This window comes from Mytilus californianus, unplaced genomic scaffold, assembly GCF_021869535.1.
Source record: "Mytilus californianus isolate M0D057914Y unplaced genomic scaffold, xbMytCali1.0.p SCAF_1, whole genome shotgun sequence".
In the NCBI taxonomy this organism is placed as follows: Eukaryota; Metazoa; Mollusca; class Bivalvia; order Mytilida; family Mytilidae; genus Mytilus; species Mytilus californianus.
In genome coordinates, this window is record NW_026262581.1 from 54,068,653 (window position 1) to 54,212,831 (window position 144,179).

A 144,179-nucleotide genomic window follows, 5' to 3' on the forward strand; every position below is an offset into this window, starting at 1 on the left:
CAAAGACTTGTTGCAATGGCTATCAAACGTGAAGAGAGCGTGGCAATCGTCCTACATGTATGCATTGTGTCGAAATTGAAAGTCGGCGTTCTGACGTGTCGTGACTGCGTGTTAAAACATCCTTCAATGGCAACACACGTCCTGTTTAGTAAAGGTTTTATAAATTAACTGTTGTTTTGGAAAATATTTTGTGATCTTTATATTGCCTCGTCCACCCTAAGGAGTGTGAATGAAATGGTGAAACGAAAAGGTATGATAAAGTCATATCCGATGTTTGAATTATTCAAATATAAAATCAAAAGTATAAAGTGATATAGATATATGGAAAATGTCTGTCAGAAGTCGACCGAAAGGTATCTACAGCGTAGTAAAAAATCTATCCTCGAAAACTTTGGATTTTGTAATGAATAAATGCACTTGAACCCTAGTTTCGATATAGTTTTCAAATACTAAAGTATTTCGTGCTACATGTATACACCAGTTCCAATCGTCTAAACCACAATCTCGTCCTCCTTTTTCCCAATGAATTAGACTTATCACAGGGTTTGTACTTACATGAGCATCGTGCTTGGTTTCACATATAGATCACCTGAGTTTTGCTAGGGTACGTGTTGCTCAGTCATTAGTTTTCTATGTTGTGATTTCTATACTGTTGTTTGTATTTTGATCTTTTTCTTTTTTTGCCATGGCGTGGTCAGTTTATTTTTGACTTATGAGTTTGAATGTCCCTTTGGTATCGTTCGCCTCGTTTGTACAAAAAAAACAAAAAAACAAAACAAAACAAACTTAGTTAAATATGATCTCCACAGTAAAGTTTACCGCATGGTGAGCATTTATTGTAACTATTTTGATCATATTCGCGGAAAGTTAAGATTTAAAAAAAAACTTGCATCTATCAGCAATGATTACTTGAGTCAAGGAGACATATATATTATCAAAATTATATAATTTAAGACATATCGGAATAGATGTAAGAGTAGATTGTTGCCACCAGGAAGCATTGTCAATCGAGGCAAAGACAATTAAACTCTCCAATACTTAAAAAGATTTCTTGCATAAAAATTAAAAAAAAAAAATACGTCAATGAAAAAGCAAAAAATATCACAAAAGATCCCTAGAGGTCAACACAGTCTTCAATAATAGAAAGGTGCCAATACCATATATCAAGACGAATATAGAAAAAGCTCTGTACACATGTATCTAAGAATTAAAATCTTCTTTTGTACTTTCATAAGGGTGAAATTAGTTGACGAAGCACATTTTGTGCATACTAAAATTTGCGCACGTTCAACGCTTTTTAATAAACAGTAGAATTGCAAAAAGAAGCATTCAATTCGTATAATTACATTATTGTGCTACTTGTACAACCATGACATTACGATTAAAATCAATCCTTTTTAAAAACCGTTTTAACGCTTTCATAGAGAGCATATGCTCTTATAGATGTTGCACTTTATACGGAAATAAAATGTATCGTTTGGAATGCTTCCGTTAATCAGAACTACAGAATCCTACGAAACTACCATGTATATTTGTAATAATATCCCCGAGGAACCAGTAATGATGCACCTAAGGTTGTTTTGTCTCTGCATTTAATCTACCATTTAAAAGAATTAGAAAAACGGAATGGAATAAAAGATTGGTAACTTGTTATTATATTTCAATCATTAAACAGTTGATATTTGAAACAGTAATAGCAATAAAATTCATGTTTGCTAACATTACAAACGGACTGCCAACTAATGATGGGTACCAGTAATGACGCACTGTAAACAAACCAGTAAAAACCACTTGCACGTAACTGATAATCGAAAAATTGCTTCAATCCGGATTCTTTAAAATTAAAACTGTTCAACAGATTCAATTTTATTAACAACTTTTGATATTTTTATTCAATTTAATGATCATGATGATTGTAACACCAAATTTTTAATCAATTTAAATGTAACCTATATTTTGGTATATAATTGTTCAAAATTTATGAAAGTGATATACATATTCCATATATTTGAAAATAAAAAGTAATTGCATTCATAAAACAACATTGACAATAATACATTTATCAATGTATACTTCATACATTGAATGAAAAATAATCGATAAACCATAGAAAATTATATAAACGACGATCATTTGTTCTACAGTGATTCCCGCTTAAATGTAAAACCATATTCTAGTAATATAAATATCCTCATACTGATCCTTGCCAAATCATTTAATATGAAAAAAAAAAAAAAAAAAATAAAAAATAAAATGTTCAACTTTTAAATGAAAAACAGATAATTAGCTAAATTCCAAAATTCTTTAATTCAAAACAAGTCGAAACTTATTTGGCCTAACTGTGAAATATAAATATTCTCGTACATAACCACTTGATGTCTTTGCCGAAAACAAAAATTGAAATGTCCCTATGATTAAAAAAATAATATAATAGGTTTATAGTGGAAAAGGTCAAAATAAAATGACTGTGTAAAAATGCAAAATTTTATGAATTTATTCCACTGTTGGTTTATTGAATTTTTACGCCTTTAATTACATCAAATACAAATATAGCCCAAATGATTAGTGAAACGAATTAATTGTCAACTCAAACCAATATATCAATGTATCATCACCCCTTCGCCTTCAAATGCTGACTGGGATTAAAAAAAATGTGATCACCACGACTTTGCTTGGTAGTAAAGCGAATCGTCTCCGTGGTTGATGTATAAATACGCAGCCACGTCCAGTCAGAAAACAATGCCTGGTTTAAAAATGTTACGTTCCTTAAACATGAAGTAAAACTTGCGACAACTTTGAGGAGTCCGTATTTGGCCTTATGCATGGAAATTGTATACCCCCATCTAACATACCCTCATTTAGTCAGTAGCAGTTAAAATTCCCGCCCGTCGACTTTTGTAGAATTAATTGATAATCTATTCTCGTCCTGAATTTTCATAAACTATTTGCCACTGGACATTGAGCTAACAACAATTAAGCAAACTAATTTTCATAAAGTAACGTCTCTTCAATCTTTACGTTGTTAAAGAGAGAGGTGATAGATACTAAAGGGACATTCAAACTCATAAACTGACAAAGCCATGGCAAATCAAGAAAAAGACAAACAACAGTACACAAAAAAACACAACACAGAAAACTAAAGATTGAGCAATACGAACCCACCATAAAACCTGGGATGATCACAGGTGCTCCAGAAGGGTAAGCAAATCCTGCTGCCAATGTGGCACCAGTCATGTTACTCGTGCAAGTACAAACCCAGTGATAAGTCTAATTCGGTAGGCCACATTCGATGATAAAGGACGGGATTCTGGTTAAGACAATTAGAACATATCCGTCGTCATCTGTGAAACAGATATTCCATAACGGTCAACCAACTCGTGATGGCGTCCGTAAAGTTTCGAAAGGATGAATTAATAGCTTAATTGTGAGCTGCAACCCTCTATCAAGGAAATCATGAAAGGAAATGCAAGCTCTGGAAAATCGTATCAACCGGAAAATATACATAGTATACTCTATATGCAGGCGCTGTAGGTTGATGTATAAATACGCAGCCACGTGCACGTCCAGTCAGAATACAATGCCTGCATGGTTTAGATACAAATGTCATGATGCTCTTTAAATGTGAAATACAACTTGCAATAACTTTTAGGAGGCCATTTATTGTGAACGTTAATTCATAAAGTTTGGATATACTCCTTTACAACTTACTGAAATTTGTTCAGGAATCAGTGTAAAACCTTTTTTTATATACTTGTGCAATTTTGCACACCGTCACTGCGAATCGTTCCTCCTCCTTGAACTCTGCTATGTGTGACTGATATCGAGCACATCGAATACACCCAACAGGTCCTGTCGACTCATGTTTGGTTACTCATGTTTGGTTATTCAAGAAGGCACGTATGTGATTAATCGCAATCCTTATATTTCTAATTAATTTAAATTCCGGTATTAAAAAAAACAAAAAAAAACATCATTTATCAACACTTTTTAATTGAGGGAAAGAATATGTCAAACGTACCATAGCTTCAGGTAGTAAATACTAACCTTAATATATTCTCCCCTTTAATCTGGATTAAACATTTGTGCAGGGAAGAGGTTATATTATCACATACTCGAACTGTAACTCAAGCTCTGTTCGGAAAAGGTATGTATATATCTTAAAATATTAGTTGCGGGTGAAACTTATATTTATATCCATACGACGAAGATTTGAACATAAGCATGGTGGCCAAAATGTTTTTCGCCATGCACTGAAGTTTAGTGCCAGGATAATGATGGACTTAAGCGCCAAAACAATAATAGACACTTTATATTTTATGTAACAGCAGTTTCGTAATAACTAATGGGATATGTATCATGCAAGTCCAAAATTTTTTTAGAACAACCTAGTAAACAGACGTCAGCAATTATATTCATGGATTGTAAATTTTTATAAATTTTGATTGATTGATTGGTGTTTAATGCCACTTTTAGGACTTGCATGTGTCGCTGTATGACTTCATTGGATGATAAATTAATACAGGTATTGTTAAACATTACTTACTTGTAGTAATTTTTACTAAATTTTTAAAAATGGAGTTATTATTTTTTTTATTTAATAAAATTGTGTTTTTGTTACGATTACAGCTGGTGTAGTTACAGTACCTTTTCCAAGAATTTGATAGCCGATTGTGAATAACCCTAATGATTATATCAATGGAATTAATATCGATGAAAGATATTTGAAATCTAAATGATTGAATCCACAAAAAAATAGTACCGGTCTTCTTTTATAAAACACTCTGAAATTATACTAACAGACAGTGGTGTATACAATAGACTATTAGAAACCCCAGTTAGTTGGAACACACTTTAGTCTGTTTTGTCAACCCTATGTACCTTTAGTGCATAATACCAATGAAACCAAATTATTGTTTAAACATGAAAAAAAGTTTCGATAAGAAAATTGTAGTGTTATAAATGAACTTAAAGTAAAATTTATGTTGCAACCAACGTTTTAGGTCATTCTATTTTCAATAAGAAATATTTATCTAAAACCGTTAAGACCTCTATGTGTTCAAAAGGATTATGTTTACTTTTGTTCAAAAGTTAATGTTAACTTTAAGTGCCACTTTTATCCGCAGCATTTCAATCTCATTAAAACTTGGGTTTTCAAAAAAGCTGAATGAAAAATTTGATATGTTAAAAAAGAGGGACGAAAGATAAAGTTAAAGTAACTAATAACTGTCTCCAATTTGCTCTCTCTAACATATACTGTATAAAATAAGGAGATGTGGTATGATTGCCAATGAGACAATTATCCACCAAAATTCAAATGAAGTGGAGCTAAGCAATTATAGGCAACCGTACGACCTTCGCCAATATGAAAACCCATACCGTACTGTCGGATATAAAAGGGCCGACATGATAAAAGTGAACCAATTCAATTGAGAAAACTAACGGCCAAATTTATACCAAAACAATTTACGAAAAACAAATATGACAAACATCAACCAACAACAACCACTGAGCTACAGACTGTTGACTTTGTTTCTAGATTTGCCACTGTGCATCCATCTGTCTATCCTTCTGGTTTTGTAAGCACTCTCTCTGGAAATTTATACAAATGGTTTATATCAGCAATTGATTGTTTTTACAGGAATTATGTTCATTTGAAATGTATTATTTGTATGAAAAAAGTTTCAATAAGAAAAATGTAGTGTTATACATGAACTCAAACTAAAACTGATGTTGCAACCAAAGTTTTAGGTTTAAGGGTTTAAATCACCAAGGTCTGGAATGAGTTTGATAATCATGGCTGAGTTGGGCACTTTGGAAATGAAGATTATATGGAAAATTGAATAGTTAGTTTATCTCACGCCTAAATTCTTAAGGAAATATATTGGAGTTATTGCTGTTGCACATATGAATATCCGCAGGGACATTAGAACATTGTTTTATAAATAAAGTTTTCTCTCTTCATCCCAAATTCCTAACATATCAAAATCTTTTTGTCAGTGTGACAACAAAAGTCGACTTTATGTACCTTTGGTAGCCGACTTTGTATTATACATCTGACATATGTAAGACATATCTATATGGCTTTAAATCATTTAGCCGGACTGGTACAGAATCTAGAATTCCAGACAGTTGGTAGCAGTATTCAGAATGTTTAAATGACGAATTAAAATATCTGAATATGAAACACTTGAAGGAAGCAGCTTGACACTTGGGAACATTATTGCCTGTGTTTGCGTTTGTATTTCGTTTTACTAGTTATAGTGTAAAAAATGAATTAAAACAAGTGTTGAATTTTAAAAGTACTACAACCCAGTAGTTTCTCTCAGTCTAGGACCTGATCTATGAATGAGTAGCAGTATTCCTATTGAATTGACATAAGTTCCAAATTCTGTTTTAATCTTCAAAATCTATTTAACGAGTTCCTGATCTACAGACTGACATCTGTATATCATTTTATGTATATTTTCACGTTAAAAAGTAGCATACAAAAAAATAAAAACAAATTTAAGAGAAGAATAAAACAACGAAACACCATTATATACACAGTCTGACCACGACTAAAGCAATGTGAAAGGTTGGCTGCGTATATTACTAGAAAATAATAATTCAAAATAATATTACAGTAATATTTAAAGAAAAGTAAGGTATATAATATGAAAAGCATGCTCCTAAAATTATTTACTATTTTATCTGCTCATGAGACAAGTCATTTTTTCCAATCATTCTTATTTTCTTAACATTCAAGTCATTACGCCTCATCTTAAATGATGCAATGATTTTCTCTTGATAATCATGAGTCTGAAAGATGACTCAAAACTTAAATTTAATATTCCAAGGTGATGGTATTTCGAGATTTTGATAAGTAATTTTCAAAACTATGACTCTAACTGATTACCTTTGAAAAAAAAAAAATTTCTTCATTGGTGTAAAATTTCACATTATTAAAATTGCAGGGGAGAAGATTTAAGCATATTGGAGAATTAACAGTCCTTTCTCCAAATGCTGCACACATAGCTGTTCCAGCAACTGCTACACCGACTTCTATTCAATTTGAAATTCTCTCTAAAACGCTTCTATATATAAACCAAACTGTCATTCAGGTAAACCCAGACAGACCAAACTAGTTCCCAGAAATAAAGACAGATTTCTAAACCGAGAGAAGTTAGACAAGTATGATGACATTGTAGTTCTTCTTGCACAAGAACTTAAAACTAAACGAGATAAGTTCCCCGGCATTAACAAGTGTATTGTTGAAAGTTCGGAAGCATTGGGGTATTTTTATTAATTTATTAATTATGAGTTGAAAGAGGATCCGTACTTATGTGAGGCAGTTCCTGAAAAAAGAATTGTTGGCCAATGCCATAAGGATTACACCAATCCAATGAAACAACATATACTTTTTGAACTTAGAAAGAGGAACCAAAACTCAGGTTAGTTTTGGCAACAGTGGCATTACGGATGGGTCTAGAAGCACCTGGAATGACTCGAATTATTCATTATTCATGGTTGGCCCACAACTACATTGGAGAATTATTTTCAGGAGATTGGAAGAGCTGAAAGAAAGGGTCAGAAAGCTGTAATGTACTTCAATAACAACGATCTCGCTAAAAATCACAAAGATTTATCGGAAGCAATGGTGCAGTACTGCAGGGCAAAGGTTAAATGTTTACGGCTTCAGCTCCTGCAATACTTTGGGATCAATGAAACAAAAATAATGGACCAGTCTATGAGTGCTGTAGTTACTGTAGATAGTCACACAGTAAACAAAGTGTATCACAAAACAACATTGAAATACAGAAAAAAAATTCCCTTTATCAGTTACAATATATAATTCCTTGATAATAATTTCACTAGAAATGAAGAATGTTCTTTTTCGAATTATACTGCAGAAGTTTACAGCAGTCGCCTGTATAATTTATGCGTCAGTTTAAACGTGATCAAAACATTTTCACCCTACCGGATGTGGATATACTTTTATCAGGTGCACATTTCAACCCTTTAAAGAAATCAACACTTATGGCTATACCAACTTCACCACTACAAATTAATGTTCATGACCAAAAGAAAAAAAAGTACCAACCAAAAAGCAAAAACTTGAAAAGAAAGTGTACCACAAAAAAATCAGCTACAAAACCAAAAAGCAAGACATTACATAAAACTGACTCTGAATTAGTATGAAATTGATGCAGAAACAGAAAACAGAAGATGATCATGAATACATTTATACTGCTGAGCAGTGTTCTCCCCACAAATTTCAAATATCATCCCAGAAAATACATATTCCATCTGAACTTGCCGATTTAACTGTTGTTGAACAACAACTTATATGTAGAATCTCACCTTGTATAAATGTTCACGTTAGGTCATGGGGGTATTGCTTCTGGTGGGCACTGTGTTACTTTTCCACAAGAAGTAAATGAACCAACCAAAATATTTCCTAGACTTCCTGAAGAAATTAATTTTATTAATGTACGGAAGCAAGACAAAAATGGAACATCTAAAGATCTTGTAGTAAGAAGGTTAAAATGACAAACTGCCCTTTTTTAAAAACAGTACAATCCAGCTTATTTTAACTTTATAATTAAGTAAAGAAAGGTTAGCTGCATTGCCTATTGATGGTGAATTGTCAGATATACAAACATTTGAATACTAAGTCAATACTGTTCATATTTCTGACAATGGCCCTGCCCCTGATCAAACAGACCCTGGTGAAATAGAAGGTAATACACATTCAAGTGTAATTTTGCCTGACACACATATTTATATCAGGAAGAAAGTAGAAGATATTGTGAGTGATGTTGTTGGACAAGCTCATGGTGATGTTACAATTAATAAAAAAAGGTACAATTACTTTACCTTGGCCAACTAGGGAAAACACACCAGTATCTGAATTTACAACACACCTTTTTTTACACTTGCCTTTCCTTGTTCGTTTCCTTATGGTACAGGTGATTTTTACATGAATAGACCTAGAACTGTTTCCTCCATGTGTGATTGGGCAGAACATCTGCTCTGGAATGATGATGGAAGGTTTGCCCATCATCCTTATTTTAAATTTGTTGTTCATAACATAATTATGAGAAAGAGAGCTATTGAAAATAGCAATTTTGTTGTACACCAAAAGCTAGGAGAACAACATTTATCTACTTCTGAACTTCGAGAAAAAATTCAAAATGGTGACAATTCACTAGCTACAAAAATTTTATACTTGGGACATCATTACGTGGCACTTCACAATACTGGGCGCAGAGGTCTTAAGAACTTCGGGCACTAATACAATTTCATATTAATGACAAAAAAGTCCTACCTGCTTTTTTTACCACAAGTAGTTGTGCCGAATACCATTTCAAACCACTCAGAAGATTACTTTCTATTTATTTTAAAGAAACAAGTGGGACAGATGTAGATTTGACTGACCGCTCAAAACTATTTGAAGCCCTTCAAAAAAAAACATATTGTTACAAAATATTTTGACTTGAAGACATGATTATTTTCATGATGTTATGTCTCCAGCTTTTGGTGTTACAACATACTGGTATAGGCAGGAATTTGCTACGTCTAGGGGAATGGTGCACTGGCATGGTCTCTCCCCTGGAGATCTGACAGGGAACCACATAATCTAATAAATGAATGTATCGAGAAAGGTTTATCAGATGCAGAATGTGCTGCAACATTGTTTGATTGGGCTTCAATACATTTTGGTTTAACAGGTTCCCATCCAGCAGGGCAGGATGAAAATGGCCTTTCTATAAATTATGGTCCCCTCCTGAAGGTACTGCTCCTTTACCACCAGATTACAAAAATCTCCTAATTAAGTTATTAATGGATGTCAGTTTATCACAAGAATCATTGTTAGAAAACCACTCATTTTTAACAAACCGGTTTAACATACATAAGTGTTCAGATTATTGCTTAACATCAAAAAAGGGTAAAGAAAGACAATGTAGAATGGAATTTGGTACAGAATCAACCCCTGGTAAACAGTTAAGAGAGACTCCTGCCCTAGTAAAAGACAAAAAAAAAAGATATTTCTTTAATTGTTTCGAAAAGTGATGCAGACAATCCATCTGTTGGTGATATTCTTACCATTGAAAAATATGTGTGTGGTTATGCATGCAAGAGTAATCAGCCTACAGGTGCAGTGGTTGATCTCTTTAATGGTTTAGTTAATTGTGCAGACTAATCTACTGGTGCAAAAGCTAAGTCTCTCTGTACGAAGCTTCTGATTGGTACAGTCAAAAGAGATATTTATGCTGTAGAAGCTTCTTATGAACTTTCAAGTCTACCTTCATATATATATATATAGTCAATTCTCTTCAAAATATAAGTTTGTCAGGTTCAAGGTGGTGATGGAATTTGTGTTACAAAAAATACTCCCCTAGATAGATATCTTCAGAGAAATGAAGAAGATTCTTCATCTTTTTATGATTTCATTTGTAAAAGTGGTAAAGTTCCTGTTTTAACTGGATGTAGTATTCAAGCATCTTGGCCACTTGATGAAAATTACTGTCGTATAATGTTTCTTCTTCACACACCAAACTGGTGACAACTTTTGGATGTTAAAAATGACAACCTTTCTTGGGTACACTAAATGGAATCTTTTTTACAAACTGATGTTTGTCCAAACTTTGTAAAAGCTGATATTGAAAAAGCTAGAAAACACATCAGAGATGATAATTAGGAAGATGATATTCCTATCAGTTCTGAACAATGTGAGCAGCCAGAATGGATGGAATTAGTACAGCCTAATTCACTATATGAAGATACTTATACTGATTTTAAATATGACAATGGGGGCCTGAATATAATTGGTGTCAACCAACATACAATTATCCGCCTGATTTGGGTGTTTCTTGGCTTCAAAACCTACAGTCCTACATTGACACAGATGGCAAAAAATTAGATATCCCACATGGTGATGTATTGAAAATGAATAATGATCAAAAATTTACTTTTAACATTGTTATGAAAACAATACAGAGTTACACTAACAAATCTAATCAGTTTAAACCTTTAAGGATGATTGTTTCTGGTACAGCTGGTTCTGGCAAGTCTTTCCTTATTAATTGTTTGGTTAAAGCAATAAGAAATATTTTTTCATCTAATAAATCTGTTCAAGTTTTATGCCCCACAGGAAATAGTGCAAACATAATATCAGGTGTCACCTTGCATAGTTTTTTGAAAATTCCTACACATAAGAAAGAACAAGAAATGAAACCTCCTGAGGGCATTTTAGGTGAAAATTTGCAAAGTCACTGTGATGGAGTTAAAGTTCTCTTGGTAGATGAAAGGTCGTTCATTGGTGCAACTACACTTGGTTGGATGGAATTTATGTGTCGATATGGCATGCAGAATGGCGAAAATTTTGAAAAGTCATTGGGGGACTTACGGTAGTTGTTTTTTTGTGTGGATGATATTCAGTTACCACCTGTATTAGATTCTCCTGTGTTTAATTCAACAAGTAAAATACCAGCATCACTTCATGGGGTTCTTGTCTGGAATGAAATTAATTGTGCAGTTAATTTGCAAAATATTGTCCGCCAAGGAAATAATGAACAACAGTTAAAAATTGTGCTGCTTGCCTTGAGGGAATACAAAACTACATCTGAACATGCTCATTGGTTGCAAAAGTTTTAGTGGCACACTTTAAAACACTCCCATGGTGAATGTTTACTAAAACGAATGTCTGCTAATGGGCTTTTTGTGTTTCCTACCCACCAGGAGGTGTGGACACACAATAAATTAAAATTAATTGAAGTGAATGCACAATTTCCTATTGCTCGGGTTAATGCTTTTAGTAGTTGGTTTCATTCTAAATCTTCAGAAAGCGATAGGGCTGGTGGACTACAACAAACCCTTTACCTCTGTAAATCAGCAAAAGTAATGCTTTCTGTCAATATATGTGTACCATTTCGTCTGTTCAATGGTGCTATTGGTAATATTGTAGATATTATTTACTTAAATGGGAAAAGACCAGATGATTCCTTGCCTGATGCTGTAATGGTTGAATTTCACAGTTACACAGGTTCAGCTTTTATAGAACATAATCCTAAATTAGTTCCTATTGTCCCAGTTGAAAGAAAGTTAGACTGCAGCTGCAATAGTTGTAGAAGAAAACAAATCCCTCTAAGACTTGGTAGGGCTTCAACTATTCACAGATGCCAAGGAATGACAATTGGGAAAGGAGAACCAAATTCATATATATAATTATTAACCCTGGAACAAGAGCTTTTGAGTCAAAAACCCCGGGTGCACTTTTTGTTGCTTTGTCCAGTGCAAAATCTGCTGGGAATGATAAACTAGACCCTGATTTTGCATGGCATCCATCTGTCTTGGTTAATGAAGACCGTCTATGTCATGTTGTGACTACACCTACAGTTAAGGCTAGAAATAATGAAATAGAAAGAATTACAAGACAATGTATTCAAACAAATAACAAATATGCTATCTTAGAAAAAGATCAAGGTCTGTTATATTTTATTGAACAATCTCTTAATTTGGCATCAGAAGAGAGAAGTGAAATTAAGATTTAACAAGGGGGGATGGGGGTCGATATGATAGTCGCTAACCTTTTTTATTCTTTCAATTTTCATTATTTTTCCTTTTCTGTGACCAAAAAGTCCAAAATGATCAGCTATACACATCGAAAAGTAAAATTTCACCTTTTTAATGAAACTTGACCAATACAGCTTGATATTTAACAAGGAATCATCTACCTCACTACTAACAGTTCTAATTTCAAATGTTGGGTGACGTGAAAGTCGCTAACCTTTCATGTTGAACACAGGAGAATCAGTCTTCAAATCTTTGGAATTGTTTTCTTGTTAATCCTCTTTTTAAAATGTTTGAAATGATTGCAGCCAGTCACAAGTAAATAATCTCCCTTTTCTTATGAATTTTTATTATTTTGTTGGTCTCAAATAGCTTGTCATTAGATATGGTATTTCTTCATTGTTGAAGTCCCTAGAGTGACTGGGGTTGTGTATATATATATAAATATATCTAGTTTTTTGGTTTATATTTGTCTCTTTGGCGACCACGCCTAATCTCCTTATTATAAAATTCAATATTTTTTTGTGAAGTTATTCTGTATGTCTTTTTTCCATGTGTGATTACAATGTACATATACTAGAAAACTCTGTTTTCTTGGACTTTCATCAGTGAAATGAATGGTTGAGATTTATGATAAACTTCTGATTTTCATTTAATCTTCATTGTAGTGAACTCTTTTTTTTGTAACATCCACACCAGTCAACAAAGGTGGTTGATATTAGAAAACTTGTTGCTTCTTTTGAAAATGATTATAATGATTGCTGCCATACATGTAAATGATCTCCTTTTTCTAATAATAGCTTCTATTTTGATGGTCTAAAGCAGTTTGTCATAGGGTATTGTACTTCTTCATTGTTGAAGGCCCTACAGTGAATGGGGTTGTGTATATCTTTGTTTCTTGTTTGATACATGTAGTTGTCGTTTTGGCATATCATATCTACTTATTATAAAACTCAAAACATTTCTAGTGAAGTAATCTTTTTTATATGGTATTTCTTCATTATTGAAGTCCCTACAGTGACTGGGGTTGTATATATATATATCTCTATTTCTTGGTTTATATTTGCCTTTTGGCGACCATGTCTAATCTTCTTATTATAAAATTCAACGATTTTTTTTTTGTTATTCTGTATGTCTTTTTTCCGTGTGTGATTACAATGTACATAATAAAAAAATTATACTAGAAAACTCGGTTTTTCTTGGACTTTCATCAGTGAAATAAATGGTTGAGATTTAAGATATACTCCTGTTTTTCATTTAATCTTCATTGTAGTGAACTCTTTTTTTTTTTGTAAGATCCACACCAGTCAACAAAGGTGGGTGATGTGAAAATCGCTAACTTTTTACTAAAGTGCAATGATTGAGCCATACAAATTTTTTTTTAAACAAATGCAACTTTCGTATTTAATGATTGCTGCCAGACATGTTAATGATCTCCTTTTTTTAATAATAGCTTCTTATTTTTATGGTCTTAAGCAGTTTGCCATAGGGTATTGTATTTCGTCATTGTTGAAGGCCCTACAGTGTAACAGGGTTGTGTATATCTTAGTTTCTTGATTGATACATGTAGTCTTTTTGGAATGCCATATCTACTTATTATAATCTCAAACATTTCTAGTGGAGTAATCTTTTTTCTATGTGACTTGATTACCTAGAAAACCTTTTTTAGGGAAATGAATTGGGAATATTTATGATGTACTAATGTTTACCAATTGCAGTGATTTCTTTTTTTTCTGTAACATTAACAGTTAACAAAGGTGGGTGATATAAAAATCGTTAACCCTTTATTTTGTTTCTCAAACAATTGCTTTTTACATTCTGATTCTCATGGATGTAGCAAGATATATCATGTAAATCTTTTTAATCTGATCACTTATGTCATCTTGATCATACACTATGATTCATTTTTCTAAGAGTCAATATCTTTTCAATTTCTTTCAGTCCGTTCATGTTAATTGCAATTAGAAGCAAAGTGGAAAATCTAGAAGTAGTAACTTTGTGTAACCTTGTTTAGCCTTTAGATAGTATCTCGCTGTATCCCTTTATAATTTAAAATATAAAAGTTTTCTTCAATGATCGAGACTATTTTATACTTGCAGCTTGACAGTGCTACATGTATTTAGGTTAATTTTGTCAATTTATATAATTTACAACTAAATCAGTTCAATATTATGTCGAGACTTTTTTATACGATGTATTCAATTCCATACTAACATTTTAGGTAATTTTGGTACTTTATAATTCATTATATGAAAAAATCCTTACTTGAACTTGATCCTTTATTGACATGTTTGAGATGTTATTTTAAAAAGGCTAATCTCCAAGTCAATTGCGATACAGATATGTGTTATAGTTAACATGCAATTTCTAATTTCACGCTATTTGATTTCTAGAATACCACTAATCTGCAATGGTGATACAATATGTGCATTTGTACAAGCTCAACTGGACTGACAAATGAATGGTGAGTATTTTTTGTTAAATGTTTATTTCTGCATGTTAAAAGTACCGAAAATTCCTCAGAGGAAAATTCATTTGTTGACAGTTCTCTTTTGGAAAGTGTAAGATATAATAGTGATAGTCCAAACTTGAAAATATCACTCAACAAGCCTTTTTTCAATTTTAGACAAAAACTATATGTAGGGACATAGTGAATTATTGGCTTGGTTAGCTGGCATTTAAGGTAGCGCCTTCCTTATATTACCTGACTAAGCAGTGTGGGTTTTGCTCAATATTGAAGGCCGTACGGTGACCTATAGTTGTGAACTTCTATGTTATTTGGTTTCTGGTGGAGAGTTGTCTATTTGGCAACCATACCACATCTTCTTATTTTTGTATCAACACATTCAGTGAAATACTTTGAAAGGATAGAAGGTTAATACGAGGGAGACAATTTACTCTATCCTATGGTAAATACTCTATTGAATAACACATATCTGAGAGGGTAATAGAGCAGATTGTTACCCCTCGAAAAGACATTGTCAACCTTGGCTTCGCCTCAGTTGACAATGTTTCCTCGGGGTAACAATCTGCTCTATCACCCTCTCAGCTATGTGTTATTTATATAATGTAAAATGTGGCATTTACCTCAAAGTTAAAATAAACTGTTCTTTAAGAAAACGTTCGAAGCGCCAATCGATACTAATTATTGGCAGATATGCAAATATCTATTCTAAAAAACACAGTATTTAACTTTTTTGAAAGTCCAAACCTAGAGATAAATAAAAACAGCTTTATTAAAAGCTAATATTATTTATTGCAGTTATTAACTACTATAAATAAGTTGTAATGTGTGTTGAATAACTTGCAGTCAAAATCAGCCGTTCACTCAAGGCTCTAATTTGAAACTCTCTCTCTTTTCTGAAAACGTTTGCGAGACCAAGTCGATCAATACACTCTATATATAGTACGCGTGTACTCAAATGTGAAGGTAAACCAAAATGGCATTCTAGTTGACAAGAAGGATTTCAAATAATTTTAACATTATAAAAGGATAAATATGGATAAAATAGGATACAGTAATAACATCTGAATAAGGTAATTACGTTGTAACTATAAAAGATTATTCCGCATAAAAAACAACAGTGTAAAAGTGGAAGTAAATATGACGTAGTTTCGCAGAGAAATAAACGCTGGGCTACATAAAATGTCTGAATAACCAAAATTATCTTTTAATAGCACAACAGTATCTTCTTTAACAGCTTCTAGTTATTCTGTTGTCTATCAAGATCTATACCACAAGGGTACCCCGCGTATCAATATATAAATCTTCGATATTGATGTACCATACGAACATAAGTATATGGAGAGTATAAAATACCAATCTCCATAAAATTTGAAGGACCCGAATAACCGGAACGTTCGATTTATATTATCTGGAAATTCAGGTCTGCCAAATGTTTGATATTTTATACTCTCCGTAAGTGAAGGATCTTGGGAAATCAGGGGATCCATTTTAACCGCGAAGTAGAAAATTACACACCTCGAATGGAATCGTAACTTATTTTACAATTACTTTTTTGTATTTCTGTCAATAATTTGCACCAACAAGCACTCAAAAGGTAAGACTTCGTATACATGCGAAAGAGAGGCGAAATATACTCATAAGTCAAAAATAAACTGACAACGCCATGGCTAAAAAAAGAAAAAGACCAATACAAACAATAGTTCACAAAACACAACATATTAAACTAAAAAATTAGCAATCTGAACCCCACCAAAAACTGGGGGTGGTCTCAGGTGCACCGTAAGCAGATCCTGCTCTACATTTGACACCCGTCGTGTTGCTCATGTTAGTACACACCCGGTAATAAGTATAATTCGGTAGGTCACATTCGGGAAAAGAGGACGGGATTGTAGCTACGACATTAGGAACATATCCGCTATTATCTGTGAAACGGATATTCCATAACGGGTCAACCAACTCGTGATGGCGTCCGTAAAACTTACGAAGGAATGATTTCAACTTCACCACTTTGAACTCTTGGTTTAATAGCTTCCTTGTGAGCAGCAACCCTCCATCAAGGAAATCATGGTAGGAAATACAAGGCCTGAAATATCGTATCAACTGGGAGATATATACTCCATATGCAGGCGCTGCTGGAATGTATATGTTGTGCTATGAACTTTTTTTTAAAATCACAGAATTATCTTATTTTGACGAAACCCAATATTCGCTTGTTATTCTATTGGCATGCAATCAGAAGTCTTTTGTAAGGGGAAATTTAAGAGTTTCAACGTTCAAACCAATGTGATTGTATTGTGATTGGCATGCTCATAATAATTAGGGACGTGTAATTGGTTCAACCACTTCTATTCAAGCTAAAGAGTTCTAAATGCATTGCAGCTTTTAGGAGCAAAAGGAAAGAGTAGTTTGCTCAGTCAGAATAATATATGTGAATGTGGTGACAGGAGTTTTAAGGGAATATTATAATACATTGAGATCTACATGCATAGCAATATAACTATCTAACTCGGGATGTTGTTTTAGTACAAAGCAAGAAATATTCTTCCTAACTCATTATGTTGATCCTTAATATGAATAAAACAATTCAAACGAGAAAACTTTTGGCCTGATTTATGTACAAAAATAATGAACGAAAAACAAATATGATATACAGCAACAACCAATAACCACTAAATTAGAGGCTCCTGACTTGGGGCAGGCACATACAGAATGTGGCTGGGTTAAACTAGTTTGAAGGCGCCAATCCTCCCCTAACCTGGGACAGGGGTGTAACAGTACAGCATAAGAACAAACTATAAACATCAGTTGAAAAGGGAGGGCTTAACTCATCATATCGATATAAAGCAGAAATACATCTGACAAATACCGGACGTGGCAGGGTACTTATACATCCCAACAATAAAAAGTAAAATCACAAAAATACTGAACTCCGAGGAAAATTCAATCGGAAAGTTCCTAATCACATGGAAAAATCAAATGACAAAACACATCAAACGAATGAACAACAACTGTCATATTCCTGACTTGGTACAGGCATTTTCAAATGTAGAAAATGGTGGATTGACAAAGACACTAAGTACAGATCTGAGAGTATACTCGCAGTTACTGACAGCTAGTTCAATGCCAGTAACAACTAATAAAAAATCATACTTCTAAGACTAAAATATCAATCAGTCAATCCAACTTAAACTTAATATTAAATATTTGTCACTTTTCAGCCTTTTTTGCCAATGGTAAAACTTGACACCTGGGGGTACGCCATTTTTCTTGTACAATACAAAGTAAACCTAGGTCATAGGTAAAACTCGTAAATAATTTTTCAAAATAAATCTAGGTGATGCTAGAGATAACCATTATCTCAAAACCTGGCCTTTCAACAGCCGACGCCCCATTTATCTGGCCAACACTCAAAAGAATCCTTACCAAAAAGGAAAAGGCTGTTATCTTTTTATGGATAGGTATTTGTGAACTAACAAAAAAAGCTTGAAAATATATTGAGCTAACAAACTGGAAAGCGCAAATACAAGCACGATATAAGTATACAACAGTCATTATCCTAGAGTGCCCACCTTATAACATTAGAGTATACAACAGACACAACAAACATCCTAATCCAGAAAGCTTTATAAGTCAGGCAGCAAGATTAGAAAAACAAAAATAATACTGAAATGAGCAAACGAAGAACATAAATGTAGAAAAACTCAGTCACAACCAAGGTAAAAAAAGTCAAAACAGATCCAAATAACAACCAGGAAAGTACAAAACCAAGGACAAACCAAACCTGTTAACTTCTCCAAACTTCACATCTGACGTACTGAGACAAACAAAACTTTCCCGTGATAGAACTAAATACTACGTAGACTACAAGACTCATATTGACGGTATTCATCCAGTTCCAACTTTGTCAAAACTGTGAATCCGGAGAATATGTAAACGAGAAGTTCAACTTTGCTACTAGAATCAACACCTCTGATAATAGCAAGGTTTCAGTCTGCTGTACCCTCAAGTACTGAACAATATAGCCTGATAGTTGTTTCCTATCGATATTGTTTCTACAAAGCAAGGTTTTAGCTTGCTTCTTTCTACTAAATCAAACAATAGCCAATTAAACAACTGATAAATCTTATCTAGAAACCTAGCTGAAGACAACTCTGTAACAACCTCATTTTTCAAGTAATATAAGTACAGCACATTCAATTAATAAAAAATCAAGCGAGGTTAGAGCTTGCTCCCTGAATTCACAAAGCTATCGCGATTGGTAAATATCAATCTACAAATCAGAATACACAGACAAAATAGCAAGGCTGGGACTTGATAAAACTGTCTCTAAGAAAGGGCTGTCAGTAAACACCAAGGTTTAAGCTTGCTCCTTATAACTGTGAGGTTATTCAGATTGAGTCAAGCATAACTACAAATCAGAACACAAAAGACAAAACAGCAAGGTTAGAGCTTGCTGTTAAAACTGTCATCAAAAAAGGATGTAATTAAACATCAAGCAAGGTTTGACAGAAGGCTGTTAATAGCAGACAAAGTTTGATCCTACTCCCCAGAACGAACAAGGCTGTCAGAAAGCTTTTCACGTAGTCCATCACATGATTCTTCTAGAAAAAATGGTTTACGAAGTGCCATCTGACATATGGAGATTTGTTCAAGACTTGTATAGTAAATTAAATGGAAGAATGATATAAGCAAGCAATTTTCAACGCAAGAAGGAGTAAGACAAGGGGGAGTACTGTCAACGCACCTATACAAACTATTTAACCTGCATATTTAGAAAGGAGAGGACTAGGACTAAACCAACTAAAAAACATTTACTAAATTTTATCATCGGTACAAGGACATCATTCGTAAATATAAATCAAAGTGCAGAAATCTTGTACGTTCAGGTATTTCACATTCCATCTTTATGGTAATAATCTATACAAAGTAAAACAATGTCGCCATTCACCTAAAAAGCTAACCAAACCTTTAAACAGACTTATTCAGAGGGCATAAAGTTACGATACTGTTGTCAGGTCATTAAAGATGGCATTTTTTTTTTATTCATATTGATTCACTCATAGGGTCTTTGAATCGGAAATTAACACATTTATTCTAAAATCAGTTGGCATGATACGGGTTATGTTCTTATATCGTATATTTTATGATGGTATGATACTAAACGCCTAACGGGAGCGATCGTGCTTGATTTTCATATGATGAAGACATTATCTTTCAATCAGTTTAATTGAGGTCTGGAGCTGGCATGTCAATAACTGCTTGTAGTTCTTATATATAGCTAATTTATGTTGGATTATTGTCATTTTGCTTAAGTTTCTCCAGTTACCTATTCTAACATCGGACTCTTACTTCTTTTAAACTGAATTTTACTGTGCGTATTGCTATGTGTTTGTTTAATCTACATTGGATAGAGGTGTAGGGGGAGGGTTGAGATCTTACAAAACATGTTTAACCCGCCGCATTTTTGTGTCTGTCCCAAGTCAGGAACCTGTGGCCTTTGTTAGTCTTGTGTGTTCTTAATTTTGGTTCATTTATATTTTTGGAGTTTAGTGTGACGTCCATTTTCGCTGAACTAGTATACATTTTGTTTAGGAGCCAGCTGAAACCCGCCTCCGGGTGCGGGATTTCCTCGCTGTGTTGAAGACCCATTGGTGGTCTTTGCCTTTTTTCTGCCCTTTGGTCGGGTTGTTGTCTCTTTGACGCATTCCCCGTTTCAATTCTGAATTTTATAGGACTTGAATATTTAAGAAATCAACTATGTGATGATGATATTGTGCTGATGACACAGAAATCCAACCAATGATAGATATTGCTTGCAAATACTCCTGTTAGCATTGATATAATATTATGCATTTGCAAAAGAGTACACTCATCAAAACAAAGAGAACCAAAACAAGCAACTACAATAACATCATATATCTCTAAGAGAATATCCAATACAAGAGGACCAAGAGACAACCCATTTAGGAATTATCAGAGCATGTAAAAATGAAACAAAACTGAACATACAAGAACATACAAGTGTAGCCAGGAGATCACTCTACACTCTAATACTTTTTGGGTTAAATGGGCAAGAAGGACTAAACCCTAGAACAGCATACAAGATATATCAAGCATATGTGCTACTCAGACTACGATATGGGTTAGAAGTCCTACATGTACATCTTAATTCTACCCGAATGTCAGACTTAAAACAATTCCACTTAAAAACTTTAAGATGCTTCCAATCATTACATATTAGAACGGCTACTGCAGCAGTATATATGTTACTAGGTCCCTTACCAATAGAGGCAGAACTACACAAAAGACAACTAAGCCTCTGATACTCAACACTGGCATCAGAAACTACAGCTTGAAAACAAAAACAGCCTTGTGTATAAACGTTCATGTTATCCACGTCAGAGAAGTTGCATACAAGTTTTGGAACAACTCTCTAAGTACAAAGTGAGATAACTCTAGGAAAATCGGACCAAATCATCTTACCCATGCGCACAGATAGATCTAAAGTACGTTTCACCTAGCTGAGTATCACAGTATGGCATTTCTCAAAAAGTCAGATAGAGAATATCATTTTGAAATTTTGATTGAATAAAATTGAGAATGGAAATGGGGAATATGTCAAAGAGACAACAACCCGACCAAAGAGCAGACAACAGCCGAAGGCCACCAATGAGTCTTCAATGCAGCGAAAAAATCCCGCACCCGGAGGAACATACTTACGGCAACTTAATTTTGTGATATGTTTCCAACTGCTATTGCATGTTCCGTACTCATCTGGAAAGTTTTGGTAGGTACAAAATAACTTCTTTTCCAGTGATTTCATGTTTACTATTTTCTATACTTTATCAATCAGGATTGCACTCAACAAAATCGATTCCACAATTTAAAAGTTGAAAATAATAACATATAGGACCAAAAAGATGTATTAATGGGTAGGACAGGAATACTCTGTTTTCCCACGTGAGTTGAGAAAAACTGAAAAGCAAAATATCAAAATTCCGAAAAAAAACAATGGTTGACGTATAATCATCTAAATAATATGTCTTATCAATCATATAATTTCCTTTCTGAGTATTTTGTGAAACGTACTTCAACAATTGCATGTGTATCAAACATCCCCTGTCAAAGGAGATGCTATGATTAAGTGTAGAAGAATAGGCTAGTAATAAATTATAAACTAGAATTGATTATAAACGGAGCTATATTAATATCTATATCAAAATCCATTTGACAGAACTTATTTTACAAAACTTTTTGACCATTTGTCATTTCACGGGTGCTGTTTTTGCTTTTTTTTCCGCAAGCTCCTTCCTTGGTCAGTTTTCTAACTTCGTCTGACATTTTTCTTTTCAGTTTTTGGAACGCTCTTTCTTTGTACAAGATCTTTGCAGCCTCTGCAAGCATTTCGATGCCCTTTTTAACGTCTTCAAATACCACTGCCCAGTTGCACCGGTTTTTACTATAATATTGAATCAGGATTTGTTCAGACATTGAAACTTCGACAGGTGTTTTAGTTTTTTCTCAGCCATCTTTAACACGCTACATCCATTGAATGGAAGGAAAAAGTCCGTGGTTATATTTGTATTTTGATTTTAGGGGGTGCGAGATAAATTGGATTATACTGAAATTTTATTTATATGTAATTTGTGAACATCATCAGAGGTTTTTTGAGTTTGGGGAATGCAAGTTTAACAATATTTTGATAGTTATGAACAATATTTTAATAACTATGACTGAATGCACGTTACTACGTAACGCTACAAAAGGTGCCGTTTTCTACATTATTACTGGGTCACTTGCATACTTTTGTTAGAATAGTTGAAAGTATATCAAAAATAGCCTTGGGATAAGTTTGTATAACAGTGGATTGTTTTTACACCTGTCCTAGTACAAACCTTCTACGCGTAGTCGTTGAAACGTATTGCATGATTAAAAGGTAAATTATCTCAAAGACTTTTGAATTGTATACTCTGCCAATTCTCTCAATGTTGGCGAGAAGAAAATCATTGAATAATTTTTGAAAATACTGAAACATTATTCCTGGATTTGTTTCCTTTGAAACAAATTGTAATTTTCTACAAATTTTTCCACCCTTTCCAAAAATGTTGACATATTCGTTCTGTTCCCACTTTACATTTACGGATTCTTCAGACACATCTTATTCTTCAGGAAAGTATTTAATTTTAGAAACACCGCACTTGCAACACTCTCTTTTCAAACACTGCAATTCATTAAAATAATCATTTGTAATTTTCGGACACATAGTCTGACCAACTACACCGCTGATGTGCTCAAATATAGGATAATTATTTCGGACATCATTTGATTTGATCTTTAAAGTAGATCTTCGAAATTGCATGCACTGCTTAAACAAACATTGCATTTCAACATGCTGGCGACAGCAACATGTACACCGGACTTTAGACTTCATTGGTAACATTAAGTGTCTATTTATCTACTAATATTTTTATCATATAAGACAAAATGTAAAACAAACTTGTCCGTATATATCGAAATTATGGGAAGACCTTATCTCCTGAATATTTGAAAAGATATAAATAGAACTAACTTTAAATATAGATTTGGTGTTATTTGGTATTCTAACGAAAACCAATAGAAAAGACACAAGAAATATATATTTATAGAAGCAAATTATCATTAGAACAAACTAATATGATAGCGTTTACAAATTGTTTAAAAGAAAACTTATTAATAGAAAAATATATATTTTATAAAAATAAAAGACTCAGTAGTGCAGAGAACTGCTAGAACCCCTGGACTCATTGTCATAACAACAAAGATAAACAACCGACACAATATGTTGTATAAATTAAAAAATATGTATTCTCTATCCAAACAGCCTTTGTCTTGCAATCATATTCTGCAATGTATCAAACTTTTTTTTGCTGTTTCTATTTAATATGTTGTATATCTTCTGCCTATATATTATATTATGCATAATATGTGTATACCTTTAAAAAAAATTGTGAAAATCGTCATTAAAGTGCAGTAACTCCAACAAGGAGTCATCCATATTGTACTAATTGTAGATCTTGACTTGCTGATCATTTTTGCTTATTTAAATTTCTATCTATCTATTATCGTTTTTAAGATATAAGACAAACACGCCAAAAATTGGTAAAAATCGTCATCAAAGGGCAATAACTCTAATAAGGAGTCGACTGACGATTTCGACCATGTCGACTTTTTTGTAGAACTTGTCTTGCTCTATCTATTATAGTTTTCAAAATAATAGGCGAAAATGAAAAAAAGGTAAAATTTGTCTTTAAGGACAATAACTCCTATAAAAAGTTGTCTGACAGTTTGACGTAGATGGACAATTGGTAGAGCTCAACATTCTGAACATTTCTGCTCTCGTCAGATTTTTTCTATGTCTAACGGTTTTCAAAATAATAGACAAAACTTGCAATTTACCCCTATGTTTTATTTTTATCTTGGTTGGCAGGCGGGGTCAACGGACACATGTTTTCTCAGCATGTTTTAAACAAGATACCCCAACGATATGATTGTGGCCAAGTTTGGTTAAATTTGGCCCAGTAGTTTCAGAGGAGAAGATTTATGTAAAAGTTAACAGACGACGACGGACGCCAAGTGATGAGAAAAGCTCACTTGGCCCTTTGTTGTAAAAAGAGGTTGCAGCATATGGCACATCTTCAGGGCACATCTAACTAAAAAAAATCAGACACTAACTTAATTCATCCCATTTTCTCTCTCACCATCCCTTGTACCCACCCCCGGTACTTTGAGCCTTCAACTTTTGAACATATTAATAATGAAATGCAAATTTGAAAAAGAAAATAAAGTGTAAATCCTGATGTACATGTACACAACCGGAAGTGATATCATTTAAATCGAAAGTTGAACAATCAATTCCCTTGATTATTTTGTAGAAAAGGAAATGGTTGTAAAAATTTTAAGGGATGAAATGAGAAGGTAAGACATATATCAATGACGGCTTTTTTCAAATAATTGCTCTCGTTACAACATACGAAGGTTATATGTTATATATATAGTAATTATTCGCCAATAAACAATGCTATACTCGTTCAATTGACTCAACCTATATATAGTGCATTATGGTCAAACCCACATTCAAAGTATGTCGTCACATGGGTTACATTTTTCTTTAGAAGGCTTCCAAATACTAATGTAGTAAAATGAATAACAATTTTATGCAAGATAAACAAGGATATATAAATAATAAATGTTGGACAATGCATGAATCTATTTATAAAAACAGATAAAACCCAACACATACTTAAAGAACTATAAATAGATTTGAGTCATGTATGCAAAGAAATATCCGTTTATTTTATTGTAATTTTAGGGGATGTTTGAGCTCTCATCAATAGGTGTAACCCTTCCAAATTCTTTATGTTCATATCTCAATACAGGACCCTGTAATTCAGAAGTTGTCGTTAGTTGCTGTCTCCTATATTTGTTTTTCGTTTGTTTATTTTTTAGCAAAATTCAGGCTGTTGGATATCTCTTTTGACTTATTTCACATTTTGTCATACTAGGGCCTTTTATAGCTTACTTTACGGTATGGGGTTTGCTAATTGGTGAAAGACGTGCGGGGACCCATAGTTGTTTACATCCTCGTCAATCATGTCAATTGCTCCCTGGTTGATAGTCTCATCGGATATATGTCAACTCGTACGCTATTTTTACCAACTCGTACTTTTACCAACTCGTACCCAATATTTTATTATTATTTATTTACATTATAGTTGTTATTTTCTTTCATACATCATATATAATACATGTTATATAGCAACATAAAAAAAAAAATTAGTTGGTAATATGATGCAATCATATTTTTTTCAAATCAAAGCTAAATATGGCCACATTAAATTAATTTCTAGTTAATTTTATAGCAACTGATCATATCTTTATGTATATGGGGATATTGTTCTGTGTTGAAGGCCATACATATACTGTAAATTTTACTGGTTACAAACCTCAACAAATTTGGCCATTGGTGCCAGTTATGGAAGTTTGTCTCATAGACAATCATACAAATTCTTATTTTTTAGAAGATTATGTAAATTGTTGAGTTGGATTAATGTGTTATATTCAATTACCACAAACACTTTCTTTTCACATTTCATGGTTTATAACTTTGTAATGTTACTAGAAAATATAAATATAAGTTTCAAAGGGAACTTTTATTATAAAAAAAAAAAAAAAAAAAAAAGAGAATAGAAAATATAATAGTATCATCGCGATGCCATTTTAATGCATGTACTGCCATCTTCGGAATTCTCTCTTCATGCATGTTATATTGTCACCATTCAAATCTTCCAATTCGGAGGCGTTGGTGCTTTGTGCCAAATTGTGGTCTTGCACGGGATCCCTATAAACATATATCGGTAAACGAATTAACCAAATCACATTCCACTGCTGTGTTTCGTAGTTTGGTCGTAGCCTGCGTTACCACTGTAACTACACATATTCCACTCGTGTCTTACGTTTAGAATATATATCATATTATTTTTAAACATAATTATAAAACAAAAACGTTGTGAATGTTAGATCTAGATCGTTTTGGTTGTCAATTTTCGTGTCTGTATGACATTACTAGTACTTTAAAACGCACAACTGATTAAAATTTTGGTTATATAAATTTAGAGACATACGCGCGCGGCTCCGTACTGGACGCGGGTTTTTAAAAAAGTATTTTTTTCTCGTCGACCTTTCACAACACGCGGGAAATCCGACGAACGAGGTATTAATTTGGCGTGGCCGTATGGGGATTATCTGGATTCAGAATATTTTTTTTTGTCATCTGCTTGATCACAATATTTTTTTTCATCAAATTGGGGATCAGAATATTTGTTTAGGAAAAACCATAACCCCCCACCCCCTTGAAGTTAGATGGTCGTTCTCTTAGAGAAGTGAAGGCTTGGGAGTAAATACAATGCAATTTCCAACATAATTTCCAAGGGGCATAACTCTTTTAACAATATCTGATTAGCACTGATTTTTTTAAATTGTCCAAGACATTGCTGCTATAAACCATTGATATAAATCTGGCAAAATTGAACACGTGAGAGCGCTAACAAGACCGAACAGACAGACGGATGGACATCTGGTATTTCTATGTCCTCTGCAACACATCTTGCGGGGGACAATAACACATTTTGTGACTACTTCATATCAGGGTTTAATCAAAACCAAATATTTTGTTAATTTGAAGTTTATTAGTTTGATTTTTCTTTTAAATTAACAAAATCTACTTTTATTGTTTGGTTTTACATTGCAGAATAGTTATAACCCTATATGTACTTAGTCATCATGATTTGAAAAAATGCAAAACATTTTTTGTAATACAAATGTACTTTTAAAATGTTAAATACAGATATCTGTCAAATCTTAAAAAAGAAAGCGAAAAAATTTTTACTTTCATAAATGTATATGTGTGTACATAATATGCTGAACCTCACTAAAATGTATTAGTATCTGCATTAAACTAAGATGTTTCGCATATAATGCATTGTGAAGCCAACACAAACACTAGATAGTATAAATATGCATGTTTATCATTCTGCAGCTTCTGTCTCCAATGTGACAAAACTGTTTTGTACTTACCCTGTTCTTTCTCCCATACAATACCATTTTTATACGCCCGTTTACGGGACGTATTATGGTATACCGTTGTCCGTCCGTCCGTCGTCAACATGTCGGATATTAACTCAAAAACGCTTTATTCTGTTGTGTAATGCCCATTTCCATCCTCCTCCATATGTCTCCTCTGTGGAAATATGTCTCAATACCAGCCGAAAAATGAATATCATGTACATGTATTTTATTGTTTGTTTTTGTCTTTTTCAATTTAAATAAATATCACAATATAAATAATAAAAGTATTCTGATTTAAATTTTTTTGACAAATAATTTACTGAAGAGTATCAATATAATAAGTATTTGAAAGTGGACAATCAGTATACAATATAACTTGTGCAAACAGATATTGGATTACTTCCTTTGTAGTAAATACTTAATTTGTAATTTGCACCCTTAAATAGACTCTTTCATCTGTTGATCCTCTACACTTTAGACCAAACCAATTAAACGTTTCAATTGTCATATTTGGTAAACAAAAAGTCCAAATAGCTGTTCAATATATAGATTTTCAGTCACATGTTGTTATACTCTACTTGAAATATTTCAAACATTTATGTTTTCTCAGACATTTGCACATACATACAGTGGGTATATTTATACAAACATTTAAGCAAGTATATACATGCATGTATAACACTAAAGAGACATACCTCAATGTTCTATCAATCGCATGTCTTTAAGTGTATCTCATGACTTATATCTTTTGATCAATTATCAATGCAGAATATGTATAAATTTTAAAAAATATATGAGTTAAGCCATTTCAATTGATATTTTATAGTGTGTCTTTCTATGTTGTGATGTTACACTATTGTTTCAGATAAGGGTGAAGGTTTGGTACCATTAAAACTTTTAAACCCGCTGCAATTGTTTGCACCTGTCCTAAGTCAGGAATCTGATGTTCAGTAGTTGTCGTTTGTTGATGTGGTTCATAAGTGTTTCTCGTTTCTCGTTTTTTTATATAGATTAGACCGTTGGTTTTCCCGTTTGAATGGTTTTACACTAGTAATTGTGGGGCCCTTTATAGTTTGATGTTCGGTGTGAGCCAATGCTCCGTGTTGAAGACCGTACTTTGACCTATAATGGTTTACTTTTATAAATTTTGACTTGGATGGAGAGTTGTCTCATTGGCACTCATACCACATCTTCTTATATCTATATATACTAGAACACACCCGCGACATCGCGGTTCCGTGACTGAATAAAAGTACCTTTGCCTTATGTTTAGCCTGTATTTTTAGTATTCGTATTGTCATCTGATAAAGTCATGCTGATTGTAAAATGCAGTTTTCTCTGCTTTCAACATCTTTCTGTTTAATTGAACCCGTCCTGGTTTTCTTACTACAATAAACTCTAACTATAAACTTAATTTAATATTTTAACTAATTAACCAAAGTAATAGTGGTATTGAGGTGGAAGAAAACAGACTAGTTAAATAGTGTACTATAATGTAACATAGAAATAAAACAACTACTGGAAGAATCCCAGGTTCTGCTATATCGGCATTTTAACAAATTTTAATTTTATTTGTATTAAACCTTTTGCGCAAGTTTATAAACATTTATTAACCTTTTTATGTCCAGGAACATGGATGGCTGTTTTATTCACCCTTTTCTGAGCTCCTGCTCCTGAATGCAAATCAATTCGTCGTAACAATTGTATTCATTCTTCCATCTTTTCACTTTGATTTGTCAAGGTCTTCATCAATTTTTTAGTTTAGGTATCCATCATCTTCTTCATAAGCTAAATAAAATGGAAACTTTAAAGAGATGGGAAATATACATACATGTACATATAGAATTTTTAACATTTGTAATAATATTTACTCGGGAAAAATCAGGTTTAATTTTTGTTAACAGTACTTTAATATAAAAAGTAAGAAGATGTGGTATGATTGACCAAACTTGCACAGTATTTTTATTAGGAAGCGTTGTTGTGCACCAGTTATATAGTTTTCAATACAATGGATTTTTATGATCAAATAATTGGCATTTTTAAAAAGGGTTTCATTTTCTACATATGCTATCCCCAACTCTTCTCAAAACGTCCAAAGGAATTCGACGATACTTGAAAGTTTCTTAGTTGGAAAGCATCGGATATTGCGCACCAGCTACTATAATATTTAGGTTTTCATTTTATTTGATTTTTGTAAGAAAATAATTAGCATTTAAAAAAGGGATCACATTTTCCCTATCTTCTATCCACAACTCATACTAAAACGTTAAACGGAATTCGAACTTTTGCAGTTGTTTTGTATTACGAAACATGGGTGTATTTTTCAAACATAATAATAATGCATGTAACTAGTATGTAATTCAATATTTGAACATGGTATGTATAATGTTTTATGGTTAGCTAGGCCTAGGGTTATAGTTAACAAAGACTTCTTCAAGAATATTTTTCAGGTGAACAGAAGGGTATAATTAGTGAACTTTTGTACGGAAAAGAAAATCATATATACTAAGGATTCCTTTTGCACAAAAAAAAAAAAAAAAAAAAATTCCGGCCTCCCCCTCCCAACAACGAAGCACGGGGTATAATGAATTGGTATGAACTTGACTTGTGCTCATGGCACAACACATATAGTGTCCTTCCTAATTTTTTATTAGGTATTAGTTTTTTTAATTTATTTTCATTTTGCGAGTGTTAGAAGAGTATTTAGAAATCTCATAGATTTCAAAGTAATCAACACCCATTACTTTTCCACAAAACCAACTCCACATCATTACAGCTGATCAGGTCAACTTTTACACAGAGATGACCGGATATCTTTGCCTTTACCAATTATCACGCACAATTTACATTATTTTTAAAAAACAATGTAAACTGAAGCGTTGCCATTGTGCACAATATGTGGTTTCTTTAACTCTTTGTTATAAAATTTACAGGTCACTATCAAAATCAGCATAAAAGAAATTAAACGATTAACTTTGGTAGACAAAATTCTTCACATGCTTGATTTCTCATTATATGCTAACATAAGAGTGGGTTTTAGACTTTCTAACTTGAGCAATGAGATATAAAACACACATAAGCTAAACTATCTCTCAATAAACTGCTTCGCTGAGCGCAGCTGGATACGCCCGCAGAGGTCCAACCCTGAACAGTTGGGGCAAAAATGGACACAATATTCAAGCTTGATACAGGTCTGAATTTGGATTGTATTTAAATATTTGACATATTATAGGTTTCTGAATAAATCTAGTCAAAGAACTTGAAATTGGTTATATGAATTGAATTATTTCTTGCTGTTGTGTAATACACTGTGCTGTTGCGCAATACTTAGTAAATCTGTTTTCAAACTATAAACAAATAAAGTTCAATTAATTCTCAATGTCATATTAGAAATTTATGAAAATCAAAAGGGAGCTTACATCAATAGATATAAACAATTTACCAAAGTTTCATGAGAATTGCTGACAGCATTTTTGAGTTATTGTCCGAAAACTGGAAAATCCCCCCTTTTTTAATGAATAAAACCCCATAACTCAGAAATGTAAAATGTAAAATTTATAAAATTCTAAAGGGAGCTTACATCAATAGATATAAACAATTCACCAAAGTTTCATAAGAACTGCTGAAAGCATTTTTTAGTTTTTGTCAAAAAACTGGAAAATCCCCCTTTTTTTATGAATAAAACCCTGCAACTCGGAAACGTAAAATCTTGAACTTATAAAAATCAAAAGGGAGCTCATGTCAATAGATATAAACAATTCACCACAATTTCTTGCAAGTTGGTGAAAGCATTCTTGAGTTATTGTCCGAAAACTGGAAAATCCCCCTTTTTTTAATGAATAAAACCCCATAACTCGGAAACGTAAAATCTAAAATTTATAAAAAACGAAAGGGAGCTCACGTCAATAGATATAAACAATTCACCAAAGTTTTATGCAAATTGGTTAAAGCGTTTTTGAGTTAATGTCCGACATGTTGACGACGGACGGACAGACGGACAGACGGACAACGGTATACCATAATACGTCCCGTAAACGGGCGTATAAAAATGGGATCTTTTGTGTGCATCTAAATGCGCATTCAACGGTTTTTAAACGCATTTAGTCTATGGACATTTTTTTGCATAATAATAATCGTGTACCGAGATATAGCAAAACTTGGACAGGATCTGTATTTTAATCAGATTGATTTAAGCAATATGAGTGGCTCTAATCAAAGCAAACGGTATTTAAAAATTGACAAAATATAATCGAATTTCCATGTATGTATACGGCTTTATTATCCGCCCGTCTTCCAAGGGGTATAAGATAGACAAAGATTTCTTCTGCCTTTGCGGTAAAACTATTGATTTTGGCTTTTTGAGCAGCCGATTTGCTTTTAAATAGATTTTGCCAACATAATTTGACAGCAAAAACAAATGTTCTGAATAAGTGTTGTTATGATATTGTAAGTATTATATTTATTTATCTTGTCCTAATTTGTTTTGTGCGGTCATATAACATGTATAATATGTCTACATACTATTTATAGTTGTTTACAAAATAATGTTATAACTGTGCAGTTTAGAAATCACTGTTACAATCATAGATACTGATGGAATGATTAGAACTTTCTATTTGACTTACACAATGATTCTGGAATGATCATTATCTACGATGTGTAATTTAAACTTCTACCGTATTCTAGAAGATTCCGTTCTACAGTTTTCTAGAAATTTCCGTGACACCTATATATATATAGAGAGACATCAAAGTTAGACTTTTAGATCAGACATTAATATATTTGGATTCTCAAAAGATCTCTGGAGTTGACATTTCAATTTGTATAATATTTCTTGTAAACGTGTGTATAATACATCTTCTTAAATTTTATTATTGATTTGTGTCTTTTTGTTGGCTACAATTTAAAGGTGATTTCTGGCCGTAACAGCGTGCAATCAGGTTTCATATAATTGAGGAATGCCGGGTATATCGAGTATCCTAGTATCGAGTAAATACGTCGAGTATCAAGTTAAATTTGTCAAGTATTGAGTTAAAAATATAGAATATCGAATCAGAAAAGTCAAGTATTAAGTTGAAAAATGTCGAACGTCGAATAAAACAAAATAAAATATCTAAACTAGAGCCAAGCTTATAATTTATTTCCCAGTTCTACTATAATCTAGAAGAAGGTTTCAAATTTTATAAATTTTACCTTTTCGACAAATTTCAACAAATTTCAACAAAAGGCTCAATCCACTGGAACCCATCCTCTGGATCCGTTCTTTTGAAAATCAAAATGTACTTTCATATATGACGTACGCTTATGTATTTATGTTTTACTATCGGAAAACTATAAAATAAAAATGCAAACAAATACATTAAAATAAAAGACAGATTTTTTTTTTGGAACCTCACTTTCAATGCTGATGCTTAATGTATAGTAGGTCTTTTCTTAGTCAATCAGCATATACAAATAAGAAGATGTAGTATGATTGCCAATGCGACAACTCTCCACCTAAGGCCAAAAGACGTAGAAGTTAACATCAATAAGCCACCGTACGACCTTCAACAATAAGCAAGAGCCATACCGTACAGCTATAAGCTATAAAAGGCCCCGTAATGACAAATGTAAGACAATTTTAACGAGAAACATAACGGCCTGATTTATGTACAAAACAATAAACGAAAAATAAATATGATGTACAGCAACAAACGATAACCACTGAAACGAATGAACCGAAATAATTTTATTTTGCAGTAATAGTCCGTGCATGGTACCCGGCTGCCATTCGGTATATCGAGAAAAATGATCGTGAAAGAAAAAGTAACGGTGGTGTAGTATTGAGATTGGATCGTGGAAGATTTGGTATATAGGATCGTGAAGGAAATCTTATCGAGAAGACACATGCAACGTCAGTAAATAATCTAATTTAATCAATTATAATGACAAATATTGGAAAAATAAAACTGTCTGTCAAAACGTTTCAACCTTATGAGTATACGAGAAAAACTTAGGCTTAAAAGTACACCGTTTTTACAAAACTACAAAAGGCAGATTGCTCATCAAAATTTCAGAGAAATAAAAATGTAAACAAACATGTTTTTGTTTTGATTTTTAATGCATAAACTACCAGTTTGAAAGTCGCACGTACCAATTTGAAAGCCGTGCGCACCAGTTTTTGAAAGTTAAACGATAATTAAAACTGCATTCTTTCGGGTACGGTAGTAAGCTCGCAGGTTGGAGAGTGAAACATCCCGGAACTGTTCTATTTATGTACACGAACTAGACAAAAAAAGTTACTATTAAGATATAATAACATAATTATATACAGAATATGTACAGTGGATATAATGATCTTAAAAGATTCGTTTGAATAAATGAATAGTTATACGGCCATCCTAGCTATATTGCTGCAAGTGTCATCAACTATAAGTTTGGAAAACGATCAAATGAGTATTTTTTCCTCACAGTTAGCAGCAATTGACTGAACTGATTTTTTTTATCTCTATGTCTTATTACTTGTTACAACAGTAATGTTGATCAGAAACACTTTAAGAAGTAGGATACAGCTAGGTCAATATAAGAATTTGTAGTATGATTGCCATTGAGACACATATGTCCTAGAGGTAACTTCAGCAATGAGCAAAACCCATACCATATACTAATATGTATAGTTAGCTATAAAAAGTCCCCGACATGACAAAATGTAAAACAAAGCAAGCGAGAAAAAAAACGACGTTATTTATGTAAACACAATAAGCGAAAGACAAAAATGTGTGACAGCAACCAACGACAACCACTAAATATATGATCCTGACTTAGGACAAACACATGCAAAATTAAGTCGGGTAAGGACAGTTATGTAACAGCACAATAATAACAATCTGTAAACATTAGTTGAACAACGGTTTGACTCACCAGATTGCCACGAGCACAAAAACTAACAGAAAGAAAAAAACATGGACCCTTAATATAAGTTCTGATCTTAGAGTAATCGCAGTTACTAAACGCTATTTTAAAGCCATTTGCAACTGGTAAATAAACCATGTTTCCAGGCAAAAAATATCAATCAGTTCATGGCAATTTATTTAGTGTAGAGACCTCATAAACACTCTAAGAAAGTTTGGTTGAAATTAAACCAGGAGTTTCAGAGGGAAATATGTTTGAAAAAGTTTACAAAGTACACAACAGATGACAATAGAGCGGTAAAAGGATGATTTTACGCGCAGGTTTCATATAAACTAAATTAATCTCGCCCCTTTTTTTCTGTAATAGTATTCATTTATGTACATAAAAAAGGGGGGTATATGATGTATAAAAGTTTTTACGCTACCCTAGATATTCAGAAAAATCACTCCTCTTCTCTCCTGTATATGTATACATAAAGTATGTTTTTTTTTATTCTTGAAGGCCGTACAGTGGCCTATAATTACTTACTACCACTATCTCCTCATTTTAATGTGATTATACATACGAAGCAGTATACTTATATTATAGTCTCCTGGTATCCTGTTTCTGATGCAAGCAAGCGGTTAATTTTAAATGGCTGTTTATGTCAAAATTCCATTTGGAGTCCGCGTTTAAGTCACGTCGATTTCTTTTTAACAAATATTTCAACGATTGGTAACTGCACAAAATTTAATTCAAACGTAAATGTTTAATTGCAGCATAAAACAATATTTATACATTGTAGGAAATTAAAGAATAGTACGAATATTGAATATTGTTTATAAATTTACAAGTAACCTCTGACTTTTTTAAAAGATTGCTGCAGAGGAAAAAACCGGGGGAAATGATTAAACATGTCTTAAAATAACGAACAAGACCACGCAGCGAGTAAACGGTAACACGCGTACCTTTAACAAATAAGAAACGCTATGCATGAGAATTATTTTGAAAAGTACCAGTGGTTATTTTTATGGTGATACATTTAATTCTCCCCAACGACTCAAAATGACAAACAAGAAAAGATGACGTTCATCTGCATGCTCAAAGTACGAGTTTGTCAACTGTGTGTCTCAAAATCCACAATCGGTGTAGCAATAGGGACAACCTCTCTTTGTACAAAGGATGGAAGATTGTTGCTGTGGAAATAACAAATCGATGGGATGCTCTTCGTCTAGTTATCAGTTTTTTTTTAGCTATATTAATGACGACAGAAATGATAGAATAAGGAAAAAAAAGAAACGAAAGTTTCCAAGTTTTATGTAATCCTGCATGCACTGATAATTGACTAAATGGTCAATGTATCGATCCTCGAATTTACCGCAGGGTTCATATATTATACATATATACTATGATATACATCTCAAAAATTAGTTTTGAATCAGTTCTTGTGTAAAAAATATTAATAATCTGAATTTTGATTTACCCCTTTAATTCAAATGATCATTAATATTACTACTCTGTGGGTTGACAAACTCAGACGTATCGCTTGCCCTCACACCATTTTATTATTTTGTACTACCTTCATTTTGCGTGCAACTAAATAATGTATAGACCCGATTTTATTTTGTATATATAATAAACTGTTGACATGCCTTGTTTGGCTGAAACCACACTTGCCTTTTAATGAATGGAAACATGTCTAAACAGAATACAAACCTCGGGACTATTTGATCAGTTTAAAAAATCATTATTTTCTACTAGACTAAGTACTGTCCATACTTCTTTAAAGGCCTTAAATTACAGATTTTTAAAAGATAAAATTGAATTTGAAAACTGTTTTGATAGTTTAGAGGATAGATTATTTCAGGTTTATGCAAATTAAGAACGTCAAAGCGTAAGTTATCAATTTGATTTGGAGAGAGAAATAATATTGCGGGGGAAGATAGATTATATATGTTCTCTCAGTTGAAGCGGAAGAATGGAGACGAATTTTATTATATTTTTTTCAACACTCAGAGGAAAATACTCTTGATGTCAGGTTTCATTGAACTTATCATTTTAATGTATAAAAGTAGAATGTCGCCAAGAAATAAATAAGTATTGAATAATTGCAAATTTTATCATGGTCCATATCTAATGTTAGAGTACTGCATTTTGTATGTTAAACCATATTTCTGTACAAAGAGAGATAACTAATTTTTTTAAAGACATTCTTTGGTTAATTGTTTGAAGTGTTTTATTTTTTTTGTAAAAACTAATTTTCTGAATGCTATATACATATAAAAAAATTATGAAGTGAAATCTTTTAATTAGATAATAATCTATTTTTATTAAGGTATATATTTCATTACATTACATTGTGTATTGATAAAAGTTGTTGACATTTTATAGATAAGTTACAAATCTATATTATTTTGTGACAAATAAAAGAAAAAATATTTGGAACTATTAATTATATTTGATTATAGACAAGACAAGAGACAGACAAGACAAATACTTTATTAAAGTCTCACCTTATGTACATACATATAAAACATATACATATATAAAAACAGCGTATACATAAACCTGAGTACGAGAGACTGATTAAAACACATATACATAAAAGAAATGTATAAACAATCATTAAACCTGTGTAACATCGACATATATAAAAGGTTAATTTCAGCTTATACATAAAACACTCAAAAAAGAGTAAAGAGAAACTGATTAAAACATATTGACATAAAACATATAAAAGTAATGTATATACAATCATTAAACATATAAAACACTTTTTCTTTTCAATAATATATCATGGCAGATTTTGGCAGTGTAAAATTGCATATCATCATTATTAAACATAAATATAAGTTTTTCATCATCAAGCATATTTATAAAACTATCATCAAAGTGACTAGCACGAGTAAAAAAGCTTTCACGTAAATCTGCATATATTGGACATTGCAATAAAACATGTTTTTCATTTTCAATATCATTACAATTAAAACACAACCTTTTTTCTAAACATAAATTCTCGTATCTTCCTGTTTCTATTCTAATAGGTGCAACGCCACACCGAAATTTAGACAGAGCACTCCTGTATTTACCAGGCATATTTTTAATCAAATAATTCTCAACACCATATAAACATTTGAATTCTCTGTAAGTTCGCAATTTACTTGTATCATTAGACATCAATTTTCTTAACCAATCCTGCTTAAAATTTTCAAATAATACATTTTCGATACCTTTTATATCATTCTTACTTAAAATATAATTAGTATTACATAAATTATTCATACCAAGACTAATAAATTTGGCATTTACTCTAAATTGCCAATTTTTTATTCTACCCTTTCGATAGGAATTACTCCATAAAAAAACTTTTTTATTCAACCTCTCATCACACATTTTTGTTAATCGTGACCAGTTTCTAAATACACAAGACCATTGCTTAATACTACAAGGCATCCAGCCCATATCACCATATAATGACAGATTTGGTGTGTATTTTCCGACACCCATAAAAAAGCGCATGGCTCTATTCTTCACACTGTTAATACATGATAAATCCTTTGTACCCCATATGGCAGCACCATATTCAATAACAGACCAAACTAATGAATCAAAAAGTTTTGTAAATGTGGAGTACTGAAAACCTCCATTAGCTTTACACTTGGATATTAATAACCCTAATGATCTACTAGCGGATTTTGCAACCGCTTTTGCCATATCATCATAACTCAAAAATTCAGTAAAAAGTAAACCAAGATAATTATAATGAGATACAGTATCTATTTTGTTACCATTAAATAAAAATTGAAAAGTAGTTCTAGGCACAGACTGTATTCTAAAATGTACAATGTTTGACTTATCTAAATTAACTGTCATATCATTTTTATTGCACCATGTATTGAGTGTATCTAACAGTTTTTGTAAATCTTTCTCATTTTCAGTTAAAAATACAACATCATCTGCATACAGTAATATACAAACTTTATCATTATCAATATTAATACCAATATTTAACCTTTTAATATCATCAATTAAATCATTTATAAAAATATTGAACAATAATGGCGATAATATACACCCTTGTTTTAAGCCACAATTTACGTTAAACAAATCAGTAAAATTACCGTTAATCTTAACACAAGACTGAACATTTCTATACAAAGAATGTATTACCTGCAGCATTTTCGAACTTATTCCTAATGACTGTAGTTTACAAAACAATAAATCTCTATTAATCCAATCATAGGCCTTTTTAAAGTCAATAAACGCAATATAAGTTGAAAGTTTTCGAAGTTTTCGTGTTTATAACTTGAAAATAAATATACATTGTATTACATCATATTTAATTTTAGAGAACCATTAATCACATCTAATGTTAGAGTGTTTTCCACACTTTTTTTCATCATGCTTGAAGATATTGATTGATAATTGGTATATAGTTTTATCATGACATGTTACAGATCAAGTTCAAATTTTGTTTCGGTCTGATAATTGTGTTCCTTGGACTTGAAAAATTCACTCGTACAATCAGTTTTCCACACTGTTTTTAGTCATGCTTGTAGATATTGACTTGATATTCTCTTTTTGTTTACACCATGACAAGTTATAGAATTTTGTTCCAGTATAATGAATTTTTACCCGGTAGCTAGGGGACTATGTATTGCCTTGCAATACTCTCAGAATGCTTGTTTAATATAAATTGTCATCCTGCCTTTTTTTAACTTAAAAACTACTGTCCTGCTTTTTTTCAAATCCCCCCCCCCCCCTCCCCCCAAAAAAAATCAAATGGTAGCTCCCTTAGTCAATAACAGATATATGATATTTCCAAATATTATCAAAATATATTTAGTTTTTTTATTATAAGGGAGATGATCAAAACTGAATAATTTTTTCTCCGACGAACAAATTTAGCCGTAACGGTTATAAAAATTCGGTATTTATTTAATTTCTTGTTGTTTGTTATGTTTTGTATTCTCTGTTCCAAATCGGATAGTATTGAAAACTAATAAACAAGAATGCCTGTGAATTTCCGATAACTCCTTTATAAATACGACCGTTACTTGGGTCTAAATACCCCTCCTGGATAGTCCTATAATATAAGACTTCGTAGCTTCATATCGTTTGCATTCAACGTTTTTTATCGGATTTTTTTTTACTGTCAATGCTGAACCGCGAAAAAAAAATGTCCGATTAAAACGTTGAATGCAAACGATATGAACCTACGAAGTCTTATATTATAGGACTACACTCCTGGACATTCCGAATACTTTTGGGATATTCATCATGGGAATATTATAGTAAATTGTAAATGTATTTGCAACAAAGCTTTCTTCTTTTGTCTTGTAAACGGTTAAATAGAAGATCATTGTTGTAACCACACATATATATCCTATACAAAATTTTGTCTGTGAAAGTGATCATGATAAAAAAAAAAGTAGTATTGACTTAATTACTGATACCTGTCAGCTCTAAATAGTCCAATTTATTCATAATAACTTTGATTTTTGTGTATACATTTAAAATCAAAAGATACAGAAAAATTTACGAAAACTGTCATTAAATTTCCAATTTACTGAATCAAAGTTCATTCGTTTAAACTTGTTATTTAATCTAATATAAATTTCAGTTAAATTATCTTATATTAGTAGTTTGTAATGAAAATAAACGTATATGTAAACTAAAAGTTTATTGAAGCAAAAACTAAGTTTAAACCTTTTAAATAACAAATTAAAACTTGTATTATTTTCCAGATAAACAACAAATTTAATAACCCATATATTAGAATTAAACACTAGAAAACTTGAAATTTCACAAAATCATTAAATTTTCTTAAAGTTCTAAAATAATTCTTCGTAAATCAGAGCTTAAATTTGAAAGTGGAAATTTATTATTAGAAAAAATTGGTAAACGTATCATTTCATACAGTGAAATTGCATAGAATCGAGGTTATTATTACTCGTCGAAACCAGAGTAGTAACAGACAATGGTGTACTCCTCCCCGGCTGTTCATTCATTACCCCCCGAAATATTATCAAAAGATAACTAAGCGCCCGTACAAATACAAACAAAACAAAAACTCTACACTTTAAAGGTAAAAACTTTTTCTTTTGTAGAATTATCTTAGCTACATTTTCATGCTGTTTATTTGCTGCAGTGCCAAAGTTTAGCGACTTGGATACATGGAAAGAAAATTCGTTGTTAGCTGGAACATTTGTAATTTGCAGTTGTATACTGTTATATTACATTGAAAAAAGGTATTTCTTCAGAAACTATTGTTACCCGAACTGTAGAAATATACATACAGATCTTTATAAGTGCATTTGTACTTTTATGTGTTACTTAAAATAATAATTTCCAATCAAGGGCAATTTCATAAGTATTTTATCTATGTGTTTTTCCTACATGTTAATGTATGCATGTGTTACTAATTAAACATATTCTAAACAATTAAAAGGTATAACGCATGTTTTTTCTTTAAGTAATGCAACCAAGTGTTGGAGAAATAAAAATCTTTCGCAAATGAACCTTTTTTAGTATCTTCGAAACACTAGTTCGTACCAGTGAAACCCAGTCTTATTAAAAGTTATTTCAAATCCACTGTCGTTTATTTTTAAAATTTTAGCTGTTTAACTACAAAATTAAGGTATGCTATTTGAAATATACATGTAAATGTATATTAAAATTGAGAATGGAAACGAGGAATGTGTCAAAGAGACAACAACCCGACCAAAGAGCAGAAAACAGCCCAAGGCCACCAATGGGTCATCAACACAGCGAGAAAATCCTGCAACCGGAGGCGGGCTTCAGCTGGCCCCTAAACAAAAATGTGTACTAGTTCATAGAAAATGGACGTCACACGAAAATCCGAAACATATAAATGGACCGAAATTAAAAAAACTTACAAGACTAACAATGGCCAAAGGTTCCTCACTTGGGACAGGCGCAAAAATGTGGCGGGGTTAAACATGTTTTGTGAGATCTCAACCTTACCCTATACCTCTAGCCAATATAGAATAAACAAACACACAGCAATACGTGTAGTTAAACTCAATTTAAAAGAAGTCCGAGTCCGGAAGAAAATAAGCAAAATGACAATGATAACATAAATTAATAAAGGACTACTAGCAGTTACTGACATGCCAGCTCAATTAGACTGATTGAAAGATTATGTCTTTATCATATGAAAATCAAGCACAATCCCTCCCGTTAGGGGTTTAGTATCATACCATCATAAAATATACGAGTAACATAACCCGTATCATGCCAACAACTGGTTTTAGAATAAATGTGTTTATTTCCGATGCAAAGACCCTATGAGTGAATCAATATTAATTCCAAAAATGCCATCTTTAATGACCTGACAACAGTATCGTAACTATATCTCTTCTGAATAAGTCTGTTTTAAGTTTGGTTAGCTTTTGAGGTGAATGACGACATTTTTGTGCTTTGTATAGAATATTACCATAAAAGATTGGATGTGAAATACCTGAACGTATAAGATGTCTGTACGTTCATTTCTGTTTTTATTAATTTTAATTTGATAGACGCTTGTTAAACTGATATCCAATATATATATATATTATTATATTTGTATATATACTATATTTGTATTATATTTGTCTTCGGGATTATATGATCCGTTCATCCTATTTCGACTCTTCAAAATTCAAGAGTCTATCCTAAATTGAGGTAAATTATATGGCTTTCCAAATACCGTTTCGATTCCTAACATCACTGAAGAGAATAATTGTCGAAATCCGGATATGGTGTACTAATTTTTGCACCTTTTGTTTTCGGTAAACCGTCTTTTCCGCAAGTTTATTATTTTCTGTTTGGTATTAAATTAATAGTCAAGATCCATTTTGTTACATCTGGAGATCCGTTTATTTGGCAATCGCCAATGGCAGTCAGCAGGTTTTAAGAACATCCGTTGTTCGACCTGCTAGTCAAATGCGTTTTGTTAACATGTACTATTTCACTTTTTAGGTTTTTGGAAAATGTTGTTTGTGCTGTATTTAGACCCCTCTACCAAGAAATTTGTTTTGCATGCACATGTATAAAAATTGCGGTTTTTATCAAACGCAATCATAGGTTTGAATGTTGTTTTCAATTTAGACTTATTTATATTTTTTCGTTTGGGCTTGTATCATATTTGCCTTCGGGTTTATATGATCCATTCATCCTATTTCGACTCTTCAAAATTCAAGAGTCTATCCTAAATTGAGGTAAATTATATGGCCTTCCAAATACCGTTTCGATTCCTAACATCACTGAAGAGACATTAATTGTCGAAATCCGGATATGGTGTACTAACTTTTGCACCTTTTGTTTGCGGTATACCATCTTTTCCGCAAGTTTATTGTTTTCTGTTTGGTATTAAATTAATAGTTAAGATCCATTTTGTTACATCTGGTGATCCGTTTATTTGGCAATCGCCAATGGCAGTCAGCAGGGTTTAAGAACATCCGTTGTTCGACCTGCTAGTCAAATGCGTTTTGTTAAAATATACTATTTCACTTTTTAGGTCTTTTGGAAAATGTTGTTTGTGCTGTATTTAGACCCCTCTACCAAGAAATTTGTTTTGCATGCACACGTATAAAAATTGCGGTTTTATCCAACGCAATCATAGGTTTGAACGTTGTTTTCAATTTAGACTTATATATATATAATTTAGACCCCTCTACCAAGAAATTTGTTTTACATGCACACGTATAAAAATTGCGGTTTTTATCCAACGCAATCATAGGATTGGACGTTGTTTTCAATTTAGACTTGTATATAATTATATATATATATGTCTAAATATGTTACAACTTTACGACAGACACTCTCCATCGGATAACCAGTGGTTATACAGGATTAACACCATAATTTATATAATTTTTCGTCTAATATATAGCCCAACAATTCTGCAAATTATCGTTAGCAAATTTTAGTTCTTCCCTCAGCGGGATTCGAACCCTTGCATCGGAGGCATCGTGGCAACACTGCCTGCATTGTGTCCAGCGCCCTAGACCACTCGACTAACTATGCTTTCGTTAGTCTAGTAATGCTTTTCCTCGTCGGCTTTATCTTGGGTTGTAATGATGTATAGTGGCAAGAAGATGGTATACCTTGCAGATCTGCTGTTTTTTGTATGTCATAAAGGAGGATAATTTTACTTGCCATGCCGTCACATCAAGTTTTTAAACCTTCATTTAATATCAATATCAACATTGTTGCTTTGTCTTTCGAACTCTCTTATAATTTGACGATTTTAACGATATTAAATCATAAAGAACACTGGCGATATTGAAAGTTTGTCTTTATTATGACAGAAAATTACAAAAATGGTCCCTCGTATTAAGATTTTTCTGATTATTGAACTTATCTGAAGTTTTGAGTGCGTTTTGCCAGACACTCAAGTGGATGAGGAGTAAAAATAAACAGCCAAAATGAACATCAAAATAAGATCTAGTGATAAGTCAATATGACAAAAGCCGTCAGTCGACTTGTAGGCTATTCGTTTCAATGACGATTTTTACTATTTTTATGATGCTTTTCGCAAAAACTATAGAAGATAATATTGTTATGCAGTAGTCAGACATAGACGATTATGTCTCCCGTTTATGAAGGCGTCACACTGTCCCAAAATTTATACCAGATGGACTCACGGTTAAGGAAATGTTAAAATTCGGATCTGATTTAAAACCATCGGGCTATTTGTTTGGGCATGTTAAGACCGCCGGTTGAGTTTTCATCCTCCGGCATTAACTTCGTGAGCGGTGACAAAATCTTGGTCATGCCAAAAATTTCCGAAAGACCTTGCGAAGGTTTATTTTCGTGTTGAATTCGCGATCGGAATCGAAGGAAACACGGATGCTGTCCGAATGTCTTAGAAGGCCACATGACAATGTGAAGCCCTCGCAATTCCGTCGTGTAGCCATCGTATTTTAGTACGATGACATCGAGATGGGACAATGGTGTCCACGAAGACAGCCGTATTTGAGTAGCTCAAGCTTTTCACATGCGTCATGGTAACGTGGACATATAAAAGGCCAGCCTCAGAGCATCTTGCTCAGGACTGATACAGGACTAACACCATTATCACAATTCAGTTCCTGCAGAATGGTATACTTTGATGATGAGACAGTCATGAAAAATAAGGCATCAGCATTGCTTCTTTTGATGCATCTCAGAGAAAATAATGAGCAACTCTTACCGGCCCATTAACTCCTCTAACATGTAAAAATTGTCTTATTTCACTTTTCATATCTTGCTATTTACCTTTCTTATATTGAACAATGCCATTATCTTGTTTTGCAGTTTATTTTCCAGCGCAGGGACAAACCGAGGCGAAGGAGGAATCCTATGTTTATGTGGGTCATAAAATGGCTGTTTGACAAAAGAAGAGAACACTATGGCAACCATAGCACTCTACTAAAGGAGCCGGAAGATCAAAAGGCCTTCTACAACTACACAAGACTTTCCAGAGGCCTCTGTGATGAGGTCCTGCGAAGGGTATAAGGCAAAATAGAGAAGAACACATGTTACAGAAAGGCTCTCCCTCCTCGTCTCAAGCTGTCCATCACTGTACGAAACCTGGCCTGCGGTGACAATTATCCAAGCCGGTCCTTCAACTTCAGAGTTGCTTCAATCACCATCTCCCTTATCATCAATGCCATCAAAGCCAAGTTTGCTGTAACGGTGATCCAGTGTCCAACTACAACTGAGGAGTGGACCTCCATTGCTGGTCAGTTTGAGAATAGATGGACATTTCCACACTGCTGTGGTGCTCTTGATGGCAAGCATGTGGCAGTCACTTGTCCTTGGAATACTGCCTCTGTATACAGAAACTATAAGGGTTTCTTATCCATTGTTCTCATGGCCCTGGTCGACACAGACTACAAGTTTATCTGGATTGATGTTGGCTCTAATGGTTCCAGCAACGATGCCAGCATCTACAATGGGGCAAAACTGAAGGAAGTTCAGGAAAGTCCGTACAACATATTTCGATTTCCCTGAAGAGAAGTCTCTACTTGGTGATGACGTTCCTGCCCGATACTACATAGTAGGGTACAATGCTTTTGGGATCAACAAGCGCCTGATGAATCCGTTTCCATCAGAAACGTGGAACACCATGAGGGAATATTTAACTATAGACTCTCCAAAGCCAGGCATGTAGTGGAGAATGCCTTTGGTATTCTGGCACATAAGTTCTGAGTTTTGCTGAGGACTATGAACCAGAGACATGCAGAAAAATAATCACACATTCTGGCACATAAGTTCTGAGTTTTGCTGAGGACTATGAACCAGAGACATGCAGAAAAATAATCACAACTTATGTGATCCTTCACAATCTCATCTGACTGAGATATCCACCCACCCGCAACAAACTGATGGACTTGGAGGACCAGAACCAGAATTTCATCCCAGTGGAATGGAGAAATGACAAGGTACTTCTGTATGTTTACCATGAGAGGGCAAGGAACACCGGAACCCAGGAGGGAGGTAAATTAGAAGATACCTGAGACACTACTTTACCGCAAAGGCTTGTTCGGTGCCATAGCAGAACAGGATGATCCAGTTATTATTCCCACAAAGCAGTGACAGTTAAATCAATACATAGACACTGACATTGTGATGCTGAACATCTTATTTTCACATATTGCATTGTAACTTAAAGCAAAATACGTAAATGTTAAAGGAGTAATAAATTTTGTTTCTGAAATTTTTATTGAAATTTACTTTAATATAGAAAAATAAAATAACTTGTTAAGAAAGGATAAAGGAAAAAATTAGGTAATTAAATTAAATTTCACAAGGTTGGTTGAAGGTTTTATACCATCGTTAAGTCTAGTGACGCCTTCGCGACCAAGTTCGAACGCATCCTATTCTCAATACAACATCGTATAGCCATCGTGTGGCCTTCGTGTGTCAAGCGGGTAAACATCGTAATAAAAATTCACATCTTTATGCTGCCTTCGTTTGTGGTTTGGGTGCCATCGATTGACCTTCTGTAGGCATCGAACTTGCTTTGGCTGATGATTGGTTGTTAAAATTCTGTTGACAGTAATGATTTTTCTACTCTCTACACTACACTTCCACACAATTTTATCAAGAATAAGTTTTCATAATTAATCAAATGGTCTTTTGAAAAATCTCATTGCAAATTTATTTACTGTAACTCGTTTAAAGCCTTTTCTGTAACGAAAAAGGAAAGTATGCTAGATACACTTACTGGAAATGTGAAGATATGATTGAAGCTTTAAATTTTTTCCTGGACAACATATATGTACGTTTCGGCGATAAAGTGTATCGACAGGTAGTAGGTATTCCTATGGGGACTAATTGCGCCCCTTTAATAGCAGATTTATTCTTATATTGCTATGAATCACAGTTTATGGCCAAAATCAGTAAAGACACGTCATTGTTACATTTTGTTGACACATACAACAATACCTACCGTTATCTTGATGATATTTTTTCATCAAATAATCCAGAATTCTCTAAATATACTACCGAAATTTACCCAAAGGAACTTACTTCAAATAAATCTAACATAAACAGCAGTGGTTGTCCTTTTCTAGATTAGACATTTCAATTTCTAAAAGAAAACTCAATACAAAAATTTACGACAAAAGAGACGATTTTTCATTTCCTATTGTTAATTTTCCTTTTTTAGACGGCGATGTTCCTTTGGCTCCATCATACGGTGTTTATATATCCCAACTCGTTCGTTATGCCCGTGTGTGTAGTGATGTCATAGATTTTAACGAACGTAATCAATGTATCACTAGTAAATTATTAAGTCAGGGATTTCGTTACCATAAATTACTTAAAACATTTACTAAATTCTTTAATAAATACAAAGATTTGATAGGTAAATTTGGCTGTACCTGTAGAAAAATTATTAAAAACGGTATTTAACATCCTAAATTTTACGGTAATATTGTACTAAAAGCGCGGAAATCACTATGTGGTCCGTGTAAACTTATCGAACCTTTAAACAAACTTATTAGTAAAGGTTATCTTATTAATGTTGTAATAAGATCTTTGAATATTGTTTTCATTGGCACAAACATTGATTTTGTCATCAACAAATTAAAACACAACTAAATTTGTATTCTTTTCGAATGGTTTTTTTGGGATGTATATATACACATCTACGTTTATTTTCTATTTAGAAACTGTTTTATCTATACATAACATCATACATATTTATTATAAGGTTAAATCCTATCCTAACTATCCTACATCCTACTGCCTGTCGTTACTTTTATTTTGGCATTGCACAAGTCATGTCTTATTTGACTGTCCATGGCGTTAAAACACTAAATCCCTGCCTTTAATCGATTTTAGTCTCTAAATGATTTTTTATTGTTAATTGTTTTTGGATTTTAACTAGCTTTCAGTAACTGCGAGTACTCTCAAATCGTACTTTCGTGTTAATTTGACCTGATGACACAATTTGTAATGCATTTCTGTTATTCAATGTTTACTTATTTTGTGAAATATCTCATCTTATTTTTTTAATATGTACCACCTTTGATAAGTATTTAGTGTGACGAACAAAATTTTCACTTCTGTACTCGTACTATGAACAACAAATTTATTTTGTAAAAAAATGTTTCTGTACTAACAACAAAATTATTATATTCAAATTTACCTGTGTACGTTACTTTATTTAACGCCATGTTGTCCTTGTTTGGTTAAAGTTGTCTTTTTGACATTAAAATATCTTTTTTATTTATATTGTGTCATAGATCAAACTTATTCGTTCAGTGTATATTTACTTGTTTTTGTGTATTGTCTTTTTGATCGAGTTAAGCCATTTCAATTGATATTTTATTGTGTGTCTTTTTATGTTGTAATGTTATACCACTGTTTCAGGTTAGGGTGAAGGTTGGCGCCTGTTAAAACGTTTAAACCCGCTGCATTTGTATGCACCTGTCCTAAGTCAGGAGCCTGTTGTTCAGAGGTTGTCGTTTGTTGGTGTGGTTCATAAGTGTTTCTCGTTTCTCGTTTTTTATATAGATTAGACCGTTGGTTTTCCTGTTTAAATTGTTTTACACAGTCTTTTTGGGGCCCTTTATAGCTTGTTGTTCGGTGTGAGCCAAGGCTCCGTGTTGAAGACAGTACTTTGACCCATAATTGTTTTGCTTTTTACACATTGTGACTTGGATGGATAGTTGTCTCATTGGCACTCATACCACATCTTCTTATTTATATTAATGGTTTACATCTTCGCCCCTTGATTATCTCATTTGCAGTCATACCACTTTTCATAACGTTTGAAAGAAGCTTTTTCATTATTCAAGATTAAATTTTGAAAAATTAATAATTGATGTAATTCAGTATGGTCTTTCTTTTAACTTTTCTTTTTTGTTTGTTTTTTTTTAGTTTCAACAATTGGCTTTATATTTATTCATCCCCGATTGGCCAAGTGGTTATATGGTTTAGCCCTAGTCAACCACATGCGGTTAGTTAAATGACTTGGACATTGTTTTGTTTTCTTCATTTTTTTTGCACTGAATGTTGAATTGTCTTCATATTATGTACACACTATACACTAATTTTCAATGTTTTAGGTGAATTTATCAATTTATACGGTCATGAAAATTTGAAGTAAAATATAAGGGATTGACAAATGTAAGACATGCAAAGGCAACAAAGTTCATCGACATGTTGTCATTATTCCTATGGGCACCAATAGCGCCTTTTTATAGCAGACTTGTTCATGTACTGTTTTTTTAAATTTTAGTTTCAACAATTGGCTTTATATTAATGCATCCCCGATTGGCCAAGTGGTTATATGGTTTAACTCTAGTCAACCACAGGCGGCTAGTTAAATGATTTGGACATTGTTTTGTTTTCCTTCATTTTTTGCACTGAATGTTCAATTATCTTCATATTATGCACACACTTTACACTAATTTTTAATGTTTATGTGAATTTTTCAATTTGTACGGGCATGGAAATTTGAGGTAAAATATAAGGGATTGTATGAGGGTTGACAAATGTAAGACACGAAAAGGCAACACAGTTTATCGACATGTTGTAATTATTCCTATGGGCACCAATTGAGATCCTTTGAATAGCAGACTGGTTCATGTACTGTTATGAATCGCAATTTATGGCAAAAACTCAGTAAAGACCCGTCTAAATTCTATTTAACTGATAAATTCAAACACTTACCGTTATCTTGATATTTTTTCGTTAAAAAACATGAATTCTCTAAGGAACTTACTTTAGTTAAAGCAAATATAAACAGTAATATGTCCTTTCTCAGATTTAGATATTTCAGTTTTACACGGGAAACTCTACACAAATATTTACGACAAAAGCGACGATTTTTCCTTCCCTATTATTAGTTTCCTTTTTTCTGAACGGTGATGTTACCTGGCACCATCTTACGGTGTTTATATATCGCAATTTTAATGAACATCTATGTATTGCTGATTTTATAGGCTCAAGGATTTCGTAATATTCAAATCCTGTACCTAGCGCCTGTGGAATCAACTCCTTGGGTTATATAAAAATATGCAATAACACTTCTACCTATGATAGAAAAACAAAGGATATGGGGTATCCATCCATGATACAAAATCAGTACATGCACTGCAAAAAAAAAAAACAAAAAAAAGAGTATTGAAGTTATTAATGTGAAACAAACATACTTATAACGTTTAAGTTAAAAATATATTACCCGTTCATAATTTACTGTCTTAAAAAATGGAAACGACTCTTCCTCGTTGTAGTCATTTTTTGAAACAATTTAAGTGGCTGCTCTTTTTATTTAATTTAACAAAATTTGATGACACAATTTACGCCTTACATCTTCAAAGCAAACGTTTGTTAATTTTTTGGAAGAGATTCCTGGTTATCTAGGAACAACACTTTTATTGCACTTCGGTTTTTTAATTTACTAATGAAAATTCTCAACATTAAACGATTTTTTTCCCTTCACTTTCCAGTATTTGTTTCCCCACAGTAATTTATATAATCAGAATATAAAAAGCACTTATTCATAATGACCTTATGACAAACTTTACCATGTAAACTGTGCTTAAGTTTCAAATTCAATAGACCGTAACTGGGGGGTGGGGGGATAATCTTCATGGAAATGAGATGTTTTATTGCTGATACAAATACACACCAAATATTATTGACTTACAATTAGTGCCACACCACCCCCCCCCCCCCCCCCCCCCCCCCCCCACCCCTCAAACTGACCTAATCAGAAATTTTAAGAGTTAAACTATACAGAAGTTTCAAAGTCAATAGACCATGACTGATGAGGCGGGACCAAATCTCTATGGAAAAGAATTGTGCCAATGATTCATCAACTGCATACCACATATTATTGGCAAACTATTAGTAGTTCCCCCTGAAGTAACCTGGTCAAAAACTTTTAACCTATTGTTGTCGCCGACAATGACGGAAAAAGTACACATTAGTCTCGCTTTTTGGACTTCGTCGAGGAGAGTCATAAAATGTTACATTGATATATCCGAGGCAAAGTACTAAATCAAATGTCCACCGTAACAGAAGATAAAAATATACAGTACTGAAATTATCTCATACGATGATAGTACATGTATTCAGTACATCAGGATTATTGTTCAAAACTTATCATACCATGTATTAAGTATTGTTCTTCAAAGTATATCACTTTCAAAGTGTTGTTCTGAACAATATTTCTCGATATTAGTACATTAATCATATATTCTTTCTTGCAACCAAAGTCAAAACACGAGATTGCAAATAATAAATGCATTTTATTATTGGTTGATTATGTGAATGATTTGTAGCATGAAGTTTATGTTTAATACATGATGGTTTTTACTTCAGCATTTATCTGTAATGAATATTAATTTCAGTTCTATTCGAACAGAATGGAATTCATACAAATCAAAGCGATTTCTTCAAGTAATGAAGCTTTCTATTGACACTTCGACAGAAGTTGTGCGTATTCTAGCAAACCAAAATCTGCTTCAAAATTATGGTGGCTGTTTAACGACATTTCTACAAGCGAAAACGCATTATTTCTTTCATCAATGGGAACCAGGAAAGTTTACTTGTGTATGTTCTCCTGCAGGTTGTAACATAAAAGGTTCCAAAAGTATGAGCAATTGGTTATTTAAGAAGATATATTCACAAAATTCGAATCCAGTTGGAGGCCATTTTATCGTTAGAAACAAAAAAGTAGAACAACAATGTATACATGCCTTTACTGTTAACCCTGGACTTTCAATAGATACTGTTGATATCACAGTTCTCGTCTTCATTTTACGACACTGTGGAGCATTGACTGTACAGCAATTACAATCATTGGAAGAAATTGCTTTCGTTCGAAACCAAATGTGTCATGCTTTTAGTACAAAACAGTATACAGAAATGGAACTAGATCAAATGTGGACCACATTAGAGCAGGCTATTTTATCAGTTGTCCCGCAATCTTTCAGAGGAATTATTAAAGAACAAATCAGTCTCTTAACAAGAGTAGACTTCGAATGCGAAGAGATTGAAAGAATGGGAAGGAAAATAAATGAAATAAAAACTGTAAGTAAGTTTATTACAAGTGTAAGGTATACATATTGAGTGTTTCCTGATTAAGTAATGATTACAAAGACAATTGCAACATATGTTCGGTATGAATAGATGGAATTAGAATAACAGAGAGCAATTTCATAAAAAGTCGAATAAAAATCTTATTCGAAACTTTAATTAAGTTTATGTTCAATCTGATCAAAATCCGACGTTGTGATACGCTACACTGGTGGAGAGTATCGTAGCGAAAACTAACAGCTGAGTTTAATGAGATTGGTTTATGTTAGACATTATCAAAGTACTTAACAAAATACGTATAGCAAATATTCGTAAGATTAAAAACAGTTTTTGTTTTTTATCTTTATTTTGTGTATTCAAACTCATATTTACTAAACTATGGCGAATGAAGTACCAATTGCTATTCAAACTACTGGTAACAATGACACAAAATACTTAACCGGCTATAATAATCCATGAGCATCATGCATTTTTACTGGTAAAACGCACACAAAACATTTATCATATGGTAACACTACACCAAGCACCACACAGTTCAAGCAAAATCAATATTAGCAAACAATGTTGCTAATGCGTCAAAAGAAAAAAAGGAAATCAAAACTCTGCACCGTTGATGTATTGTACTATTTCTTCCCTTTAGAGGTTTTCTCAGGATTATTATTCACTTATACTTTCTCATACATGTATGTATGCTAAATTTTACAAGAAATATTGCTATACCATTGTACTTTAGATATTACAAGCTATAGATGACGGTGTAAATAGAAATGGAATTTATTCAGAATCAATAAAAGAATTAGACACCAATATACAGAGTACCAGAGAGGATATAAGAGAACTTAGGAATACTGTTGAGAAGAATGTTTCAGATACTATGGATTTTCTTCAGTGTTTTGAGGATAGAGAAAACAGGCTTGCGATGTATTTTGGTAGTATCTTCAACGTTATTTTTCAGGGATATAAAGTAACAAAGTTGCTTTTTAATGAGACTTAACTTGTTATGTCAACGGTGTTGTCTGGTTCCTTCTTCTTTTAATGCCATTGGGTCGATTTCAGTGATGTTGACATTTTGTCTAGAGGACATAATCCGCCCAGTAGCATATGGCTAGGGTGTTATCTTTTATACTTCGTCTTTGTGTGTTTGATGACCCTCTTGGTATATTCTATTTCTTGTAGAACAAAGGACGTCATACTAAATGTAAATAAGTGATTGGCTGTCTATCCGTGATGGATTTTTAGTGTTAATTGTATAATTTATAATTCTGATTTTTAATTGCGTGTGTCTACGTAGTGTTTCTACAAATGCATTTGTAATTTTCTGTTATAATGTTTAGTTAAACCACTTGACGAATGTCTTATTTAATTTTTTCAAAGCCATATAAAACTAAGGAGATGTATCATGATTGTCAATTTTTATTATATCTATTTTAAAAAAGTCCAGACTGAGATGACAAAGACATGAACAATGACAGGTAATCCTACTGCCTTCAACAAAAGCTAAACCAAAAGGTATAGTAACCTATGAAAAAAACGGGATGACAAAATGTGTCACAATTCAAAAGAGAAAAATAAAAGATCATACTACATCAATAAGCAAAAAACGAAATAGAAGACAACAACCACTGTATTACAGGTTCCTGGTTTGGGAATATGGCGAAGTTAAACATGCTTGAAAATGCTTTACCTTTCCCTTTACCTGGAACAGTCTTGTAACAATATAACAACAAAATATGAAAACAGTTGGAAAGGCTTCCGACTAATCATATTGGTAATGACTACATGACAAATATACTAAGAAGACAAGAGACGAAAGTTATAGTCCAGATATAAAAAAAAAATCGCAATTACTTAAGCCACAATACAAGCGACACAGGTATTGTCAGCGCTTTGAAATGAAATTTTGTTATCTAGCTAGTTAAGCATGTACGAAGTATTTTCAGATACAAAATACTATTAAAATGCCTTGATAAAGAGCTACAAATAGTTCATACGTCAGGTAAATCCACATACAAGTCAATATGTTTATAAATTCTTTAAACAAGAAGAAGAAAAAAAACATCAATAAATTTCTTCCATTTCAGTCCTGTATATTGAAATCGTTCTTTTATAAATGTTTCACCCCGGAATCCTTTTTTCATTGAACATTTGTGTCTCGTATATACAAGAACACAAAATTAGGGAAACCCCAGGTACAAGAAGGACATATTTTCTTCTTTGAAATCATTACAGATGGACGATTAAAGTTTTCATTGATTTTTATAATCAACTTCCCGATCACAATTCGCGTGCTTCAGTTGATTAAATATGCCAAAGCTTGTTATCATAATGGCAATTTCACAAACATCGGCAACAAGAGCTATACTTCATATCTAGATCATGTTGGTGAAAATTACGCTGATAAACACTTCCAAAACTAAGACCAATCTGACAAATGTGTTGTTTTATTTATATTATTTTTCTACATATCAGTTTAACAATCCTTGGAATGACTTGGGTATAGGCATATGTTCATATCCAGTAATAGAAGTTTCAGAACTTGTCAGTGAAACTTTTGACATTATTGCCGGTTTTGGAATGCTTGGTACTTTTAAGAAATTCTAATGGAAATTACTTTGAAATATATACTCATAAATCATGTGACCTTCATTTGTACATATAATATTTATGATTTGACAGACACGTAGTCTCCATTTAGCTTATTTATTAATAATCAATTTCTCTGAAATTCATAATTCTATTTCAGGAAAACTTGAAAAAAAAATTGAAAATCTGGAAACAACCGTTCGAACATATGCATGTTGTAAAGCCATAGAAGATGGAACAAAAGAAATTAATGACTCAAAAGGTATAAGTGAATATTGAATGAAATATAGAAATTTTGAACATTTGTTAACATGATTTTCTTCAGTCTCACTACATTTTATTTAGAAAGCTATGACTTTCGGAATACAATATATTAAGCACGACATTTTGGTTAAATTTTAAGGTATTTTATACATACTTTGCAGGCAAAAATAATGGAAAGATTGATTTGTATATCAAGATACCAAGTGGTCAGATAGACGAGGCCACTGCAATTGAAGAGCTGAGGAAAATCGTCCAAAAGCAAAATGAAGCGTTCAAGATTACATCTGTCGAAAAGAACTGTGTACTGATCGAGTTAGAAATACCAAGAGATCGTTTTACAGATGAAGTACTACTTGAAACTTCTTTTTCGTCGATTATACAAAGCATCGTGCAGGCAGGACATGTTGATACTGGTCTATCTGCTTCCATGGAATTTCATTTCGTAATACAAACGACTATAACTTCTGGTAATTTATTTTAGTATTTAATGGACCACCACAAAGTTGCCCATGTCCATCCTTCTAAAATTATACCGTTACCCTTCCATTTGCCGTTATGGCTGTAAATTTTAGTCATTAGTATTCACTGATCTACCAAACATATGATAAAAAATTCAATTCAAGTACGTTATTAGTGATTCAAATTTAGCTTAATATTATTCATAAGCTTTTGCCATCTGTCACTGTTGCAGATAGTGAAACACGTATACTTACACATTCATGTACAGATAATTGCGGGTACGGAATTTTTCGAAAGAGTATTGGACATGCAAATTAATCCTAAGCTTAATGGCCGTGGAAGCCGATAATGCTTTAAAATATTTAATTATTCAAAGAACTACAATACAAATAAATAAATAAATATTTTCAGTCACAAACGTAAGGTTTTCCAAAACAAATTTTATTCGATAGACTAGAATACAGTAAATCTTCGAGTAGTATAAGCGAAAATGTAAAATAGTTTATATGTTTGCCATGTAACAGTAACCAAATTATTAACAAAATAGTTATATAGAATATATTTTCGAAAATTCATTGTTTAGTGTACCTATATCGTTATTGAACATATCAAATTGCATGACCGTGCCATTTCAGATGAACTTAAAGTTCTCAAGAATATGTCATCCTTTACTACATTCTCACCGATCAATGATGAGCAGTCTGCAGAGTCAGATGAATCTTCCTGTACAGATGACGAAGATGTTAGACGCGTAATTAGCGAAGAGGAAAACGTCTTCCAAAGTAATAAACTATATAGAAATATATATATGACTATTTTTATGCATTTAATTATGGATGTTCATTTCAGAATAATTTACATTAAAGGAATTTGAAACCTTGTATTTTGCAGAGAAAGTGCATTTATTTTCGAAGATGAATTTATGTACTGTTCTGTTTTGAAGTTTATGGCTTAACATCATATAGCCCATACAAAACACAACATCATATATTTTTTTTCAATACCTGAAAATATTTATAAATTATTTGCAAACCATCCATCGATTTTAATTTAATCGAAATGTGAGTTTTCAGTGATGTGTCAAGTTTAAATGAGCGTAGTTTTGATTAAAATATGATAGCACTAGAACGCGGGTCCGTGACTGAATTAAAGTACCTATGCCTTTTTTTTAGTATTCGTATTGTCAACTGATAAAGTCATGCTGATTGTAAGGTGCGCAGTTTTCTCTGCTTAAAAAATCTTTTTGTTAGATCTGTAAATTTGCGTTAGCAAATCTTTGTTCTTCCCTAAGCGGGATTCGAACCCTTGTTCTGTGACATCTACATAAAAATATAGCTTTCGGTGGTCGATGTAAAGCTTTTCCTCGTCGGCTTTATCTAGGGTTGTAACACAGTACATGATGTATAGTGGCAAGTAGATGGTGTAATTTTCAGATCAGCTATTTTGTCTGCCGTAAAGGATGATAATGTTAATTACCATGCCACAACATCAAATTTTAATTTTATTATATCCATCAGATAACACGTGGTTAAACAGAGCTTACACCATAACATATATATATATATATATATATTATATACCGTCTCAAATTTAGCCCATCAATATTAGATCTGTAAATTTGCGCTAGCAAATTTTTGTTCTTCCCTCAGCGGGAATCGAACCCTTGCTTCTGTGACATCGTGGCAACACCGTGTCCAGCGCCCTAGAACACTCTACCACCTAGGCTATACATAAAAATATAGCTTTCGGTGGTCGATGTAATGCCTTTCCTCGTCGGCTTTATCTAGGGTTGTAACACAGTACATGATGTAAAGTGGCAAGTAGATCAGATCAGCTATTTTGTCTGTCGTAAAGAATGATAATGTTAATTACCATGCCGCCTCATCAAATTTTAATTTTATTATACACGTCTAAACGTGTGACAACTTTATGACAGACATTCTCCATCGGATAACACGTGGGTATACAGGGCTAACACCATGATATATATATAATTCGTCTCAAATTTAGCCCAGCAATGTTAGATCTGCAAATTTGCGTTAGCAATTTTTTGTTTTCCCTCAGCGGAATTCGACCCTTGCATCTGTGATATCTTGTGATATATATATAATACAAACAAGTCTAAGCAAGTTGTAACCATACAATCTATATACCCACTGGATCTCAGTGTAATTGAGAAACAGGGTTAATACAAATATTTATATAAGTCTGAAAATTAAAACCTAGCAGTGTTAGAATTATATTTTTATGCTGACAAATTTTTGTCCCTCAAGGGGATTTGAACTCACACCATTGATACACTACAGCACTAATCGCTTAGCCTCATGTCCAGCGCTCTTTAAAACTCGACCACATTCGCTATATAAAAATATAACTTCAATAGTCGTATAGTGTTACCTTATCACGTACGGCTAATCTAGAGATAGACATAAGACATGTGTTTTAAGCGTGTGTAGATGTTATATTAATTATTATGATTCTGTGCATAACTTAAGAAATTGGATGTTGGATGTGTACGGATTGATAATTTAGTCTTAGATGCATGATTTTTTATTAGTTGTTATTGGCTTTGAACTAGCTGTCACTAACCACGAGTACTCTCAGATATGTACTTAGTGTCTTTTTGTTGTTGGGATGTACAAGTACCCGACCACGTCCACTCTGTGTTTTTGTTTGATGTATTTCTATTTGTATCCATCTGATGAGTTAAGTCTTTTTCAACTAATTTGTATAGTTCGTTCTTATGTTATACTGTTACACCACTGTCCCATGTTAAGGGGAGTGTTGGGATGCCGCTAACATGTTTAACCCCGCCACATTCTGTATGTATGTGCCTGTCCCAAGTCAGGAGCCTGTAATACATTGGTTGTCGTTTGTTGCTGTTTTACATAATTGTTTTTCGTTCATTTTTTTGTACATTAATTAGGCCGTTAGTTTTCCTATTTGAATTGTTTTACATTTGTCATTTCGGGGCCTTTTATAGGCGACTATGCGGTATGGGCTTTGCTCATTGTTGAAGGCCGTACGGTGACCTATAGTTGTTAATTTCTGTGTCATTTGGTCTCTTGTAAAGAGTTGTCTCATTGGCAATCATACCATCTTCTTTTTTATAATAACTGAAGAAAATTTTTTATTTATATATATGTACAATCATTTAATTACGGTAAATAGAAAAGTATAACATAAATACCGAACTCCTAGGCAAATTCAAAAAGGAGAAGTCCATTAAAACTGAAAAAATCAAATGCTATCAATCAACGGAACATGTAAAAACTGCCATATTCCCGACTTCCCACTTGTATGACAGTTGTTTATAGTTCCGTTATATTGACAAATTGAGTGAGCAACCCAAACAGACATAATAGATTAATGTGACAACAATTGGGAACTGTGTAAACATACAAATAAATCTAAAGGGTGTCGATAGTAAATTTGACAATGATCAACAAGAAAAGTTTTTGTCGATGATAGTACATACCGTATAAGTATACACTTTCTCGATAATGTAAAAATTAAGTAAATATAAATACAATGGCAGACAAAATAGAAACAACACTGTAAAAACCCTTTGTGTCCGAATTGCACATCAGGATCGACCAGCCTTAGGAATGCCGGAATGCCCAAAGTCAAAAAGTCAAAAACCCGATAGCGGGATGAAAAAATACCGAGTCACGTCAAAAGTCATACCACCAAAAGGAGCATAATAGCACGAAGACAAATAACAGGGAAACTAAAGTAAAATATTAAGATACACAACTTCAGCACTTAGAATCCATAACTCAAGACCATCTCATATTAATTGTAAGTTAGATACTAAAAATTTATCTATTAGGTCTTGGTACTTTCCGATGATTTTTTTTAGATAAAAACCATGGCTCATTGATTTTTTGCTCAGAGCATTTCCCTGTCCTCAGTTCTAATGACTTTGTAAATAAATGTAGGCACCCAATTTATTGACTTGACTGTGATGGTGTTGTTGGATTGAGTAAATCTTGAACAGAAATTTTAATTTTCCAAATTATTAAAAAAAATGCTTTTCAGTTCTTCACTATTTAATTCACAATCTAATTTAAAAAGTTTTCCATCTTCTTATATGTTACATTTAAGGCATAATCTCTGCTCTCTAGGAATATAACAAGAATGTTTTCCTTTTTCTATATTTAAATTATGGTAAATAATTCCTAGGTTTGTTATTACTTTTCTTTATATAAAGTGTGATGTTCTTAAATAGTCTTTAAAATATAAAAAAGGTTCTTATTTAAATAAAGTTTATTTTTTTCGTCAATTTTTGGCACCTTATTATGAATCTAATTTTCAAAGTAATTTTTAGTACTTGTTTTTATATCATCTTTAAATGAATTAGTTATTTTCAGGTCTGAACTAGTATCTTGTTGGATTTGTGTAATATCTAAATTAAGTTAACATTGAATATTTTTTGCATAAGTAAACAAGGAGTATACATCTTTCGTGTCTACAATTGACAATTCTTAACTTCGTCTTATATGTGCATAACTTGGAGACCTGTACACCAATACATCTACAGCATAGATTGGTCAGCACATTTATAAAATCTTAGTACAAGTATAAGAAGTTATTGTGGAAATTTTGTTTCCATATTCAGGAATTTCATAAAAAGAAGTACTTCACACCCAGCTTTCTTTTTATATAATATCTGTGTATTATGAATAAAGCAAGCAAGTTTAGGATTCGTAAATTGTCCTTCAAATCTATTTTGCTTTTACATGTAATAAGATGGAATATTGTTATGACAAGACTGTAATTTTCAGTCGTTGCTAAACAAACTCGGAAATATTTTATACCCAGCTTGTAAGGTAATATTATTTATAAGGCGAAGTTTAGAATAGCCAATTGTATTTCAAATTTATTTTATATTTAACTCTTTTTGTTTATTTGCTTTAATTACACACAAAATGGTTATATTAAGCATGCTATCATATTTCAATTTTTGCTAACTAAACTGGGTGGTATCTTGGTAGCGTGTTTGTCTCGACTACTGGAATTTGTTGGTTAGATTCAGGTCAAACAAAAGACTTTAAAATTGATGATATTTGCTACTTCTCCACCACACACCCTATTTAGGATTAATAGCAAAGACTTGTTGGATATGAGTAAAAACAAAGTATTCAGTTCTCAGAAAACAAATCTCATGCTTGTCCGACCCCTCAGATGTGTTTTTTTTATATAATGTGTTTGATAGATCATTCACAGTCTCTGTTTAATGTTTTCACAGCCTTTCATACATTACCACAGATTACTACTGAATGTTCCATATGTCGTTGCAAAATATCCGTCATCCTATTCTCGTTTATTACTTATGACATTCGATTGATGAATTTGTATGTTGTCTTAGTATCTTCCTTTTTTTTCAGACTCGGGACCAACTCAATCCTTAAATATTATAATAAAAATATTGCAAACAAATTATGCGCATGTAAGAATGGCGGCATATGATTGATTGTTGGTTGCTTAACATCCATTGGCAAATATTTCATGCATGTCCATGACGTGAACAATTTAACAATAACTACAATTACTAGGTTCTGTAATCGAGGTCGTATGGGATGAAGGTCTGGGAAATTGGACTGTCACTAGAAAATGTGGATATATTGAATAGGGACAGACATTTTGTCTTGTAACAGGCCACCTGCGGATCTCTTGAACAGTTGCTGCACGTGGCGCTCTCTTAATACGAGGCATCGGATGTAATGTCCCACCTCTGATCGGATGTGGCTGCGTACTTGTACATCCGCAAAGGTTCAATTGCCTGTTTGAAGACATAAGTGACCATATTTGGGGGATTGCGTCTGTTTTACAAAATCCTCATGTTGTACCGCTGAAAAGCAAACATGTAAGATATAACTAGCTTAATCAGTCTCAAACATGAAAACAAATAGATTTTGAACCATATTTAAATGGATCTTCGTAACTTGCATAAACCGTTAAAAGGTAAATGTATACCAAACTTACTAATATAAATTTGCAGGTTTTAGTCGTGTTTTAGTTTTAGGAAATATGGTTATAAAAGACGGAGGATGTTTTTGCGCACGAAAACTGGTTACCCAACACATGATCAGTTATGCTCGGGGATACATGTTACCTCAATCAATTGCATGTAGCGACGCAGGTCCATACCCGGTTTTGCTCTTGTTAAGTTAGATATTATTTAGAAACAAAACATGGCAGTCTAAATAAAGCTGTAACGACAAAATTTTTTCAGGAATAACTACTCAAAACTTGATTTTGCAAGATCCATTATATTTTTATACCCAAAATGAGCTGTACACGCCATGTTCATTAAATTTTGAGCATATGAACTTAACAATGGCACAAGTAAAAATCGTTCAACTTCAATTAATTACCATTTGTTATTGTAGCAATTATTATCATATATTTCTGTTTTATTAATGTGTTAAAGTAATAGAAAAGTTCACCTTTATTGTACAATATTTTTGTCTTGAAAGCAAAGAAATGGAGCAAACTGGATGATATTGGTGGCTATCGTGTTACTGTAGAGACAGCAGTACAAGTTGATCTCTTGAGTGTCCCATATGTAAACAAGATTACAAAAGGTCAGTAAAGCATTTTTGGACCGGAGACAGAATCTGTTTAGATTTGCAAAATTAAAGTGATTTTTTCCCGGTAATAGAGCACACTGCATAGATTTGAAAATGAAGCTGCAAATTCGGCTAGAGACCATCAGTCAACGTTTTTAGCATTTATGTAGTGTTAGTAAGTAATATATACTATTACTACAATGAGTAGTGCGCTACTTGCCTGAAATAAGTTCAGTTTGTTTTGGATAACGATTTTAAATCAAGCGGTTATATTGATACACAAATATAGTTCCTACAGTTAATATGGCAAAGTTATTTTCAGTAATAAAGTAATTTAAAGGAATTTCAATATTTTCATCCATCATCATTGAATGATCTTTCTTAGTTCTACATTTGTTGGCTTGGTTTGATGGACATTTCTAAATTTAAAAACCATAAGTTATACATGTACTCTGAAAATGGATTGCATCCGAATTTTTCTAGACTGGGGAGTTTCTTTTCTATTGGTGACTTAGTGTGGATTCGCATGGCGGGGAATGCATGCATATCAAGAGACTCTTAAATTACCCTGTAGACGCATCCGATCTCGCTCCTTTTGGAGTTCATGCGATTCCCTCACTTTTTGTTTGTTACCTTGATTTATCTTTTAAATCGGTTGATGAGATTTGAACAGATGTAAACTACTGTTAGGCATATTCAACTAGTTTGACTACTTCAATGGCAGTTGAAACCATCTATGACTCCTGTATACGACGTTAATGGTGTAATCACATGCTCACCTATATTTTGGGTTAAGTTGCAAATGGAAAACGAATGCCACATTCCTGATTTGTCTTACAGTAACGGAAAGGTTAATCTGACTGGTAATCACTCCAAGATGCTATCGGGGAAATCAGGAAACCAGCACAGACGTAATTGTTAGATAAACTTTAAAGTTTGTCATTGATAACAATGAGTTCATATAATTGTTTAATTGTATTTAAAAAAACAATTTTATCAAAATGTACATTGTTGATGTGAATTCTCTAAAAGGACCAATTAAGACATGGTAAATTGAACGAATCGGAAGGCCTTATACGTGTACACTACCTACAAAATTAACGACATGTATTGATTCAACTGTTTACAATTTTTCAGTGATGTTTTTTGAAAAAAATCGAAGCCTATGTACACTCAAAACGTATCAAAGTTGCTGTAAATAAAGCTTAATATGGACCCTTTACCATTAAACAAAATGAAATTTTTTTTTTTTTTAAAGTTATCAAATGAAAAAGAACATAAATATTAATTGTGACTTATCTTTAAAAAAAAACGTTACTTTTATTTATGAAGGCTAAGTAGGGTTTTGTTTTGCCCCAGTTTGAAGGCTAGGGTTAAGGATTTATGAAAGTTATTACTTGGCAGTTTAACTTGTGTGTGGGTTTGGCTATTCCTTATAGATCCCTTTTGGTCTTATAGCTCCTAAAAAATCATGTACTTGTTATACATCACTGGCTTTGAAAGTTTGGGTTTTAGCGTTTCTGAGGATGGTAAATACAGAAAGTGCTTCAAAATTATTTACATGTGATGATTGGATACTTAATTTTCCAAAATCCTGCTACAATGTAACAACCTTTTACAATCTTTGTTTTAAATATTTTAAATATTTTCAAAACATTGAAATATTCATATATGATTGGGGACAATAAGGAAAGGAATGGAGAGCATTCAGCATTATAAATCTTTATGGAAGATTTCTACAAAGAATAACTGAATAACAGTCATTTTGAATTGTTTTGTATAGTACATATAAGAAGACTTAAAAGTAAATAATATTGTAAAAAAAATATGCAATCTTCGTTACTTAGTTCGTTTGATTTATTTGTGCTAATGTGTAGTCCTCATAAATGTACATAGCTTTTTAAAATTTCTTCTTATGGTTATAATTAGAGCCGACTAATATTGTACCATCTTAACAATGATTAAAAAAAGAGTAAAACGGATACAAAAAATGAAAACAACACATTATAGTTGTATGCGTCCGAAGCGCTTTTCTGGATTTACCTTCATCAGGAACGCTCAAAGCCGAATATTTGAAAGCCAAGGATGTACAAGAACCGAAACAGTTGAAGAGCTATATTACCAAAAAGGACCTAAAAAAAATTAGCCAAATCCATCTAAGGTCATCTTTGCCTGAGGGAGTTGAAACCTTAGTTTCTAATAATTTCGAAATTTATTAACGGACAATTTTAGAAACGTTTGTTATAAATCATGTCAGTACAAAAGGTTTTATGGAGTTTTATCAAGTTGTATCGAGGTCGTGTACAATATTGTTTTGAACTGAATTTTCAAAATACATAAAGCCTTACTTTCCAAATACTATACACGTCTTTAAACTTGAAATATTGTTATCTAATTTTAACTGGATTGTTTTTTTTTTTACTTTTCAGATAATAAAAATCTTCGGGAAGGTAAGATTCTTTGAAGCAATGTATCAGTCTGATGTATTTAAAGATATTTTCATCAAGTATTCCATGTAAACTTAAGGGACGTATAAATGTTCCCATGTCTCCTACTTGAGCTTGTCTGCGTCATGTCTCCGAACCGGAAGTCAGATGCACTTAAAAGTTCTTGTGTTTGTTGGGAGTCCTTGTCTTGTAGTCCATAAACTATTTGTTGATTAGTAGTTATGACAGTTTAAGAGAATATGATGTTTATTTTAGAATCCTGTGATATTTGTTAATGCTTACCGCAATATCAATTATTGGATTACCTAAATATATGCAAGAATAAAACCTGCAATAATATTTTGAGTCCAAAATGACGCTAATGAAAACATCTATAGGTCAACGTACGGCCTTCAACAACGAGCAAAACTAGTAACTTATGGTCAGCTATAAACGCTCCCGACATAACAATGTGAAACAGTTATATTAATGAAACAAAATATGACAAAACAATAAACGAAAAACAAAAATTACAGACAACAACCAAAGACAACCTCTGATTTGCAGGCTCCTGACATAGAACAGGCACATGCAGTATGCCTATTTTGTTTTTAAATCTACAGTTCATAAACGTATGCAATTGTTTTGAAATTAGCCAAATGTATGAAAGAATAAAACATTCACAAATTGTTTAAAATTGGGTTCCAGTAGGGAAATTATTGATGCACTATAAAAATAAGGAGATGCGGTATTATTCCCAAATGTAATGGAGGAAGACCATTGCTAAGTGGGAAATGTTTGGCTTGGCAGGATGTATACATGTTCAGCAACGTCCGATCGGAAGGTGACGATAACCAGAAGTCAGTGTTAGTATAAAGCCTGTCTCTCTGACCGTAAAGGACCCCTTCTAATTTATTTTATGGGATCCACAGATGAACTTTTGCAAGGACAATTTAACCCAAAATAATAGACACCCGTTTTCAATTCAATTTTTTCAACCCTCCATCACGGATATTCCACTTTGCAAAGCATACCTAACTGTAACTTATTTATTGTTTAATTATTTCTTGTCCTGACTCACGTAAGGTATAGTGTCCGGTTGGAATTCGAGTGAATCGATCTACTTTTATCGAGGTATACCGGGTTTTTTCGTTTGAAATACATTTGATAAAATCTATTTACTCTTGAAAACATACTACATACAATTGTCTTTTCATTCATTTAAAATGAAGCTTCTAACATCGTCAGTGTTTGTTTTAGTAGTACATTATCCATGTTTTTTTCCAAACTTGTCCGTTTTTATTAAACAAAATGTTATTATTCCGCTCCGGTGATTTTTGCTGAAATAACGGGCTTTGGACTTTGAAAATTCCCACTCCTAAAAATGGCTTTAAGCTCTTTTTATGTGAGCGGGGCCATTCGTGTCGTTCCGACACATCTAGTTTTAGAGACATATATCCATTATTTTCTTTAATTTTGATTTAGAATAAGGAGTTGTGGTATGGTTGCAAAAACATAACTATCCAACAGAGTCCAAATGACGATGGTTTAAGCAATTATAGATCACCGTTAGGCTTCAACATTGAACAAAACCCATAACGTATAGTCAGCTATTTAAGGTCCCGACATGCTGAGATGTGAAACAATTCAAACGAAAAAACCAACGGGCTGATGATAGACAAAACAATTAACAAAAATCAGACATCAACAAACGACTGAATTACAGGCTTTTGACGCGGGAAAGGACATACTGAATATGGCGGAATTAAAAACTTAATCCTTACCCTTTTCAAAGTAATGCCAACTTTCTGCGAGTACATTTTATCATACCCGTGCAGTATTATGGAACCGAATGGTCAATAGAACTAACGACAGGAGACTCATCATTTCTTTTGCTTGCTTAGTTTGTTATTTATGTTTCGTATATATTGTTTGTCGTACACTTAAAGATGAATTACAAATAAACTTAAATAAAAAATTATAAAACTCAATACAACGAATAACTTATTAGTGAAAATGAAAATAACGAAAAAGCATCAAAATGGTGAGACAATAAATTTTTTGTTAATTGTAAAGAAAAGATAAATCACCACCATGTCCAAAACGACAAACGTCGAAAAAACGAACATTAACAACATACAGAATATTCAAGACTGAGGTACACAAACCAAACCAAAAAATGGGGGAGGGGAACCCATGTGCTCCAGAAAGACAGCAGTACTGCCCCATCAGAACAAAACACATCGTCAGCGATTAATTGATGAGTGTAAATGTTATCGAATATAAATGCAATTGCTAATTTCAAATATTGGATTTTTTTGTTTAATATAGTCAAATCTTTCATGAAATTTTGGACGATTTTGGGCTAAACATATTGTATAAACACTTGATATTGTTGAACACTGACTGTTGCACGCTAGATACCATTTTTTTTTACTTTTTCTATGGGTTGCTGTCTCATTGACGTTTAACCACATCTCCTTTATTCAAAACACGTTATAGGTTGCACTTCTGTAAAAGTAGACAATGCAATTTCCTATAGGAACTCCTTTTACGGCTAAAACGGTGCCACTTTTACCATGAAGTTTCGTAAAAAATTTTTATATACTAGAATGGAAAGTTCATATGTGCTACAATTTTTTTCAAACGTCAAAATATAGAGCTGTGCGGCATATTTTCAACATGTATATGCCCCAAACTTCTAAGAGTTTAAACTTATACTAAAATTCTGTACTACCCCTGCCTTCACTTTTGGTCCTCCTCAGAATTCAATTTCGCCGCTATCCATGTGTATTTATACTGGCAACATTCCCAAGTTATGTTTCTATGAGATGAAACATAGAAATCATATCTTGGAACCAGTACGTAAATAAACAAAATATCTATGAATATTATGTATCTCCCCAAAAGAGGCGTGGTTTGTGAAACAGCTATATTTACAAAGTGCAACATATATGCTCGTTTATCATTAAAATTCATCAGGGATATCCAGTTCTAGTATGTTGCCTTTATCTAGTCAGTTATCCTCAGTTGAAATTGTAATAATATGGAAATATGCAGCTTTTGTGATGTATGTTGTCATTTATGATTTTGATAAATAATTAATGATTGATTAAAGCAAGCTAGCATGGCGTGTTGTTACTGTACGACCACCAAGTATTATATATGCCAAATCGGATTCATCTTCACAATGATAACATTTGTACAGTATTGAATTTATTTTCCATTGCTGGATGGATAAAAAAAATTAACACCTTTAAAACTTGTAAATGAAAACAATTAGTTTTCGATTTCTGACAAAAAGCAAACAAATACACATGTAATACAGTCAGGATTCTACTTCGTCAAAATTATCTCCCCATTACCCCACTCTATTTTTTTTCAATCTTGAAAATGGAAGATATTGTATGGATGACGCGCTTACTAAATCCGGTAAATTAACCCATCTATCATCATTACGATCCTTACATGTCATTTGTACTTTAAAAGACAAACGCATTATAGTCATTGAGCATCATTTAATATTCTTCTAGTCCTTTTGTCAACTTAAAGCTATTATATACTTTAGTTCTTGGTACTGTGAATTTTCCTTTAAACGTTTCAAGACAAAACAGTCAACTTAAACACGCCTAAACATTAAAAGGTGTACCCAACTTTCTCTTTCCGCATAGATTATAGCCCATTTTTACGATTTTTTTCCAAAAATGCTGTTGCCGGGTGCTGAGATTCAAATTAATGCTTTACAACGATCAATCTTCACATTTATTTGCACCTACCAAAATCGACTGTTTTATGAAAATTTGTCTTTAATTTAAAAGTTTACAAATATCTCGAAGTTCCATTCTCTAATTCAAGTATAAACACGTAAATAAAATGCACATACTCCAAAATTTTGCACCTACATTTAACTTCCAAAGTCCATAGAAACAGATGTGAACAAATCAAATATACCAACTTGTCCATTATTACCTTCTCTAATAAAGAGTTCCATTTCTTTTGTTTAATTTCAATTGGATTTCAGCCTGAATATAGATGTAAAAAAAAATATACAAATGAACGAACATTTTTGGAGGAAATATGTATATATAGCATCACCAAAAGTATTTGTTGTGCATGTGCTTTTTTGTTTCTTAAAGTACCTTAATTTCACTTTTTTATTCTTTGTAACGTTAATGTATCAATAAATCCTATTTTAACCTGTAGAGATACTATTTATTCACTCGATAAAAACCTGGGCTCTACTGGGAAAACACTGGAAATATGTGAATTAATTTAATCTCAAATTGACAAGTATTTCTGTAAAAATCTGTAAATGTAAGAATATATAGATTCTGTATTATAGATACAATGAATAAGCGTTGATTCTTGAAAAAGAAACCATGAGCCCAGAGGTCGAATGGTTTGTTTTTCATGAATCAACGCTTATCCATTGTATCTTAAACTTAAACTATTGTGTTGACGTCTTTTCAAAATTAAAGCCTTTTCTTAGAAGGTATTGTAAGTGAGTTTAAATAACCATGATACCATGTTCAACGATGCATTAATAAATCTAAGTTCACAATTAATTGGTTAGAGATATACAAATATAGCATAACTTGTCTGTCTTTAAATTATCAGGCATCTGAATATCATCCGTAATTTACAAAATAAGACATATTCGAACTTATTTCTAAGTATATATGATAAGTATACTACCGAAAAATCTATCAAGAAGCCTATTCTGGGCACATTACGATTTACTCGCATAGGGATTTGCGAATAAACATTTGTAAAGATATGTAGTAAAACAGATGAAAGCATACTATATATATTTATAAAACAAAAAAAACGGACAAATTGAATGTAATCATTAACTTTTCAAATATGTGAAATAGCCAATAATAATCCAAAAATAAAGGGGAAACCCCGCCATTATTACAAAAATATCCACAATAACATACAAAATAAGAAAAACGGAAAAACTAAAAAATTGGGACAACAATGAAAATACAGGGATTCGAACCTAAACCGAAAAGTTTGTACCTTTAACTTGACTCTTTAACACATTAATCTTAACCATGTTAACCTCGCGACTACCAACTTATACTATACGATTGTCTATTATGTATACATAAAGGTACAATGTACAAGCTCTGTGTGTCCGTTGTACCGATGTGTATCATATGGTCATTTATATATATAAAATAGACATTTAAATTACAACCTATTGGTAGCCGAGAAGTTTCGTCGATGTGTTGATGCTAGTCACACATAACACATTTCAAGGAGGGGTTCGATTCCCAGTGAAGGCATATAAAAATTACAAAAATTAAAGGTAAGTTTTTAAATTAATTCCATTAGTGAACAGAAATCAGTAAATTAGCATAGTCAAACTTAATGATTTTAGGTACACAAAGGAAACAATTAAATATAATTTTTTGAGTCCATTTAAGCGACAGATTTAGGAAGCGATGATTCTAGAAAAAAAAATCCACGGTAAATGAATATGCTGACGTCACGACAATGGTTTAAATGACTTCTATCTGTTCTATGGCCGCATTTTCTCTGATTTTTCCATTTGTATGTTTCTTACAATGACTTTATTTTCCATTTTTGAATACAAGCATTTAATGATATATTATTCTTTTATTCGATTTTATCATATATACTAAAATACCTCTTTTATTTATATAAAGTTCCGGTTTCACGTCTTGCCGTCTATTTGTTAACATTTCAGAACACGATCCCAGCCAGTCACTTTCCCTACCGTGTCAAAAGGCATGAAGCACAAAACAATAACTTTATTTTAAAAGCATTTTTGTATATGCATACACCTGAAATAACGTTGTTACTCCTGTTGTTTATTGTGGTACCTGTTTAGACAAAAAATGCAAATTGCCTTGTGTAAAATATGAGTAAAAAGTGGAGAACGTTTATTATTTTTTTAATAGTACAAGATAAAATCAACATAAGTAACAACCAAAATTTGCGTAGAGGAATTGAAGTTCAATTGTATATATATTTTAGACTAATTATATATGTATGTTCAACTTTGTTCCTTGGTCCTTGGTTTTAATTGATAGTTATCTTCTTGGCAATCATACCACAACTCCCAATTTTCATGCGGAAAGAGGGGGACAACAAACGTTTGGATATATAAATGTATAGATGAAAATACATTTAAGCTTAAGATTAACGAAGGATGCTTTTGTGTTGTAAGATTTCTATGTACTTTCAAATGCATGTCATATTCACAACATTCAAGCATTACATGCATATGGATGATTTAATTGATAGAGAATAGGGTTGCTACTTACAAGAAAGCTATTGAACCAAAAGTTCTGAGTGGTAAAGTTGATTTCATCCCTTCGAAAATTTTACGGACGCCATCACGAGATGGTTGACCGTATGGGATATCTGTTTTACAGATGTCGACGGATATGTTTCAATTGTCATAACCACAATCCCTTTCTCTTTTTCTTGAATGTCAACTATTGAATTAGACATCACCGTGTTTGTATTTTACATGAGCAACACCACGGGTGCCACATGTGTAGCTAGATCTGCTTACCCTTCCGGAGCATCTGAAATCATCCCCGGTGTTTGGTGGGATTCGTGATGCTCAGTCTTTATATTTCTATGCAGTGTTTTATAGAATGTTGTTTGTCTTTTGGTGGTTTTTCGTATTTTGTCAATTCGTTGTCAGTTTATTTTCGACTCATGAGATTGAATATCCCTTTGGTATCGTCCGCATCTCTTTTATCGCATTAACTGTTCTAAAGTAATGCCTCTATCCCTAAAAATCGCTAAAATATGGGAAGTGAGTTATTTAGTTTTTAGATAACTTATGTGAGGTCTGATGCAGGATACTATATTTATTTGCGGTTTTCAAAAAACAAAATGTTCAAGAAACATACATGTGCCGCGTTGTCTATCCATCAGAACGAAAAGTTTCTTGATAACATTGAGTTGACTCTGAAGTATTATGAATTGGCTTGAATTGAAGAGAATCTGGATTTTGTAGATATCACTTTTATCCTATAAGGGTTATGCTGTCTTTTGAATTTTGACTAAAAAACTTTTCCCGGATAATACAAGTAGCGGTTTTAGAAGCCAAAATTAGTTCACTCCATACACACTGCTTAGTCAGGAATTACTTAGATGGTACATGCATCTATATATCAACTTTATGTTTTTGTCTCTACCCTTCCTTGTTGTTTTGCAAAGTACATAGTTTCTAATAATTACTTTCGCGTTTCTGTGATTGTGTTGATGGAGTACATGTAGTATCTGTTGGCATACTCACTATTTGTTTGTTTTGTTGGCTCGCTCTATAACGTTGAATACTTCCTCATTAATCTGTTGGAGAAACTTTTGTGTGAAGAGCCCATCCCTGTTAACGAAGTCAGTATAGTTTGAACATGAGCGAGTGTAACGTATCAATTGAAATATGTAAACTCTATTGGGGAGAGGATATATTAATACTGAGAAATAGGAAGTTGACAATTGAAAGTTGAAGTCATCACGTTTGTCATATATTCTAGTTTGAAGTCGTCAATCTGTGTCAATATCTAGGGAAATATCAAGATATAAAGCAGACCTTCTAATTTCGATAGAACCCCTAATCTCAAGTTCACTGGGATATATGAGATGATAGCTAGCACTCAATGAAATATGGGTTATTGAGTGACAAGAAATCATCAATACATCTGTAAGTAAAATTAATTTATAATAAAGAATTTTACAGATTTTTTTTATTTTTTGAGAATTATAATTAACAAGCCTTATAATATACGTTTGTTCATTAGGATACCCCATTTTCATTTAAATCCTAACAATCCTTGTCATGCATCAAGTTCATCATATTAAAAATTTCCGTTGCAGAATTACAGAAGAAGAAAGAAGGTATGATTTCTTTATTAGTATTTATCTTTTAAAATTTTCGTGAAGAATAAATTTTGGCAACAGTACTTGACCGATATTCAAATCTCTTAATCGATTAAGAAAATACAAACGAATATAACAAACAAAGTTGAGAGGATAAAATGATAACCGGACCGATATCAAGAAGGCCGTTGATTATTCTTTGTACATTTGCAAGTGTTCAAAAATTGTTAATTTTTAAAGAAGACTCTGGCAAACGCCAACATTCTGGTGTTTAAAATAAAAGTTACGAGCAAACCTGATGAAAATATTTCGATTCTAAAGCTTTTTATTTACGACTACAATCTTGAACAAGTCCGTAGATGTTTGTGGTCGTACATTTAACGATCGATCGTAACTTTATTCTTTTCGTTGGAAAGGAAGGGTGGGTCGTTTTTCTGTTATTTCAAAAACAAGTGCTGGCATACATTTAATTTATAAAGACAAACATTGATACTTTAGTTAAGTTGTTTACTCGTTTGGTTACTTTAAAACAATTTGTTTCCTTTTCAGCTAATAAAGACTTAAAGAAAGGTATAGTAGCTAACTTTTTGCTCTTCTTGTATTCAATTTCTTTCATCCACTTCGAAAGATTTTTTCATTTATCAGGAAGCAATTACAGCTTTTGGTGTCGTTTAGAACCAGTAAACCCTGGTGTGCACGATCTATTCGTGATTTTTCAAATACTTACCTGCTCTATTTCTATAATATTTGGAATCTTTTAATCTTATGAATAAATATATTAGATAGTTAAGGTGGAATGTTTTTTTTTTAATATGCACCCCTTCTGCGCAGGATGTTACGCAATGATATCGTTAGTCATGCTTATAGTCGTAATTGACAATTTCAATTAACTTAATTTTTGTAAATAGTCGATTATATCTGAAAATGTATTAACAGAGAGTTTTGTTATTGAAAAATATTATAACTTTTTAATGTTTATTAATTGCAATTTTCATTGTTTCAAATGCACTTTCTTTTTTGAAAAAAAGCATGTTCTTGATGTCGGAGAAGTGACAAAGACAGGAAATGCATAATAATCCTGTTTCTTTTGTCACCTTGGTTCGTTTCACCATCGGTGGTTTGCAAACTTCTCGTTTGCACTGGGTCATTTCGCTTAGTTTTAATTTATATGTTAAATTTATGTTGTTTGGTGAACTCTTTAACACATGTTATGGATTTTTTTGTGATGCTACGTTTAGTCCAGCCATTTTTTGTTGAGCACCGTAAAAATCTAAAACGTTTCTCTATATATCCTGTGCAATATTTTCTTTGAATTTAAATCATTTTACAAAATTACAAATATTGTTTTCTGCAGAGTCTTCACGAAAATATTTGTCTTGTCATATAAAATTTCTTTAATTTTATATTGTCATATAAAATTCCTTTAATTTAATATGGCTTAATTATGAGGTTTCTTTTCAAGAAAATTTTACTAGCCGATGAAACAGTTTTACTGGTTTGTATCATAGTCATGTGATTATAATCATGAAGATTAGGAAACTAGTGTATATTGTGAATTGGCGTTGTAAAACTTCGCACATATCAAGCTGTGTTGAATATTCATAAATCATAGGGTGACGTTTCATAACAATAAATTTTAAACAATTTACTATTTGATTTAAATTTTATTCACATTGCAGAAACTTCTGTCAACTGTTTTAATTCAAAAAGTTATTGTGGTACTTGTTTAACTAGCATAATGCACTTTTTATGGACAGGATTTGAAAAGTCTACAATGAAGATTATTGCAAATCAAGCTATTTTACGTAAAAAAACAGTTGACAAATATAGTTCTTTTATTCTAAATGTTATATTTTTACGCCAATGGCAAAATGTAAAGGGCTATTCGTGTTATTTGGTACTATTATTTCTTCATCACATAATGAATGCCAATTTGAACATGCAATACTAGCAGCTATTTCATTTTCATAGATTAATGTTTAAAGTATAATGAAAATAACACTACAATTCTCCAAAGTAAAGATGATGATGATGATGATGATGATGATGATGATGATGATGATGATGATGTGATTATTATTAACGTCCAGCGGCAAATTAATATGCATATTCAGGACGGGAACATGTTAATGAAGTATGAATATTAACCCTGCTTTGTACTAAACCGACACGCTGATCCGGATTTTTAACTCACAAGGTAACAGTCCGCAGGAAGTCATATCACCTTACCCGGACACATTATTCTGGCTCCGAGCCGACCAGTCTTTGCTCTTACTCCTTAACGCCGCGTGCTTAGCGGAGAAGCAGCAAATATCAATTCAAGTCTGGTTTGACCCGGACGGGGTTCGAACCTACGACCTCCCGCACTCGAGACGAACACGCCACAACGAGATCACCGAGGCGGTTCCAAATTTAAGAAATAAGAAGCTAGTGTTTTAATGTTTTATATAGCATGGTGACTGAAATATCAGACAATTCAACTGAAATATCCGTATGAGTTGACCTAAATATCTGACAACTCCACTAACATGTAAGCAGTGTTAAAAAGGGTTTTTTTCTACCAGAGACCAAAAAACAAGGGTGTTATCAATTGTAATTTTAGTTTTTTGAAATATATTAATTCACTAGCTCCTTAATGCCGCGTGCTTAGCAGAGAAGCAGCAAATACTCATTTAAAAGTCTTTGGTTTGACCCGGCCGGGGTTCGAACTCACGACCTCCCGCACTCGAGGCGAACACACTACCACGAGACCACCGAGGCGATTCCAAATTAAAGAAATAAGAAGCTAGTGTTTTAATGTTTAATATAACATGTCGACTGAAATATCTGACATTTCGACTGAAATATCCGTATGAGTTTACCTTAAAATCTGACAACTCCACTAACATGTAAGAAGTGTTAAAATGTGGTTTGTTTATTTCTTCCTTTTATTTTCCACCAGAGACCAACGAAGAAGGGTGTTATCAATTTTAAGTTTAGTTTTTGGAAATATATTAATTAACTAAATTACTCTGTTGAATTTTTGGAAAATCCAGTCATGAGTAATGCATTCTTCTTTATTATTTTTGTATAAAATATGTATTTGCTGTCATATGTCAACGTACGCTAATTTTGTTGAATACCGCGTAAAAATAAATACAGGCTCATTGTAGCAACTAATCTAGGTTTAAGGTAGCACAATACAAAGATTTTTTTACTTCCAATCTCCAACCTTTAAAATGCTGTTACTTTCTTAAGACTGCAAATAAATTAATAAGAGAGGTATATATAGATAGATAATAGATTAATCTTTTAAATGAAGGCAATATTTTTGTTATGCAATCATTATGTAATCAATTATTATGCAATTAATGGCAAAATCTTGGTCAGTTCACTTGAATGAATTTAGCTCTTTCATCTCTATAACTATACAGGAAATTTAAACGAAATCTTAATCAACACAACAGGAGCTACAAAAGGGTGTCTCAAATTATTGCTATCATATTCCATTCTCTCATAAATCTCTAATTAGTGTAAACATCCTTACCACATAAAAGTAGATAATATTTGATTACGTGTAAAATTTGATCTATACATTCTATCCAAAATCTGAGACACCCTTTTGTAGATAATGGCTCTAGGAACAACATATAATAAAATCAACCCTCTCGGGATAACCATGAAGAAGCTAATTTCAATTGAAAGTGGAAATTTCTTGTAAAATTTTGTAGACACAGTTAACATTATAATTAATTACATAATTGTTGTATAATACTAACATTGCATTGATTTGAAAGAGTAATCTGTTAGCTATCCATAAATTCCAATTTTATAAATTTTCAAGCATTATAAAGAAAGTTACAGCATTTTAAAACTGGGGAATAGGAGGTATAAAATCTTTGTATTGTGCTACCTTAAATGATAAATAATATTTTTATCTCGAGTATTACTGAAGAGATATGTCGAAAGGCACATCTAGTACAAAAAAAATGGGTATTGTTAATGTTTTTACACAAATCTTCTTGGTCTGGTTATATGTCATTCACGATTGAACTTTTTGTATTTTTATACCAAATAATGTGCTGTGTATTCATTACACACAAAATAGGAATAATGAGATGTTGGGTATACATTTAATTGACAAAAACCTAGCAAAACAAATGTATACAAATGTAGAATATATGCCAGTGCTTCGAAAATGTGATTTTTTCCCTACGTTGAATCAACATTGTTCCATTGTCTGGTTTTTGTCGTTGATCGTATTATCTGTGTGTATTGTTTTATGTTGTGTTTCACATGTGGCCAATGTCAACAACACACCTTCTGTATTGTAGTTTTCGGATTGTTAAATTAGAAATGTAATGTCTTATCTTAATACTATCAAATTTATTCTAATTTTACTTTGAGATACTTAATTCTAATACTATGTACATCTTAAACTTTAAGTATAAGGAAGTACAATACAAAATATGGTCAAAAGTTGAAATGCGTATGTTCTCGGTCGTTGCAATATACATATATCATTTTAGAACTGAAACGATTTCAAGGAAAAAGGCATACTAGAAAGCGTCGGAAATTTACACATGACTCCAGGTCAAGACGTAAGTTGATCCAGTGCATTTAACATAATACGGTTTGGTGGTTGCATATTACATCAATACACTAATTGAAATATTTTGTGTTTGTTTATATGATTGACAATCATATTCCAAATGAGATTTTAAAATTCCGACAGTATATCAATTCTCCCTTTTTAATTTTTACTGACAAATGTCTTTGATCGAAGACAAGGTATGAGTTAAGTTTTACACATCTTTTTTTATATTGTCACCTTTTTATCCCCCAGTGTTCAAAGGTAGAAATATGCAGCTAATATGAAAGAAGTGTTCAATGTTAATACAATACGTTAAATTCTCCCTCGCCCTGCTCGTCCGAATTTAAAGTATTTCTACTCTAAATTCAATAGGCTTTAAACAAAACAAACACAGAAATAGGATTAGTTGCTCGCAGTAACATATTATCTTCTCTTGCGATACATTATTTTATTAAACTTTATAATACAGGTTTCTTTTATACAACCAACATATATAAATACATGTAATAAACATAGCAGCCACTGTATATATACTAATGTGACTAACTTCGTGACGATTCGACGTAACTGCGAGCACCTTCGATACTAATACATTTAAATGCCAAACTTTATATAGTACCATAAAACCCCACCCGTAGAAACCGCCAAAACTTTTCTCGTGCCTTGTGCACGTACCATCAAACTTTATAAATAGTACATACTCTTGCAGAACTAGTTTCAGAACTAGTTACACTAGTTCCCATCTATATATAATTAATACAAATACCAAACGGGAAAACCCATTTTCAAACGAAATGAAATATATTTACATGGATATTATATAATATCAATTCTTAATAAGCAAATTCAGGTAAATTAGCCTCTGAAAATTAAAGCTAAAACAGTAAAATGATATAAATATTAATAATGTTGAAATGGGTCTGATGAGTAATTACTATTTGTTTTTTTCTCAAGAATGTAGTCGCGGGTCTAGTAGTGTACCTAGAGAACTAGAGCATGTAAAACCGGAAACAAGTTACATGCACGATGTTATGAAGCGGTGCAACTCGGAACCAGTTCATCTGCAAGGTATGGTATTCATCCTTTAAATATTTCAATATCCTGAATCTACATTATCAGATACCAAATGAATTTTTTGTAAAAGTCTGCTGATTATTATTAAACAAACTTAAGGCTTTCTGTCTACATCGTTGCTTTGTCACGGGCGCGATGACATGTTGAGTGTTTTCTAGATTTTGACAGTCTGTGGTTCCTCCACTCCCTCCGAAACAGTGGCTGTACTACTAAGTTTGTATTTTCTGTAACTCGGCCAGTTGTCCTTCAAAATATTCGGACTTTGAATAGCGATCGCAAAAAGATTGAAGGTTAACATATCCGATATGGTACAGATTTCATTTTTTTGCACAGCCTACGATAATAGAATAATGTTTTCTAGTCTACGCCCGTAAGCCAGTTTGTAAGATCTGTATCAGGTTTAGGTTTGGGTTAAGGTAGTTTACCACGCAGATGTGGTCACATCCCTTTGAAACGCACAATTATTATGATGTTAACTGTTGGTCCTATTCACCAAAAGTACAGTTTTGAACTTGATTATACGGTTCAGGTAACATAGAAACGTGATGGTTGAAGATGACATTATAACGTTAACCCTTTTAGTTTAAATGGTTTATCCTTTGCACATCAATTTGACACTAAGCACGCATGCTTATTGTTATTTGACATTTTATATATATTATATGACAAATTATGTTATTGACCAAAGTTTCACGATTCACTTTACATTGACATAGAATAGTGCAAGCGAGCTCGAGCCATGATGTCTCATGGACACACATTTTCACACAAATGATGTGAATGTAAGAAATGATAGGCAACCGTGAGTGCTTCAACAATTAGAAAACTAATACCGTACATTATGCTATAGACCACCCCAACATGAAAAATGTGAAACAATTCAAATCAGAAAACTAACGGCCTAATTTATAACAAAACAATTTACGAAAAACAAATATGACGGACATGAACCAACGACAATCTCTGAACTATGAACTACAGGCTACTGACTTGGGACAGGAACATAAAGAATGTGGCGGGGTTAAACATGTTTGTGAGCGTTCAATCCCCCTAACCTGGGACTGTGGTGCAACAGCACACCAAAAGAAAGAGCTGTAAAATCAGAAGCAATTGGCTGAACTCAAAAGATCGGTACGAGGCGCAAAAACAACTAACGTTAAAACAAAAGACACAAAGCAACGAACTTTAAGTACTCGCAACTGAGCGCTACTTTTAAAGTATAACTAAAATACCGAACTCCAAGGCAAATTCAAAAAGTAGAAGTCCATAAAAAACTGGCAAAATCAAACGCTATCAATCAGTACACATCCAACGGATTTAGTGTAAAGACGTCTTAAACAGTCTGAGAAACGCATGACCTTGTGCAATGCCAAAATATAAGTTAAGAGTATCGAAAGGATGTAGGATAATGAGTTAGCATGACTGTACATATATAGCAATATATATTTAGTTATGTTTTAATTTTTTGAAAAACAAAATCAATGTTAGTACCAGTAAAACAATATTCAAAGATTTCACAACTGTTTTGAATTGATAATCTTTGAGAATAGTTTTATTTTAAGGATCAATTACTTTACAGGGATCGTATCTAAATTAACTGGCTTTATAAATTATATAACCGTAAAAATTATGATGTGATATCCCTTTTTTTATCAGAACTCTAAAGGTACAGCAAAACTTCCCAACCAAATCTTTGTATCTTTGAAAGAATTTGGTAAAGGATTTAATTAATTTGTGGTAACGAAATCCCCAACTGAATAATTTATCATTTATACATAAATTACATTCATTGAAATCTAAAACGCGACTAGAAACACGGGCTTAACGAACAAGTTGTGAAATATACACACCGTAAATTGGGTTAAAGGAACATCCCCGTCCAAAAAGGGTAAATTAATAATGGAAAACTAAAAATCGTCTTTGTCGTAAATTTTAGTATAGAGTTACTCGTGTGAAACTAAATTATCCATGTATACTGAATAAATATTAGATTTATATAAAGTCAGTTTCTTTGGGTAAATTTCCGCAGTTTTGAAAATTCTTGATTATTTAAAGCAAAAATATCATCAAGGTAACTGCAATTGTTTTTAAATTTGTCAATTAAATGTAATTTAGACGCATATTTACTGAGTTTTGCCATAAACTGTGATTCATTACAATACAGGAACAAGTCTGTTATTAAGGGGCGGAATTGGTGCCCATTGGTGTGCTTACAACCTGTCGATAACTGTATTGCCGAAACGTAATTAAATGTTGTCAAGAAATTATTTTTAAGTGTTAATCACCTCATCACAGTTCCAATAAGTATATCTAGCATATTTCCCCTTTTCCTTGCAGAAGATTGATTCATATTAGTTGCAGCAAATATATCTGCAACCAGAATTTTCAAATGACCATTTGATTAAATAAGATAACTTTTGTTTGATAATATTGTGTGGAAGTGTAGTGTATAGAGTCGAAAAATCATAACTGTCAACTGATTTGGACCATCAAAAGCATGTAATTTATTAAAAACATCCAAAGAGTTGAATTAAGAGTGTATGACTGTTGTGTGCTCTTTGGTCGGGTTGTTGTCTCTTTGACATATTCCCCATTTCCATTCTCAATTTTATGACTACCTATGGTAGTCAGATAATATTCATTATACTCCACATGTGTATTGTGCAAACAATTAAAAAAAACGTAAGTTTAAACATCTTTAGTCAAACTTTCATTTTATTTGTTCATGACAAATGTTAATGCAAAAAAGAATCAATTAGAAATGACTGTTATTTTTATGTTTCTTTTAGAGTTGATGACAACATCGGAATCCGAAAGTTTTTTCATGCACGGTTTGTATTTAACCATAAAAACTTATTATGCATACATCGTGACAACCTTTCATGAGGCGCACAGCCCTATTATTCGTACGTCTCGGAAGGCTACTTTTATTCTTCCAGTAACACTATGTCTCGGAAGGCTACTTTAATACTTCCAGTGACGTGACACGACGTCTCGCAAGGCTTTTTTTATACTTCCAGTGATACAGTGTGTAGTGTATGTTCTCATTTATTTCTTCTGATCTCGTAACTTCGAATTCAATTCAAGAGTTGCAGTTTGGAATACCTTTTCCTCACTTCTTTAAAGTGTGATAAGCACATATCGTACCACATTTACTCGTTCATGGTTCTGTTCACATTTTTCTAAATTCAATCCGATTAAAATCAGATCTTTTTACTTTGCTTCGTTATATTTGTTTGTCGCTCGTGTGAGATTTGAAGAAATACCATAAAAGTGATGATCACTGACCTTTCAGCATCAATTCAAATCTTTTCCTATTATAGTTCAGGTATTTTTGATAATGGACTAACTAAAATATTTTCGGGAGAACTGCGAAATATTTCATAATAAGGTGGGGAAATGCGACGTGCTGACTATTATATATATCCTGACGTGTTCTCGATTTTTAGCACCGACCAGATTGTAAACATTCCACAACTTAGCGAAACAATAAAGATTCATTGTTTGATTCATGTATTATCTGAGATCACCCCCGTTTTTTTTGGTGGGGTTCGTTTTGCTCAGTCTTTAATTTTCTATGTCAATTTTTGTATGACGTTGTTTGTATACTGGTATTTTTTCTTTTTTTGCCATGGCGTTCTCAGTTTATTTTAAGCTTATGAGTGTAAATGTCCCTTGGATATTTTTCGCCTCTCTTTTATAGTATAAATCATAAGTTGGTTACACATTCAATCATTATAACGTCGAACTCTTGATCCATTTGCGTAAAACTACGTTTGCGATGAAAACTTTGTATTCAAAGTGCCAGCCTGTAACTTAAGACATTTGCATAAAAGGTTATTCAAACATGACCCTTCTGATATGTTTTCAGATCTTACACGAGCGAAAAAACAAATGAAACAGAAAAAAGTGAAAGATTCGATTTAAATCAGATCGTTTTAGATTCATATGACAAACTTAAAACCAATAAACACAAAGGCATATAAAGCAAGGCGTCCCACAAATGTGTAGAATAAGAAAAATAATTGAATTTGTCATTTACCTGCCGAAAACAACTCAAATAAATTGATCATAATCGAGGTGTTCATAACTGATTCCGAATGATAAATCCAACACTTTTGTGCAAAAAATGTTTCAAATATGCTTTGATTCAGGCAATAAAAAGAGGTAGACAGCATGCTTTACGACGAGATATATGTTTTATAAATAAAAAAGAATAATCAGCATGAAATTGATTTTGAATACACATTTTTTAAAATGAATTATGCATACTTACGCTGTTTTAACATATTTTAGAAATGCATTAAGCTAATGGGTTTATAGGTTTGACAACACATACTGCACACGTTAATACCAAAATGCAGAGAACGGTCTTTTTACTATTTCAACTCAAATGTCAACACAACTGAGTCGTTCATACCATAAAACAAATTTAAGACAACTATTGCGTCTAAATGATTGATACTTTTTGTAATGTTTCCTTAGCTGTAACATATCAATGAATTATGAAGAAAATGGAAAAAAATAGTGCGCTGATTCATTGTCCATAGACATGAACTGATTTAAAAGGGTAATTACAAAGATCAATTGATTTCAGCTATCAAAAATGGGTTATCCCTTGTCTTTTTTTTCTATTTTTCAAGTTAATTATCGAAAGCGCATCTGCTGTAGTAAAATTGATACTGTAAACGTGATAACGGTCTTGAAAAGCAACTTATCTAAGATGAAGCTCTCCATACATCTAGAGTTTGATGCTCCGGTAAACAGTAAATATGTGTAAAAATCAACCATAACTCCCCCAATCTTTTTGGATTGCATAAAGAAATATTATTGTTATACAATGTTCAAGAAAGAAACGTGTTGTTTTTAAACTTGACGATTTTTCTCCAACTATCAAAAGAACGTTGATTGATAAAAGATTAATATTTGCTTTATATATTACAGTATCGTCAGAACTTGCCACATCTGAATCAGACGTCAGTAAAGTCCTATGAAAAAACTATAAAGACAAATTGAAATAATTATGCATGTAAATATATTTCCAACTACAAAATGTAATATGTATTATTCTGTTGTATGTATATATCAATTTAAATCAAATCTGATTGAAGAAGTTGGATTCAAGTTGGGGGGGGGGGGGGGGGGGGGGGGGGGGGGAGGGGGGGGGATGTAAGGTTTTCCAATATAAATAAATACAAAAAAAAATTACTCTGTTGAAGGATCATATTTGCTGTGTATAATAATAATCAACAAATATAGAGACTGCGTACCTGATATTGGTACTTCCAGACAAAATTTATCAAAGCAATTAGACTAATCGTATCAACATCGGTCTAAACTATTCTACTGTTTGTTTTTTGTATATACATAGAATTAAAATGATTATTTCAATTGACAGACGGATTATAATATAACACGGTCAATGGTGATCTAGCGGTTGTCATCCTGTTTGTATAGAAGATATATTAGAGTGGAAACGTTCTTCCAAACGACAACTTACAATAATTTACTATAATGAATATTTTTGTGTATATAAAATTAGGAGATGTGTAATGATTGCAATGAGAAAACTCTCCACCAGAGACCAAATGACATAGATATTGGCAACTAACTACAGATCAATATACCACCTTCACCAACGAGCAAAACCCATACCGCATAGCAAGCTATAATGGGCCCCGACATGAAAAAATGTAAACAATTTAAACCAGAAAACCAACGGTGTGATATACTTACAAAAGAAAATAAATGATATACATGCAGCAACAAACGACAACAACGGAATGACAAGCTGGCATGGAACAGGCACAAATAGAAAGAGGCCGGGTTAAACTTATTTATAGGCGCCCACCAACCCTTCGTCTAATCTGAGACAGTGGTGTTACACCACAACTTATGAAGAAACTATCAAACAAATCTGTTGAAAAGGGCTTTACTCATCCGATTGGTACAAAGCACAAAACAAATAACAAAAACACAAAAGATACAAAATACCAATCTGAGAGTACTCTGAGTTACTGAAACCTAGTTCAGAGTCAATAAGTACGTATTGAAAAGTCAGGTATCCTAGACAAAATATCAATCAGTACACATCAAATGAATTTAGTGTAAAAATGTCATAAACAGTCAAGGAAAACAAGACTTTGTGCATGTCAAGATATAAGTATCGACATGATTTAAAATCGTTAATTTAAATAATAATACATAAGTTTTTTGTTTGCTTGTTGAAAACAAAATCAATGTTAGTACCGATTACAGCAATATTTAAAGATCTTACTACAGTGTTACATTGATAACCTTTTACAATAAGTTTATTCAAAGGATGAATAAGCTGATATGGATCTTATCTAAATTCTAAAATCAACATCATCTTAAATTAGAATGTGATTGCACGGTATTAATAAGTTCTCTACAGTTACACATTTTGTTTTTGTAGATCAACAGATAGATCTCTGAGCAGGACAATCATGAAATATCGGAAACTTTAGGCACTTTTAAGATAATGATTTACCATATGTCTATAAATGCACATAAGTATTCTTTACTTATTTGTAACTTTACTACTTATATTTAAACTGTTATCCTATGGTCGTAATTTGGTATCCGTCGTCGTTGATGTTACTTTTAAAATTTTCTATCGAAACCACAAGGCCAATCAGATATAAACTTATACACATTATTCCTTCTCGTGTCTACTTAAAACCTCGTATATTCTGCCTGGTATAGCTCAATATTGAACATTATAGTACAATGAAAGCATATGTAACCGTCCTTTATAATGAAATATATAGAATACAAGATCAGTAAGTCAAAATCTACATACCAGCATTTAAAATCAAAATTATCACTCTCCGGATTAGCTTAAATTACAATACCCCCCCCCCCCACACACACACACACACTCCCCCACCGCCTCCTCCCAGCCGGCTCTATTTTGGGGTATTATTGACTATCATATTGAAAAAAAAATAGATAATTACAAACTATAGATTTGAAAAATACTCAAAAAGACAATATCTACAAATCTTGAATGACCTTTAAATGAAAATATTTACCGATATTCTATTTTTATTTTGCAAAGACTGGTTTGGAAAGAAACCGTCTTCATCAAACTTTAAACCTAAATTAAGATCTTCAAAGACGTGTCAAATTATAAGACGTCTTTCAAAAATCATAAGACGACTCTTTATTAACTTTTTTTCAATAAATGACATTTTTTCCCTTTCCAAAAAATTCTTTCAAACTATATGATTTTTGTATCAAGGATGAACTCGTCAACAGCTTTTCTGTTGTGACATGTTTAAAATAGTAATGCTGACATCAAATGTTGGTGTTTGTTTCATAAGGCATATACAATCAGAGGAGTGATTTTCCTTTTCTTAACACAGTCTTGCTTGATACAGGTACAAAGGTGATTGGTTTAAACCAATGTATGTGCTAACAAATTTTCCTTGCTGAGCTCTTCAACGTTTTCGGTCCTTATACATCCTTGACTTTCAAATATTCGGCTTGGAACGTTCCTGGTGAAGGTAAATCCAGAAAACCGCTTCGACGCAGGAAATTTATTACGTGTTGTTTTCATTTTTTATCAAGAAAATATTTCGAAAAAATAATCAATCATTGATCTTTCAAATTAATAGATATTTGGGATTTCAGGCAATCAATACTTTGATGTTTTAGGAAACCAAGCCAAGTCCTCTACGTTGGGTTATCAAATTTTAGGCGATATCAAACGTTTCATCTATCAATTGACGAATGCAACCTACCGGGCTACGAAACGAATAAAAGAGAGGCGAAATATACCAAAGTACCATTCAAACTCATAATTCGAAAATAAACTGACAACGCCAAGGCTAAAAAAGAAAAAGACCAACAGACAAACAATAGTACACAAAACACAAAATAGAAAACTAAAGACTGAGCAACACGAACCCCACCAAAAACTGGGGATGATATCAGTTGCTCCAGAAGGGAAGCAGATCCTGCTCCACATGTTGCACCCGTCGTGTTACTCATGTTAGTACAATCCCGGTAATAAGTCTAATTCGGTAGGTCACATTCGGGAAAAGGGGACGGGATTATAGTTACGACATTAGAAACATATCCGCTATCATCTGTGGAACGGATATTTCGTAACGGTCAACCAACGCGTGATGGCGTCCGTAAAACTTACTAAGGGATGATTTCAACTTCACCACTTGAAACTATTGGTTTTAATAGCTTCCTTGTGAGCAGCAAGCCTCTATCAAGGAAATCATGATAGGAAATACAAGCCCTGGAGTATCGTATCAACTGGGAGAAATAGACTCCGTATGCAGGCGCTGCTGGAATGTTGCTACATAATAATGGAAAGTTCACAATTGGGAAGCTGAAATCATCTCTTTTTTCATAAAGTTTTTGTTTTTAACCGACCCTCATTGTCAATTTCTAGATGTAAGTCAAGATATGAGGCAGACTTAACTCTATCTGCTGTATCCTTTATCTCAAGTTCGATGGGATAGATGCGTTCAACATGGTCACCAAATTTTGAATTATTTAGTGAGAGAACATCATCTATGTAGCGGAAAGTAAAGTTAAGGGATACTGATAACTTCTATTCTTTCTTCCTAAGAAGTTCCTGTATGAAGTCAGTCTCATATGAATAAAGGAACAAGTCGGCAAGAAGAGGGGCACAGTTGGTTTCCATGGGAATGCCGATTGTTTGTTGAAAAACACGTCCCCCCAAATGTAACAAAGATGTTGTCAATCAAGAAATCAAGCATCTTGATAATGTCATATACAGAGATTTTTTGTTAGAATCAGAGTGATTTTTTACAAAGTAGGATTTATCCCTACCTAAGACAAGATATTTGTATCTACATTGGCCATTCTTTTTTATGAAAGAAAGCAGGACCAACTCCTTCAATTTGTCTGTTAGTTTGGAATGAGGAATACTTGTGTAAAGTGTAGAAAAGTCAAGTGTTTTAATACTATTGCAAGATGAAAGAGTCTTAGATTGTATGTACTCTAAAAGATCTTTGGAAATTGTTTAGTTTCCACATATGATTCACGCCACCTCAGGAATAGGTAGTTTCACAATAATTTTGAAGCCCGGCTTTGATTGCTAATACAATTGATGTTAATAATTTAGAAAGAGACTTCGCGGAGCACTTGGAAGACCCAGCAATATACCGTTGTTCATAAGGACACTTGTGTAGTTTAGGTATCCAATACAGTGATGGAAGATCCAGTTCTTCATCTTTGGTTGAAATTACAAAGGAACATAGAACAGACCTATGATTATCCAGGATTTCCTCTTCAGTAAGTGTTGTGGGGGTAAGGTATATTGCAATAAAAAACCTTTTTTATGCATTTGTCATTTTATTAATTGTGATAAGCAAAAACCAGCAAGGTTATTTTTTATTAGCTGATTTTCAATCAGGTATTTTTTAAAAATAAATTGAGTTGGTATTTGAACAATGACCATATAAAAATTAAATGTAAATAACTTAACCTTAATAGACATTTTCGAAAAGTCATCTACACGGACACTTATACCGACACCGATACCTACAATGACTAAAAAAATAGAGGGACCGTATCAAAATGTCAAAATACACTAAATGAATTTAATTTAACATTTATAACTATATTAACGAGGTAAACTATATTTAAAAATTAACGCAATCATAGGTTTGAACGTTGTTTTCAATTTAGACTTATCTAAAAATAAACGCATATATTTTTAATGTGGCGACCCTGCAAATAGGATGGATATCCCATAGAAGAAAAAGACTCCCCTCGTGAAATTTTGTTTGACTCAGCAGAGGTAGAAAAAAAATATTAATTCATTTTTCGTTAGTTGATTTTCTATAATTTTTAATTCAAAATCTGAGATAGAAACACAAAGTCCTCTCATCAGTTTTGGAATTCTTTTAGTGATGATTTGTGATATTCCAACAGTTTTCTTCTAATTGTCAAACTATACTGATTGATCTTTTTCAAGCAGTAAATAACATTTCATGTAGTTTTTGGGGTAAAATAACCAAAATGGGTATTCATCTTATCAAAAGAGAAAATCGGGTACACCTTTTTACGTTCAAGCGTGTTTGAGTTAACTGTTGTGTCCTGAATACGTATAAAGCAAAAAATATTGATACATCAGTCTCGCTTCAGATCCATTATATTTTTTTTTATATATTTAGGCTACTTTTTGATATAGTAACATCACACATTCACAGTACTAAGACAGGAAATATATGGGTCAAGTGAAATCCCTTTCTAATGTGTCATAACAACAGAGTAGGTGTGTTTGAATAAAATAAGAAAAACTTCGTGCTATTTCAAATGTTTAACTCCTCCTTGGATTTATACAAAAAGTTCATGACTTTATAAGTGGATCTTAAAAATGCATAACTGAAAAAAATAACTGTGTGTGTAATCTAGGTTAATTATTCTTCAACCTTTGCAAATGTTCAGTCTGCCCTTCCACATAATACTTAAATAGAATTTTTTTAATGTTTTATTAACTTTCAAAATTTCCCCCTCACAACAAACCAGACAATAGTTTTTAGTTGACAAAATGTCTAAAAGTACACGAGATGCTTTATACATTTGTTTTTTAAAACACAACTGCCAAGGGTCGTAATTATGCAAAGTGGATAAATTTATCGGTTTTCAAGAGTTTAGTTGACAGCGCGGGTCATCCCTACAACGGCTTCCATTTTCACGATTGAAAAAAATAATCGGCGTTATTGAGAGATGATTTGTCGAAGTAGAATCCTGACTTTCCGGGAAAGTTCTACTAACTTACACAAAGCCTTCCTCCTTTTTTAAAAATTATAATATGAAGATCGGTCAATTCTCAGCTTCTAAGCAGAGCCAATAAATCAACAAATCATTGCAATTTTTTTTTATACAGTATTTAAAGTGTAATTTATATATATATATATATTTATAAATGCCTGTGCTCATTGTACACCTTGAGATGACCCCACCTAAAAAGGTTACCTGTCGTCCTAGGCATAGGTGTAAGCGTCAGTGTCGATACGTTTTCGAAAATGTCTAATATGCTATAGTGCCTTGTGCTCCAACTACTCGGCCATTATTTTTGTTAATTTTTTCTCAATGCTTTGCTATAGCTGCTTACACCCATACAGTTGTGATCGAGTATTTGCATATTTTTAGTTATCCCCAGTTACATTAACTAACTGATTTTTGCATATTTATGACGATGCTTCACAATTCATGAAGGTCTGCTCACTAAAAACGCATTTAAATCTGATGGAATCTGATGGAATGATGACAAAAACAAAAACCAAAAACAGAACGAAATAATGTTAACGACTTTTATATAAAATTATTTGTTTAAAATTATCTCGCAATCAACTGGATTGGTCATTTTTGTTTTAAGAAATCAACTACTGACTTGTGCACTTATACACACTTAAAATTAACGAAAGTTGAACTTACAACTGACTAGTCAGTTATAAGTGATTCAAGTGCAGTGATTCAAAATGGTACCCTTTAACTATTTAGTGTTTTATTGAATTTTATTTGGTAGTGACTATGAACAAAATGGTACATTATCTAAGAAATAATTCATGGCAGTCGTAGATTTGTTTTCTTTTAACCATGGGTTGGGCGTTTATATTATATTATTTTATCCTGAGCGATAGCCCATGGTTAAATGAAAACAAATCTACGACTGTCATAAATTATTTCGATTCAAATAGGACAAATAAACTCATCATAGATACCAAGATTAAAATTTTGTATTTGCCACAGACGCGCGTTTCGTTTACAAAAGACGCTCGAATCAAAAAAAGTTAAAAAGGCCAAATAAAGTACGAAGTTGAAGAGCATTGAGGATACGGTACTTTTGTCAACCCTGAAAGCCCTATGCACACTATACTGTTTGAGCAGTTTCGATTTACCCCCAATATAATATTAATAATATTATATTATTCAATAATAAATTAAAAAAAAACTCACAAATTTCACCTAAAAAAATTCTTTTTATCTTATTTTATTTTATTCTGAGTTCCACAAAAAACCTGAAAACGCCCGGTATTTACCTTTGACGACGGAAGCATACATATGACATCACCTTGTTTAGTTGCCAAAGAAGATATAAACATAATTTTGCGGAATTTGCGTTTTATGAAATTTTAAACGGTAATGATATATGAAATAAAATTGAGAATGGAAATGGGGAATATGTCAAAGAGACAACAACCCGACCAAAAAGCACACAACAGCCGAAGGCCACCAATGGGTCTTCAACGCAGCGAGAAAATCCCGCACCCGGAGGTGGTCCTCAGCTGGCCCCTAAATAAAATTGTGTACTAATTCAGTGAAAATGGACGTCACCCTAAACTCCAAAACATATAAATGAACTAAAATTAAAAAACCTACAAGACTAACAAAGGCCAGAGTCTCCTGACTTGGGACAGGCGCAAAAATGCGGCGGGGTTAAACATGTTTTGTGAGATCTCAACCCACTCCCCCCCCCCTTTACCTCTAGCCAATGTAGAATAAAGAAACACATAGTAATACGCACAGTAAAACTCAGTTTAAAAGAAGTCCGAATCCTATGTCAGAATAGGTAACAAAAGAAACAAAGCAAAATGACAATGGTACATAAATGAAGAAAGCACTACTAGCAGTTACTGACATACCAGCTCAATTAAACTGATTGAAAGATTATAACTTCATTATATGAAAATCAAGTACAATCCCATTCGTTAGGGGTTTAGTATCATACCATCATAAAATATATGAGAAGAACATAACCCGTATCATGCCAACAACTGGTTTTAGAATAAATGTGTTTATTTCCGATGCAAAGACCCTATGAGTGAATAATATTAATACCAAAATATGCAATTCTTAATGACTTGACAACAGTATCGTAACTATATCCTTTCCGAATAAGTCTGTTTAAAGGTTTGGTTAGCTTTTGAGGTGAATGCCAACATTTGTGTGCTTTGTAAAGAATATTACCATATATTGGATGTGAAATACCTGAACGTATAGGATGTCTGCATGTTGATTTATATTTACGAATGATAAAATTTAGTAAATGTTTTGACCAGTTTGTGATATCGAAAACCCTGGTGTAATAATTTTTCAGTAATACAGAGATTTCTTTCGTTGAAATCAAATACGTTGTTACATACTCGAGCGAATAGAACAAGTTGAGATATATAAACACCATAAGATGGCGACAAGGGAACGTCACCATCTAAAAATTGATAATTAACAATAGGAAATGAAAAAATCGTCTCTTTTATCATAAATTTTGGTATTAAGCTTCCCGTTAAAGATAAATATATCAAGATCCAGGAAAGGGCAGTGTTCATTGTTAGTATTAGCTTTAATTAAAGTTAGTTCGGCAGGATAAATCTCTTTAGTGTACATACTGAATTCGTCATTATTGAGAGCCAATATATCATCTAAATATCTAAAAGTGTTATTAAATTTTTGAATCACATGTTGTTTCGATGGGTCTTTGCTGGTTTTAGTCATAAATTGTCACTCATAACAATACAGAAACAGATCCGCAATAAGTGGTGCACAGTTAGTCCCCATGAGAATTCAGATTACCTGACGATATACGGAATCTCCATAGCGAACAAAATGTTATCTAGTAAAAAAACATTATAGTATCAAAGCAGGTCCAATTGACAGTTCTTTTGTGTGTTGTTACTAAAAAATGACCTAAAATAGTTTGAACTTATATATTCGCATTCCGACTTTTTAAATGCCCATGTAATCAGATGTGTGAATTTTTTCTTAATAAGATTATGAGGCAACGAGGTATATAGGGTAGAAAAATCAAAACTTTGAACAGTTTCGAAATCACCAATATAAGCATGCAATTTATCAAGTACTTCCAACGAATTTTTGACACTCCAAAAGTAATTAATTACACTATATTTAAAGGCCTTATTTGAACAATTTATTACCAGGTTTTTGATTGTACTAAGTGTACTAGTAAGTAGATTAGATAGTTTAGAAGTGGAACTATGGCTTGAAGACGAAATAAATGTATATTTGTAAGGAGTTTTGTGCAGCTTCGGAAGCCAGTACATAGTTGAAACTTTCATTGTATTAGGTTCTGCTTGTAAAGAGGTAGCTAAAAGTTTATGTTTGTTACAGATGTCATTTTCCGAAAATGGAGTCAGTTGGAATGTTGGTGAATTCGTGATTTCCTTTTGTAGAACATCAGTGTAAAATTTACGTCAAACAATAATGATATTGTTAGCAGCCTTATCAGCCGGGACAAAAATATATTCCTTGGCGAGTTCTTTTAGCTTATGTTTGAAACGGGAAATTGGGCTATTATGGTTGTTGTTAGGAGTAAAATGATCTTTAAAATATTGAATACGTATATCAACTATGTTCATTACCGAATTAAAAAAGAATCAAACGATTTCTTGTCAGCTTTTTCTCGTTTTATCCATTTAGAGCAGTAAATGTACTGATGTGTTTATTATGAATTGGAACAGAGATAACCGTACTGTATTTGAAACTTTGCCGATGTTAAACTTAATGTGGTTTTACTGTCGCAAATTGAGTTAACATGTTCGTATAAATAAGGTGGGCGGAACAGCCAATTTTGTGTATTAATGCGTCTGCGCTAGAAGTAGATGTACTGTGTTGACGATATATAGGTCATCATATTAGAATTTCATTTCTTGTACATTATGTAAATGTATCATGTATTTTTATTTTGATTCATTTATTCTTGAAACATTAAATTAGTATATTAAATGTTTTTAAAATTTTCTTTTTCAAATATTGAACACTTCCACAACATACTGCGATAATAATGTTGCCTTTCATTAAACTGCCCCTGCCCTTACGACGTTGCCATCTAGTTGTTTATTTTAGAGAACACTGCTAAACACACTTTTACACTGAAAAGACATCAATTTGCGACGTCAGATTGACGTACAAATGTAACTGTTTTTGGTTGTATTTGCACGTCTTGACAAATAGCCATATTCATTCTAATTATTTGTTACATTGGTCAACGACTGCCTCGGATGTCTCCTTAAGTGCGGGAGGTCGTTTGTTTGATCCCAAGACGGGTCAATCTAAAGACATTAAAATTGGTATTTGCTGCGTTTCCGCTTAATACGCTGCATAAAGGAGTAAGAGGAAAGAAGGCTATTTGGCTCGCAGTCAGAATAATGTGTCCAGGTAGGTTTACAGATCTTCCTTGGGATTGTTATCTTGTGAGTTGGCATTGTAAACATACTGCTCAGTATATAGGTCTACTGTAAAGCAGGGCTCATATTCATATCACATTAACATGTAATTGTCATTAATATGCATTAAATATGTCAATGCCCGTTTAATAGCCATCCATCAGCATTCATTGCATCAAAACATCAGTAAAGGTCGTATCATAAATCAAAAGGTAATATTTTTGTAGTATTTCTGACAAATTTTGTTTTCACTTTTAATATTTAAGATACACTAGTTTCTTCTATTTATTTTTCAAAACAAAACAAAATGTCTTTTTATTCCATCCAATTTTCTGTCTGCTGTTCATTTCATTTTCATTTGATTACTCCACCACAATCCAGTCGTTTGGTTTATACCTTAAAACATGTGCGACTACATTCAGCGTATGAAAATTGCTAGCTTTATACAAATCTGCAGCATTTTCTGAAATATATACAAATTAGAAATTGTATTTACTGTTTATTGTTAATCGTTACATCCATGATGACAGACTAATATTCATTTAAAAGACTAGAGTGAGCCCACAATTGTATAAACACTGAACTTTAATCAAAGAGCGTTAATGTAAAACAATGGAATGATTCCAGAAACATTTCAGCTTGAAAAAAAAAAAATAAAAATAAGCCCTTTCCAAAAAAACCATTGCATGTTCACACATGGAATTGTTATAGATGAATTATTTTTGAATCGATAAGTATACATCACAAGTTTACACCTTTCCGTAGAAAGACCTTTTGATTTTGTATAGATTTTTTTTTCTTGCATCACTTTTGTTTCGCAACAATATATGATATCGAACATTTATTGGGGTTTTGAAATTCTCCGTGCTCAACCAAAAATGTTTCCATATGAGAGATAACTACATGTATTCTGTGTTCTCATCAGAAACCGTATTAGGTATCGGAAACATTTTTCTCTGAAGTGTTCCTTAATACCTTCGAATGATCTGTTTAAAAATAAAGTACAGAAGTCAGAGGTGTTAAACAGGCGGAATGCGACGTAGATTGTACGTACTCTAAATGTTGATATCCTGAACTTGTTGCAGATAATGATGAAGTCTAATTTTGAAATTGAATGAATTCATCAATATTTTGCGGAACCAACCTTGACCATCCGTCAAGGTTCGAATGTATCATCAGCTCAAGTCGGTGTTTACTATCTCTGGGTCAATACTGCTGCTGGTGGAGTATCATTGTACAATGTATCAGTGATCTTTGGTAGTTTCATGATGATTTACTATATACTTTTCACAAATTTTCTGTTGGTCAATTAAGGTTTATAGCCCTTTCCTGAAGGCCTGTGTATTATGCAAGTTTCTAGATCCAATACAATCAAAACAGTAAAAATACTGAATACAAGAAACGTGCCATTTTGTATACGTATATACACCAAAGGGAAACGTCGTTCACAGCAGTAGCAGTAATATTTATCGTTTCATCGCATTAATAGAAAATTGGGATTTTGCAAGTAAAGGCAATATTTTAAAAGAAAATCCACAGACTTAATTACAGATATTTCGTTATAACATTTTAAACATAGATTACTCACTTTAATTGTCCATGTTGTGCTGCTAGCATTTATTACTTACAAAAAGTCATATAAACAAGGTTTACAATCGAGAAACCTCGTGTTGAGTCATTAAAATTGAGCGCACCCTAAAATGTATGCTCTAATTGGTCCGTATATGTATTTGCTTTTAACTTATATCTTTATTCAAAAACATCATTGCAGTGTAAGATGGAATAAAAACTCCAACAATTGTTACAATTTTCACAAGCGATTGTAAATATATTCCTCTTATTAACACTACCATTGCTGATTATGATTCAATTTCATCACGTAATAAATCTCGTCACAGCATGTATTTTTGTTAACCTCTCTCGGAATATTTCTGAATAAAATCTGCAGCACATTTAAGATTATAGACAGTAGTTTTCCTCCGGAAATATACCAACAACAATATGATGATTTCAGGTGTTATCTACTCCAAATGGAAATTGGATTGCTGCAACCTTCAAACAAGCCAGAATTGTCAAGACAAATATACACGCATCTAAATACATCCCGACTTAAAAAATATTTGTGATATATAATGTATGCGGCATATGGGATTACCACTAATATTATCGTGAGTAACTCCAAGACTCCAAGTTCGAAGAGCATTGAGGATCCAAAATTCCGAAAGGTTTGCCAAATTAAGCTAAGGTCAGCTATTCCTGGGGTAGAAACTCCTTAGTTTTTCGAAAAAAAATTCAAAGTTTTGTAAACAGTTAATTTTAATTATGAACTTGTTAATGATAATTCGTGTCAACATAGAAGTGCTGAATATTAGCATGGGAAGGTAATACATTGACTTTTTTTCAATCAGCACTGAAAGTGCCAAAAGCCGAGTGTCGCCCGTTTAGTTTTTCTTTACAGCAATCCTAGGTGTTCTATCAATATTGTCAATAACATGTCAATCCTAACTAAGTAACATGTTTAAAATATGAAGAAGACAAAACTTAAATTATATAATAAAAATTACATTATACAGTTCCTTTAATATACTGTGCTATCTAAACTTCTGTATTCAAATCTTTCTATAAGCCTTTTTAAAAATATACTGATGCATGTATCTACTTGTAAATATTTTTCTCTACATTACCTCGAATTTTCCATGCTTATTTATTTTGGTCTAAACATACCTTTAATATTCACTTGATGACAAAATACATATATTAAGATAAAGGGACACAACACATGTCAGTTATCTTATATATTGATGCATGCCCTTTTCAGTGTCTGATACCGTGATTATGATAAACCCTTAAATAGATCACACCTGTCTTTCAATGACTTTTGTCACAAATGTCACAAATGTCACTGCGGACACGTGTGGTAAACGAGATCGGAAGTATACACATCATAAGAAGGGTCCAAAGACAAAATATTTTTCTATCTGTATCTTTAAGGGAATTTAGTGTAAATAGCAGATATTTGAAACTACCTTTCTTGTTTAAGGGCAATTAAGAGCTTAGACTATGGTTGAAGACCATTACAATTAGGTTGACGTTTAGATGTGATTTGTTTTGTGTGTATTTGTTGTCATTGCTAACTCATGTACACCTTAAATGTATACCCTACATCTCATTTTATCTATACATTTGTAATAAGAGAGGAAACCGTAATAAGTTAGATGACCGCAAAACTGATTTTGTAAATATTACCGAATCATTTGTCTTTATCTTGTTTGTCATCATTGTAAAAAAGTTAAAGGTTTGTGGGGTTATTTCACAAAATATCATACGAGAAAAGATATTCACATCTCATGAATCTTTAAGAGTAACCTACCATTAATTAAATGCATAAAATTTGTTTGTAAACAGAGATGGACAACGACAAAACAAGTCGTTAAAATAAGAATTCGTGCCATTCATTTTTCCTTTATATTTCATATCAAACCCTTTTTTTTCAAAATAATAGTTTAAAGGGATATTTATATGGTTTGATTTTAATAAACTTTGTGGCAATAGAAGCAGAGTTGTCAGGTATATTCATTTTGTTTCATAATTTTGTCTTCAATTGTGTTTTGTTTTCTCCTGATGTGAACAACAATAATATATTTTTACAATTAAATTTGATCGAAATATAAGTATAGCAAATTTCCAGGTAAAAGATTAATATCAGTATTCAACAAAAATATAAGCAAATAAAAAAGATATTTCAGACAATTTTGCTTCTATTGATACCAAGTTAATCAAAATCCAACCGGAAATGACTCTCTCGCTGATTTTGAAAAGATATAGTTATGTTCTTCTCATATATTTTATGATGGTATGATACTAAACCCCTTACGGGAGGGATTGTACTTGATTTTCATATGATGAAGACATAATCTTTCAATCAGTTTAATTGAGGTTTGGAGCTGGCGTGTCAGTAACTGCTAGTAGTCCTTTGTTCATTTATGTATCATTGTCATTTTGCTTAGTTTTTTTTTTTGTTACCTATTCTGACATCGGACTCGGACTTCTTTTAAACTGAGTTTTACTGTGCGTATTGCTATTTGTTTCTTTTTTCTACATTGACTAGATGTATAGGAGGAGGGTTGAGATCTCACAAAACATGTTTAACCCCGCCGCATTTTTCCGCCTGTCCCAAGTCAGGAGCCTCTGGCCTTTGTTAGTCTTGTATGTTTTTTTAATTTTAGTTCATTTATGTGTTTTGGAGTTTAGTGTGACGTCCATTTTCTCTGAACTAGCACACAATTTTATTTAGGGGCCAGCTGAGGACCACTTTCGGGTGCGGGATATTCTCGCTGCATTGAAGACCAGTGGGTGGCCTTCGGCTGTTGTTTGCTCTTTGGTCGGGTTGTTGTCTCTTTGACATATTCCCCATTTCCATTCTCAATTTTATTATGTGAAATATATGGCAAAAAATGACGAATACCTATTGCATAGACGTCACGCACGTTATTGCGTCAATTCCGTGAAATCAACCAGTCCACACTGATAAACAGCTATTCTATATCAAAGTACTGAAGTACTGAACATCGGATAACCGCAGGTTCTTGTGGATGGTCAAAAGCACATGTCACAGGAATAGATCACATCTCTATACCTGAAACTGAGGTTAATTTACAGAGATATTTTTTTTTCTGATACAAGTTCGTGCATGGATGATGAATAAATGACAGGAAATTCAACCGCACCGTAATAACTATTATATTGTAGTGATACAAATCAGTATACCTGGGACTATTATACTAATATAATAATAGTCCCAGAGTATACACTGGTTTGTTGTTATATATTATATTAATATTACGGTTGCATGTATATATAATTTTCATCTATATGTATATCAGTCTATTCTACTATTCTAATTATAGTGCAGTGCAAGTGCATTGTGGACACTCTTCTGTAAAAAAATCGATTTTTCTAAAGATTGGATATGAGAAGCCATTCATATTTTCCCGCAAAACAATAACAGAGTTATCGGTCCTTGCCGGGAGTGTCGCAAAACGTTCTTGAGATATTCTTCCGTAAGCTTTAACGCAATTTTTCGGTACGTGTGCATAGATATCATCAATGATTTTTTACTTTTATATATATAACTAACGACAACACATTTTCATATTATTAATTTGTGTTTTAATAAAAATATTTATAGGAGTATCCATTGAAAAAATGAATTTGAAACAAGCGATTAGTAATGTTATTTTGCACTAGATAATGACCGCGGATCTTTAATTTTTATAGATCTGTTGAAAACCCAAAACTAATTTGCATAATGGAAATTTAGGCGATAGCAATACATCGAAATGACCTCACGGTCATCGCGATGTAAAAATCGAAACAGTCAAGCTATATAAAATTTATATCCATAGACTAGGCAGGTATTACTGTTTAAAAAAAAATCAACAAATTGTTTTATTATGTTTTACAATAGTCTAAAATAAGGACAAAAATATTGGCAAAAGGTCAAAAATGTGCGTGTCAGACGTAACAGACTATACGCATAACAAATTTTACAGGGGTGTTTGTACTCTTAGAAACAGTGTAAAATCCGCGAAAATTCGCATGAATGATATGCATTAGGTCACAACGGAATTTGCGTTGATGCAACGGTTAAAGCTGATTTTTTTGCTAAAATAAAAAGTCTTCACCATGGTCAGATTTCGGAAAATGGTAAGTTATCAAAATTTATAGGTTTTTTATAATATAAAATTTTTATGAAATTTCGTTTTCATAAATTTTGCTCACAATAGTACATCGACAGACCATTTCAAAACCGATTTTTTTCAGCACTCGCACGACAAATAAAAATGCAACGGCTTCTGGCAAATGGCTTGCAAAAATGTCCAATGTCGAATTTTGCCGCTTTTTACGAGTAAACTGTCAGTTGCGACGTCATTTATTAAAAATTTCGATTTGTTGCATATAGAATAGTGCTTTTTAGTAATTGTACTTTAACCCTACAAAACAATTACATACTTTTTGATAATTTGCCGTCAAAACAAATCCAATGTCTTGCAAGTTTGTCCACTGAAAGATTTTCTTACGTTTTCAAAGTTGTCGAATCGGGACGCTATTTATGTCTTTAAGGTAGATATGGTGTCTTCCTCCATCTTGGATTTTGAAATACCAGAAAATAATCCGTCTAGATCTTTAATAAAATGTGCAAATTTTGAGAGTAGTGGGTAATTCATGTGTTAGAATTTTCATTTTAATATAGAAAATGACATGTTATATAATATTTATGGTTGTATTTTACAAAAAACAATACTTTTGTTTGATTAATTTTTTTCCAAATTTGCCACATAAGGGGAGGCAACTCAAATGTAAGGGCAGATAATTCAGATAAAGTTACTTTTACAAAAGAATGTGTTAGGAATTTACCTATTTTATAATGTAGCAAGAAAACGGGTCCCATGACCCCATTTTTTTCTTTTTCTTATCTGAAAGTATAATATTAGAGCTATCTTCTCATATTTTATCTCGAAATTCTATGGTGAAGTTTTCGTTTTATGGCAGAAAATTGCGTTTTCCATGCATAATCTATACAAAATCTTTCAATTTTGCACAACCTGTAGCGTGAAAATAAGCCCCGTGACCCATTCTTTTTAGTATTTTTTTTAAAAAAGCATGACATAAACTAAATTTTGACAAATTATAAAAATATTCTATGGATTATAATTTGGACACCCCATCTACCTTAAAAATCAAATCGAAATGTTTGTTTGTTTTTGTGTTTTGGTGTTTAACGCAACTTTTAGCGCCCTTGGTTGTATCGTATCAGACAGTTTTCTATGGTGGAAGAAGTCGGAAAACCTTGGTTGTAATAAAAAAAACACGTGGAACAGACTCGCAAAATACACCAAATAATATCCACATACTTTGTTACAAATCTTCTTGTCCGAAACTAATTGTGTTACAGTTGTGATAACTGATTTAATGGAGTAATATACGATTGCAAGAAAACGAATTTAAATGAAATTTCAAAAAGGTAAAAATGATTCAAAATGTCAGGAACTCGAATTACAAAAGAAAAATTACAACTATTGCGATACAAATTATTATATAGTCGAAGACATTGTTGAAAAGGACATGATAGTTGCGGTTTTGGCAGACGATATAGATTATGAGTTACTGTAGATATACATGTAGTATCAACAAGCCCACAAACTATTAAAAAAATATATTTCCGATAACTGGGGTTGTTCTTTTATCCGAGGTTCTAATGTTGTGAAAATGCTGTATAACCAGAGGATAAAAAATCATCCATTTATTTTCAAAGTAGAGCGTAAAACTGCGATTTGTTATTTCTCTGCTTTACGATTCATATGTATAGAACTTGAAGGTGAAAATAAAATTGTTGCGCCTGAAGAGCTACTCCTGTATACATGTATCATACAAAGCTTGTAAACGTATGGGATGAATATAATTGTATTTTCTGACAATCGTTTCATTTCTCAATTTTATTGTTCCGTTACCCGTTTAACTTGTAACTCCACACACTCTTTTTTTATGAAAGCAAGATGGACATCTCCCTTCTTTTTTTCGAATTTAAATGGGGAAACATTTCATGTTATTACGTTCTATGTCATTTGGTCTCTGGTAGAGAGTTGTCTCATTAGCACTCATACCACATCTTCTTATATTTATATAGACCCTATTATCTTACCCAAAAACATATATTGTATTGTTTGTTGCTTGCGTAACTTCCAGTGGGAAGTATTTCATGCATATTCAATACAACCAAACATTTAGAGATATCCATTTTGATGTGCAAAAAAAATTTGCCAACGAAAAAAAAATATCCTCAATTATCGGCGTAAAACGTCAAATTTTAACGTTACCAATTGAGAAGCAAATATCATGCGTAACCTAACAACGTTGTGTTAATCTAAATAGCTGCACATGTTATCATCTATTTGTATAATGCTTTATGTAAAGGAGAAGCCGGTACACGTGTATCTAATCCTTTTTGTCCCTTTGACCTTAAGCAATAACTATAGTCATTCATTTAACTACTGTACACGATGATTTATCATTATTGTATCTAACGAATCTGGTCGTTTACATTCTAAACTTTCTATTTGTGAAGACTTATAAGCCACACTCTTTTTAACACATATTAAAAAAAAGCATACGAGATGACATCATATAATCATCAACGTGATTATATAGCAAAAATAAAGGAAACAAAAGGGTATGGAGGAATGATTCATGACACAAATTAACTACATGCGAATATGAAAAAAAGGAGAAAAGGTACAGTGCGTTTATTGGTGTTCCTAATTTGAGACTAATCTCAAAGTCACAGTATGACCTGTGTAAAGATGTTGTGAAAACCAAACTTTTAAAATGAATAAATAAATAATAAATCAAATGGAGATATAAACTGATAAAATAATAAAACATAATTTGCTTTCAACTAATTGGCCTTGACAGTTACAGATTGTAACATAAAATGACTTACTATCATACTTTCTCTTCATATATACATGTTGTTTGAGAAAAGGAAAGATTTTTTAGTACAATTTACAGAAATTTGACACTCGCTTTCCCAATTTGAAAAGAAACCTGGAAAGTTCCTGCGACTACCATTTTCGAAACCAGAATGCAAGTACTTATATGTTTTTTGGCTTTTTGTGTCGTTTGGTTGCTGATTTGTGAATGAATATTATAAATCTCCGTTTATTCAACCTTGTGGTTATAGTTCGGGGTATTTTGCATTTTTTGTAGGACAGAAACAATAATCCGTAATTCTAATGCTTTATATCATGTTTTGTTTATGTAAAAACAAAAGAAAATAGGCAAGATGAATTCCTTTTCAGGCAATGTGCGAATTAATGACCACCAAAACACGGAAATGGGTAAACACGTAGTAGTCTTATCATCCATTGCAACTCATTTACTGGATTGGTCAATTAGCTATAGTAAAAATTGTTGCTTATCTTATTTTAAGCAAACGATTAGATTGTAGAGAAAAAAGAATGCTACTGTATGTGTATCAATTAAAGGTATACGTACTGTTGCCGACCTGTAGTAGCGTGGCACGACTGTCATAATTTGATTTTAAGTGAGACAAACGTCTGCAGCTTGGGACTCAATGCTTCAGGGTAAATGAAGGACCGCAATAACGTTGGTTTTTGGGTAAAAGCCGGGGAAAAAATAGTTTGCCGGATTTAGGGCGAATTTAATACAGGATGGATAGATTGATTCTTATTTACAATTAGGTCCACCGGAAAAAAGGGCGTTTTTGATAACATTATTTTCACCTACGAGACCCTCTGAGTTTTTGGATTAAACGTTCTGTCATTCTGACCAACCGTGGTCTGTGTATTAATACGTCCACAAAACACTACAAAGAAAACTAATAATAGCGCAACACGAACTCTACTAATAGAACCCGGTTCTGAATCAGGTGCTCCGAAAAGGGTAAAAGGATAAGTCTCTAATGCCATAATCTAGCATGAGGAATGGAGGACGGGAACAATCTTGTGGCTACGTCATGTTAAACATACTGTCGTAAAGTTCGGTTCTTCACAATTTCTAGATAGAAGTCATGATATGAAGCAGATTTAAATGTAAAAGTGGTATCCTATTTAAATTTCAATGGGATATACCAAACTCTGAATTAACAATTGCAAGAACATCAGCTAAAGGATAAAGATAGCTTATTTTCATTCTTCTTGAGTACACTCTGTTTAAAATCAGCCTCATATAAGTAAATGAACAAGTCGGCGAGAACAGCTGTTTGTTCTCATATGAATACCAACTGTCTGGTGAAAAACACAACTACCGAACGTAACCAATATGTTGTAAATAAAAAGTATAGCATCTTCATGATGTCAGTTTCACAAAACTTGTTGTGAGAAATAGCGTGTGGTTTTTTTTTAAACATTTTGATTTGTTTTGACTTCTTAAAACAAGAAAGTTATATCTAAATTGGTCCAATTTGATGAAACAAATTCATTTCTTTTGTTATGTCTTTCTGGTATAATTAGAAAACCTGTGTAAAGGGAAGAAAAGTCAATGGTTAGAAGAACAGTTCACTTTGTAACGTTTTTTCTTCTCTCATTTCTTTTTTAGTCAAACATTTATGTGACAGTTGCCTCACTACGCCACTGACCTGATTAAGTGAATTTATGTGTCGGCGCGATATCTGTTTTTATTGCAATCATTAATCAGTCAATTTTGGTTCCAAATAAAATTTATGGGTCGGCTTTCAGTATTTTGTACAATGCGAGATCTTCATTGATGAAGATCATTTCGTAGCTTTAAGTTTTTACTGCTTTGTAAATTCTATTGACGTTGACGTGCCTTAAAATTGAAGATGTGCTTATATAGTAAAAAAGCAACATTGTGTAGATTATAGAATATTACCTATCTTATAAAGGAAATGAAAAGTGTATCATAAACTAATGCTATGTTCAAATAGATTTCTTCTGTCCAATCTCTCAAAAGTAGGTATTTGTTTTTTTTTAAATTTTTTAATTGCACCACGAATGAAATACATTTAGACACGGTATATATTGAAAGATATAAAGAGCAAGTTGAATTCATATGATATTTGTATACGATATCTTTTTGTTATTTTTCAGTTATGTCACGATAAATGATTTTGACTCGATAAAAGAATAAACTATTTCACTTTATACAGAACAATACTATTATAATTTTCTGTTTGTACCCTCCGCCACGATTCATAGTCTCTAGGAATCAACAAACGTTTAACATTCTGTTTTAAGTGATTGGTATATTAATTCTATGTTTTATATCAAAACGCAGATATTTGATGTTAAACAAAACAAACGATTTACTCTTGTTTCTTCCGAACTATTTGTTTTTAGACGTTCAGAAACCTTGTGAATCCCATGCTTTCAAATGTGTATTGCACTTCAAGGCAATAAGTTGGCGTAACAGACGAACGCTACCCGATTTGACCTAGCCAATGGATGGTCACAACTAAGCTGTTACGGGTTCAATTATATGCATGCATTATATATTTAACCATCATTTATTAATAAATTATAAACATAATGAATGTCTAATTCTAACTTCATTTTGATAACATAGAAATAAACCTAAACTTGATTTTCACTTCAATAATAAAATCAGTCGTAACAGTTCATTTTAAACGATCAATGATTTTGAAGCAAGCGATTAACACTGATTACAGTTTCATATATATAGAAGATAACCGAAAAATTCCTCTAGAGTAAACATATAAGCGAATTACTAAGCTTAAACGTGCAATTTATCAAAATTGATAAAATTTGTACTAAAGCGTAAAAACAAAGACATTGTCGCACACATGACCTAAATGTTAGCTGATATGAAAAATCTGTGACACCTGTAACTTCTGGACAAGAACAGCGCCAGTATGGGTCACAGTCACTCGCTCCTCCTCGTATACCTGCGCACCAATACCTCCACCACTTCCTTCATTGTCACTATTACCTCTCGCAAGCCGACAAAGTAAGTAACAACAGCAAAATATCTGCAATTAGACATGTATTAATCATAGTGTTTTCTTACGTGTTTATATACATATGCTACATATTTCATTTCTGTACATTTTCGTTTATCGATGATCTATGGTAGTAAAATAAATACAGCGTTCTTAGTATAAGAACGACAGTAGTAAATAGATCCACAATCGCATTCCAGTTTTGAATATTCAAAAACGGAAACTGGAAATAAATAGATGAGATAAGTGTTTGTCCATTTATAGTTGCTTAAGAATTTAATATTGAAAGCAAATCTCATATCTCCAACAATCAACATAATACTGTCGATTATCTTTTTAAGATACATAATCTAGCGTATTCATCGACATTCAAATAGAATTAACACTTAAGCGATCTATCTTCAACATTAATTAAAAAAAAGCCAAAATTAATAGAGGAAATCGATTATCGGTTGTTTTCGGGGGGTTGTTTCCTTAATGCATTTGACGAACTAAAAATATTGCATACGTTTTATCATGTCAGTCAAGAAAAAATCAACTCTATACTAAAATTAACGACAAAAGGGGCAATTTTTCCTTCCCTATTGTTAATTTTCCTTTTTTTGAACGGTTATGTTCTTACGGTGTTTACTATATATATATATATACGCGTTCACATGGTGAGGGGGAGAGTTGAGCGCTCACAAACATGTTTAACACCGCCACATTCTTTATGTGCCTGTCCCGAGTCAGGAGCCTGTAGTTCAGTGGTTGTCGTTGGTTAATGTCTGTCATATTTGTTTTTTTCGTAAATTGGTTTGTTATAAATTAGGCCGTTAGTTTTCTCAATTGAATTATTTCATATTTTTCATGTCGGGGCCTTTTATAGCCGACTATACGGTATGGGTTTTTCTCATTGTTGAAGGCCGTACGGTTGACATCACTTCGTTTGATCTTTGGTGGATAGCTGTCTTATTGTCAATCATACTACATCTCCTTAATTTTATAATGTCGCGATTCTTAAGAAATAGATATTTTAACTTAAAAGTATTGCATTCTGTTCAAGGGTTGTAACAGACAAAGGCACGGAGTCAGTAGCCGGTGCCTATTTAAAGGTTTATAAACTAAATACATGTTTGCTTGATAACAAGATTTGGGTTTCTATTAAGAGTGGCTAAATACTGTAGAAAATATTTTAAACGAGTGTAGATTTCACATGTATGGATGTATCGGCCATTACATAGTTTATTGACAAATGGCTGAAATGTGAGATCAAAACAAGACTATTAGATCAAAACTAACCGACATGAATGACCAATGTTACTAACCCATCGGGTTCATGGTATCTTTTTAACGAAATTTATTCATTGGATCAGCATCATATCATTGATTCATGCTGGAGAACAATTTCCCTACACTATAATTCATGTTTTACTTTAACTCTTTTACCATTTTAGTGTTACCTCACATATATACAGTAACACCTTTTATTATTTGTATTTTTATGTATACCTTTGTAGCAGCATTGATTTTGATCAGAATAAAGCATACATATACGTCTAATTATGTGACAACTTTACGGCAGATGTTCTCCATCGGATAACCTACATATGATACACCGTTAATACCGCAATCAACATATATCATCATGGTATTATTGTGTAACAATGTTTATATTGGCTTAGTTATAGGTCCAAGAGTAATCATTTTTCGCCTCAGGCCAATATGGCTGCCCGAGGACCTATAACTAAGCCAATATGAAAATTGTTACGCAATGATACCTTTATTAATTAACCAGCCCAATATGAACTCTAGCGGGGCCAATATGAAGATTCAAAAAGTGTCAAAATCAGACATTCAACACTTTGATAGTAGTGATTTGAATATGTGTCAATGAAAATTGAGGATTTTAAACAAAAACAATAAAATAGTAACAATTTTACTGAATAATCAACAGTAAATAAACACACAATAAGTAAAAAACATGTTTTAAGCTAGTTTTTCCGATTAAAGCTCTTGGTTGCAGTTTATTTTTTTATTTCCCCGGAGTATATATTGAACACACTACCTGTTATAGTTGCACCTGAAAACATGGATATGGGGTTGTCATGTTTGTTAGCAGTCTAATTATAGTATTTGATACATTTGCATTTAGATTATTATGCACTAATATATTCGAGTTTGACAGTTCACAAAGTTCTTCTGAATCTGATGTCGTCTGTAAGTCTGAGTACGGCAGTATGACCTTAGATATTGTATGAGCTTGTTGCTTTTGTTTAATAGACGGTACTGAATAATGAGTTACGGTACCAATGCCTTTCCAGCCTCCTAATTGGACAGCTTCATTGGCAGGTTTATCTTTTTGAAGAAGTGTGATAGCAAAAGTTTTACGTCTTGAATGATTAACCTTTCTTCCTTTAAGATCTCCTTTTCCCGCCATATTATTTACCATATTACCTATAGTGGAGTAATATCCCGGAAATCCCTGTTTTTTGCTCCACTGCGAGGTTTGGTACTTCTTTCTGAAAAAAAAAGTACCGGGGTATGTTTATGTCCATATTTAAGCCGAATTATCCTTCCTATCTGTACAAAACTTTCCCTTTTATATAACAACAAAACATGTATGTCACAGTTCAATAAAATTTGTTTTGATAAATATAAAACAATGGTTATCCTTATAAGTACAAATTACTTTTGTCAGCAATGAACCGAACATGTTGCACATGTATATCCACACACGTATATATTCTGTGATTTTTAAAATATTTAAAATATTGAATATTTAGATAAAAGAAATCATAACATAATCTCACCATTAAATTCCAAATATTCCTTTCCATCAGATGTAGCCTTTAACTCGACATCTTCCCATGTCATGTTAATATGGTCTTGCCGACCTCGTAGACCAAAGTATGTTGCATTATTTAAAAACACTGCGTTCAGTAATGCATCAGGGTTTTCTGGAAAGAGAAGAAAGAACTTATTTACTAAAATACATGTATCATAATGTAAATATCCCACTTAAAAATAATATAAGGATAAATACTGTATCAAAATGCAAAAGACTTCTGGAGACGATTTCCGATGTTCAAGACCTTATGTGTATTTCAAACGTTTACTTAAAGGAGCAACCATTTGATAATCAGGGATGGAGAGAGGGCAACATGAAAAAAAAATAATTTTGTTTACAACAAGGTTAAAAAAAATGTTTGATTAAAAGTTACTGACAAACTGGAATACACATTTTTTTTTAAACTTACGTGTTCCAATAACGCCTTTCTCCCCCACGATTTGGATTTCCTGAGTCGTCAGAGGTTTAGCTCTGTTGGGCTTACTGATTTTGCCCAATGACTTTTATGCCTTTTACTTCGCTTCTAATACCTGTCTTGTGTGGTTGAACTCGGAATCCTTTTTAGTTCTGAAACATTAAAGAAAAGATATGCATAATATTTGACATGTATTTTTTGTATGTACACAAACCCAAGATAAACCAAGGAAAACTCATTATTGTAAACAAGCTCCACATCAGCAAAACCCCATAGACCCAGATGATACATATGTTAAAAAAAAACCTGACACAAGGCCAAAATTTAAATATTGGCACTCAATATTCGAGTCATAACACTTTACAAAAATATTCAAAGGCCTCACTATATAAAGAAAGGAAGTTACATGTATCGCAGTAATGAAACTCAAATGATCTACATGAAAATAAAGGTAGCTGATGCTACTCTTCGAGTCCTTCACTATATAAAGAAAGGGAGTTACATGTATCGCAGTAAATAAACTCAAAGGTTCCACATGAAAATAAAGGTACCTGATGCTACTCTTTGAGTCCTTCAAATGTCTATCCAAGCTGTTGTACATTGAGGATAAAGAGTCGGGCTCATAATCCTCTACGTTTTTCTTCAGAACTCCAAGAAAAAATATTGATAACAGACTATCCAAGGCAGGTGTTTCCACTGGATCACGCCTTTCTCCAACATATATATAAAAAAAAATCCAGTATGACTTTCAAGTCACTCTTTGTTTTAATATTTGTGTTTTTGTTAACACTTGAAGGTAGAACAGAGTTAATGTCTTCTTCAGTGACAGAGCGAAACCTCTTGCTACTCGAGCTATTTTCTTTGTCTGATTTGTCGTCCTCGTCATTCTGTGTATTTTCAATGTCATGCAGAATTTTATTTGGAAAGTCGAAATTCGCTGGATCAACATCTTCCAGCACCAAATTTCCATCACCATTGACATCCACGAGATTTCTCCTGATGAACTCTGCCTCCATATTGAATAAATCGTCTATGTTTTTAAGAAGCTATTGCTCCTTCGTTTTGTTGCAATTTTCCAGTCAGACAACACTTGCCGAAATTCTGTAGAGTTATCGGAAAATTAGAGCTACTCGAACGTGCTGATATTGGGCTTGCTAAACCCGGACCAAAACGGAAAAATCCGTATTGGCCTTGTAGATTCCCGTATTGGCCTTATAGAACGAAATTATCGATTTGGTAGTTTTACTCCTATTTAGTGAAATTTACTCCAGTTAATCAATAAATATATATATTAAGAAAAGTAGTCTTATAATAATGCCTTTCCTCGTCATTTTTATCGAGGGTTTAAGACATAGAGAATAATACATGGCAAAATCCGTATCATATGCCGTATCATCCCGAGGGATGATATTGGTCGAGGGTGATACGGCATGTGATACGGATTTTGCCATGTTTTATACGCTTTATCATATATTTAAACAGGAGAGTATATATGAACTGCTTTCTGATCCCTAGCACCTGGGTTACCTTCAGATTTACTTTTGTCTTGTTTTAAAAGCTTTAAAAGAACTGCTTAATTATTCATCCGAAGCACCTGGGTTACCTTACAATTTGCGCCCTGTTGTTCATAGAAATATTTTGTTTATTGTATTTTGTTTATGTTTTTTATGGTATTTCATTGAGTTCTTTTTTATAGTTGCATTTCGTGTGCCAGAAAATATGAAAGCTCGATGTCTGTGCCGTCACATGCTAAACAATGACGTATTTCGATAAATACGTCACGCCCTAATGACCGTTTCATTTAGGACCCATTGAGGAAACATATTTCTTGAGAAGCTTGCATAAATTAAAACATGGACTTCATGTAAATTTAGTCGGAATCTTTAGTTTCATAAATGAGAAATTTGAGTGAAAATGAGAAAAATGGTGTGATAAATGGTAGTGTGTGATAAAGGGTAGGGATGTGATAAAGGTTGTGATAAAGGGTGCGCATCAAAGTTAAGCGATACGGATTAAACAGCAGGCTATTTATCAAATATTCAAAACTACTGTGTTTACTACTAAATATACAATAAAGTAAACTATTGATGTATTGTGGCAGGTAGATGGTCAGCTGTATTTGTCTCTCGTAAAGGATGATAATTTTTCTTACCATGTTTCCTACCAGTCTCATCAATATTAGTTTACTACACTCGGCTTAATAATTATCTGACAACGTCATTACAGACGTTCTCTATCGAATAACTCTTGTAATACACCAACAATTTATCTATTTTTCGTCTGAAATTTTTTCAGACAATGTTAGATCGACGCAAATGTTTGTGCTTCCCGTAGCGAGATTGTTCGCAAACCTACCTCTTCTGTGATATCGTGGCAAGATTGCATTACACCGTACCCGTCGCTCCAGACAACTCGGTCAAATAGATGTATAAAAATACATGTATAATTTTTGTTAGTTGAGTAATGCAAGTACTTGTAGGCTTTATATAGGGTTGTAACGTAGCACATGGTAATTTTGGCAAGAAGATGGTAATACTATACTTGCAGATCAGCTGTATTCGTCTGTCGTAACAGATAAGTTTACCTTACATGCAGTCACATCAATATTATATTATTATGTACGTCTAAATATGAGACAATTTTACGACATATGTTCTCCATCGTATAACCTCTGTTCTTTAAGACAGACAAACACAGTTATTTTTAGGTAAAAGTATCTGTTTTAAGAACCCTAGATAAAGCCAACGAGGACAGGTACAACTTGACTTACGAAAGATATATTTTTATATTCCCTAATTGGTGGAGGGGTCGAGGGGCTGGGAACAGTGTATTATGTGTTGCCACGTTTTCTCAAAACCAGGTGTTCCGCTTCAGGACGAACAAAACTTTGCTCGCGAAAATATTATCCGCAGTAAGATCTAAGATATATTAACAAATGAAAAAAGTCCTTTAAAAAATCGTTTACAAATTAATTTGTAATTACTGATTGCTTCACTTCAAATGGCACACAATCATACATATTCAGGACTATTTCGCTAATTGAACAAAAATTTAGAACAAAAAACTGATACTAACATACCTCGATATTAATGTAGATGGAGGCTGCTAAACATAAATAAAAAGATTGTCCGAACTCATTATCAGGATATTTGGCAACCAATACCATGCATCCAGAGAATCATAGAATGCCTGTTTAAATGATTAAAAAAACTATTGCTGCATAGTAATGTAAAAAGTATGATTATCAATCTATCACTAGAGATCAAAATGACTTAGACATGCTTCACAGACAAAATGACGTTACTATATACTCATATTGGCATTTTGTTATAATACTTTTTTTTAATTGTGAATCAACTTTCCCAATGTGTAATTTACTCCCGCTCCGAATGAGAAGGGTATTCTGTTTTACCCTGTCTATCCGTCCATCTCAAGAAAGTTACGTCGCATTATCGCAGGAACTACAAATCAGAGGAAATTTGTATTTGGTTTTGTGTGAGTATGATATGCTGTGTAAAACATTTTCATATTTATCACTGATTAACTTCCTGTTAACAGAATACTTGCTTTTATTTTACACATAATGGCCATGTATGAAATTGTTGAACTACAAAGCAGAGCTTCCTTAAATTTTTTATCAAATTAACCGAATATCTATATATTTTTTACACATATTGACCATGTATATATAAATTTTCGTCACATTTTTCTAAGGAACTACATATCGGAGCACCCTGAAATTTATTATCATAATTCATGTGAACATCCGATATCGTGTGATGCCTTTTACAGCCGATGCTTGTCTACTATGTATTGTAACATATATTAGGCTAATGAATATTGGAAGATATTTGACAGGTAACTTATTATAATGCTAATCTAATCCAAATTTAATGAAAAGGAAGAGAAAATGCGAAAGGACAGTAAAAAACTATAAGTATATGAAATATCTGTATATTTGTACAATAATTTTTTCGGAGTGGTCAACCAATTCAAGTTATCGCATCTCGGAGAAATAGTGACGTTGTGATTGGTTTAACACGTCATGTTGTGACCCCCTATTGATCCATATGGGGTTAGTAGATTTCTTATGGGGTTTATGACGTCACGTCTACTAATATGAGGAAGGCACTACCTTGAATGCCAGCTTACCAAAACTATGTCCTACATATTGATTGATTGTTGGTTTGCTTAACGCCCAGTGGCAAATATTTCATGCATGTTCAGGACGAATGTCCTACATATAGTTTTTGTCTAAAATAAAATAATAAGTTTAGATGGAAAATGTTTAGGGAAAGATCATTGAACTTCAAAAGGCAGAAGGAGGTATGGTATTTTTTTTTGGTGTGTCGCAGGAAGCATCAAAGCAAAAATTTAAAATAGCCTTCCTGGACGTCATAATTATTTGGACTAGTATTTTTCTTTAAAAATTGATGACAAAAATACTCTGTTCAAGCAGAGGACAAAAAAAAATATTCTGAATCCAGATTTTCCCCATACCTTCTAGTGTTTATATTTTGACTAAATAATTTTGATTTATAGCATTGAAGTGCTTCACGTGTAAAAAATCTGACTCAAACAAAAAACCATACCCCCCTTTGAAGCTAAATGGTTGCTCCCTTATTGTTTTCTGCTGAAAAAGGTGATTTATATAAATGACAATGCTTACATTCATTATCTTGTGCATTTTCATATCCATTTTTCTTTCTTTGCAAATTTTATAAAATTTAAAACAATAAGACATTTGTTTAATTTCAAAACTATGAATACTGTACAGTTATACAATCCATAACTTTATTAAATTACTTTTTTGTTGATTTTCATGAAAAGGTGGAGGATTTGGAATATCTTTTTCATCAATATCTAAAAGTTGTAGCTATTTTTTTTATTTAGTATTGCAAACAACGCTTTCTGTTTGTTGAATTATTTTTACTTTCTAAATTAGCTGGTTGTTCATATTGTATTCCCAGTTTCCTGCATCTCATATAAGAGGATCATTCTGATTGTTAAAAGAAGAGTTTGAATTTACAGTGAGCCTGCTTAGAATAATGTTTTGATCAGGTTTTTTATTTTCATCTAAGCATATAAGGAACCATGAATAGGATTGTTAAGTTGATAATCTAAAGATTCATCTATTTTCTAGGATGCTATTTAAAATTTGAGGGGAGAACACTGCTCAGCAGTATAAATGTATTCCTGATCATCTTCTTTTTGTGGGTTTCTACATCGATTTCATGTACTAATTCAGAGTCGGGTTTATGTCATTTCTTGCATAATTAGTTTTATTAGCTTACTTTTCAAGTTTTTATAAGACGGCAATATAAAACTGAGAATCGAAATGGGGAATATGTCAAAAATTTGCTTTCGAGTAATGCTATCATGTCGCTGTTGCTGTCCGAAGACACATTTGGTTTCCGGACAATAACTTTAGTTTAAGTAAATGGATCTCTATGACAATGTATGAAAGAAGGTTCAATACACAAAAGGAATGTTAGAATTGATTTTGGGGGTTATGGTACCAACAGTTTAGGAGTCAGTGGTCAAAAACAACATTTTTGGGTTGTTTTTTTTCCATAATTTTTGGGTTTTTTCTCCAAAAATTTACCATTTTTACATTGATTATTTCTCATTTATATATAAATGCAACAAATACTGATATGGGAGGTGATACACACGAAACAGTGTGTGTAATTCATTTTATCGGTAATTTGTGCATTTTTCCTTTGATGTGTATACTCCTTGTCCTTGATAATGTTGACGTCATTATCAGTGGACTGGTCATGATAAAGAAAATATACTGGGTTAGTTCGCAATTGACATGCACAAGTGCACCGCAAAAGGATCTTCTTTCCCTTTAAATCACAAAATTGCACATGATTTTTTTCACAGAAACGCACACGTTATTTCATGAATGAAACACTTGTCATTGTTTGAAACTTTCACAGTAATCAGCTGGTAATAAAACGTTAGTTTAGCCTTTTTGAACGAGTCACTGATTGTGTGAAAATTTGAACAGAAAATGTACGATTAACCTGATAAAATTGCGGAATTATTGATAGCTTTCCTTACTATTCACAAGGACATATCACTAACATATCGTCCATGCTATTCCGATTTGAGTTTTTATTCCTACATAGTCTGGCATGGCTGGTGCTGTTCCAAGTTGTCTTCTTTTGCTGCATGTTTCTTGAGAAGTATTTGTTTGACCTGGTCAGTCACTATAAAGTGTTACAATTCATATTAAGACGCAACACATAAATAGTGACCAAAAAGGTACCGCTTTCACATGCATGACATGAGAGAATCTAGAAAAAAAATTAAATGTACACATTTTCAACATTTTTGTGGGACTATCATATAAAATTAAGGAGATATGTAGTTGGAGACTGCTGCTGAATAGAAATGTTTGGGCTCACCTGATACCTGTTTTCAAATCAGTCCATATTAAAGTTTGAAGGGTCCAAAATTAAAATATGTTTGATTTCAACTGACATAAAATTTTTGGTGTTTTTTATATGCTTAATCTACATCTGTGGTTGTATCAGGCTGTGCTTGGCGAAGCATTTTATTGCTGTTTTGTTTGTACTTTATTTTATTTTGGTCATGAAAATTAACTTGTAGTTGTGAAGTTGCTAACATTTTTAAAAGATGATAATTAGATAACTTCGCATGGTGACGACACTGATGTTTTCGTAGATTTACTTTTTCCCAGGAATGCTTCATCTGTTGATACATGTATATTCTCACTGTGAACGATTTGTGTCTCAAAAAAAACTTGTTAGATTTCTGCAGTTATTTTTGTTGAATACATACATACACATAGGGTGAAAATTGGGTACTTGGTGCAATTTGGGTACTGTGACGTTATAGCCATAATTGTTTATTGCTATAATAGGTTGAAATGTGCACCTGATAAAAGTATTCGGTAAAGTGAAAATGTTTTGATCAGGTTTAAACTGACGCATAAAATATACTGGTGACTGCTGGAGGCAGATATTTATATTGCCTCCAAATAATGTGTCTGCAGCTTGAATTTCAAAAGATGTATGTAGCCCACATACTTCCAAGTAACATGCTCTATACCTATCAAAAGTCATGGTATTATCATGGGTTATCATAACTCCATTGTAATTCCCATAAAATCCAATTTTGGACAATATGGGAGCATACAATATATACCTAAATGTATCACTCAGACTCAAGTCTCCTTTTACTATGATTAAACTTAGAGAGTGAAAAAAAAAACAGTCTCCATCTCCTGGGACTGTTTAAGGTAGATATGGGTCATAATTAATGACAAGATTTGTTGAGAGTTTGTCAAAGGAAGAACAGTGACAGTCTCCAAATTAGAAGATTGTGAATTTGAATATATATATTTTTTTTTAAACTTTTGTTAAGTTTTGAATTACACCTGCATTTGTCTGTTAGCTAGGAATAACAGTGACCACATTCCACAGTATAACCAACTTCATTATCACTGTAACTTGATATGGGAAATTCTGTAGCAGATTTTACTACCTTCACCAGGTCAGGAATAACCACCAATTGATGGATTATACCTCAATTGACGTATTATCCACCAATTGACATATATTGGTATAGACCAATTGGCGTATAATGCAATTTTTTTGTTATAAAATGCTAGTGTTAGATAGGAGCATCATTTTGCAACTTACAACCTATTTTATGACCATTATTGAGTCCTCTGAAAGTTTCAGTTTTGTCAAAGCCTGCTGCATCTCTTGAGAATGCATGTGTACAACAATTCTTTTGTTGAAACATCTGTACTATTGACCAAGAATTGACAAGATAACAATAGAAGAAACTGCAAATACAATTATTGATTAAATGCAATATGTTATGTCACTATCCTAAACTAGGAATGTTTGACATGTTTTCATACAGTTATATGGTTTTAAGAAAACAATGCTCCATTTTGGTTGAATAATTTGCTTTAAAAAAAAAAATTATACATCAATTGGTCTATACCATTACATGTCAATTGGTGGATTGTACGTCAATTGAGGTATAATCCACCAATTGGTGGTTATTCCTGACCTGTTCTGTGTTCACCTCCGCCTCCGGCTACGTTTCTCCCAAAATTTATTGCTTGCACTGCAGAGGGTTTTTCTGTGTTCCCATGGCTGGACGGAACTTTTACACTCAAATGTTATCATTAATTATGATATTGTGACTTTTAAATGAAGTACCTGTGGTAATTTAGGAGATTTGTCACTGATAATGGAAAGATGAAGCAGACGACGAAACATGGCGTAAGATGTTGTTGTCCAAACTTCGGTTGTTTCCGTGGTACAATAAAATTGAAATAAACTGCACAAGTTACTAAAATTTCTAAATTCTTGTTTTTGTAAACAAATAAGAATTCATGTCACATTTAACATCAAATTTATTCCGTTTTGTCCCGTTTTTTCAAGATCGCGATTAAACGAGAATCTGGCAGCCATCAAAAATATAAGGGTTAAACTAATGTCCTGAAATTGTCCTTACGGATATTCCAATGCTAATTTCGTTTTCATTATTTGAAGAATGGACCTTATATTTGGAGCCAAGCAAGAATACAATGTTTGTTTAATAAATATAATGAAAAAAAAGAAAACAAATATTTTTAAGAGTTAAATAACTTGACTTGATCTACTTCGAAAATTAAAAAAAAAAATCGTACGAGATTTAACGAGAGTGACGAAACTTTTTAGATTGCTCATGTAGAGAGAGTTATCGTTCTTTATTCCAATTCGATGCTTCTACCATAAGTGCCAGCTAAAGCTGGCATATTAATGGTGACGTATTCTACTAATGTTATTGTATTTCATTGTTAATTTTTATGCAAAACTTGGCAGGAAGAGCACCGTCTGCGACAAATTCATTATACTGTTCACTACTGACCGCCAACAGATCCATAGAAGGTTAGTAAAATCCATAGGGGATTCGGCCTTCGGCCTCACCCCCTATGAGTTTTACTTACCCTCTATGGATCCGTAGGGGGTCAGTAGCAAACCATATAACTTATAATAGATAACTAAAACTTGTAAAGAAAATAATTTTCTATCAATGTATATACAGGTACAACATGTATACTACTTCGTTATCTTGAAATATTGAATTTAAATGTTTTCTAACTATAACTTAGTTCTGCACTGGTGACATGACATAATCGGCTGAACACTTATCAAAACAGCGGAATGATATCATACATTATGTGTCGTTTTGTAACTGAACTGTTTGTATTTTCTTCTTTTTTTTGTATTTTTTGTCCTAATAAGAATGATAACTGTCATTCCTCCCTTGGTATCTTTTTAATTTTTGTTCACTACTTGAAAGTGTTTTTTTTTTTATTTGCATTTTATATTGTAAGAAATAAATTTCTTTCACAAGAGAAATTTACATGGGTATACTTACCAGAAAATGGATACATCAAAACAATGCATCCTACCAACTTCTTTAAACAACTCTTTTCATCATCATCATCACCATCCTCATCTCCTCGACTTGAGCAACAAATAGAACACAAAGCATCTATTGAAGTGACTGAAATAATCACCAAGGCTGCAACTTGAAGACCAACTACAACAGAATCTAAACCTGCAATGCAAAAGTTTGTTATAAGAGCCATTATAAATCAACATACATAATAAGATATAACAACTTTTCAATTTAATTAAATAGTGAAATCAGTCTCCTGCTAATTTGATATTGAATTTTAAAGACTATGACGCATTGTGTAATAAAATCAGTTTCTCAATAATCCAGCCATACTTTATACAAACCTTCTCCTATTTGGCTCACAAACTCTTAACTTAAAAAAAAAAGTACAAGTCTTCTTATGATTATTTTGTTCACTATTTTGGCAGATTTGCATTTTGTCTAACATATTCATTATGTATTGTTGTCTTTCTTCTATTTTGTGTATATTTCTATTATTTTTCCAGTTTTTTATTATTCAAATATTTATCTATTCCTGTTTTACACCATTGTTTCAATCTTTGCAATTTTCAGTATATTCGTATACGTAAATTGGAGTTGGTATTTCAGGTAAACGAATTAATATAAGCTATGCACAGTCTGTACAGCTTGTTTCCGGATCTTTCTATAAAACTTTAATTTTGAAGGATAATATACATATAGATGTAATTATCTTTTTCATGTATGTTTAAACTAGGTAATTTAAATACATGTAACCAATTTTGAAACGAAGATTGTAATGTACGTGCAAAATTAATTTGGTGTACGAGAATTCACTATCCTACCTTTCAAACCATAAGGACAATCGTCAGATTTGGAAACAATGCCACGATAGCACTCTAAAGTCGGATCATATCTTTCAATTTTGATCCATTTCGTGGAAAAAATCCAAAAAATTGTAGAAGACTTCCAGGTAGAAAGCAAACAATGCCACAACACAACGTTGCAATGCCTTCGCCCATTTTATAAGATTAGCCTTTGAAGATATCGAAAACAACTAAAACTTCCTGTTTGAAACACGAGTTTTGTCGCTCACCTGGACTATTATCAAATACATTTTTAAAAAAAGTCGCAAGACATGTTAAGAAGTGAGCTGAACCATCTCTAAGATCAGAAAACTTCAAGAGGCAAATGTTTAAGCAACACGATCTCCGGAAGGGTAAGCAGATCCGGATCTAAATGACCAATCGTATTACTTATGGCTACTGCAAATTCAGTGAAAAGTCTTATTCAGCGTTATTACAATTGACGAAAAGAGGACGAGATTTTAACAATGACAATAAGAAAATATTCGTGGTCATCTGGGACACAATTATCCTCAACAGTCAAACAACTCATGATGATGAAACGTTGAGGGATGACCTCAACTTTGCCACTTGGAACCCTTGGTTAATTAGCCTCTTAGTTAGCCTCAACCGTACATCAAGGAAGTCATCAGAAACACAATTTTGATAAGCAAACTATTTTTAAAATCTACACTAGACTTGGGGGATAGCTTCCTGAGGTGACAACCATTTGTTTCTTTTAGTACCTGTATATACTAGTACCACATTTTTACAATTCTAATCTGTTCTATTAGTCCATTTTAATAGATTTTACTAAATCATTATTTAAAAATCTACTAGAATTAGAAGAGCAGGGAAGGTTTGTGATGTTTATCAGCAGAACCTTTGAGTTACTTTTTTTTTAAACGTATATGTATAGGTATAGGGAGTGTTTTACTAACTTTATTAACGATGAACATCGACGTTCGATTTTATTTAATTTACACATCACACTTTATATATATAAAACTCCATGTGAAAATGGAATATCACAAATACTAGTGATTCATTAGTAAAAATCTTCCACTAGTAGGTATATAATCTTTTTCCGAAACTTAATTGCTAGCAATGGTGAAGAATAATCTAGTATTTCATCACCAACATCCAAGGATATTGAAACATAACGTTTAATAACGAAAACCGAGTTTTATACAGTAAAAGGGTGGGCAATAGAGAAAGTTGAATAGTTTTTGATCATGACTTTATATTATCAGTTTTTTCTTGAATATCACAAATCTTGAAAATTTGTGTAATGGTGAATTGTCATATCGAACATTTAAGGGGTTTTAAAGGGGCATTAGGGAACGATCATTTGATATTCTAGGAGGGATCAGGAGGATCTTTTCAGTGATTTATTTTCATCTATTGAATTTTATCCGACTGTCACACAAGTGAGAGGTTTAGCTAGCTATAAAACCAGGTTTAATCCACCATTTTCTACATAAGGAAATGCCGAGTCAGGAATATGACAGTTGTTTTCCGTTCGTTTGATGTGTTTGAGCTTCTAATTTTGCCATTTGATAAGGGACTTTCCGTTTTGAATTTTCCTTGGAGTTCGTTATTTTCGTTATTTTACTTTTTGCTACGCATGCTTATTTATTTACTCTTTCGTACAGATTTGTGTACTCAACTTATTGATTTTCAAAACCCCACCCGAAAATCAAATAGTCGCCCCTTATCTGCGAAATGGACAAAACATATGATTTTGTTTTTATTTCTAACATTTATAAAGGCGGAAAATAGAAATAATATTTCGCTATTGTAAGTCATCTTGGACAATTTCGTTAAAAAAATACTATAAAAACTCATTGATGTATGATTGTCTTACAATTCAAAAATTCAACTCATTATGCAACCTTTAATTTAACCTTTAGTGGTGATGGGTTGCGCATGTTCATTCATTAAAAAGACAAGAATGTCAACATTTAAAAGTGAAACAAGGCAGATACCATTGACTAATCATTTTGTTGCCTGATCTGGCCCACAAAATGGCAATTCTTATACATTTTAAACTATGAATTACATATATTTTTGACCAATAACATGAAATCAAACAGACATAAAAAAATCATTACACGATGAAACGTGCTTTTCTGTCTATATATATCAGGCTATATGACCGTCGGCAATCTTCAGAGGTCATCTTGATTGATAACTAGCTCGCGTCTAGCCTAAAATGCGCATGAAAGGCTGATATATTATAGCGAGTCCGAGCATTGTCACTTGTTTCTTCAAGACTAATTTTGATATACGTCTTGGTACGTTCTTAATCAAATATGAGAATTTGGGTTGAATAGGTGAACATGAACTTAATGACCTTTAAATTTAGATCGTGTAAACGAATTGTGACAGACTAATTACTTCTTCTCCGTCGATGAATGTATCAAGTGCTTGATTAATTGATTGATTGTTGTTTGCTTAACGTCCAGTTGCAAATATTTTATAAAAATTCATAACACCAATTCAATGTTTTTCCGATGCAGAAGGGAATATCTTGCATCTAATGTTGGGTTAGCAACATGACACATATGGACCTTTAAATAGTTGTTGCAATTGTCCATTAACGTGTAGAGGGCATGGCGTCGGATTTAAAGTCTGCATTTCGACCAGGCATTACTGCATGTTTAATCACCCTCGAGCTCCACGGTCATAGCATGAGTTTAACTGTTGTATAGGAGAAGTCCGGGTTGACCATTCTATTGCATCGTCCACCGTTAGGGATTATATTAACTGGTGAAATGAAAAGGAATGATATGGCCACATCCGCTGTTGAAAATCACAGTGATATAAATCTATAAATATCTCTCAGATATCCACCGAAAGCAATCCCCAGGATAAAGAAAATTATAACTACCCTCTTATTCATTGTATTTTGAAACGATGAAATGTAACTGCACCATCATTTTGATATTTTCAAATATTTCATGCTATGCTCTAGTTGTCCCTCAATAACTTCATTCTTAGACTTAATTTTTTCCACAGCAAGGTTTGTATAGCCAGGTAAGCAACAATTGAAACCTTGTTTAAACAAATTCGCGACGACGAGCAATCTTAATATTTGAATAATGACCCATAGATATCGTAGTTATGTAATATTATCCAAGATAAATGTTATACAGCCTTGACCATCACATTGAATGAATGGTGGGTTTACCTAATGTTTATCGCCATTGACAACAATGATCCTACGTATTAAAACAGAGGATTAGTGCATTCAAAATGGGAAACGAATACGTTCACAATTGAAATGTCCTATTCATGAAAGATTTGTTTGCATAGCTATATAGAAATTTGAAAAAAATGAAAGAACAAATAAAAAAGAAAAGAAAAAAAGAAACATCACAAAAACTTCATAATATGTTTATACTATCTTCAAACATAGATATGTGTCTGTACAATATACCAAGCTCAAAATGCCCATATGGGTCTAAAAAAGTTGTGAATACATGCAATTCATTTAATATTATTAATATATTATGTTATATTAGAAAAATTAAAATAATAGATTACTAGCCAGATCATTTACCGCACTTACCAAAATCAAAAAACTGTAAAACGCCGAAAGGGGGTGGGGGCGCCTAAGATAACAAAAATCGTAATTGATTAATAACTTGTCATCGAAGAATATTAGTATATGTTTTTCATTTTATTTTGTAATGCATAAGGATAATCCTGCAGGTACTCATTTTAAAGCGTAATAGAATATTTTTTAGAATAAAATAGTTGGTTATTACATAACCTATAGAATCGAATTTTCAGACGAAACACATTTTTGATCTATTGGAACTGTTAATATCTTTACTGATTCCTCACAGAAACCTTTAAAACGACAAAAAGAAATTGATTCGAAATTCATAGTGACTGAAAATGAAATAAAATGAATGGTATGTCTGTTTCCTGAAAATTTTCAATCTTTAGACCAATTTTATTATACTGGAGGTATAAATTTCCTTGCTGATTCTCTTTCAACATAAATTTTTTTTGTTAACTTTTAAAAGAAAGACAGATGCTTAGTTAAATGCCAAACTTCGTTAATTCAATACTAGTAGCCGAGATTCGAGATGTAAAATATTAACTTACATATCGATTTTGATTTTATGTCTTTGTAAAAAAATTGAGATTTTTGATCAGCCAAATCATTTGTAAAGTTTAAAGATATACATGAATGAATGACATTACTCTCAGATAACCAACCTATCTGAACGTAGCTCGACCTATTGCATTGCAGCATGACGGAGGGGAGCACATATTTTGTTGAAATATATGTTATTCAAAAATTAACCCAATCTGCTATTTTAAATTTATAAATATTTTCTCATTAAATTATGGATGACTTTATCACTGTGTCTAAACTACCCCGGCAAAAAATGTTTGGACACGATAGTATCTAATGTCCGGCACGGTGACGGACAATCAACAGACAGAGAAAAGGTAGAATTTCTGTTTATTTATTTGTTTTTTAATGACATTGAGGAATAAACATACACATATAACTATTTTCGATTGTGTGATGTAATATTTTCTACAACCGTTCTAGATTAATGGAGAAATAGGTAAAAAGGCACATGAAAAAGGTGAATTGAGTTAACCTTGCTACGAATTTGTTTAATTTCTTTTTAAATTGTGCACATTGTACGGAAAGAAAAGAACGGAAAGAAAGATATTAACACAGAGATTGCATGGCTAGTCACTATGAGCACCTCAATATTTGCATTTCTGTGCATGGAACGAAAGAAATGGGTCATGTCAAAATGGAAGGACCCTGTTTCGTCAATGTTGTTTATTACATGAGGACTCGGTTTTGTCTCAGTATAGGACCCGGTTTTGTTTTGTTTTGAAACCACAAATTTATGAAAAGCTACGTTAACACGGATCTGAATATTGTCCATCGGAAGAAATTAAATATGTGAGTCAAAAGGATGTTATAAAGATGTTATTGCAATACAAACATGTCGTGTTAAAATATATTTCAAACGGGAACTTTTCAAAATAAGGAGTAGACATTTTTGAATGCTATACGTATACCTTATTGAACTTATCTTCAAACTAAATTTAAATGGAAATAAATACTTTATAGCATGTACTTACATTAATTCCTTATGATATAAAAAAGAAGATGTGATGTGATTGCCAATGAGACAGCTCTTCACAAGAGACCAAATGACACAGAAATTAACAACTATACGTCACCGTACGGCCTTCAACAATGAGCAAAGCCCACACCGCATAGTCAGCAATAAAAGGCCCCGAATTGACATTTATATTAAAATAATTCAAACGAGGAAACTAACGGCCTAAATTATGTACAAAAAAATGAACGAAAAACAAATATGTAACACAGCAACACACGACAACCACTGAATTACAGGCTCCTGACTTAGACAGGTACATATTTACGGAATATGGCGGGGTTAAACATATTAGGGGGGATCCCAACCCTCCCCCTTACCTGGGAAATTGGTGTAACAGTACAACATAAGAACGAACTATAATGATCAGTTGAAAAAGGCTTAACTCATCCGATGGATACAAACAGAAATACTTCTCACAAATGTTTGTTTATTTTCTATACTACTGTAATGATGTAAAAATAAGAAGATGTGGAATTATTGTGTTACCATTTCAATTTATCAAAAGAGTAAGGATAGTATGTTTTACTATACTATACGCTATGTTTACAATATATTTACTCATTCGTTTATCCATTGACGGAAAGTGAGAGAAAAAGCTCCGTTTTGAAGGCCGTATTTTGACATTTTTATTTATTTCCATTTAAATTTAGTTCGAAGTTCAATAAGGTATACGTATAGCATTCAATGGTTTACTTTTACAAATTGTTACTTGGATGGAGAGTTGTCTCATTGGCACTCATACCACATCTTCTTATATCTATATTAGAACGTTTTGGATATCTCAAATCAAAATGGTTGCCTTTCGAACGTGTATATTATGTCCGCTTCAAAATACACAAGTTCTAAACTTCCCTATTAGAAACGAAATAATTATATCATGCCATGCTCTACGCTCATTTCAACATGGGTAGGTAGGCATAATATTTGTCAATATTTTATACCTTGCTAACGCTTGGTTTAAAAATTTTAACAAATATAATGCCTATCTATGTTAACTATGAGCATTGAGCATGGCATGAAAGAATTATTTCTTTTTATAAAAAAAAGTAGGTTTGCAACATTATAACGTCCAATATCTTCGTCTCCGTCTTCGAAGAACAACCTAAGTGGCAATTTAGCCCGTGAAAAATGACAATTAGACAGCTTTCCATCAGAGACAAAATGACGTAAAAGTTAACAAATATAGAACTCCGTATGGCATCCAACAATGAGAAACACCCATACGGCATAGCAAGCTAAAAAAGGTCCCGAAATGAAAACTGTAAAAAAAAAATCTAATGTGAAAACTAACGACCTGATTTATGTACAAAATAAAAAACGAAAAACAAATACATGTATTATATACAGCAACAAAAGACAACCATCGATTTACAGGCTCCTGGATTTGATACTGGCACATACAGAATGGCGGGGTTGAACGTGTAAGCGCCCCCTCCCCCCCCAAAAAAAACAAACAAGAAAAAAACTGGTATAACAGCACAACATATGAACAAAAATTCAGTGAGTTGAAAAAGGCTTAACTCATTTTATTACAGAGTCCTTATAGTAAATATGCGATTGGCGGCTGTCTCTGTTTTTTCGTCTTATATTAAACTTTATGATGGTATACGATATAGTTACATTATATCAGTGGCGGATCCAGGGGGTAGAGGGAGTACGCCGACCCCCCCTTTTTTTGGTGGCTAGAAATAATCATTTTATCATGTTTTTTACGATTTATATATGTTTTTTTTTAGCATAAAATCGTTAAATAAAAGTTCCCCTTGCTATGCTCGGCGGTATAAAATCCGTTTATGAATACGCCCCTTTCAAAAACCATGGCCTCGGTCCGCCCTTGCATATTGAAAAAAATATATCTCTGTACATTAACCTCAGTTTCAGGTATAGAGATGTGATTTTTTTCTGTGACAAGTGATTTTGACCATCCACAAGAACTTGCGGTCATCCGATGTTCAGTACTTCAGTACTTTGATTCTTATTCTCTTGCTTTATAATGAACGTTTAGTTTCAGAATATTTATTTTCAAACGATCATACTGTCTCTCCCTTTAAGTAGAGCGGAACATTAAGAAAGCCATCTTGTTGTCCCAGAAAATCACATATCAAATGTGCGTTCTTAAATTTTCAAGGCCGTACACTAGTTAAGTTTGAACACTTAAATTTACATAGTTGATATAAAAAAATCTAATTGCGTTACAAAACCTTCATTTCTTTTTAATTTTTCCTTTTTTTTTTATACAAAACAAAATTGAAATTTGCTTTGTTCTAATATAGCAGGAATTCAAGTGTTTACGGATTCAAAAAGGTTATAAGTTATCCTCTGAAAGAAAATGTTTTTCAACGATCCCTCAAACTGCTGTTGAACGCCATATTTTAATTTTTGTCATGCGATAATGCACTATTTTCTATGACAAAACCAGGTCTGCTTTGTGAAATTTAAGGACAAAACCGGGTCGTACACATTGACAAAACCGGGTGCTTCAATTTTGACATGACCCACTTCTTTCATTCCATGCACAGACATGCAAATATTGAGGTGTCCATAGTGACAAGTCTTGAAAGCACCGAGTTAATATCTTTCTTTCCGTACAATGTGCTCATTTTAAAGAGAAGTTAAACAAATTCGAGGCAGGGTTCACTCATTTCACCATTTTGATGTGCCTTTTTACTTATTTCTTCATAAATCTAGAACGGTTTTAGAAAATATTACATCACACTATCGAAAATAGTTATATGTGTATGTATATTCTTCAATATCATTAAAACAACATATAAATAAACAGAATTTCTACCTTTCTCTGTCTGTTAATTGTCCGTCACCGTACCGGACATTAGATACTATTGAGTCCAAACATTTTTCGCCGGGGTAGTTTAGACACAGTGTTTATTGACAACCTTTCAAGCGAATAATTAATTCAGTTACCGGTGATCAAATGCACCGATAATTACTTGGTCATTTCACTTAACCCATATAGATATACAGTTCCTAAAAGATGACTTCTTAAAACTACTAGTCTAAGAATCAAAATTAAGTTTGAAAAAATAAAAATAATGAAATCTGAAGCAAGATGATATGATATTATCATTTTTGATTTATAAGTTATAAGAGGAGTTCAAACACGCCGGAATGTAAAAGTTGTACACGATTACTTATTTTTTTTTAGCTTAGTTCTATAACTTATTTCAAGATACTTTTGTCAGAGACAGAAATTCAGTTTACTGATGTATCTTTCTAATAGTACTTTGTCATCTTTCCGTAGAATTATATAAGATGGAATTTATTAGGATGTATCTTTAAGAAAAAAAAAGAATAAACTTGACTAAATCAGTTAATTTTTTACTTCTTGTTATAATTATAAAGATCAATGGGTTTTAAGACGAGTTTTTATGTATTGTAGGATCCTTAAAGCCGCGGCTTTTATTGTTATGGCCAACATATTTATCATAGCAATGAGATATAATATTTTCGAGTATATGCGTCCGTCCGTTCATCCGTCCTGTTTCAAATTTAAAACTTTTAAAATTATATACCAAATAAGGGTTTTACCCGGATTAAGTTGTTTAACACACTGAGCAAAATCCCGCACCCGGAGGCGGGCTTAAGCTGGCCCCTAACCAATAATGTATAGTTCAGTTAAAATGGGCGTCAAACTTAACTCCGAAAAATATCCCCTTTTTTCTTTTTTTTTTTATCTTATATTTATATTTAAAGACTTAACGTACATTTTCCTACAAACTTATTTTCCCGTTTTCTATCTGTTTTATTTACGATCTAACAATATCAGTATTTTAAGCCCATCCACTCTTATTTTCTACTGACATCGCCTGAAAAAATATTGGCATTGTTGAATCGTAAAGATAATTGCAAGAACACGTTTAAAATTGGGAAAATAAGTTTGAATATTAAATGTGTGGTTAGCTATAATGAAACAACAATCCAACAACAAAAATAATTAAAGAGAAAAACATACAATTTGACAAAACACAGGAATATTGCAAGCTTCAGATCGTCCCAAATCCATACATAAAGTTAACAGTAAAAAACAACGAATCGAAACCCAATTGTCTTATCTAAATAAAGTGACCATTAAGGAGATAATTTAAGTAACCAACCTTTTTTAAAACCGATTTTTCTGTTTTCTTTATCCAAGTGAAATATCCTAGGAGTTGTTAAGCATCAACAAAAGTTAATTGCCGTGAGAGCGGGCAAGCTGATAAATACCTTTCCAAATACGAGTTCATACAACAGTGGTGAGCGAGCCGATATTCATTCACCAGATGTTCTCTGGTCCAAGTTGTTAAGCATCATCACAAATTAGTTTCCAGTTGAAAAAGCGGGCGAGACGATACAAGTCTCTCAAAATACGAGTTCATACAACTTGGATGAGCGAGCCAATCCTCATTCACCCGTAAACACTTAAAATTTTATTGTCGCTTCCATTCACAGTTTATAATATCCACCCCACCCCTGTTTTTTGTTGGGTTCGTCTTGCTCAGTCTTTAGTTTTTCAATGTTGAGTTTTGTGGACTGTTGTTTGTCTTGTAATTTGATGTCGTTTTTTTATACTTTGCCATGACTTTGATAGTTTGTTTTTGGCGTTGGCGTTTGGTTTCCCTTTTTTCTATTTCGCTTTTCTGATATAACAATTTTGTAATTAAAAGAATAATTCATTTTTTTTTATAATGGGACGAGCAGTATATTCTTTCTCACTTGAAAACTAAAACCAGAAATGGCAATTGGTTTCATGGATAAGAATAAACTGAAATTATTTGGCGAATATTTCATTTAGTATTGTATTAATGCAGCGTATTCATGTATGTTTCAATTTAGGATTTTTTCCTATGTTGTATTCCCCAAGGGTGACTGCATGGGGAATAGAAATGTGGTCACTTTGGTCTTCTTCCGGCCGGCATTAAAGCCTTTGCCAAAGGGGGTGTCCGTTTGACTGTGCAGGATGTATAAGTACGCAGCCACGTCTGGATAGAATGGGACGTTATTTCGATGCCTCTTGTAGAGAGAATACCACGCTCTGTGAACGTTAAGAACCCCTGTAACAACTCTTCGAGGGGTCCGAAGTTGAGCTGGTGCAAGGCAAAATTTCTGTCCCTATCCAATGTACCCTCATTTTCAAGTGGCAGTCCAAATTTCCCCGACCTGCATCCCAGTGGACCATTATATTACAGAGTCATTGTATCATCACTATATATATGTATTTTTTTGTTCTCGTCCTCAACATGCATGAACTATTTGCCATTGGACGTTAAGCTACCAACAATCGATCATCCTTTGTTGTACAAAATCTACTTAATATTACCATCAAATTCGTTTTCTTCGCGCATTCTGAAAAATACAGAATCGGCACATGTTTTGAAGTAAAAATGTCTAGATGAAAAATGTTTGTCAACTTCGGATAAAAAATAATGAGTTAGGAACATAATTTTGCAATATAAATGTGGTAAGAGATTCTTTTCATTCATGTTAAGGTTGTTGCTATTAGTTTTATTAGTTTTGGCAGTGGGTTATTAATTTTAAAATTTGCTAGGAGAAAATAGCATCTTCCGATAAGACTTCGTTGTTTCAGCATTGATAGTTAACAAAAAATATTCGATAAGAAAACGTTGAATGCAAACGATATGAACATACGAAGTCTCATTTTATAGGACTAAAGTTTGGTTATATGATGCAAATTGATTGTAATTATATATACACCTTTTATGCGTAAATATATTTTAAAAACTAGATGTGTCGGAACGACACGAATGGTCCCGCTCGCAAAAAAAAAAAACAAACTTGAAGCCCTTTTTAGGAGTGGAAATTTGAGAATGAAAGTACGTATAACTGTTATTTTCACAAAATTTTCGAATTCCAAAGTTTGTAATTTCAGCAAAAATCAATGGAGCGGAACCAAACATGAACTGATCTGTAACTCATCATAGTCGACTCACATACTAAAAATCAGCTAAATATGTGAAGGTGTTTCGAAAAAAGTCAGTATAACTGTTATTTTCACAAAATTTTCAAAGTCCAAAGCCTGTAATTTCAGTAAAAATCAATGGAGCGGAACCAAATGTAAACTCGATCTGTAACTCATCTTACTAGACTCACATTCTAAATATCAGCTCAATGTTACGGCGTTTAGAAAATAAGTCTGTAAACTGTTCGTTGCGGAATGACGGATAAGGGTAAAACTATATGGCCCGACAACTTTGTTGCGGGGCCATAGAAATGTTCTATTATACTATGGGTGGATGTTTACCATGCAAATCTTCCGTGAGGAATAAAACTTGCAGGAATAATGTAAACGATTTTGAATACAACGATACATATATGTATATATATATATATGTATCATGTTTTTTTTTATTTCTTACTTATATACACAATGGTGCTAAAGTAACACCTTTTGCATCTATAAAAGAGAGGCGAAAAATACCAATAGGACATTCAAACTCATAAGTCGAAAATAAACAGACAACGTCATGGCTAAAAAAGAAAAAGACAAACAACAGTACACAAAACAACTAGGAAAACCAAAGACTGAGCAACACGAACCCCACAAAAAACTGGGGGTGATCTCATGTGCTCCGGAAGGGTAAACAGATTTTGCTCCACATGTGGCACCCGTCGTGTTGCTCATGTAAGTACTAACCCGGTGATATGTCTAATTCGGTATGTCACATTCGGGGGAAAGGGACGAGATAGTAGTTACGACAATTGGAACATATAAGAGCCATGAAACGTCTTTAAACTGTTGCACTTGAGTTGTCGTTGTATAATATATATATATATCTATATGTGTGTGGATACATGTACATGTCTGCTTGAAAATACATTGTCCACTGTTTATGCCCAATCAAGCTCATAATACAGTGCACCCAGTGTTGCATGTATATATGTTGCGGACCATATGAGTATTTGGGCCATATGCGTATGGCCATGACCCTTAGTGTGTACTCGTATGGTTATTAACGGGTCGGACCATACAAGTATTTAGACCATATAGGTACTTTTTTTGAATTATTCTATCTTTCTTTGCAGGAACACACAGCTCATTCTCTGAACAAAAAACGGCACAAGTTACTATCTGAATTCTTTTATCTGTTACATATTATCTAAATATTGGTGTATCTGTTATCTTGCATTCGCCAAGAGCCAATTCAAATCGCCTTTATACTTCCGATATTCGTCCGTAAATGAAACCACATGCGTTTGGGGCATGGATTGTTTTTCTGTTTTTTAATTGTTTAAATTATTACTTCAGAAACAAAATTTCTTCTTATTTCTACTTATTTTCATTAAATTGATGTGTTCTTGCTCCTATTCATACGATCTTATTGTCATTGTAAGATCGTATAAATAGGAGCAAGAACACATGAACAAATTTACTGACAACAATAAGAAACTTTTAAGAAATAATAATTTAATAAAAATAAATTTATAAAACCAAAATAAATTTTAAAAAGAAAATAAAGAAGGTGCAATGACCAAAGTGCCTGTGAGTTAAGCAATTTAGTTAAAATTGGTTAACAGTTCATTTAGATAATTCTTGAAGAAAATTCCCGTCATAACGTTGCCTTGTTTAACCTAGTTGTTTTTTTTAATCCTGGATCTGCATCTGCAAATGGTAGTTCAATGTTTATCATGGATGACCATCAAACTAAGGGAAAAGAAACATATTGATAAGATATTCTAGTATAGGCATTTACTTTGTATTAAGAACGATGTATGCTCAAATGACATGAAATTATAAAAACATATTTTTAAATTATAATTCAATACCTCGACTCACTAGCAAAATTTCATGTGTATTTCACGTGAAATGTTTCCCGTTTAGGACCGTACTACAACGAAGGCAAGAACAACGATGCACGGTTTCTCAAGCATATTTTTTCAATATTAAATTGAAGAATATAAAGTATTTTATTATGTTTTACAATGGACAAAATACACTTTTTGTCGGGCATGGATTTAGTGATGCTGTTGCAGGAAATACTATAGGAACAAAATTTCCAGTTTTAATAATAAAGGGGAATAACAACCTCCAGTTGAAGACAGTAACATAATTTAGTTAGTAGCAGGGTCTGTTAAGTATTATAAAAACAACCAAAGCACAGGCGTGTCTGATAATGTCAATATTGCTAGTACTATTATCAATGAATATTTTCCAAAAAACCTAGTCAACTGACGCCAGTAATTGCCTAATGACACTTGCACATTATATGTGAGGCACAGAGACTGATGCATACAAAGCAATCATATTCATGGGTTGTTAATTTTCTATAAATTTTGATTGATTAATTGGTGTTTAACACCACTTTCAGGACTTGAATAAGTCGCTGTATGACTTCGGTGGATGATAAATTAATACAGGTATAGTTAAACTTTACTAACTTAATTGATGTAATCATTTTTACTTAAATTTTAAGGATGTAGTCTTTTTTTTTTATTTAACGAAATCATGCACTGAAATTGTGTTTTTGTTACAATTACAGCTGGTGAAGTTACAGTACCTTTTCCAAGAATTTGATAGCTGATTGTGAATAACCCTAATGATTATATCAATGGAATTAATATCTATGAAAGATATTTGAAATATAAATGATGGAATCCACAAATAAATAGTACCGGTCTTCTTTTATAGAACACTCTGAAACTATACTAACAGACATACAGTGGTGTATACAATAGACTATTAGAAACCCCAGTTAGTTGGAACAAACTTTAGTCTGTTTTGTCAACCCTAGGTACCTTCAGTGCACAATACCAATGAAACCAAATTATTGTTTAAACATGAAAAAAAGTTTCAATAAGAAAAATGTAGTGTTATAAATGAACTTAAACTAAAACTTATGTTGCAACCAAAGTTTTAGGTCATTCTATTGTCAATAATTTCTCAGGCTTGTCAGATTTTTTTGAAATTGATATCAAGGGTTTAAATCATCAAGGTCTTGAATGAGTTTGATAATCATGGCTGATTAACTAGTCACTTTTACAGGAGTTGGGCACTTTGAAAATGAAGATTATATGGAAAATTGAATTGTTAGTTTATCTCACGCATAAATTCTTAAGGAAATATATTTGAGTTATTGCTGTTGCACATATGAACATCCGCAGGACATTGGAACATTGTTTTATAAATAAAGTTTTCTCTCTTCATCTCAAATTCATAACATATCAAAACATTTTTGTTAGTGTGACAACAAAAGTCGACTTTATGTACCTTTGGTAGCTGACTTTGCATTATACATGTCATATGTAAGACATATCTATATGGTTTCAAATCATTTAGCCGAGCTGGTACAGCATCAAGAATTCCAGACAGTCGGTAGCAGTATTCAGGATTTTAAAATTACGAATTAAAATACCTGAAAATGAAACACTTGAAGGAAGCAGCTCGTGACACTTGGGAACATCATTGCCTGTGTTTGCGTTTGTATTTCGTTTTACCAGTCATGGTGTACAGAAATGAATGAAAACAAGTGTTGAATTTTAAGAAGTACTACAACTATGACTTTCACTCAGTCCAGAACCTGATCTATGAATGAGTAGCAGTATTCCTATTGAAACGACATAAGTTTTAAATTCTGTTTTAATTTTCATCTGAAAATCTATTTAACGAGTTCCTGATCTACAGACATCTGTATATCATTTTATGCATATTTTCAAGTTCTTTCAGATAAAACTATTTTATTGATAGAGTCCAACATAGGATATAGATCAACAACAATGCAAAACACTTAAAAATATTGGCATACAAAAAAGTACAAACAAATTTTTAGAGAAGAATAAAAACGAATAAAATAATGAAACACCATTTATATACACAGTCTGACCACGGCTAAAACAATGTGAAAGGTTGGCTCCGTATATGACTAAAAAATAATACTTTAAAATAATTTTACAGTAATATTTAAAGAAAAGTAAGGTATATAATATGAAAAACATGCTTTTAAAATTATTTACTATTTTATCTGCTCATGAGCCATGTCATTTTTTCCAATCATTCTTATTTTCATAACATTCAAAACATTACGCCTTATTTTGAATGATGCAATGACTTTTTCTTGATAATCATTAACTTAAAACTTCACTTTTAATATCCCATTGTGATGGTATTTCGAGATTTTGATAAGTAATTTTCAAAACTATGACTCCAACTAAAACCAGTTATTTAAAAAAAAAATATGTTTTCAGCGATACCTCTGACATTACTTTTGAAAAAATTTTTGTTTTTTTCATTGGTGTTAAATTTCACATTATTAAAATTGCAGGGGAGAAGATTTCAGACCAAGATTTAAGCAGACTATAGAATTACCAGCCCTTTTTCCAAATGCTGCATACATTGTTGTACCAGCAACTGCTACACCGACTTCTATTCAGTTTCTCTCCAAAACGCTTCAATATATAAACCAAACTATCATTCAGGTAAACCCAGACAGACGAAACTAGTTCCCAGAAATAACGACACATTACTAAACCGAGAGAAATTCGACAAGTATGATGACATTGTAGTTCCTCTTGCACAAGAACTTAAAACTAAACGAGACAAGTTCCCCGGCATTAACAAGTGTATTTTGAAAGTTTGGAAGCATTGGGGTATTTTTTATCAAATTATTAATTATGAGTTGAAAGAGGATTATTATTTATGTGAGGCAGTTCCTGAAAACGGAGTTTTAGTCCAATTGCATAAGGCTTACACCAATCCAATGCAACATCATATACTTTTTGAAGTTAGAAAGAGGAACTAATACTCAAGTTGGTTTTGGCAACTGTGGCATTAGGGATGGGTCAAGATGCACCTGTAATAACTCGAATTATTCATTGTAGGCCCAAAAATACACTGGATAAATATTTTCATGAGATTGGAAAGGCTGGGAGAAGGGGTCCGAAGATGAAGCTGTAATGTACTTTAATAACAACGATCTCGCTTAAAATCGCAAAGGTTTATCGGAAGCAATAGTGCAGTATTGCAGGACAAAGGATAAATGTTTACGAATTCAGCTCCTACAATACTTTTTACATGAAACAAACTTAATACGTACTTTTACGTATGAGTGCTGCAGTTACTGTAGATAGTCGCAGTAAACAAATTGTATCACTAAATAACATTAAAATACAGAAAACACCTGAAAAAATTTCTCTTATCATTTACACTATATATTTTCTTGATAATCAGTTGAACGACAAACGCCTGAATCTGACAGATAGAGATCAATTTGTCGACAAAAAAAGTACCCGTATGTAAAATGTTAACGCCCACAAACAGCGCCACCTATAATTTTTTCTACGGCGTCTTTGAGAACGATGTTCCGTTCTGTAGTAAATTAAAACATTAAATTAACTAAAACATAGAAAAGTAAGTCTATAAAACTAATTAAAAGATATATTTGCACATGACTGGTTATGCATGATACGCTGGCAATGTGCGCAATATCCTTTAATCCAAGATTCAAAATTAGTTTGTTTCCTATGTCAAAATGGCGGATTCCAATGTTTAAATTTTTCCATCGATTTGAGAGCTGACACAAATTCGTATCCAATCATTAATTTGCATATTATGTACTGTGTAGGGTAGCTTATCCATTGGGATTTACTGTTATAAAGTGGCTATACGTTACCATCCATCGTTACAAAAGTGCCATGTGTTTTGTGTGTATAGCTCAGGCATGATGTGTATTCAATATTTACGGTAAATAATCAATGTTATGTTCATTATATTTCCATGCATACACAAGTCATAACAGCAAATGCATTTTTTATAGAACTTATAAGGTAAACAGACATGTTTAACTGTCTGCTTTAGCAAAAATTCGTGTAAATAAACCTGATGGGTCGTTTTGAATATTCAAGCACAGCAGACAAACACGTGGTGATTATTAATGTTTGTTTACCTAAATTGCACGTTGTTGTTACTAAATACTTAGAAATAACCATTATCGTGTTATTATTGTTTAACAGCAGATAAAATTAATTTTACAATTGCATTTTACTATTTTCAAGAGTTATATAATACACCTTGCCTAAGAAATAGGTCTAGCTAGGTCCAGGGACTTCCTTTACTAGGTCCTTAAAAAATGAGGCTGTAATAATGTACATGATGTAAATTACCATATTTACATTCCAGCATTTTTTTGCATTTGATATATTTCATATACATGTACATGTATGTACATAGAGAACAATAGAGTAAATGAACATACATGGGTTTAATTCCAACCCTAGGTATTAATTTTAATACTCATTATAGGTTGGAGCAAATAGGGCAGATTGCAATTGACCATAATGTAGTGTCTAAAAATGCTGATTGATGTGGGCAAGTCCTCAACATCCTTTTTTCTAAGTATACAGCAGTTCCTCTAAGGATTAGTAAGGGAACACTTTACATATAGTCCAGTGGCTAAGTCCTGTCTTTTTTGTCTCTATTATTTCCTTATTTATATTTCTTATATTCTCTTGTACATGTCCTAAGCTAAAAAGCTATCATTACTCTTTTTCCTCATCTGCCTGATAACAATGAAATGTATTCATTGTTGATGTCTGTAAAGTGACTTATATTTAACTGCTAACAGACATTTGGACTCTGGTGGATAGTTTCTATACTGTTATCTCATTGGCAATCATACCACATCCCTTTATTTTAGTACAGGTTAAGTACTTAAAGTAAGTAACTAACAAACATTAAATCATTTGAAAGAAAAATTCTGCAATGATTTCAGTTTACATATATCAACAATAAAATTTGGTTGTATAAATTGTGTCATTATGTTTATAATGACCACTGTAATTGTGAACTGCCATGACTGTCTTGTACAAAATATATTTGAATAAGTTCTCTAATGAATAGTATATAGATGTTTAAAAAAACAAATGTATATACTAGTTCCAGATCTATCAATTCAAAAATAATTGATGTTTTTTTTTATTAATTGAATAATAACAACTTATTGCAATAATCATGATAATCATGATATTAATACAAACTAGCATTCTTATATGTGATACATATATAACTTAATGCAGCTTATTCTGAAATTGTAATGTATGTCATAAAAAAGAGATTTTTTGTAAAAGTTACCAAAATTGTCTGTATTTCAACCACATTTAGGCCTAGGAACCTTAAATTTTTAAGTGTAGAGGTTGACAAGCTAAGTCATGACTGTAAATTCAGATATTATCATGAGGTTTTTATTAAAGTAAATAATGCGATTAAATTGATTATCTCAATAAAAAGAACTCGCATTCTGATTTGATACTATGAGATTTTTTCTGATATCAGAAAAATAAATATCTCATTGTTGTCCATTCTTCAAAAAATTTCTGAACATACTGTACATGTATTTAAGTCAGCTTTGTTTTTGTCTGAGACTACTATAACATGGGAAGTGACCAATCTTTATGTTATAGTAGTATCAGGTTTTTGTTGTGTAGTTCAATTGACTATGCATTTTAGAGCAGTTAAATATGAATTTGGATTAAATTTGAAGTTGATTCAGTATATTTTATGACATAATAACACTCTTTTATTTAAACAAAGCATTTTCAGACTTTATTTGCAGATCAGCTTAGCTAATCATTCATTATTCAATCAATGATTTAATTAAAGGACTCAACAGTTGTTTGTAGGACTTTTGAATTCAAATATAAGAAAAAAAAATCAAAACTTGAAGTAATACATGTAATAGGAATTATGAGAACTGCATGATATCAGATTGCAATACAGCTTTTTGTTCAGTTTTCTTTGTGTTGATTATAATGTTTTAAATCCCTTTCTGTCTTTTTGGATGTTCAGATTTTTTCTCTTGATTAAGAGCGAGCAACGGAACTTGTACATCTTATATAGCTTCTTACCTGGTGGGCGGATCAAGCTAATTTTCAAAGAGGAGGAGGGGTTCCAACTATATGTCCCCATTCAAATGCATTGGTTGTCGATAAAAAGAGGGGATTCCAATAGCCGGACCCCCTGGAGAACCGCCACTGTATGTTATAGCAGGTATAATATAAAAATAAAAAATTGTACTTCTGTCCACTGCAAATTGACTTTTTTTTCATTCAATGTCAATGTTCACAATTTTGAAGCATGTATTGTCTACATTTTCTTTTTTTTCCATATTGTATTTTAATGTAATGCAAAGTAAAATTCTATTGTAACACAAGTTCTGCTGACAAATGGCTGATAAACCCCTCTTGTATGTAATTATTTGGCATGAAATGAAACATGTTTTTTCTGTATATGGAAATTAGGAATAATCCACCCTCTCTTTATAAAAGACCTGAATCTGCTTTAAAGTTCTTGCTTTTCTCAGAATTTTCCATTGTTACATCAGGAATAAAGGCTACCAATAATCATGCTTGACGATCATTGAGGTCACACATAAAGAACCCATCTCTTTGCAGATAATAGTAGAAAAAAAAAGATACAATGTAGTTGGTAACATAAATGTATTGTTTAAAAATATCAAGAGAAACATTCCCATACAGAATCTCTGTCAATAAGTTATTTTTCCACTCTTAACAAGAAAATCTTAAATATGTAAATTGATCGGCAAGCCTCGCATCTTGAAAAATAAAATGTATGCAGGAGAGAACTATTGTTTAACAATTGATGCTGTGTTAGAATTTATAATATCACTCTTTTTTCCCCCATATGATCAGCATAAAAAGTGACAATCTATAAGTTCTTCAGTCTAAATAACTTTGTTAAATCTCATTTCTGATGGAACATTTTCAGTGCACCAGATTAACAACTTTCTATGTTAGATACTTATTTAAATATAAAAATTCAAGTCTAATTTTAGAGTGAAATTTTAATATATTTAAACAAACTGTTCTATAAAACTATGATAAACAACCAACATGTACAAACACCGAGTTTATTTTCATATCCTTTCTAAGAATATTGATACGAAGAAAGTAAAACAAAGACTTGTATCATTCCATCTACCAAAAGGGTGTTTGAGAATATACAAATAAGTCCAAGTTTCAGAGAAAAGTCAGTTATCTAAATTTTCTTCTTTGGACAATGTTGGAAGTTTTCAAAAGCCTGTTTTAGGGTACTTGAAAAAATGCCATATTCAACCATTCATGACTATTTTAATGTTACAAGAGTAGAGGAACATGAAATATTGAATGGTTATTCAAGAAAGTGTCGAAATATAACTACAATCATTAATTTTACTCGAATTTACTGTTGTGAACTTGCATTTCCTACGACGCGTGTACGGAGTTATCTCCCTTTGATCCACTTCGCCACGACTAAGCTGACACAATTTCGTATCCAGTGAATTTAGGATCGATTATCATCAAAATTTAACGGAAAAAATGGTTTTGATTCATTATTTATACCCCTCAACACGTTACCATACCTATTTAAGGAATAATTAAGGATTTTCCGTGGACCTACGCAAATTTTCAGAAAAAAAGTTTCACTTCACTCGTGAATTTATAATACTTTAACAACACTTTTAAATAATAATTATAAAGAATAATGAAGCTTATTCAATCTAGAATTGAACACTTTGATTTTTATTGATGTACGAGTACAAATAAGACGATACGAGTCAAAAAACCACCAGGCATGCACGTTTACCAAAAAACCGTAAACTCTGACCTTTTGTCACGTGACCAATGTCTTGACCTTAGAAGCCATTAAATCGTTTGCCGTCCAACTGAATAATTTCACTAGAAATGGAGAATTTTCTAATTACACTGCAGAAATTTACACAAGGAAACTATAACTATAAATCAATCTAATTAAAACATTAAAAATAGATTTTGATATTTCAGTTTCATTTTAGCATGTTTAGATTTCAATTAAACTTATCTATGTATAACTGGTAAATAATTTAAATCCTAGAATATGTTTGAATTAATCTTCCTGGTCACTTTGCTAATTTTCACCATCATCATCTGCCTCGCATGACTAATGTCTTTGCAACCTGAATATGGTGATCTCAAATTTCTTTAAAACACAGTATTAAAGTTGAAAGGAGAATAACGTACCACTAAATAATGTTAGCGCTCTGTTTTTATGGAAATTCCAAACATCAAGATTTTAAAGCTTCTTAACAATTGTACGAATGTCTTCCTCTGATGATCTCTTTATATGTTTTGTTTTGAATTCGTTCAATTTCAACATTTTATCAAATCTTGTGTTTACATCATTTATAACTGGAGCTGCTTTTGATATTGCCATAATAGAATTTTCGGGAAGAAAACGTAGAGTTGCTGTAGAAAACATCTTGGATGAAGTTGTTGTTATCGAACATGGTGATTACAGTAATTGCGTGAACATGGTGAAGATGAGGAGGGAATCCGCGGATGTTGGGTTTCGCTCTATTTCAATTAGTACTTTTTTACTACGAATTAACCATATCTTGTATTAATTTATTTTATAGAGGTTTCTTCACAGAGAAAACGCTCCGAAAGGAACGCACTTTTTACGGAGACTGAGGGATAAGACCAAGATGGAAGACATTCACTATCTACCAGGAACTAATTAGGAAGAAGGGCAGGGAGCAATAAAAAAATGAAACCAAATTGTTGTTTGACTATTTGGATTAATGTGTTCTAAGATATTAAATCTTGTACTTGAATTACAACTGTCCTCAAAGGTGGACATTTATGACCTTGTATAGTTTGGATGCCTCCTTAATACTTCAAACTGTACAATAAACTCTAGATGTAATTAACTTAAATGTCCTGGTTAAAAGATGACATGCATGTGCATTAACCTAACATTTCCTTATATTCAAATGTATAACTAGTATAACGGAATTCTGCCTTGACACCCTAACAAGTATTCAGCTCTTCAATCAAAATCTACTGCTGTCAAAATTGTCTTGCAACATTAAACCCACACAGATAAAAAGAAAAGAAAACACTTCAAAGTTCAGTTTCCAATTTCCTCTCGTTGAATAAAATATATCAATGTTAAGTACTTAATAACATTTTAAAAAATATGACGGAGTTCTTGTATAAAATTAACCAATTATATAATTTAGATATCTGAAAATAATCTCAAACATTATAACTTTTTTTTAAAGTTTGTCAAGCTCTCCTTGCATGAAATGTTTTACAAAAAAACTATTATGATAACTTTGAAATTCTCTGTATGGATCTGGAGTCAACATGGGTATCGTCTACAGAAAATACTTCATGGAAATAACCTGCAAGAATTAGACAATACAATTTTAGGGGACGATGTCTGTCACTTTAAATTGGATTTCCTAAAATTGATTAAACTAAGCCAATATTCATGCAAAGAGACCCTGAAATGTGTGCATTTTCTTTAAAGTTACTTTGAAAATATTACCATACCAAATAATCAATGTATCAGACGGAAACTTTCTATCTATTAAGAAAACATGTGGACTTTACATTTAAGACTTCATTTGCAGTTTAAGTGGTCCAAATAGGTACATAGTCTAATCGTTATCACCACGCGTTACTGCTTATACAGTAAGAGTTTGAATATGGACTACTTTTTATATAATCTATAGTTTAATGCGATTATAAAAACGAGGAGATTTGGTATCATGATTGCAAACTATCAACCAAAGAACAAGGACAAGGATAAAAGGTAACCATAATATATTTAACGTTTGACATCAGTAAAACTAGTTTCAGCTCGCCGCATTTGTATGCTCCTGTCCTAAGTCAGAAAAGTGCATAGTGCCATTGGTATGTCTTTGTGTAGTTGAGCATTTAGTTTACTATATGATATTCTGACATTGTGTTGCACAGCAGGATAATATTACTTTTTTCACATTTTTGTCGGAGCAATTCAGAGATTATTGCATGCTATGGACTACCAACTGTTGAAGACCGTGTACATGGTTACCTCTAAATGACATTGCTAAAAATATGTTTTTCACACACATTAACAATCAGAAAATCACATACCGCATGGAAAGCTATAAAAGGCTCCCAAATCTTTGTATCACTCCTTACCTTTATTCTAGCTGAAACGTCTTATCTGACTATTCAACTTTAGCATTAAACTAGCAGAAAAATACATCATTACTGAAAACACGCATAGAATTAAATGAACTGAAAAGATATGGATAAGAAAGGTACTGATTGGTGATATCTTTTACCAGTACTGTATATATAGTGGCATTAAAACTACATGGAAACGCTATATTAATTCCTGGTAGTGAAAAGTAAGATATGGTATGATTGCCAATGAGACAACTCTCCAAACTTCCGAACCAAATATTTGCATCTACATGTATTTACATCTTTTTTCATATATAGTTATATGTGTATTGTACAATTGTTTTGGTCATCTGCCTTCATTAAACTGTTTACATATTCTTTATTTAGTCTTTTAAGAATAGTTTTTTAAGAATAGTTGTCTTAGTGACAATCATTACCGCATTTCCTTATTTTTATATTACTTATTCATGTTGCATTTCAAACACATAAAAATCATTACCATTTACTGCACCGCTGCTTGAATCACTCTCTGGGCTCAGGGACTCGTTCCTTTTAGCTGCTCCTTTCTTAGCACTAGAGGAATCGATTGAAAATTCTGGGTTCATATCAGGGAACTTATCAAAAATGTCTTCCAACTCTTCATCTTCAGTCCCTAGAGATTCTCCAGATTTATCATTCTTTTTCTTATTTCTTTCATAATTTTCCTTGAATACTTCGATTTCTAGCCTAATTTGCTCTGCAGTAAATTTATAATTGTAAATTAGCATAAAGTCAGATAATTTTTCCGTTAATTTTTACGAGAACATTTGATTCTTCTAAATCTTTGTGTTTATTTCGAATAAATTTATCAGCTGCAGGAGTCCATTGCATACCTGAAAATATATTTGTTTAATCAATCACTAATGTATGTGTGTGCAACAGCATATTAAGAATTGTACACACAAACCTGACTGACAAATATGTTTATCATGGGTAATAAATATAAAAAATATGTGTACACAGTAATGCACGTCCCTTCCCTTTTTCACTATCACATTTCCATGTTCACTGAATCATGAAATCAGAGTCAAAACTATAATAATTGTATAATAATACGGACATTGATTCCACGGTAAAATGAAGAACAACAATAACTTGATATTTTCACCTATATTTTGACTTAATCCTTGCTCTTTCACAAATCTTAAAATATGTTTTTTTTTTTTCAAATTTACAATTTTAAAGTTTTTAAAGTTATATGACCAAAATATGTGAACATATTAAACTTATACTCAAATCATCGCTCATTGTCGCTATTGTTAGTACTGCAACCAGTGTGTTCCTAATTATTGTTATTGGTTAAAGCTTGCTAAAGTAGAGATTTGACCTCTGGATCTAAATTAACAAAAGAACACAGTTCCATTTCCAATCTGGCAAAAATTGTACACTTGAGAGCACTTGCAATGCAATTTACCACACAATCAATAATTCTGAGGAACATGACTCTTTTCAATATTGTTGATCGCACTGATTTTCGAATTTGTCCGAGATTGATTGTTGGTTGCTTAACGTCCAGTAGCAAATATACTATGCATGTTCAAGACGAAAACAAATTAACAATACATAAAGGTAGGTCCGTCCGAGAAATTTAGCCTTACAACCGTCCACCTACGGACCCCTCATAGAGTTGTTGCAAGGGATTTTAACGTACAGAGAGCGTGGCACTCTCTCTACACAAAGTATCGAATTTAACGTCCCCATTGTGACCAGACGTGGCTGTGTACTTGTTCATCCCGCACAGTCAAACGAACGCCCGACGTTGGCATGGGTTATATTGCTGGTCGGAAGAAGACCTGTAGTGACCCAGTCTCCTTTGGGGTCAAACAATGCTGATATAAGTTGTATAAAAATTTGTGATTTTTTTTAACAGAACTTACGTTTTCACCATGCATATCAATTCCACACTGCGCATAAAAAAAAACCAATTTTTGACACAGGTAAACAATTTTAATAGTTTACTGTACAGATATATATAATTGTTTTGTTGAAATCAGAGCACAAAAGTTTTTTTACAAAAAGTAAGTTTTTTTTCTATCTCACCCAATTTTGTCAATATAACGGGACTATAAACAACTGTCATACTATTGGGAGGTTAAGCTAGCTAATATCTATAAAACCAGGTTAAACCCACTATTCTCTTTAGAAAATGTCTGTACCAAGCCAGGAATAAGGCAGTTTGTTAATTAATAGCGTTTGATTTTGTCAGTTTTTATGGACTTCCCCTTTCAAATTTGCCTTGGAGAGTGTTATACTTTTTACCACATTTTAAAAGAAATGTGACACCGCAATATTGACTAATCGTACTGCATAAAAAGTGCCGACGGACAGACAGTCACTATAGGGCAACAACGACTAGTCGAAGGGATTATAATAAATACAGTTGATTTACGAGAAAGTCGAGCAATAGGGTGTCCGAAAGGTTATATATTTTAAGCAGAAAAACTTACTTCCTGAGCGATAAAAGTAGAGGGACTTGTCAAACGTTTCTGTAAATGAGAAACAAATTGACCAATATTTCCGACTATCAAAAGAAGACACAGGGATATAACTCGGCGTCTATCAACTGAACCATTCCACTCATATCAGGGAACACCTAGATAGCGATGGCTACTTTGAGGTGTTACCATGAAAAAGTAAAACATATAAGACATTCATCATCAAAATGTGACCGTGTATAGATATACAATTATGACATAGCGCCCTAAGCTGATTCTGTCAGTCCGAGATGACTACTCGTGTCGTACATATAGGAACGTGTTCTGTCAAATAATAATTATATGTATGTACTTTTTAACGAACAGACACAAACTGTTAACTTGTTTACAAAACACAAGTCTGCTTCTGATTTTCTGCTCATTGTCTAAAGTCCAAGATCTTAAACCGTGTCTTCATCATTCACTTATATTGACAGTATCAAAATAAACAATTCATTTGAAATATTAGATTTCATCTGTGACACTACCATGGTA

The 144,179-nt window shown here is 32.6% G+C and overlaps 1 protein-coding gene across 1 annotated transcript; it reads left to right on the top strand.

Annotated features, from left to right (window-relative positions):
* The first annotated feature begins 24,883 nt into the window (after positions 1-24,883).
* LOC127721531 (uncharacterized) lies at positions 24,884-84,398 on the top strand. Its single transcript, XM_052228294.1, has 16 exons — positions 24,884-24,973; positions 40,603-40,743; positions 51,352-52,033; positions 52,773-52,968; positions 54,783-54,884; positions 55,048-55,353; positions 55,981-56,127; positions 61,828-61,935; positions 64,350-64,370; positions 72,210-72,230; positions 72,762-72,782; positions 76,721-76,792; positions 77,740-77,853; positions 80,649-80,690; positions 82,804-82,888; positions 84,296-84,398. The coding sequence occupies exons 1-15, from the start codon at positions 24,939-24,941 to the stop codon at positions 82,851-82,853; spliced, it is 2,058 nt and encodes a 685-aa protein (XP_052084254.1). The 5' UTR covers positions 24,884-24,938; the 3' UTR covers positions 82,854-82,888; positions 84,296-84,398.
* Positions 84,399-144,179: the final 59,781 nt, after the last annotated feature.

What these genes read in the sequence shown, in the direction of transcription:
- LOC127721531 (XM_052228294.1), top strand. Translation starts at nt 24,939, where the DNA reads ATGGTTGTAAAAATTTTAAGGGATGAAATGAGAAG. An exon ending in ATTACAGAAGAAGAAAGAAG is followed by an intron (nt 72,231 to 72,761) that starts GTATGATTTCTT and finishes TTTCCTTTTCAG; the next exon opens with CTAATAAAGACTTAAAGAAA. An exon ending in GGAACCAGTTCATCTGCAAG is followed by an intron (nt 77,854 to 80,648) that starts GTATGGTATTCA and finishes TGTTTCTTTTAG; the next exon opens with AGTTGATGACAACATCGGAA.